This window comes from Procambarus clarkii, chromosome 80, assembly GCF_040958095.1.
Source record: "Procambarus clarkii isolate CNS0578487 chromosome 80, FALCON_Pclarkii_2.0, whole genome shotgun sequence".
Lineage (NCBI taxonomy): Eukaryota > Metazoa > Arthropoda > Malacostraca > Decapoda > Cambaridae > Procambarus > Procambarus clarkii.
This window is the reverse complement of record NC_091229.1, coordinates 16,171,571-16,315,749: the sequence shown is the minus strand read 5'-3', so window position 1 is coordinate 16,315,749 and position 144,179 is coordinate 16,171,571. Positions and strand designations below refer to the sequence as shown.

The 144,179-nt window shown below is 43.3% G+C and overlaps 2 protein-coding genes across 3 annotated transcripts; one reads left to right on the top strand and one right to left on the bottom strand.

Annotated features, from left to right (window-relative positions):
* Positions 1-55,317: 55,317 nt before the first annotated feature.
* LOC123746402 (decapping and exoribonuclease protein) lies at positions 55,318-132,744 on the bottom strand. 2 transcript variants are annotated; one of them, XM_045727916.2, is made up of 9 exons: positions 132,586-132,744; positions 114,901-114,970; positions 109,544-109,725; positions 90,185-90,318; positions 84,378-84,473; positions 81,426-81,553; positions 72,695-72,902; positions 58,405-58,540; positions 55,318-55,873 (listed from the first exon to the last, which is right to left on the bottom strand). In XM_045727916.2, the coding sequence occupies exons 1-9, from the start codon at positions 132,631-132,633 to the stop codon at positions 55,640-55,642; spliced, it is 1,236 nt and encodes a 411-aa protein (XP_045583872.2). In that variant the 5' UTR covers positions 132,634-132,744; the 3' UTR covers positions 55,318-55,639. The 2 variants fall into 2 exon arrangements, with proteins under 2 accessions (XP_045583872.2, XP_069170914.1); XM_069314813.1 differs by lacking the exons at positions 109,544-109,725; positions 114,901-114,970; positions 132,586-132,744 and adding an exon at positions 99,928-101,969.
* On the top strand, positions 61,257-74,280 carry LOC138357767 (jerky protein homolog-like). The gene is made up of 2 exons (XM_069314814.1): positions 61,257-62,568; positions 74,134-74,280. Exon 1 carries the CDS (start codon positions 61,286-61,288, stop codon positions 62,507-62,509), a length of 1,224 nt encoding a protein of 407 aa, XP_069170915.1. The 5' UTR covers positions 61,257-61,285; the 3' UTR covers positions 62,510-62,568; positions 74,134-74,280.
* Positions 132,745-144,179: the final 11,435 nt, after the last annotated feature.

Sequence of the window (144,179 nt, the reverse complement as noted above, 5' to 3'; positions counted from 1 at the left end):
CATGACCAAAAAAATAATGGGGAAATCACATCATTTCCCTCCAGCTCCCCCCCCCCCCCCCACACACACACACACAGACCCGGGAGGCAAGACCTGCTAACATCTCCCCCAGAGTTGTGAGAAGAACGAGGTGGGACCCGTGTACTAGTCCCAGAGTCAACAGTCATCACGACGCCTCAACCAAAACCGCCACAAGAAACGCTGCGAAAAGCGAGTGTAAAGCAAGAGAACAAATCCACAAGGACCGTGACGAGGGTTCGAACCTACGTCCGAGAGGTTCCCAGACGCTGCCTTAATCGACTAAGCTACGACATGGTAAACTACTACTAAAGCAAGACTTAAGTAGTAGTAGTAGAAGGCATTATCAGGCTAAGGAGACTTATTTTGTTGCGCTCTGGTTGTCTAAGTGGAACTGCAGATATTGAAGGGTCACTTGGTCTGTGGGTTGAGAGGGGGGGGGGGGGGGGGAGACGGGATACCCACGAGAGCACAAGTGGAAATTTGAGGAACTAGAAGATCTAAATACAAATGGATGCACCACAGGCGCCATCACCGACAGTCTGGCAGCAGATTGGGAGGGGGAAGAGACAAGCGGTCCTGGTAATTTACAGCGTCCTAGTCCAACCACTTGGGCTGGACGGTAGAGCGACGGTCTTGCTTCATGCAGGTCGGCGTTCAACACCCCGACCGTCCAAGTGGTTGGGCATCATTCCTTCCCACTGTCTCATTCAAAATCTTTATCCTGACCCCTTAAAAGTGCTTTATAGTCGTAATGGCTTGGCGCTTTCCCTTGAAAAATCCCTTCCCGTACAGCGTCCTAGCAAACAGAAGGCGCAGACAGGAATGTGATGACTAAAGAATTTACATTGATGAACTACTGAGCAGCACCCGTGGTGAACAGAATGAGAGCTTAACTACTAGTCATGGAAGCCCTTAATCGTGTAGAGAACTATTGGGAATCTAGAAATTACCATTGGGGCAAAAAATGTGGAGAGCAAAATCAGTGGAAAGAACTATACAAAGAAACTATTTAACGCGTAACATGGGTAAGGAGAGGATACACCAAACCTACTGAACATGAGCTTCACTCAGAATGGAGGAAAACCATGAGGAACAAGGAACATTAAATACCACTAGGAGCCAGTATTCAACCGTGTCCTGGTCTTTGATATCGTCTAAATTAAAAACAATGACTAAGACAAGGGGTCACGGCTGAAAAGTGTATGGAGAGAATCAGGAAATGTGCAATATATTATATATATATATTATATATATATATATTATATATATATATTATATATATATTATATATATATATATATATATATAAAGAGAGAGAGAGAGAGAGAGAGAGAGAGAGAGAGAGAGAGAGAGAGAGAGAGAGAGAGAGACATAGATTAAAGACACTTCAGGAAATTATGTATCGAGTCAAACCGAGATGCAAAGAGGTGGGAGAGTGTCCCACCAACACGGGTCAGAAGTAGGACAACATAACCCAGGGGGCCAATAGTCAATGACAGAAACCTAAAACGAAAAGCCTGAGTGGGGGAAGTACTGGGGGTCAAAGGACACAAACTATATGACCAGGGGGGCGGTAGCTTTAACTACCCACGAGGCAGAAACAAATGGGCAAAGTTTCTTTCACCCTGAATGCCCCTGTTACCTAGCAGTAAATAGGTACCTGGGAGTTAGTCAGCTGTCACGGGCTGCTTCCTGGGGGTGGAGGCCTGGTCGAAAACCGGGCCGCGGGGACACTAAAGCCCCGAAATCATCTCAAGATAACCCAAGAATGTCCGGCCACGACTGTTACAGGGACAAGTGCCATCTAGGCCTAAGGTGGCTGTTTTAGAGGCCTTGGGGTCAACTATTCAAAACTGTTCCTGCCAAGGTTAAATGCTTGGCTCACATTGGTCTATACACATCAGCGCCTGCTAACAGGGAAACGCTAAACTCCATTGTTTGGTGTAGTCTAGTGAGGGCGAGGCGAGGCAGCCAGTGCCGTGCCCTCTACGGCTCGTGTGCTTGAGAGTAATCACAGTGGCATGATATATCAATGGGAAAATTGGTCTGAGCAATGCGGGGATTTGAACCAGCGTCCTAGTGACTCCCAGGCTCGTGTCACGAGTCCCAGTTAAGTAATTACCAAAAGGCACCAAAGGTACTGATGTAGTATTCTCTATCTTGGTTTGGTTTCCCATATTGGAGAGAGGTAGCCTTTCAGCCTTATCGAGGTCCCCACTACACTAATGACTGACCTCACCCAGGCTGCACTGCAACCTGCAACAGTTAACCAACTCCAAAGTACTCATATACTGCTAGGTGAACAGATGCATGAAGTGAAAGGAAACGTGCCTGAGCGTCTCCGTCCTGCACCGCGAGTCGAACCTGGGACCATGTCTTGAGCCCACTGTGCAGGTCACCTTGTTACATGACCCTCAGCACTTTACCTCATGGCAGGACATTTTTCTTAATCTAACTTTGTTTTTTATCATTATTTTCTACCACAGACGTGGCCAGACATTTACAATGCTAGCCAGCATATATACATTTTCTTCTGTCTTCCATGGACAGGGTTAGAGATGAATTAAATATATAGTTCAGTGATTTATTGAACAATCAACCACAGACAGGACATCGCTACAAGTGATTGTAATGTTTTTATAAGGCTAATCTAATACACACACACGTATACATAAACACACGTATACATAAACACACGTATACATAAACACACGTATACATAAACACACGTATACATAAACACACGTATACATAAACACACGTATACATAAACACACGTATACATAAACACAGATTTATGTCTGCCCTACATGAATCTAACTAAAAGGAAGACGGCTATACAAGGATGACTCGCATCATGTCACTGGCCCTATTGGAGAGGCAGAGTGACCTCAGCATTACCAACAATTTGCAGGAGCTACATCTGTTATGAGGGTAGTGTGACGGTACTGAGAGGGCCAATATTAAAATCCAAAGGAGTTCCTAAAATAGTGGCAATAGGGAGGCCCTGGCCCCCAGGGAAAGAATATTCCCAGAAAATAAACAATTGCTTGGCTAGAAAAACTGTCGTCTAAGGTGATCCCCTATTCCACTCTCAACAGGAAGAAGAGATACTTTCTTAGTGCTTATTTATTAAACCCTCTAATAACCCCCATATACATTACTACAATAATATACTTTACTATAATTTACTTTACACCTTACATTAAATACCGTGGTCCACTTAGACAGGATGCAAGGTTTACAGTTACAAAGCTAGGGTATAGTCTACTTAGAGAACAGCTACTTTGAATGTACTCGAACATAGATGGGATCACAAGCAAGGAAAGTGAATTAAGGGAACGAGTACAAGAAGTGAACCCAGATGTAATCGGACTCGCTGAAACAAAACTCTCAGGAATCATAACGAATGCCGTGTTTCCCCAGGAGTACACAGTAATAAGGAAAGAGAAGGAAGGTAGGGGAGGAGGCGGAGTGGCCCTACTAATGAGAAAGGAATGGAGTTTCAAGGAGATGGCTATCCCGTAAGGCTTGAAGCAGCCTGGGTAGCCATGACCCATGTGGTACCCTAGTCACAATGGAGTACACTTAGTGATGCCAAAACACTGGCTTAAAATACCTCTAAGCAAAACACACCTAGCTAGTAGCACGGTAAATACACAGACGGTTACTTATCTTATAAAGTACACCCAGAATAAGGTAAGGGAAGAGAGGAGGAGAAGAAACAGAACACCCAAGTCTGGGTACAAGTGACAGGATGAACAACCCAGCGGGTTTTCTTCCTATTGGGGAGTGTTGTACATTCTGCTATGGCGGTATGTTCACTCACAAGATGAGTGGCGCTGCCCAATAAACTCGCCCCTCGGGGCAAAATTAAAAAATTAATGTTGACACCAGCACAGCAGTGTAGAGAAGAGCGGGAGAGCCCAGTGACCGAACTCTCTCAAGCTGCTGCCAGGAAGATACCTAGCTGATCATACAGCCATAAACATTACAAGTCTTCACCGACATTCAATACTGGTTACTTTTACAGTTCTAAAAATAGTCGATAAGTAGTTCAATATTCCATTTAATAACCAACAAGCTCAGAGTCTGAATAATCTGTGAGTAACAAGGTTCATCTTATGTCTGGCAAGGAAGACGGTATCAAGGAATGAAAAGCCCCGAGTATAAACATTAACTAAATATCCTTCTTACCTAACTATTTAGATTCCATTTTGACCTCTTGTTTCCAATATGAACCCAGGGTCGTAACAACACTATCTCTTGAGAGAATCGGCGTGTACGAGACGACCCAGCCTCTAATTATGTAAAAATCTTACCACTTATTTAATGACAGTTTGATAATTACGAAATGTTAAGAACACTGAAGAATACATTTTTGTTCTCCACGTGAATAAAAAATATTTAGCTTTCAGGGACTGGTATAACCTATCAATTGTTGTATGATCCTGGACTAGCTTGAGCACGTTTTACGAGCATCGGGGAGGGGGAAGGGCAAACAGGGAGGGGGGAATAGACAGGGAGGGGGAGTAGACAGGGAGGGGGGGGGGGGGGGGAAGCATGCTGTCAGTGGTAATCACCTGTCATTGCCAGAGAAAGAGCTGGCGAACCATTGCCAAGAAAACGCTACCATGGTAGACATGACGCTCTGTCCTTCGTCAGAAGCAGAATGGGATTGGGCTTGTCTGTGGGGAAAGGGGCAGGGATGGTTGTTAAAACACAGCTTACGAGCAGCCATCACCACAAGTGGCATTACGAGGCAATCTTGTCCCAGTGACCAAATGGTCTGGAATTACCTTTTGGCCAACAAAAAACTTGCACTTCTAATTAAGAGAGAAAACGCCGCGGACTCTGTACTGGCGAACCAAACCACTTGAGGTGGACGGTAGAGCGATGGTCTCGCTTCATGTAGGTCGGCGTTCAATCCCCCGACCGTCCAAATGGTTGGGCACCATTTCACCCCCCCCCCCACCGTCCCATCCCAAATCCTTATCCTCACCCCTTCCCAGTGCTGTATAGTCCTAATGGCTTGGGAGGAGGGGGTAGGGATTTGATATCAACGTATTATTGAGTTTCACAATGTCATCGTTGTTATATCCACATTAAATGCATCTGTATTCACCTGCTGGCCTGTAGATTGCAGATACTGCAACACTGCAGGTGTGGACGAGCAGGGCGGCACCAGTATAGCAACACTGCAGGTGTGGACGAGCAGGGCTGCACCAGTATTGCAACACTGCAGGTGTGGACGAGCAGGACGGCACCAGTATAGCAACACTGCACGTGTGGACGAGCAGGGTGGCACCACTACAGCAACACTGCAGGTGTGGACGAGCAGGGCGGCACCAGTATAGCAACACTGCACGTGTGGACGAGCAGGGCGGCACCACTACAGCAACACTGCAGGTGTGGACGAGCAGGGCGGCGCCACTACAGCAACACTGCAGGTGTGGACGAGCAGGGTAGTACCACTACAGCAACTCTGCAGGTGTGGACGAGCAGGGCTGCACCAGTATAGCAACACTGCAGGTGTGGACGAGCAGGGTGGCACCACTACAGCAACTCTGCAGGTGTGGACGAGCAGGGCTGCATCAGTATTGCAACACTGCAGGTGTGGACGAGCAGGACGGCACCAGTATAGCAACACTGCAGGTGTGGACGAGCAGGGTGGCACCACTACAGCAACACTGCAGGTGTGGACGAGCAGGGTGGCACCACTACAGCAACACTGCATGTGTGGACGAGCAGGGCGGCGCCAGTACTACAACACTGCAGGTGTGGACGAGCAAAGACGATACACATCCACCCGTCTATGACGAGTGAAAATCGCAGCTATCAAACAATAGTCTGTTAACACTTGCTTTTACAACTCTTTAAAAAACAAAATAAAAGCAACAAAGCGTACTGTGGGTTAACTGGTGAACTAAAACAACTTTCAGAAATTATTAAAAAAGGCGCGCGCACATTTATTTATTTAATTTACTTATTTATATACAGGAAGGTACATTGGAGTTAACATCATAGAAATTAAGTTTAATTTACATTCATGTAAAGCCACTAGCACGCATAGCGTTTCGGACAAGTCCTTAAACTAACCGTTAATTTTAAGATAATTCAACAGTAAAATTAACAAAAAATGTTTACAGGTACATTGCAAGAAATTGACAAAAGCAGATTAGAATAATACACAAGGACCTACGGCACCTGAAATGGAAGCACCTGGCTAATACAGTAATATCAGAAAGAATACCAGGAAGTAGCCTAAATGAGCAGGCACATGCAAATGACCTGCTACGGATGTGCGATAGGTTTGCCTTAAACCAGCAAATAGTAGAACCAACTAGGAAGGAGAACACGCTGGACCTCATTTTCACTAATAATGATGAGTTGATCGGGAACATAATGATTACAAATACCTGTTACTCAGATCACAACTTAATTGAAGTTCTGACAACCATGGGAAATGGACCTTCAAAACCAGTCCAGATTCCCGGTGGAGGAGATTTCAGCAAATTCAACTTCAATAATAAACGGATAAACTGGGAGCAAATAAACCAGGACTTCACAGAAATAGACTGGGAAGAACAGCTAGGAAATGCAAACCTGAACCAGTGCCTGGAAAAAATAAGCTCAGTAGCACTAGAAATATGTTCAAACCGCATATCCCTAAGAAAAAAGAGAAAGAGATGCAGATTGGAACGGGAACGTCGTTCCCTATATAGGCGAAGAAAACGAATCGCGGAACAACTTGAGAGTCGCACCCTATCTCAAGAACGGCGAAGAAGGTTAGGTAGAGAAATAGAAACAATTGAACTCAAGCTACAAGAATCATACAAAACCCAGGAGAGGCAAAGAGAGCAAAAGGCCATCAGTGAAATAGAGAGAAATCCGAAATATTTTTTCTCCTATGCAAAATCAAGATCAAAAACCACATCTAGTATCGGGCCCCTGCGAAAGGGAGATGGAACTTTCACAGATGACAACAAAGAAATGAGCGAGTTACTGAGGAAGCAGTACGACTCTGTTTTCAGAGAGCCATTAAACGCACTAAAGATTGATAACCCAAATGAATTTTTCATGGATATGATACCAACATCAAATCACATATCAGACGTCGCCCTATCCCCACTAGATTTTGAAGAAGCCATAAACAGTATGCCTATGCACTCTGCACCAGGCCCGGATTCTTGGAACTCCATATTCATCAAGAACTGTAAAAAACCACTATCGCAGGCCTTTCACATTCTGTGGAGACAAAGCCTAGATACTGGCGCTATCCCTGACATACTAAAAACAGCAGAGATAGCACCACTCCATAAAGGAGGAAATAAGGCAGAGGCAAAAAATTACAGACCGATAGCACTAACATCGCACATCATAAAAAATTTTGAGAGAGTGCTAAGAAGTAAGATCACAAAATACATGGAATCACAGCATCTCCATAACCCCGGACAACATGGTTTCAGAACAGGGCGCTCTTGCCTGTCGCAGTTGCTGGACCACTATGATATGGCATTAGATGCTATGGAAGACAAACAAAACGCTGATGTAATTTACACAGATTTCGCAAAAGCTTTTGATAAATGTGACCATGGTGTTATTGCACATAAAATGCGTTCAAAAGGAATTACCGGGAAAATAGGCAGATGGATCTACAATTTCCTGACTGACAGAACCCAATGTGTAATAGTCAACAAAATAAAATCCAGCCCATCAACCGTGAAGAGCTCAGTCCCCCAGGGTACTGTGCTTGCTCCAGTACTTTTTCTCATCCTCATATCGGACATAGACCAGAACACAACCTATAGCACTGTATCATCCTTTGCAGATGACACTAGGATTTTCATGAGAGTTGGCAACATAGAGGACACGGCAAACCTCCAATCAGATGTAGATCAGGTCTTTCTATGGGCTACAGAAAATAATATGGTATTCAACGAGGATAAGTTTCAGCTCATGCGCTACGGAAACATTGAAAATATAAAAACAGAAACCACGTACAAAACGCAGGCAAATCATAACATAGAACGAAAAGGCAATGTAAAGGACCTGGGTGTACTCATGTCGGAAGACCTTACCTTTAAAGAACACAATAAAGTAGCCGTCGCAACTGCAAGAAAAATGACAGGTTGGATAACAAGAACTTTTCACACTAGAGATGCTATACCGATGATGATACTTTTCAAAACGCTTGTGCTCTCTAGAGTGGAGTACTGCTGCACAATGACAGCCCCTTTCAAAGCTGGAGAAATTGCTGACCTAGAGAGCGTGCAGAGATCCTTTACTGCTAGAATCCACTCAGTAAAACATCTAAATTACTGGGACCGACTAAAGAGCCTAAATCTGTACTCCCTTGAGCGCAGGCGGGAGAGATACATAATAATTTACACGTGGAAAACAATTGAGGGGCTGGTCCCAAACCTGCACACAGAAATAACATTACATGAGACCAGAAGACATGGCAGGATGTGCAGAATACCCCCGTTGAAAAGCAGAGGTGCAACAGGTACTCTGAGAGAGAACTCTATCAACATCAGAGGCCCGAGACTGTTCAACACGCTTCCACTACACATAAGGGACATAACTGGCCGACCCCTCACAGTGTTCAAGAGAGAACTGGATAAGCACCTCCAAAGGATACCTGATCAACCAGGCTGTGACTCATACGTCAGGCTGCGAGCAGCCGCGTCTAACAGCCTGGTTGATCAGTCCAGCAACCAGGAGGCCTGGTCGACGACCGGGCCGCGGGGACACTAAGCCCCGGAAGCACCTCAAGGTAGCCTCAAGGTAAGGATTGCTAGAATGTGCACTCAATACAATAACCGGATGATATCAGATGATATCTAAGACTACAATGGGTAAAGTAATATGGCTTAGGTACACACATTGGGGGATTGGGTAGCACTAGATACAGTGCGAAGACGAAGCATTGGGGTTGAAAACTATGAAAATGGAATTAGGTACTTTTTGGTTTTATTTTTGAATACGGCAAAATAAAGCAAAATAGAGCGGGTGTGGGGATCAGATGTTATGTGGTGGATGAGGCTGTGGGGATCAGGTGTTATGTGGTGGATGAGGCTGTGGGGATCAGGTGTTATGTGGTGGATGAGGCTGTGGGGATCAGGTATTGTGTGGTGGATGAGGCTGTGGGGATCAGGTGTTATGTGGTGGATGAGGCTGTGGGGATCAGGTGTTATGTGGTGGATGAGGCTGTGGGGATCAGGTGTTATGTGGTGGATGAGGCTGTGGGGATCAGGTATTGTGTGGTGGATGAGGCTGTGGGGATCAGGTGTTATGTGGTGGATGAGGCTGTGGGGATCAGGTATTGTGTGGTGGATGAGGCTGTGGGGATCAGGTATTGTGTGGTGGATGAGGCTGTGGGGATCAGGTGTTATGTGGTGGATGAGGCTGTGGGGATCAGGTGTTATGTGGTGGATGAGGCTGTGGGGATCAGGTGTTATGTGGTGGATGAGGCTGTGGGGATCAGGTGTTATGTGGTGGATGAGGCTGTGGGGATCAGGTATTGTGTGGTGGATGAGGCTGTGGGGATCAGGTGTTATGTGGTGGATGAGGCTGTGGGGATCAGGTGTTATGTGGTGGATGAGGCTGTGGGGATCAGGTATTGTGTGGTGGATGAGGCTGTGGGGATCAGGTATTGTGTGGTGGATGAGGCTGTGGGGATCAGGTGTTATGTGGTGGATGAGGCTGTGGGGATCAGGTATTGTGTGGTGGATGAGGCTGTGGGGATCAGGTATTGTGTGGTGGATGAGGCTGTGGGGATCAGGTATTGTGTGGTGGATGAGGCTGTGGGGATCAGGTATTGTGTGGTGGATGAGGCTGTGGGGATCAGGTATTGTGTGGTGGATGAGGCTGTGGGGATCAGGTATTGTGTGGTGGATGAGACTGTGGGGATCAGGTATTGTGTGGTGGATGAGGCTGTGGGGATCAGGTATTATGTGGTGGATGAGACTGTGGGGATCAGGTGTTATGTGGTGGATGAGGCTGTGGGGATCAGGTATTGTGTGGTGGATGAGGCTGTGGGGGGAGGGATCGGGTATTATATGGTGGATGAGGCTTTGGGAATCAGGTATTGTGGTTCTGTTGTGGATGAGGCTGTGGGGATCAGGTATTGTGTGGTGGATGAGGCTGTGGGGATCAGGTATTGTGTGGTGGATGAGGCTGTGGGGATCAGGTATTGTGTGGTGGATGAGGCTGTGGGGATCAGGTGTTATGTGGTGGATGAGACTGTGGAGATCAGGTATTGTGTGGTGGATGAGACTGTGGAGATCAGGTATTGTGTGGTGGATGAGACTGTGGGGATCAGGTATTATGTGGTGGATGAGACTGTGGGGATCAGGTGTTATGTGGTGGATGAGGCTGTGGGGATCAGGTGTTATGTGGTGGATGAGACTGTGGGGATCAGGTGTTATGTGGTGGATGAGACTGTGGGGATCAGGTGTTATGTGGTGGATGAGACTGTGGGGATCAGGTGTTATGTGGTGGATGAGACTGTGGGGATCAGGTGTTATGTGGTGGATGAGACTGTGGGGATCAGGTGTTATGTGGTGGATGAGACTGTGGGGATCAGGTGTTATGTGGTGGATGAGACTGTGGAGATCAGGTATTATGTGGTGGATGAGGCTGTGGGGATCAGGTATTGTGTGGTGGATGAGACTGTGGGGATCAGGTATTGTGTGGTGGATGAGGCTGTGGGGGATCAGGTATTATGTGGTGGATGGGGCTGTGGGGGATCAGGTATTATGTGGTGGATGAGGCTGTGGGGGATCAGGTATTATGTGGTGGATGAGGCTGTGGGGGATCAGGTATTATGTGGTGGATGAGGCTGTGGGGGATCAGGTATTATGTGGTGGATGAGGCTGTGGGGGGAGGGATCAGGTATTATGTGGTGGATGAGGCTTTGGGAATCAGGTATTGTGGTTCTGTTGTGGATGAGGCTGTGAGAATCAGATTTTACGTGGGTCTATGGTGGGTGAGGCTGTGGATGTCATTTTGTGGTTCTGTGATGGGTGAGAGCGAGGCTGTGTGGAGGATAAGAGTTCCTCTCCCAAAGTAATGGAAAACTGTAAGACACGAAAGTTTGAACCTTCAACGATTTAAATGTTCAGCAATTTGTGAGCCAAAGCTGGTCAATCTTTCCATCTTATTGTTTTTGCAGAGATCTGGGTCAGGATTCACCAAGCATTTACGCAACACCTTACGAAGCCCCTACATCTTTCATCGATCAAGGCGGCTTTGTTTACATTTAGTAAACAGTTTACGAGCTTGGAAACTTCAGAACCCAAGATTATTATTGGTTTAAACAACTTTGTAGCGCTTCGATGCTCAAAATTTAAGTAAATGTATACAAAGCCATCATTGAGGAAAGATCTACAGGTTTCGTAAATGCTCGATTTTGGGGGGGGGGGCGACGAGATACCCACAATAATAAAAAAATATTGACAATCTCGTACGAGAACCTTGATATGCGATCATCAGTAACAGTAAAACTTTACATATAAACATATGACAATGTCAGACCACGGAGGAAAATGAAACGGGAATTTCCTTAAGTACTTTCGTATATTAAATACATCTTCAGAAGGAATTCCTTCTGAAGATGTATTTAATATACGAAAGTACTTAAGGAAATTCCTGTTTCATTTTCCTCCGTGGTCTGACATTGTCACATTCTTAATCACGTGTTTATTTTCGTGATATACACACATATAAACATATGCTCCTATGCCACAAAGATATACCCAAGACTACGGCTCTCAAATATTCGCATTTTCTATGCATCGGACTCTAGAAGGTTAGGAAGGGTGCTTGAATTCATATGTTACTGGTTAGACTAAACAAAATTGGATTTATTCACGTTGCCGCGAGTCAAGAGAACGGGGTTCCACCACCACCGCCCACGAGATGATAATGGAGGTGCATAATAAATAAATTGAATTGGGATGTGATATAACCAAGTTTCCTGGAGCGAATTAACTCCCACCGCCTGTGTCACGGTGTCAATTGACACAGAGGATATACCGCCAGGTGGCAGGACGTGCACGCACCATCTGCCACCAGCCAGCCGGCAGGGCGGTGGTGGTGTGGGCGCTCAAGGGTGTCGATCCCTAAGACAGACACACACTCACGTGTTCGTCCCACGAGTCACTACTAACCAGGGTATAGACATAGCGTCGCCCACTATAACATTAAGTTACCTCTGTCCATGTCTAAGCTTGTGACACCATTTAGGAAATAACCTAAATGTTAGAAAATGTGTACAGGATAGCATGATCCTCCCTTGCGCTAGTGAGTCATATGGCGCTGTGATTCCATTGTGTAACTTAACAAATGTCCCTTATAACTTTTCAGATCTTGTGTATGTATGCATATTACGGCCCATATTTGTTTACAAACACCTGATAGGGAATTTGAAAACATCTGACAGCTGGTCAGGTGTTTGCATGCATCCCCCCCTCCCCTCATCTCTCAGGGGGAGGAGGCCCCTCCCTCACCGGGGACCAATGTATATTTTATCTTTCTGGCAACTGGTGCGTCTCCTGCCATGTTGGTGGATGGGGGGGGGGGGTTGTGGTGGATGGGGGCTGGTGGTGGTGGATGATGGGGTGGTGGTGGATGATGGGGGGCTGGTGGTGGTGGATGATGGGGGGTTGGTGGTGGATGATGGGGGGGGGGCTGGTGGTGGTGGATGATGGGGGGTTGGTGGTGGTGGATGATGGGGAGTTGGTGGTGGTGGATGATGGGGAGTTGGTGGTGGTGGATGATGGGGAGTTGGTGGTGGTGGATGATGGGGGGTTGGTGGTGGTGGATGATGGGGGGTTGGTGGTGGTGGATGATGGGGGGCTGGTGGTGGTGGATGATGGGGGGCTGGTGGTGGTGGATGATGGGGGGCTGGTGGTGGTGGATGATGGGGGGCTGGTGGTGGTGGATGATGGGGGGCTGGTGGTGGTGGATGGGGGGGGCTGGTGGTGGTGGATGGGGGGGGCTGGTGGTGGTGGATGGGGGGGGGGGGCTGGTGGTGGTGGATGGGGGGGGGGCTGGTGGTGGTGGATGGGGGGGGCTGGTGGTGGTGGATGGGGGGGCTGGTGGTGGTGGATGGAGGTTGGTGGTGGTGGATGATGGGGGGCTGGTGGTGGTGGATGGGGGCTGGTGGTGGTGGATGGGGGCTGGTGGTGGTGGATGGGGGGCTGGTGGTGGTGGATGGGGGGCTGGTGGATGGGGGGGCTGGTGGTGGTGGATGGGGGCTGGTGGTGGTGGATGGGGGGCTGGTGGTGGTGGATGGGGGGCTGGTGGTGGTGGATGGGGGGGGCCTGGTGGTGGTGGATGGGGGGGCTGGTGGTGGTGGATGGAGGTTGGTGGTGTTGCATGCACATGACTGTAAAGCTGCCGCCCAGTTGGGTGGGTGTGGAGCAAGACAAGTAACTGTGTGACTCACCATAGATGTAAAGTGCCTTGTATAGTGACTGTTGTGAGCCTCTTGTTGATCACTTGTGACAAAAGATTATTGATGTGTGTATTTGTGTGGGTGATTAAATATGTTTATGTATATATGTATACGTATATGTACATGTATGTATGAGTGTGTGTACATGATTATAACATTAATAATTTTGTAGAGTCGAAAGATTGTTATTTGCTTAGCTAAACGAACTAGAGGGTTTAGTTCCTGAACCGATTATGTGCCTCTGTAATCCTTTACACCACCGCCCACGGGATGGGTATAGGGTGCATAATAAAAAAAATTGAATTGAATTGTACCACGATATCTGGAACTCGTGTTGTCCAGCTGCTGAGGGCGTTATACACAGCAGTCCTGGCAATGTAGCCTAATATATATAAACTGCCGACAGAAGAACGTTGATTACGATAACGTTAAAAAGGCGCCCTTTTACTTGACGGGACGGGTTGGAACGGTGCCATACCAGCCCAGCGTCACCGCAGCCCCCAGCGTCGTCACAGCCGACGACCACAGCCCCCAGCGTCACCACAGCCGACAATCACAGCCCCCAGCGTCACCACAGCCGACAACCACAGCCCCCAGCGTCACCACAGCCGACAACCACAGCCCCCAGCGTCACCACAGCCGACAACCACAGATCCCAGCGTCACCACAGCCGACAACCACAGCCGACGACCACAGCCCCCAGCGTCACCACAGCTCCCAGCGTCACCACAGCCGACAACCACAGCCCCCAGCGTCACCACAGCCGACAACCACAGCCCCCAGCCGACAACCACAGCCCCCAGCGTCACCACAGCCGACAACCACAGCGTAAGTCACACACAGCGTCAACCAGATCATCCTGCTTGATACCTGGTTGATGGGGTTCTAGGAGTTCTACTCCCCAAGCCCGGCCTGAGGCCAGGCTCGACTTGTGAGTTTGGTCCACCAGGCTGTTGCTGGGAGCAGCCCGCAGGCCAACATACCCACCACAGCCCGGCTGGTCCGGAACTTCTCTTAGAAAACAGTCTAGTTTTCTCTTGAAGATGTCCACGGTTGTTCCGGCAATATTTCTTATGCTCGCTGGGAGGACGTTGAACAACCGCGGACCTCTGATGTTTATACAGTGTTCTCTGATTGTGCCTATGGCACCTTTGCTCTTCACTGGTTCAATCTTGCATTTTCTTCCATATCGTTCACTCCAGTATGTTGTTATTTTACTGTGTAGATTTGGGACCTGACCCTCCAGTATTTTCCATGTGTATATTATTTGGTATCTCTCTTGTCTCCTTTCTAGAGAGTACATTTGGAGAGCTTTGAGACGATCCCAATAATTTAGGAGTTTTATCTCGTCTATGCGTGCCGTATATGTTCTCTGTATTCCCTCTATTTCAGCAATCTTTCCTTCTCTGAAGGGGGAAGCGAGTACTGAGCAGTACTCGAGACGGGACAACACCAGTGACTAAGAGTACAACCATTGTGATGGGATCCCTGGATTTGAAAGTTCTCGTAATCCATCCTATCATTTTTCTGGCTGACGCAATATTTGCTTGGTTATGCTCCCTAAACGTTAGGTCGTCGGACATCATTATTCCCAAATCCTTGACATGCTGTTTTTCTTCTATGGGAAGATTTGGTTGTGTTTTGTACCCTGTATTATGTTTCAGATCCTCATTTTTGCCGTACCTGAGTACCTGAAATTTATCACTGTTAAACATGTTATTTTCTGCTGCCCAATCGAAAACTTTGTTGACATCTGCTTGTAATTTTTCAATGTCTTTAGCAGCGGTAATTTTCATGCTGATTTTTGTGTCATCTGCGAAGGATGACACGAAGCTGTGACTTGTATTTGTGTCTATATCTGATATGAGAGTAAGGAAAAGCAGTGGTGCAAGGACTGTACCCTGAGGTACAGAGCTTTTAACTGCGCTTGGACTATTTTATTTGATTGACTGTTACTCTGTGTTCTGTTCGACAGGAAATTGAGTATCCAGCGTCCTACTTTTCCAGCTATTCCCATTGACCTCATTTTGTGTGCTATCACTCCATGATCACATTTGTTGAACGCCTTTGCAAAATCTGTGTATACAACATCTGCATTTTGCCTTTCTTCTAGAGCTTCTGTGATTTTGTCATTGTCACAGTTACTCAACCACTGACAGGATCTTCCCGCTCTAAATCCATGTTGTCCCGAGTTGTGCAACTCGTTATTTACCATAAAACTAGAAATTTGATTCCTAATCACTCTTTCAAACACTTGTGTGATGTTAGTGCAACTGGCCTATAATTTTTTGCCAAGGCTTTACTCCCCTTCCCCCCCCCCCCCCCCCACCCTTGTGTAACGGAGCTATATCTGCAGATGTAAGTACTGTTGGTCCTCTGAAAATCCTCCCTGTTTAGGTAACACTTATAGTAACTATGAGCACCATCGTACATATATTGACGTAATAGGGGTAATTATAAAAGTAGAAATCGGTACTATTGAATTTGGACAAACCGGGAAAAGTTTGTGTACGGATGTTGCAAAGAAAATTTAACCTAATCAAACGATCCTAAGCCTAACACGCGCTATCCGAGGTCAAATATAGTACATTTATGTACTATACTAGGCCTAGGAATATTTAAGTTTGATTTTAAGCTGTATTTTTGGGGACTAAAGTGAATAGTACCAAATTCTACTATCTAATTGTCCAGTACGTCTATGTATGTACGATGGTTATCTTGAGATGATTTCGGGGTTTTTAGTGTCCCCGCGGCCCGGTCCTCCACCAGGCCTCCAACCCCAGGAAGCAGCCCGTGACAGCTGACTAACTCCCAGGTACCTATTTTACTGCTAGGTAACAGGGGCATAGGGTGAAAGAAACTCTGCCCATTGTTTCTCGCCGGCGCCTGGGATCGTACCCAGGACCACAAGTCCAGCGTGCTGTCCGCTCGACCGACCGGCTCCCATCGACGATGCTCACAGTTACAAAACGTACTATCTAAACAGGATGATGGGTGGCTTCAACTAGAGTTATGATTGAGCCCAGTGGGCTCAGGAACCTGCAAAGCCAGGGGCGAGATTCACGAAGCAGTTACGCAAGCACTTACGAACGTGTACATCTTTCTTCACTCTTTGACGGCTTTGGTTACATTTATTAAACAGTTTACAAGCATGAAAACTTGCCAATCAACTTATTGTTATAAACAGCCTCCTGGTGCTTCGGAGCTCATTAACTGTTTAATAATTGTAAACAAAGCTGCCAAAGATTAAGAAAAGATAGACAGGTTCGTAAGTGCTTGCGTAACTGCTTCGTGAATCTGGCCCCAGTGTATTAAGGATTGCGAGGCGGGATCAACTAGCAGAAATTCAACCCCTCCAGCATAATTAGGCACGTTCACCTTTGTGATAGTGTTGAATACTTCACTAGCACCTTTATAGGTCATCCAGCAGCTCACGCCGCCGCCACCACCAGCAGGCGGACCAGCCCAAGCACCACACTGTAATTAGGAATAATGTCTCAGAACGGAAGTGGGAAAAAACGCATGAATTGAGAACTGTTTCTTCAACGCAAGCAAAGCTGGTTGGTTGATTGTAAGCTAACTGCCATTTTGACCAGACCACACACTAGAAGTTGAAGGGACGACGACGTTTCGGTCCGTCCTGGACCATTCTCAAGTCAATTGTGATGAGGTAGATGCAGGCAATAAATAGGCTAGAGACTCACAGAGCGAAGTGTAGTAGAGGAGATAGTAGTAGGAACTGCAGAGGGCCTATTGGCCCATACGAGGCAGCTTCTATTAGGAAAGCCTTAGGAAAAGCAGCCTTAGGAAAAATAGGCAGAAAACCAATATATAGTCGCTAACATGAAGATCTGTGAGAGCACTAACCAATCAGGGAAGAGTAGTCAAGTTTGTGTGGACATGAAGGAGCAGATGTGGTGGCTGTTGAGGGCGCTGACCGACACATTCTTCGTACTCGAAACCCGTTTACAAGAGGCATCATCAGGCAACGGCGCCAGGACACGGTAATTGAGGAAAGGCGAATATAACAAAAAAATTGGAACAACTCGTCCTAATATAAAGTCGCATTTTGTTGTACTCTACCCAAGGCCAAACATCGTCGTACTAGGCTTTACAAAAATCGTACAAAGTTTTCGTCGTACGTCGAAAACGGGACATAGTCCCGTTTCCTGTTTTTGGTCTTTCGGTAATTTATGATAAGGACACTTACCATAAATTAAGTACCAAGTACGACAAGTACTAAGTAGAAAAGACTTTGGTAAATACTGGTTCGGTAACAGGGTTGTTGATTTGTGGAATCAATTACCGCGTAACGTGGTGGAGGTGGGGTCCCTCGATTGTTTCAAGCGTGGGTTGTACATGTATATGAATGAAGTGTTTGCCAGGGTGCTTAAAGAATGCAAAGAGGCGCTTTGCGACCCACTGTCTACCATATTTAATAAATCTAATATTGTCAGGCAGAGTGCCAGAGTTATGGAAAGTTGCTAATGCGATACCAGTGTTTAAGAAAGATAGATCACTTGTGTCAAACTATCGGCCAATTAACCTAACGTCTATTGTGTGAAAGTTACTCGAATCGATAATTGCAAATAAAATTCGTCTTCGTCTTGAAAAACTTAAATTAATAATCGAGTCGCTACAAGGTTTTATAAATGGCCGTTCATGTTTAACAAATTTGTTATCTTTTTATTCTAGCATTGTTGAGGCAGTTGATAGTGGTAAGGATTGTGATGTGTACCTTGACTTTAGCAAAGCTTTTGATACAGTGCCACATGAAAGACTGATTAAAAAGATAGAGGCTCATGGTATTGGGGTGCTATATTAAGCTGGATTAGGGCATGGCTATACCAAAGGAAACAGAGTTAGTATAAATGGAGTCAAGTCAGAGTGGGAAAATGTACGAGGCACTCCACTTACATTTTCCCACTCATATATATGTATATTTCCACTACATATATATGTATGTATGTATGTTAGCGTTAGAATTAGTAAAACTCTTAAGTGTTTTCAGGTTGTGTGTGAGCGTAAACTAAAGTCTTTGAAAATGTAATAAGTTATTACGAAACGCGTTCAAGCGTCGCGTCAGACTAGAAGTAAAAATAAATTTTGGAGAATTGATTTTTCAATTACCATCGACAGTAAAAAGAAACATAAGAGAAAATTCGTGTTAGAATTATTAATCTTACTTTCTCGGTCATATTTAACAACATATGTTTACAAGAAAGACTGCTACCAAAATATACTAGTATGTATGTATGTATGTATGTATGTATGTATGTATGTATGTATGAGAATGTGTACATGTATATATAACATTAATATTTTTGTTATTAGCGTCAAAAGATTGTTATGAGCTTAGCTATACGAACTAAAGAGGTTCAGTTCCTGAACCGATTATGTGCCTCTGCAATCCCGCCCACGAGATAAGAATAGGGTGCATAATAAAGAAACAAATTGAAGAAATTGAATTGGGATTAACTTTGTCATCCTACGCTGGACACGTTCTAGTGAATTTATATCCATTCTATAGTACGGCGACCAAAACTGAACTGCATAATCTAAATGGGGCCTAACCAGAGCAAGATATAGCTGAAGAACAACACCAGGTGTCTTGTTACTAACGCTTCGAATCCTTTAAATCCCAGTGTCCCGAATCCTTTAAATCCCAGTGTCCCGAATCCTTTAAATCCCGGTGTCCCGAATCCTTTAAATCCCAGTGTCCCGAATCCTTTAAATCCCAGTGTCCTATTTGTCTTATTACGAAGCGGGGTTTCTTATTGGGGAGTGTTGTACATGCTATTTTGGCTGTGTCCACTCACAGGACGAGTGGCGCTGCCCAATAAACTCTCCCCCCTCGTGGCAAAATTTAAAAACTATAAAACCCCTCCCGCCATTCCTGGACGGTACCAATACCGTATGACTTGGTCCCTCACAGCCACGAGACACGTATCCTATGCCCATCACTAAAACCCAATTTTATTGTTATTTTATTCACTAATTTGCCATACTAATAAATTGCAATATGCCCGACAGCCCAAAGATATTTGCCGGACGGCTATATATTGCCATTGCAAGTAAACCACCCGTTACAAAAGGTATCTAAATAAACTGTGCCTCGTTATTGGTCCCTGCCTAAAGCCACGCTGTCTGCTCAACCTGGATTTAGGCAGGGAGCTACATACTTGGTTCACATCACATTTATGGATGTAGTGCTTGCATGAATATGATTCCCAGATGAGGACGACAGTTAATACTCTTAGTCGTATGTGAACACTTCTCCCATGTATTAAATTAATATTACCACTAAATTCTATGTACATGGTTGGCGTCTCATTTTACTTTGAGGAACTTCATAGTTCTCTGTATAATCATCTCTGCCCGAAACGCTTTGCGTAATGGTGGCTTTAGGCATTGTATGTACTAGCTCTATCTATAAATCCATCACTTTTTGTAAAACCTCTTGTATGTACTTTACCTGAATAAACATTTATTTTATTATCTATACATAAAACTAATCCGTTACATGTAACTGTCCCACTGATACTGTGCCCTCTCGAGGTGCACCCTGTCTTCACACTGGTGTACACGACTGCTTCACCATACGGCTCCCAACACTCACAATTACAAAAAGGGCCACAAAGTTACACCCCCGCTCCTGTGCCAGGTAAGTTCACTCCGGGCTCACCATAGCCTGTGCTACCTACAACTGTGTGTGTGTCCCGAGTAGCTGAATCTAAAACATACAAAAAGGTTTTTCAAGAGTTCAATGTGGATACACTAGGATGAGGTAGCATGCACAGCCATTATAATCTACCCGTGATATAACTACACCTGTCGTGTAATTCTCACCAAAATCCACTATACTCTGCGGAACTGAGAATCTTCACTTAGTGCTGAATACAGCAAGAACGATTGAACAAATCCACAAGGGCCGTGACGAGGATTCGAACCTGCGTCCGAGAGCATCCCAGACGCTGCCTTAATCAGCAAGTACGAGTTTGGAATATCCAGTCTCCCAATCCACCACCACCTGGCCAGGTGCTTGCCGGCAAAGCAAACCGAGCAAGCAAACCGAGCAAGCAAACTGAGGCAAAGCAAGCAACGCAAACTATACCTCACGTGCAAGCCACAGCCAGAATGTTTTTACAAAATCAATGTTACATCATTTACTCCCAACACACGACTCCTCGTTCCCACTTATCCTGGCCGTGACCTCTGGCGGCTGACTACTGCAGTATTGGTGTGGGGGTCTCGCGTGACCCAGGGGTCTTCTCGCGTGACCCGGGGGTCGTCTCCCACAGACAGGACGACGTTAATGGCCAGGATAACTGCCAGGTAGTTACCGTGGTCTTCCAGGAACAGGTTGTAGGTGACGGCGCATATAATGGAGGTCACCTGTAGTCCCCTAGTTGTGCTTACAAGGGTTGAGCTTTGCTCTTTCGGCCCGCCTCTCAACTGTCAATCAACTGTTTACTATTTTTTTCCCCACACCACACACACACACACCAGGAAGCAGCCCGTGACAGCTGACTAACTCCCAGGTACCTATTTACTGCTAGGTAACAGGGGCATTCAGGGTGAAAGACACTTTGCCCATTTGTTTCTGCCTCGTGCGGGAATCGAACCCGCGCCACTGAATTACGAGTCCTGCGCGCTATCCACCAGGCTACCAGGCCCCCATAGCACTAAGTACAATGACCACTGCCATCCACGCAATTGTTCTTGCTAACGTCCTCATCTTATTGTTAATCCAACAACGATTCTGAGCTCGTTGTGATAACAGTAGTGATAATTTGACCAGCATTACTATATGCAATCTTGCAAGACCATATTGCACTGTCTTGGCCGGGGGGGGGGGGAAGAAGCAAAGAATCCCCCCCCCTCCCCCCCCCTCCCCGAAAGTCAGGGGGGCAGATTCACAATGAAGTTACGCAAGCACTTACGAACCTGTACATCTTTTCTCAATCTTTGGCGGCTTTGTTTACAATTATTAAACAGTTAATGAGCTCCGAAGCACCAGGAGGCTGTTTATAACAATAACAACAGTTGATTGGGAAGTTTTCATGCTTGTAAACTGTTTAATAAATGTAACCAAACCCGTCAAACAGTTTAAAAGCGTGAAAACTTGCCAATCAACTGTTGTTATTGTTATAAACAGCCTCCTGGTGCTTCGGAGCTCATTAACTGTTTAATAATTGTAAACAAAGCCGCCAAAGATTGAGAAAAGATGTACAGGTTCGTAAGTGCTTGCGTAACCGCTTCGTGAATCTGGCGCATTGCTTGCCAGCCTCAACGAACCTTAAAGTTAATATACTAGAGTACCATCTTCACTCGCCTTAACTTGTTCCATCCCAGAGGTCACGTGACATCACGGGGGGGGGGGGGGGGGTTGAGCTGACCCGGGATAGCAGCCAAGTACTGATACTGAAGTCAGGACCAGACTTGCTCCTCTTTCACCTGACCAGTCCCACACCCTCCAGATGGCGGCATCACACCAGTGCTATGTACAGCCTCAATAAGGTTTCCTCGTCTTACGGGCTCACCATAGCCCGTGCTCCATGGACGCTTCGTTCCGAGTAGCTAAATCTAAAAAAAAAAAAAAAAACAACGTTTCCTCGTCCTCTTAACATAAGCCAATATCGTATGCTGGCTATCTATAGACTTCAAGTGAGATAGCAAGCAAGAGAGTTCTTCAGAAATAGCAAAGTTTATGGGAGTCCAACCTAAATTAATGCCAATTAATTTAGGTAATAAGGTAGAGTGGTAGACGGCACATTATTGGCCGTCTACCACTCCATTGGTAGAGTGGCACATTACCTAAATTAATGCCAATTAATTTAGGTAATATGCATTTACCTAAAATGTGCATTTTGTGCATTTTACCTCTGTGCATATAATTGCAAGATCACCTTGCATTCTGGGAGTGCACATTAGCCGAGAAATATTCCCATTCCCACAAACATTCTATTTTACAGATACATGTTATGCAAATTATATCATAACGCCCCCCCCCCCCTCCTTGTAAGGGTGGGGGGGGCGAACAAGTTCTCAACCCTCATGCAGAATTATTTTTATTTGGTTCAGATTTGGTCTCCAAGACGCCCTCCTGTGAGATTACCGCTCCACCTCCCCCCCCCCCACCTTCTCGTATTTCTTAAGTGTTAAATGATCAATAAAATCAATGCACGGAGACAAGTCACAATAACGTTTGTGGGAATAAATAACCCAACACGCAGGGGCAAGTGACATGCACTTTGGTCCATCCTAATCCCTTATCAAGTCCCAACCGTGACACACGGAACGAAGGCATTACATCAGTTCCCACCTGCACCCAGAATACTCCATTGTATTACACTTCAAATATACTTCATATAAATCAAAACTGTTAAAGAAATTATTAAATATAATATAGCGACCCACCACCACCACCACCATTGCTGCTGCGGCTGCCAGAGGAAAGAAACGCTTGACGGTATTAAACACTGAGACAGTTTTATATCCCTATACACAGACACCATAACTATAAATCAAGTACATAATCAATACTACAAGCGAACGTGTCTATCTGGGTCTGCTGCCCCCCCCCCCCCCCACAAAAAAAAAGTTATAGGCCACATGGTTTGGGGTTGGCCTCACCTTAATTGGCAGAGAGAAGGAAGGAACTATCAGGGGGAAAGCGTCAAGCCATTACGACTATATAGCACTTGGGAAGGGATCAGGATAAGGATTTAGGATGGGACGGAAGGAAAGAAATAGTGCCCAACTACTTGGACGGTCGGGGATTGACCGCCGACCTGCATGAAGCCAGACCGTCGCTCTACCGTCCAGCCCAAGTGGTTGGACAATTTGGCAGAGGGAATGGTCTGAGCACACACAGATCACACTAACGTGATGCATCAAATTAACAAATCCACAAGGGCCGTGACGAGGATTCGAACCTGCGTCCGGGAGGTACGGCATGAACACAGGCTAGTCAGAGTCGCCATAATTCAAACGAGAACAACGTGGCAGGGGTCACAATTCAGACCCCCACGACGACGATTTCCACCACTGCCCGCTCTTACACAGCCAAATACTTTCAAAACAAACTTGCGAAACAAAATTCTTACAGTAACATGCACCATTATTCACCGATCTTGGGGGGAAAATGTCAAGACTTCGTTATCTTGAGGTTATCTTGAGATGATTTCGGGGCTTTAGTGTCCCCGCGGCCCGGTCCTCGACCAGGCCTCCACCCCCAGGAAGCAGCCCGTGACAGCTGACTAACACCCAGGTACCTATTTACTGCTAGGTAACAGGGGCATAGGGTGAAAGAAACTTTGCCCATTGTTTCTCGCCGGCGCCTAGGATCGAACCCAGGACCACAGGATCACAAGTCCAGTGTGCTGTCCGCTCGGCCGACCGGCTCCCTACTCGTTGTCGAGTTTCCAGCGAACTTTGTCCGTACTCGTGTAAATCAAATTATATTCTTCTGTAGCGTCAAAGGCTTCACGCCTTGCGGCTCTAGCAGAGTAAGCGGTGTGTAACTTACTCTTTCCTTAGTACTGTACACACCAGTGAACGCCTCTTACTGGCCGCCGTCCATGCGTCAGGCAATTATGTTGTCAGAGCGCATAGACACGGATGGATCGATAGATGGATAGACATGAGTAGATGGACAGACGAAGATGGATAAACAATTGGATGGATAGAAAGCTAAAATGGATGGATAGGTGGATGCACAGATGGTATAAACGGATAAATGGGTTGATGGGAGGGATAAACGGATGGGAGGATAAACTAATAGAGGGACATATGGATGGATAGACGAGGCTATCCCTCCTAGTATATAGATACACGAGCATCAATCACTCTCCAACACTAACACCAGGCACGACACCCGAGAACAAGAACACTACACACATATGGAGGTCTGGTAGCTGAGTAGACAGCACGCAGGACTTAATCCTGTGGCCCGGGTTCGATTCCCGGACCAGGCAGAAACAAACAAATTGGCAGAGTTTCTTTCATCCTGATGCCCCTATTACCTAGCAGTAAATAGGTACCTGGGAGTTAGTTTTTTTTATCAGGGATATTCCTGCGCGGGCCCTAAGCCTCTGGCTGGCCCACTAAGTGTTGCTTGTTTCTGTTTTACTTGGGAGGAGTATGAGTATTTATGACTCGTATGGTCGCTTCAGTAAGATTTTGCCATATGTGTTTAACAACTTCTTCTGCTCTGTTGAATCTAAATTGAAATCTTAATTGGTTTGTAACTGTGCACTGTGTTAGATAATGTTCCAGTGGTCTGTCGGGCATTTCTCCAGTGTTGACATTTCCTCATCTTCCGGAACCTTTAGATAGCTGATACGGAGCTGCTTCCTGGGGACGTGTGTGTGTGTGTGTGTGTGTGTGTGTGTGTGTGTGTGTGTGTGTGTGTGGTGTATTTTAGCGAGGAAAACAAAATTAGTGACAGTTGAGAGGCAGGCCAAAGAGAAAAGTTCAACCCCCGCAAGCACAAATAGGTGAATACACACACACACACACAGCAGAAACAAACAGTAAACACACACACACACACAGCAGAAACAAACAGTAAACACACACACACACAGCAGAAACAAACAGTAAACACACACACACACAGCAGAAACAAACAGTAAACACACACACACATACTGCAGAAACAAACAGTAAACACACACACACACTGCAGAAACAAACAGTAAACACACACACACACACACACACACACACAGCAGAAACAAACAGTAAACACACACACACACACTGCAGAAACAAACAGTAAACACACACACACACAGCAGAAATAAACAATAAACACACACACACACTTCAGAAACAAACAGTAAACACACACACACACACAGCAGAAACAAACAGTAAACACACACACACACTGCAGAAACAAACAGTAAACACACACACACACACACACACACACACAGCAGAAACAAACAGTAAACACACACACACTGCAGAAACAAACAGTAAACACACACACACACACACTGCAGAAACAGTAAACACACACACACACACACACACACTTCAGGTAAGGTATGCTTCTGACGTCATGTCTCTCCCCGCCACTTCTCAGACAGTATGACTATATTTCCTAATTTAATTCGCGTCAGCGGAGACAGGAAGCCTGCGCTTGGAAATTCTCCAGGTCCCACTAAGCCTTAATACCGTCTTTCCCCCAGGATTACACCTACGACCATCACCTAACTCCAGGGTACCTAAAAAGTTGACATAAATGAATAGAAACCATCAGGTGAAAGGGAGGGGGGGGGAGGTAGAAATAGCCTAAGCTACTCTATCCCTTTGAGATGTATTTCTTTCTTGTCTCAATAAACATACTTGATCAGGTGAAAGGAAATGTTTCTGTCCTGTCCAGTTCTGTCCTGTCCAGTTCTGTCCTGTCCTGTCCAATTTCTTCCTTTATTATGCACCCCATACCCATCCCATCCACTGCGCCATAGGCCTCGTCACGGCGGCGCCTCTCCCACCAATATTTTGTAACCTGTGCCTATTGCCACCACTCATTTTAAACAGTTTATTCCATGACCAAATTCTGTATGACTGAAGGGGGGGGGTGTAAGTTGGCTCCCCTCTTCACCCCCCCCCCCCTTTCCCCCTTCCTATGGTTCTGCATCAAGTTTAGAATGTAAACAATGGTCTTGTTACGTGTAATTGTCCAGACAACTACTGGAAGTTGACTCGTGTTTACTCTTCCGTATACTTGTTAAAAGGTATTCAGTATTCCCCCCTACCCCCCTACGGTATACCAGGGGGGGGGTATACCGTATAACATGCCTTTGGGGGTATTAATACATTATTTCCAAATAAATATGAGCTAACGGGGACCAGGAACACGGACATCACGGAACAACGACCACAACGGAACAACGACCACCAGCATTGTTTACCAACATGGAACCTGTCTTACAGCATTTTAAGAGCCGTGTTCCAGGCTCGGGGAGGTGGAGAAGATGATGCATACTCTTGGCGTACATATTAAGGCCTCAGACCCACTAAGACAGACACGGGAGACATCTCCCGTCACGCAGGGTGCAGTCGCACCTCCACAGATCTCCAGTATCATCTATTAATACTGGAAATGGCTCAAAAGGGCCACCACTTACGGGCTATTCATGCCCAAGCCACCTTTTGGGTGGCTTAATCTCTCTCTCTCTCTCTCTCTCTCTCTCTCTCTCTCTCTCTCTCTCTCTCTCTCTCTCTCTCTCTCTCTCTCTCTCTCTCTCTCTCTCTCTCTCTCTCTCTCTCTCTCTCTCTCTCTCTCACACTAAGACAGACGCAGAGTGAGCTTACGGGCTATTCATGCCCGTGCCACCGCTTGGGTAGCGTAATCTTCATCAGCATGGTGAGGGATGAATCAGAATGAGCAAGTACAGAAGGTACCTCAAGGGTTGGACCTATTAATCATCGTCTGATAAATGCAAATGACCTAACAGAAGGTATAAATTCCTTCTGTGTTAGTATTTCGAATAATTTAAACCGGTAGCCGGCTGCAGAAATATTTGTACATAGTGTACGAACGGTCCAGGAAATGCCAGCTAGAGCTTAACCGCAGCAAATGCAACATTAGGAAGAAAGGGTGGAAAGAAGGCTAGAGAATGTCACCATGCAGTTAACTTACCTTGCTGTTACCTGAAGATGATTTCGGGGCTTAGCGTCCCCGCGGCCCGGTCCTCGACCAAGCCTCCTCGTTACAGGGAAGCAACAGCAGATGTCTAATAGAGAGACCACGCCTACCTACCCCCAGCAGAGCACAGATATTGGAACACTGGCTGAGCAGACAAGTTTTGCAAATATAAAGATTTAAGAACTATAAGGAGCTACTCAAGACAACTCCACAAACTTAAGCCCAACACCTAATATACCGCACCAACATGAATGCGCCTTCCACTCAAATACACTAAAAAGCCCAGTACATTTTTTTTATTAACACATTTAGGTACATCTACATTTGTGTAGCTGCCCTAGACTATATAAAGAGGAGAACAGTGTGTCAAAAAACTAGCTACGTGATGCTAAAAATCCCCATCACACAGGATGATTAATCATACAGAGGCATGTGATCAGTAGTCTGCACTGACAGACTCCGGATGCATTACGAAGATATTATCATGAACACAGGAGTGAAAAAGCCCAGAGATTTGTCACCAGATTAATTCTGTAGCTACGAGACATTTGTCTTGCCACGTAATAAGAACATAAGAACTTGAAAAACATAAATTAATAATCGAGTCGCAACATGGTTTTATAAATGGCCGTTCATGTTTAACAAATTTGTTATCTTTTTATTCTAGCATTGTTGAGGCAGTTGATAGTGGTAAGGATTGCGATGTTGTATACCTTGACTTTAGCAAAGCTTTTGATACAGTGCCACATGAAAGACTGATTAAAAAGATAGAGTCTCATGGTATTGGGGGTGCTATATTAAGCTGGATTAGGGCATGGCTATACCAAAGGAAACAGAGAGTTAGTATAAATGGAATCAAGTCAGAGTGGGAAAATGTTGTAAGTGGAGTGCCTCAAGGCTCTGTCCTGGGACCTCTGTTGTTTATAATATATATAAATGATTTAGATTCAGGTTTGAATAGCAACATTTGCAAATTTGCCGATGATACGAAAATCGGTAGGGAAATTAATTCCGAGGAGGACTCACTATCACTTCAAGTTGATCTAGATAGGGTTTTGAAATGGTCAAAGGATTGGCAAATGCAGTTTAATGCTGATAAATGTAAAGTTCTGAGGTTAGGTAATGATGATAGAGTTACAAGATACGAGCTAGATGGTGTTGTGATTGCGAAGTCGGATTGCGAAAGGGATCTGGGAGTTATGATTAGTAAGAATTTAAAACAAAAGGATCAATGCATAAATGTTCGTAATAAGGCAAATCGGACACTTGGATTTATTAATCGAAGCGTTAGTAACAAGACACCTGGTGTGGTTCTTCAGCTATATCTTGCTCTGGTTAGGCCCCATTTAGATTATGCAGTTCAGTTTTGGTCGCCGTATTATAGAATGGATATAAATTCACTTGAACGTGTCCAACGTAGAATGACTAAGTTAATTCCCCAAATTAGAAATCTTTCATATGAAGAAAGATTAACAAAGCTTAAGTTGCATTCACTGGAAAGGCGAAGAGTTAGGGGTGACATGATAGAGGCTTACAAGTGGATGAATGGACATAACAGGGGGGATATTAATAGGGTATTAAAAATATCAACACAAGACAGAACACGAAACAATGGGAATAAATTGGATAAGTTTAGATTTAGGAAAGACTTGGGTAAATACTGGTTCAGTAACAGGGTTGTTGATTTGTGGAACCAATTGCCGCGTAACGTGGTGGAGGTGGTGTCCCTCGATTGTTTCAAGCGCAGGTTGGACAAGTATGAGTGGGATTGGGTGGTTATAAATAGGAGCTGCCTCGTATGGGCCAATAGGCCTTCTGCAGTTGCCTTTAAGAACATAAGAACAAAGGTAACTGCAGAAGGCCTATTGGCCCATACGAGGCAGCTCCTATTCTATAACCACCCAATCCCACTCATATACTTGTCCAGCCCGCGCTTGAAACAATCGAGGGACACCACCTCCACCACGTTACGCGGCAATTGGTTCCACAAATCTACAACCCTGTTACTGAACCAGTATTTACCCAAGTCTTTCCTAAATCTAAACTTATCCAATTTATACCCATTGTTTCGTGTTCTGTCCTGTGTTGATACTTTTAATACCCTATTAATATCCCCCCTGTTATGTCCATTCACCCACTTGTAAACCTCTATCATGTCGCCCCTAACTCTTCGCCTTTCCAGTGAATGCAACTTAAGCTTTGTTAATCTTTCTTCATATGAAAGATTTCTAATTTGGGGAATTAACTTAGTCATTCTACGTTGGACACGTTCAAGTGAATTTATATCCATTCTATAATACGGCGACCAAAACTGAACTGCATAATCTAAATGGGGCCTAACCAGAGCAAGATATAGCTGAAGAACCACACCAGGTGTCTTGTTACTAACGCCCTCGATTAATAAATCCCAGTGTCCTATTGGCCTTATTACGAACATTCATGCATTGATCTTTTTGTTTTAAATTCTTACTAATCATAACTCCCAGAGATGAGCGTGGAATAAAAAAGCAAAGCCATACATGACAACAAAACTAGGAACTAAAAGTCCATGCCGTCGCCTGAAGATTAAGGAAAGAACTCTGGAGTAAGAACTCAGTCTTAACAACAATGACCACCATCTGGTATCCACTTATTTATTAGTAGTTGAAGTGCTGGTGGTGGTGGGCGTCTAGTGATGATGGTGGGCGTCTGGTGGTGGTGGGCGTCTAGTGGTGGTGGTGGTGTTTGGGTAAATTTAAATCAGTCGGTCAGGTGAAGTCACAGTGAGAGGTTGTGTTAACCGGAGCTCCTGAGTGTTGTTATATTATCATAGCAATATGGAAGTTGTAGTGAAGGACCTGGTGACTCTAGTGGGAGCCCTGAGGACAGAGTTGGACTCTCTGCGGGAGGAGGTGCGTCAGCTTAAAAAACAACGAGAAGTAACGAAGGAGGAGACCAGCAGTAAAGGGACCTCGTCTTGGAGAGTTGCTAAAGACAGGGGCCTTAAGAAGACTTTGATAAAGCCGCCTTCAAACGCCATAGCAACTTCAAATTCATTTGACGTTTTGGAGGACGAGTGCTGTGGAGAGACTGTGGATCGCGCAAAAGGGAAAGCAACGAAGAGAAAGGAAGCGCAGGCCCCTCAGAAAGTAAAGGAAGTACCTAAGCAAACATTAGTTGTGGGAGATTCCCAGATAAGGTATTTGGATAGAACGTTTTGTGCTAGAGATAGGGGGAACAGGTTAAGGGTTTGCTATCCCGGAGCTGGCATTGGTGATATTATAAACAACATGAATGATATTATGGCTGGTAATGGGAACAATCCCATTATTTGCATTAGCGTGGGAGGAAATGATGTTGGTCGAGTCAGGAGTGAGGAACTGATTCAGAGGTATAAAACAGCCATAGAGTTAGTTAGGAGCAAGGGAGGAATCCCGATCATATGTGGCATTCTTCCAAGAAAGGGAGTGGGAAATGAATGGATATCGAGGGCACTTGGTGTCAATTGCCGGCTGGAAAGATATTGCAAATCAAATGCAATATCTTTCATAGACAACTGGGAACACTTCTATGGAAGAAATGAAATGTATGCTCGTGATGGGGTGCATCTATCGAGAGCTGGGGTTGTTGCTGTTGCGAACTCGCTAGAAGAAGTGGTTAGAGGTGTTTGTTTGGGTTTAAACTGTTAGTAGATAGAGGTATGGGAATTGATTTGGAGGAAGGAGGTAATAAAAGTATGTGTTTGTGGGAGAAAGGAATTGGCAAAACGATCAGGGAAAGAGAAGGTCCGCAAAATAACAATTCACTTAGGGTATATTACACTAACAGTAGAAGTCTAAGAAATAAAATTAACGAATTAAATGCTCTTGTCTGCACAGAAAAAATAGATATTATTGCACTTACCGAAACGTGGATGAATGTAGAAAATAGAGAACTATTAGCTGAATATCAAATATATGGATTTAAACTATTTCACACAGATAGATATATTAGACGAGGAGGTGGAGTAGCCATATATGTTAGGGACAATTTGAAATGTAGTCTCAAAGAGGGAATCAAAACAGAGCCACACACAGAAACTATTTGGATTGAATTAAACGAAAAAGCTAATAATATTATAATAGGAGTAATATATAGGCCACCAAATTTAGACAGAATGGAAGCAAAGCATCTATGGGATGAAATATCTAGAGCATCTAGATCTAACAGTATTTATGTCATGGGTGACTTTAATTTTAGCGGAATAAACTGGTTGAACAAAACAGGGAATAGTGAAGCAGAAGATTTTCTAGAATTAATTGACGATTGCTTTCTTACGCAACACATTAAGGAACCAACACGGGAAAATAATATTTTAGATTTAGTGTTAACTAACAGGGAAACGCAAATTAATGACATCGAAATAGGGAGTGAGCTAGGGAGCAGTGATCACAAAGAAATCAGATTTAGCATAGAATGGAATAGACCAGTAGGAGAAAATTCTGTTAAAGTGCCAGATTTTCGAAAAGCTGATTTTAATAGCCTAAGAAATTTTTTGGGTCAAATTGATTGGAAAGGCTTGGGTATGGGGTGTGGGCCGGTCTTGGAGCGAGACATGAACCCAGCGATAGGTGACTTAAATGGGGATTTCGATGTGGATTCAATATATAACTTATTTAAGAATATTCTAAACAAAGCACAGGAACGTAGTATACCATACAAATTGAATAGATCGTATACTAATGACCCAAAGTGGATAACAAAGAATTTGAAGAACCTTATAGGTAAAAAGAGAGCTTGGTACAAAAGGATTAAAAATGGGGAGGTCACTTTAGAACAGGAATTCGTACAACTGGTTAGAAATGTTAAAAAAGAGATAAGGAAAGCAAAAAGAAACTATGAAGTTCGCATAGCAGGGCAAGCAAAGACAAATCCTAAAGGTTTTTTTCAGTTATATCGTACTAAGACTAGGGAAAGGATAGGTCCATTAAAAACTGAGACAGGTCAAATAACAGATAGTGATGAAGAGATGAGTAGTATTTTTAATAAATATTTTGTATCTGTATTTACTAAAGAGGAACTTAACAATATGCCTTCAGCCGAACAAGTCTATGTGGGTGGGGACGAGGACAGGTTGACGAGTTTAGCAGTTACCAGGGAGGATGTTCTTAAATAGTAAAACTCAAACCAAACAAATCCCCAGGGCCGGATGAAGTGTTTGCTAGGGTGCTTAAAGAATGCAAAGAGGAGCTTTGTGACCCACTGTCAACCATATTTAATAAATCAATAGAGTCAGGCAGAGTGCCAGAGTTTTGGAAAGTTGCTAATGTGATACCAGTTTTTAAGAAAGGAGATAGATCACTTGCGTCTAACTATCGACCAATTAGCCTAACGTCTATTGTGGGAAAGTTACTCGAATCTATAATAGCAAATAAAATTCGTCTTCATCTTGAAAAACATAAATTAATAATTGAGTCGCAACATGGTTTTATAAATGGCCGTTCATGTTTAACAAATTTGTTATCTTTTTATTCTAGCATTGTTGAGGCAGTTGATAGTGGTAAGGATTGCGATGTTGTATACCTTGACTTTAGCAAAGCTTTTGATACAGTGCCACATGAAAGACTGATTAAAAAAATAGAGTCTCGGTATTGGGGGTGCTATATTAAGCTGGATTAGGGCATGGCTATACCAAAGGAAACAGAGAGTTAGTATAAATGGAATCAAGTCAGAGTGGGAAAATGTTGTAAGTGGAGTGCCTCAAGGCTCTGTCCTGGGACCTCTGTTGTTTATAATATATATAAATGATTTAGATTCAGGTTTGAGTAGGAACATTTGCAAATTTGCCGATGATACGAAAATCGGTAGGGAAATTAATTCGGAGGAGGACTCACTATCACTTCAAGTTGATCTAGATAGGGTTTTGAAATGGTCAAAGGATTGGCAGATGCAGTTTAATGCTGATAAATGTAAAGTTCTGAGGTTAGGTAATGATGATAGAGTTACAAGATACGAGCTAGATGGTGTTGTGATTGCGAAGTCGGATTGCGAAAGGGATCTGGGAGTTATGATTAGTAAGAATTTAAAACAAAAGGATCAATGCATAAATGTTCGTAATAAGGCAAATCGGACACTTGGATTTATTAATCGCAGCGTTAGTAACAAGACACCTGGTGTGGTTCTCAAGCTATATCTTGCTCTAGTTAGGCCCCATTTAGATTATGCAGTTCAGTTTTGGTCGCCATATTATAGAATGGATATAAATTCACTTGAACGTGTCCAGCGTAGGATGACTAAGTTAATTCCCCAAATTAGAAATCTTTCATATGAAGAAAGATTAACAAAGCTTAAGTTGCATTCACTGGAAAGGCGAAGAGTTAGGGGTGACATGATAGAGGTTTACAAGTGGATGAATGGACATAACCGGGGGGATATTAATAGGGTATTAAAAGTATCAACACAGGACAGAACACGAAACAATGGATATAAATTGGATAAGTTTAGATTTAGGAAAGACTTGGGTAAATACTGGTTCAGTAACAGGGTTGTTGATTTGTGGAACCAATTGCCGCGTAACATTGTGGAGGTGGGGTCCCTCGATTGTTTCAAGCACGGGTTGGACAAGTATATGAGTGGGATTGGGTGGTTATAGAATAGGAGCTGCCTCGTATGGGCCAATAGGCCTTCTGCAGTTACCTTTGTTCTTATGTTCTTAAATACTGGTTCAGTAACAGGGTTGCTGATTTGTGGAACCAATTACCGCGTAACGTGCTGGAAGTGGGGTCCCTCGATTGTTTCAAGCTCGGGTTGGACAAGTATATGAGTGGGATTGGGTGGTTATAAATAGGAGCTGCCTCGTATGGGCCAATAGGCCTTCTGCAGTTGCCTTTGTTCTTATGTTCTTATGTTTACTAGTTGTGTTTTTACGGGGGTTGAGCTTTGCTCTTTCGGCCCGCCTCTCAACTGTCAATCAACTGTTTACTAACTACTTTTTTTTTTTTCACACCACACACACACACACACACCCCAGGAAGCAGCCCGTGACAGCTGACTAACTCCCAGGTACCTATTTACTGCTAGGTAACAGGGGCATTCAGGGTGAAAGAAACTTTGCCCATTTGTTTCTGCCTCGTGCGGGAATCGAACCCGCGCCACAGAATTACGAATCCTGCGCGCTATCCACCAGGCTACGAGGCCCCCTAGTGGGCGTCTAGTGGTGGTGGTGGTGGTGGTGGTGGTGGGCGTCTCACGCCCACTTGGTGGCGTGAGATGGAGTCAATCCATAGGAACTGCACCATCTCTCCTACCAACTTTACTCAACACCCATCCTCCTCCATTCCCCTTCTCCCTCCCCCTAATGTTATAAATTCAGCTACTCTGAACAAGTTCCAAGTAGCACGGGCTATGGTGAGCCCGTAGTGGACTTGCCTGGCACAGGAGCCGTGCTGTGTGTCGTCCCTCCCCCTAAGCACTGACCAGAACTCCTCACCTGTCAACCACTGCCCCTGGAGGCCCGCCACACTAGTCACCCACTACACAACAGCACCCGCCACACTAACCTAACTCACCACCAGCCTCCCAACTCCTCCACACATCAACTGTACGGTGGGAGCTGGCAACCACGGAGGAGAGATCAACTATTACACACGCGTAACTCACATTACGCCACGAGCAATGTGTACGGATGAAGAATAGGTAACGAGGAGGGGGGGATGCGGGAGGAACAAGACGATGGGGAATGGAGAGGAGGACGAGAGGGTGCGGCAAGAGAATTTGCCTCGGATTTAATATTTTAATTAGATTTTGAATTTGAAGGTAGAGGGAGGATGCGGTAGGAAGAGGATGTGAGGGTGGGTGCAGGAGGAAGAGAAGGGGAGGGGGGTTGCGGCAGGAAGAGTAAGGGGGGTGTGGGAGGATGCGGCAGTAAGTGGAGGAGGGGGGTGAGGGGGGATAGATGTGGGAGGAAGAAGAGAGGTGCAGTAAAAGTCGACCTTGGACCTCTGCCATATAGTGTCAGTTACATACTAACATCCCCCGCCCCCCCCCCCCCCCCCTCAACTCCATATATATATACTCTTAGACCAGTTCCAGTGTATATAATTATTATCCAAGAGTCTGTACACTTCAGTAGACGTCTAAGGTTAACATCTGGCATGCGCCTACGGACTCTTATAGATGGACACTTTTTATACAAGCCTCATATTTGTCCTCGCCGTATTTACTTTAAAAACTATGAGGCTAGAAGCTTCAGCCCCTTTTAAATTATTTCACGTATCAACCCGTTCTCGGACCAAGTCCATGCCATCCAGCAACCCGTCCTCGACTCAAGTCCATTACATCTAGCGGTCGCCCCCAAAGACGCATTCATAAATTTTAACATGATGTTCATATGCTCATTCAAAATAGTAATTTTTTCAAATATAAACTATTTTATATTACCATATTGTACATATTTATGCACTTGTTAGCTTATGTTTTTAGATTCTTTTGGCTGTTATTTGTAGTACGTGGGTGAAGCATTTACAGCGTTGTTGTTCGAACAAAATTCGTCAGTGAAGCACCTGTTCCGGAAGTGTTCGAATATCAGTTGCGAGTCGTGTGTAAACCATTTCAGCCCGTCCTCCAAACAAAGATCCAAAAGTGATTCCATGCACCCGCCAAACCCCCTGTTTATGAATGAAAAGCGGTTTACACACGACTCACAACTGCTGACGTTCGAACATATCCGGAACAAGTGCTTCACTGGCGAATTTTGTTCGAATCACAACGCTATAAATGCTTCACCCACGTACTACAAATACAAATAATCGCCAACAGAACCTAAACACCTAACCTAACCTATGCCTATATATGCACAATATGCTAATATAGTATAATATTAATTTATACTTTAGAAAATTCCCGTTTTGAATGAACAGCATATTAAAATTTATGAATGCGTCTGTGGGGTCGACCGCTGGATGTAATGGACTCGAGTCTAGGACGGGTTGACCATTTTTCATTCATAAACAGGGGGTTTGGCGGGTGGATGGAATGTACTTTTGGTCTTTGTTGGAGGTCGGACTGCATGTATATTACTTGCATCTCTGTCGCTGAAGAAATCAAGATATTCTTTATAGTTTCCATACATTACCGATCGTTCAACGGCAGCCCATCATCCAAAAATACAATACCTGTATCATTTGTCAATCAAGTGTACAACATACGGACTTTTTGCACTTAAAACAAGTCCACGTTTTGCACAATATATTTTTGGAGCTCGAGAAAGGCAACAACAAAGCCTACCGTTTCCTAGGTCTAGCACAGTATAACTTCTGTATATTAGATCCTAAATTATTATTAGGAAGAAGACATATTTCAATAGTCATGGTTAGGTTATAGTTTTCGTCTTGCCTCTTGGTATACCGGGTTCGATCCCCGAACGGGACAAATGGTTTCGCACTTATTCGACTAACAGTAAATAGGTAGCCCGGATTTTGGCAACTATTGGGGAGGATCGGTAGTAGGGGATCGTGGGAACTCACAATCGACTTGAGAATGGTCCAGGACGGACCGAAACGTCGTCGTCCCTTCACTTTCCAGTGTGTGGTCTGGTCAACTCAACACAAGCCTGAAGTATACACACTTGCTGCCAATCCACGACAAAACTATTATACTGTGCACATTCAACCGTAGTCGCTACAGGTACTATCTTCTTTGGATGCCAGACTGTCTTTTAGACACTTTGGTACTAAACGTCATGCAGAGGGTCCAACCACATAGGGTTGCAGACGTATAATTACGTCAAAACCATTAGTAACGAGCTCCGTTGGTTCTAGTGCTGAAAATAACAGATGCTGTAGAGAATTTGATCATTGCCGAGATGTGACAAGTTAGTTTCCTGCTGAAGCTGCAAACAATGTTGTTTACCAACAACTAAGATGTGTTCGCCTAACGTGAGGCGATATCTTATCACCGTTTACCCACAACCAAAGTAATTATCAAAAGGCGCCGTCAGGCCGGGGAACGTCAGGGACCGCCTGATGCTGTACTCACCTAGTTGTGCTTGTGGGAAGGGGGGGGGGTAGAGCTTTGGCTCTTTGGTCCCGCCTCTCAACCGCCAATCAACTGATGTACAAATTCCCGAGCCTACTGGGCTCTCTCAAATCTACATTTGAAACTGTATGGAGTCAGCCTCCTCCACATCACTGCATAATGCATTCCAAATGTTAACTACTCTGACACTGAAAAAATTCTTTCTAATGTCTATTAATGTATTTGTTAAAAATGTGTATTTCTTATTTAATTCGTGGCGATTTTAGACTGGCAAACAATAGGAAAGTAGCAACTATAAACAGCGGCAATTTTTACATGCTATTTTTGTCATCTGGCAACTAAAACTGACATAGTAGTATATTTAAGAAATTACATAAATCCTTGACTTTGTAAACGGGTTTAGAAATAAGCTAAATTAATTCATCTACCTTCATAATAAAAATCTTATTAAAATGTACTACGAGTATTATTATCATCATTATACAGGTAAATTAAGACGCCTAAGTCTCACCAGACGTGACAAGATATCGTAGCCTATCTACAACGCCAAAGGAAAAAAAAATCCTAATATCAGAAAATTCCCTACTAATCAGACTGCAAAACTAACATTTACGAAGCAGCTATACTACTCTTCGTATTGAAATACATTCTGGACATGTCTCAAATATAAATTATCTATTACTATGGTCACTTGGCAGTAAATAGTTACCAGGGGGGGAAGGTTGTCAAGTGTTTTGGGGTCACGTCGCATTGATGGCCGACCACAGGCTATGGGGACCCATTATGCAGGCAATGAGTCACAATAACGTGGCTGAAGTATGTTGACCAAGCCACACACTAGAAAATGAAGGGACGACGACGTTTCGGTCCATCCTTGACCATTCTCAAGTCGATTGTGACTTGAGAATGGTCAAGGACGGACCGAAACGTCGTAGTCCCTTTATTTTCTAGCGTGTGGCTTGGAACCCATTATATTAACAGGCTAACTGCCTGCCACAACAAAATTACAATTCATTCGTGTGACAAGGAGACATTAGGACAAACACAGTGCAGCGACCCGCAGTAATACCGTCATCAACACACAAGTGAGGCCATATGTCAACTCCCCCTAATTTAACTACATGAAACGACAAAATGATTTACGCGTGTCCCCTCCTACCTGTACGAACTGGTACACAGAAAAGTAATCATATTAAAACTTCTTGTTTTTGTAGTCTATGTAGAGTAGAACCTGACGGTCCTGACCCCCCCCCCCCCTCCCCTTTACCACCTGCCAGCAGATACTCATTACTAATGTAGGCCTAAGCCGTTTTTTTTTATTATTATTTTCTACCACAGACGTGGCCACACATTTACAATGCTAAGCAGCATATATACATTTTCTTCTGTCCTCCATGGACAGGGTTAGATATGTGTTAAACATATAGTTCAAGGGTTTATTGAATACTCAACACAGAAGGCGATTCGGTGCTTATAAAATGCTAAGCTAACCTACATACGTAAATACATAGATACACAGATTTACGTATGCCCTACATAAAGTGTTCGATGTGTCTTTCCTATAGTTTATCTGAAGTATGATATGGTTCCCAAACATTTGGGCTGGACGGTAGAGCGATGGTCTCCCTTCATGCAGGTCGGTGTTCAATCCCCGACCGTCCAAGTGGTTGGGCTCTATTCTCCCCCCCCCCACCCTATACCATCCCTAATCCTGATCCATTCCAAGTGCTTACACAGTCCAATGGCTTGGACGCTGTCCCCAGGACGGGAGACATCTCCCGTCACGCAGGGTGCAGTCGCACCTCCACAGATCTCCAGTATCAGCTCTTGATACTGGTGATGGCTCAAAAAGGCCACCACTTACGGGCTATTCATGCCCGTGCCACCTTTTGGGTGGCTTAATCTTCATCAATCGCTGTTTCCTGATAGTTTCAACCCTCAAGATACGACCCACAACAGTTGTCAAACTCTCCTCATTTACTACTAGGTGAACAGAGGCATCAGGCGTTATGAAAAAAAAGCGTCCAAACGCCTCTCCTTATTTGGGAGTCGAACCCCGATTAACTCATGTGAGCCGACGGAATTGTAATTCAAGTATTAATGAACCCAAGTAATACAAAAGATATGAATATTAGATTGTAATGTCGCTACTGACCTCATGTGTCACCCATGCCTGCTGGAACAGACTGCTATGTATACAGGAACAATGTATATGTATCCAGAGCAATATTTTTCCTCCCCGCCCCGAGGAGCACGCACGGCCACAACCAGGCGCCACGACACCAGCCAGCACACTGCCCTCCTCCCTCCCCGTACAGGCACTGCAGTCCTCGCCAACTACCAGGAAAAGCAACGCCTCATACAACACGTTGGGCTCGACCTCCCTTCATCACACCGCTGCCAGACGCACTGTAATATATTATATAGTATAATTTATTTATTTATTTATATACAAGAAGGTACACTGGGTTTGTGATAGAATATAATATTGCTGTTCTTACATTCCCAGTTATTTCTATATCACCTCAGTTACCTAATTTCAAGCTCAATTTACTCACGCTCAACAAGCCGCAATGTAGGACTGAAAACAGTTTAGTTAGTTTAGTTCATTTATTATGCACCTCATACCCATCTTGTGGGCGGTAGTGGAAAGTTACAGAGGCACATAATGGGCTCAGGGACTGAACCCCACAATTCATTAAGCTAAACCAAGTTACAATCTTGATGAACTATTTATAAAATTCAATACACATCGTCACATCAACAATGGGGCCCGAAACTGACCACAAGTACAGTTTCTAATTTAAACAACTGACATATGTAGAGAGCTAGTGTCACAATTGATATGTTTATCTGAGAACAGGATATGCCTTTTTTCTGTAACTGCCTACCCGCCGAAGCCGTAAATGGTAAGACTGTTTTGCAACCCGTCCTCAGAGCAAGTCCATTCAACCCGTCCTCGACTCAAGTCCATTACATCCAGCGGTCGACCCCACAGACGCATTCATAAATTTTAACATGCTGTTCATTCAAAACGGGAATTTTCTCAAGTATAAATTAATATTATAATATATTAGCATATTGTGCATATATAGGCATAGGTTAGGTGTTTAGGTTCTGTTGGCGATTATTTGTATTTGTAGTACGTGGGTGAAGCATTTACAGCGTTGTGATTCGAACAAAATTCGTCAGTGAAGCACTTGTTCCGGATATGTTCGAACTTCAGCAGTTGTGAGTCGTGTGTAAACCGTTTTTCATTCATAAACAGGGGGTTTGGCGGGTGCATGGAATCACTTTTGGATCTTTGTTTGGAGGACGGGCTGGTCCATTCCATCCAGCGTCGACCCCCACAGACACATTCATCAATGTTAACATGCTGTTCATTCAAAATAGGAATTTTCTCAAATATAAATTAATATTATTATATATTAAAATTTTGTGCATATTTAGGCATTGGTTAGGTTAAGTTAGGTATTTAGGTTCTGTTGGCAAATATTTATATTTGTCGGCCCGTCCTCCAAACAAAGACCCAAAAATGATTCTATGCACCCGCCAAACCCCCAGCTGTTTATGAATGAAAAACGGTTTACACACGACTCACAACTGCTGACGTTCGAACACTTCCGGAACAAGTGCTTCACTGACGACTTTTGTTCGAACCACAACGCTGTAAATGCTTCACCCACGTACTACAAATGCAAATAATCGCCAACCGAATCTAAACACCTAACCTAACCTAACCTATGCTAATATATTATAATATTAATTTATATTTGAAAAAATTCCTGTTTTGAATGAACAGCATGTTCATAAAAGAATGTAAAATCAACTTCATTTCTATGTTCTCTTTTAACCCCCAATGTACCTTGTTGTATATAAATAAATAAATAAAGTGTTATATGACAAAGAGTACTGGGAAGACGGGACACTACGAGTTTAGCTGTCCTCCCGTAACTACACTGAAGTAATTACACGCACACGCATGCGTGGCCCCAACATGATGAAGTGATTTCATGAAATATCTGTGCCCAAAAAGGTCACCGAGAACTGTTGGGAAGTGGGTTAATGGTCAGACAACTTCCAACTGTTTTGAGGAGTGTAGCCTAGTGGTAAAAGTACTGGACACGCCAAGGTGCAAGGAAGGGCTCCTTGCACCCCTTGGCGTGTCCAGTACTTTTACCACTAGGCTACAATTGGCTGTCTGGGTCTGAATCCTTCAGGGGTGAGGTGTTTTTTGTTAAATATATATTGTTACATGGTGGTCTGAGCTAGGGTAATATTCAAGATTAGGAGTACCACCTAATGGAGATAAGATAGGTCCAGCCCCCAGAGAAACGCTTCCCAACAAAATAATGATACAAGTATGGTCTGTAGTCTTTAGCAGATCACCTAACTCTAAGCAAGAGGGTGATGGAAACTCCAGCTGAAGTTTTACCTTAATATAATTTATTATGCAGTACCTTAATATAAACCCTAAAGCCCCACAAGTACAACAGAAATATTTTACCACCCTTGATCTTACATTACCTCTCTGACTCCACATAGGCACGACACGCGATTTACATATAACAAACTTGTGGTAAAGTCTACATTTCCTTTTTACTTTGCTACCTAAATTAGTATAATTTTATCAGACACCTGTCCAATGATCAGAATCTAGATCAAATTACATAGAACTCAGTGCTTGACCAGGGAACACAGCCAAAATTACACTTGGAACCTATATAGTGGCATGGGTACATGGTACTGTACTTAACTCTACAATAGTAAGGGTAAGTAGGGTAAGGTAAGCTTAGGGTAAGTAGAGTAGGAGGAACTGAGGGAGGGACGCCCACGGCTGACCAAGCCCAAGGTTGCTGTAGAAGAGAGCTCTTTAATCTCTATGTGGCTTGTTGCCTGCTTGATCAGCTGATCATACAGTAACCATTTACTTATCCTCTAATACAATATTAAATTGCCACCATACAGTTCTAAGTATAAATATAACATCCTAGCTTTACAATACAATTAACAAATTATTATCACAGTGTAACTACAAAACTAGTTGCATCAAAATGTTCTTACATCTGTGAAGAACACAATGCCCGCCATTTGCAAATTGGAGGAAACCAGCCTGTATATAAACTATCAGACAATGACCCTCTTTCTTTAACCAAACCTAACTGACTAGCTCTATCATATAATAATATATTTATTAAAACCTTTACACAAAATAATCACCCCACATTCAGGACCTATCACACTAAAATACTTACATGAGTGAAGTGTGCATAAGTGTTTACATATGCCCGAAACGCTATGGGTATTAGTGGCTTTAGGTATTATATGTACTAGCTCTATCTATAAATCCAACATTATGTTTGTAACTCTGCATCTACGTATGTACTTTTCCTGAATTAAATATTATTATTATTATATCACTAAACTAACTACACCACACTCTAAGAGCCTTAAAAGAGGTGGAAATTCTGGGGTATTTAACCCCCCCCCCCCAGATACTTCTAGTGTTCAGACGTAAGTGTGGTGTAGTTGGTTTAGTGCGTACCTGCTCTGCCAGTGCTGTGAAGCATCTGTGCTGGCGAGGGTGCAAGTCCCCTGGTGTGTGTGTGTGTGTGTCTAAAGTTATTAACTTAAACTTGTGGTTTAGGCAAGTTAATGCATATATATATATATATATATATATATATATATATATATATATATATATATATATATATATATATATATATATATATATATATATATATATATACACACACACAGTGGTACCTCGCATAACGATTGCCCCAAAAGACGAATATTTTGGGTAACGAACGGCCCGATCGGCGTCAAATCGTCCCTTATGACGAACGCTGGTTTGAGTCAACACCACATGGTGGGGTCGCGCTGCTTCTTGCACATTCTTAGACGCCTCCGACGATGCACATAAATTATGTTGTTCTTGTTTAAAGATGCTAATGATGCTGGGATATAAAAGGGTGACTACTGAGATGTTGCAAAGCATTGACGTTTTTGTAGGAAAAAAGAAATGAAATGTCTGATATACACCAAATGTCAAAAAGGTTCGTTCGGTGTTCGGCAGGTAGGCTGCTCCATTATAACAATCTTTCAAATGTGTTCCATTTGTTTTTTATTTGTCATTTGCGTCTCAATAATGGAGAAGCCTACCTTACATACACTGAATAAACCATTATGACATTTTCCTTTCTTCAAATGTGTTCAATATTTATTTTTCATTTGCCTTATAGCAAAAGGTTCGTTCGGTGGTCGGCAGGTAGGCTGCTCCATGTTTCTTACATACAAAAAACGTAAATAATAAAAAAAATGAAGAATTTTGAAAACCAGTACAAATGTCAAAAAGGTTCGTTCGGTGGTCTACAGGTCGGCTGCTCCATGTTTCTTAAAAAAAAAAAAAAAACGAAAAATAAAAGAACTGTTGAAACAATTTGAAAAATGGACAAATGTCATAAAGGTTCGTTCAGTGTTTGTCGGGTAGGCTGCTCCATTATTGAGACGTAAGTGACAAATACAAAACAAATGGAACACATTTGAAACAAAGAAAGATTGTCATAATGGAGCAGCCTACCCAACAAAAACTGAACGAACCTTTTGCCATAACGAATATGAAAGACAAGGGCTGCTGGCTGGGTTAGTACTGCGTGAGCAACCATTTGTGGCACACGTGCCTCTGGCTCTCAAACACCTGTCCCACACGGTGTTGAAAGACTGTGCTCAGTCGGTGCAATTCAGACCCTTTTGTTTGAAGAACATAAGGGTCATAACATTGGTGAAGCTAGGCGCAATAAGGGCTTAACACAACGGTCGGATGCCAGTGATACAGCACCAATGAGGATGATACAGCAAGCGTATCCAGATGTAGCTCTGAGCCCCACCCTTGCCATCTCTAATGTATATAGATGATACATAGATGAATCGTTTTCTGCGTTCAGTGATGATGCATCTGATACAAGTAGCATAGATTAACAGTGTTAGCGGCTTCCATGGTGGTGGTGTTCATTGATATTTTCAAGAATACCTGAATCTTTTCCTGACTGATGGACACTCTTTGAGGCTAGCTGAATCTCTTCCTGACTGATGGACACTCTTTGAGGCTAGCTGAATCTCTTCCTGTGTGGGACCTTACAAAGCGATCTTTTCAAGACTACCTTACAAATTGAGCTTTTCCTATAATCGTTTCAATACTACTTTATGCTTTACAAGCTTGGCTACATACCACCTACAAGTACTAAAGCCAAGGGTGCACGCAAGTGCGTTATTTGCAAGCACACATAACGATGAAACAGGAAGCAAAAATCTATCTGTAGCTGGTGCAAGGAGAGCAAAGTCGCGCTGTGTACCATGGACTACTTCGTTGACTATTATGCACCTCCAAAGTACTGAGTGTGTAATACAGTGTGTTACTGTGTAAATAGTATGTGAAACTGTACATATTGTAATATTAGTGAATTTTTACCACGTAATATTGTGACAATAAACATTTATTGTGGACACATTACTGACACATGTATCACAGTTTCATGGAAAATTATGAACATTCTACTGTATACATATTGTAAAGGTCACAAATATGCATCATATACGATAAATGAAACAAATAAAACCGCATTGGAAATGCATAGAAAAAATATTTGAAAATATATTTGTGGCAACACGCGGTGCTTGAATGGCCTGCGCGACCGTGTCTGGGAGCTTCACACACGGGCGACCAGGCCCTGATGACGTCACAGCGCACCTTGTCCACGCCCTCACAGCCAAAGTAAGTGGAATTTGGTAATTATTTTTACATAGACATGTTCAGGGACGGTAATTTATCATTTTACAAAGAAAAATTTTATTTTGGGGAACATTTGATGTCATGCACTCTGGGGAAATTTCACAATAAACACAGTGCATCACACTGGTTACATGGGGGGACACTCGTTTTGTATGACGTCCGTTTCACATGACGAACATGGAACGGATTAAATTCGTTATGCGAGGTACCACTGTATATATCTATATCTATATATATATATATATATATATATATATATATAACTGAAAACTCACACCCCAGAAGTGACTCGAACCCATACTCCCAGAAGCAACGCATCTGGTATGTACAAGACGCCTTAATCCACTTGACCATCACGACCGGACATAATGAGGTGATAGCCGAGGCTATTTGAACCACCCCACCGCCGGCACTCGGATAGTTATCTTGGGCATAGCATTTTACCAAATCACCTCATTCTTTGGGGCAACACGTGAGGAACACAAATGCGAACAAGCCTGAATGGTCCCCAGGACATATGCAACTGAAAACTCACACCCCAGAAGTGACTCGAACCCATACTCCCAGAAGCAACGCATCTGGTATGTACAAGACGCCTTAATCCACTTGACCATCACGACCGGACATAATGAGGTGATAGCCGAGGCTATTTGAACCACCCCACCGCCGGCACTCGGATAGTTATCTTGGGCATAGCATTTTACCAAATCACCTCATTCTTTGGGGCAACACGTGAGGAACACAAATGCGAACAAGCCTGAATGGTCCCCAGGACATATGCAACTGAAAACTCACACCCCAGAAGTGACTCGAACCCATACTCCCAGAAGCAACGCATCTGGTATGTACAAGACGCCTTAATCCACTTGACCATCACGACCGGACATAATGAGGTGATAGCCGAGGCTATTTGAACCACCCCACCGCCGGCACTCGGATAGTTATCTTGGGCATAGCATTTTACCAAATCACCTCATTCTTTGGGGCAACACGTGAGGAACACAAATGCGAACAAGCCTGAATGGTCCCCAGGACATATGCAACTGAAAACTCACACCCCAGAAGTGACTCGAACCCATACTCCCAGAAGCAACGCATCTGGTATGTACAAGACGCCTTAATCCACTTGACCATCACGACCGGACATAATGAGGTGATAGCCGAGGCTATTTGAACCACCCCACCGCCGGCACTCGGATAGTTATCTTGGGCATAGCATTTTACCAAATCACCTCATTCTTTGGGGCAACACGTGAGGAACACAAATGCGAACAAGCCTGAATGGTCCCCAGGACATATGCAACTGAAAACTCACACCCCAGAAGTGACTCGAACCCATACTCCCAGAAGCAACGCATCTGGTATGTACAAGACGCCTTAATCCACTTGACCATCACGACCGGACATAATGAGGTGATAGCCGAGGCTATTTGAACCACCCCACCGCCGGCACTCGGATAGTTATCTTGGGCATAGCATTTTACCAAATCACCTCATTCTTTGGGGCAACACGTGAGGAACACAAATGCGAACAAGCCTGAATGGTCCCCAGGACATATGCAACTGAAAACTCACACCCCAGAAGTGACTCGAACCCATACTCCCAGAAGCAACGCATCTGGTATGTACAAGACGCCTTAATCCACTTGACCATCACGACCGGACATAATGAGGTGATAGCCGAGGCTATTTGAACCACCCCACCGCCGGCACTCGGATAGTTATCTTGGGCATAGCATTTTACCAAATCACCTCATTCTTTGGGGCAACACGTGAGGAACACAAATGCGAACAAGCCTGAATGGTCCCCAGGACATATGCAACTGAAAACTCACACCCCAGAAGTGACTCGAACCCATACTCCCAGAAGCAACGCATCTGGTATGTACAAGACGCCTTAATCCACTTGACCATCACGACCGGACATAATGAGGTGATAGCCGAGGCTATTTGAACCACCCCACCGCCGGCACTCGGATAGTTATCTTGGGCATAGCATTTTACCAAATCACCTCATTCTTTGGGGCAACACGTGAGGAACACAAATGCGAACAAGCCTGAATGGTCCCCAGGACATATGCAACTGAAAACTCACACCCCAGAAGTGACTCGAACCCATACTCCCAGAAGCAACGCATCTGGTATGTACAAGACGCCTTAATCCACTTGACCATCACGACCGGACATAATGAGGTGATAGCCGAGGCTATTTGAACCACCCCACCGCCGGCACTCGGATAGTTATCTTGGGCATAGCATTTTACCAAATCACCTCATTCTTTGGGGCAACACGTGAGGAACACAAATGCGAACAAGCCTGAATGGTCCCCAGGACATATGCAACTGAAAACTCACACCCCAGAAGTGACTCGAACCCATACTCCCAGAAGCAACGCATCTGGTATGTACAAGACGCCTTAATCCACTTGACCATCACGACCGGACATAATGAGGTGATAGCCGAGGCTATTTGAACCACCCCACCGCCGGCACTCGGATAGTTATCTTGGGCATAGCATTTTACCAAATCACCTCATTCTTTGGGGCAACACGTGAGGAACACAAATGCGAACAAGCCTGAATGGTCCCCAGGACATATGCAACTGAAAACTCACACCCCAGAAGTGACTCGAACCCATACTCCCAGAAGCAACGCATCTGGTATGTACAAGACGCCTTAATCCACTTGACCATCACGACCGGACATAATGAGGTGATAGCCGAGGCTATTTGAACCACCCCACCGCCGGCACTCGGATAGTTATCTTGGGCATAGCATTTTACCAAATCACCTCATTCTTTGGGGCAACACGTGAGGAACACAAATGCGAACAAGCCTGAATGGTCCCCAGGACATATGCAACTGAAAACTCACACCCCAGAAGTGACTCGAACCCATACTCCCAGAGGTGATTTGGTAAAATGCTATGCCCAAGATAACTATCCGAGTGCCGGCGGTGGGGTGGTTCAAATAGCCTCGGCTATCACCTCATTATGTCCGGTCGTGATGGTCAAGTGGATTAAGGCGTCTTGTACATACCAGATGCGTTGCTTCTGGGAGTATGGGTTCGAGTCACTTCTGGGGTGTGAGTTTTCAGTTGCATATGTCCTGGGGACCATTCAGGCTTGTTCGCATTTGTGTTCCTCACGTGTTGCCCCAAAGAATGAGGTGATTTGGTAAAATGCTATGCCCAAGATAACTATCCGAGTGCCGGCGGTGGGGTGGTTCAAATAGCCTCGGCTATCACCTCATTATGTCCGGTCGTGATGGTCAAGTGGATTAAGGCGTCTTGTACATACCAGATGCGTTGCTTCTGGGAGTATGGGTTCGAGTCACTTCTGGGGTGTGAGTTTTCAGTTGCATATGTCCTGGGGACCATTCAGGCTTGTTCGCATTTGTGTTCCTCACGTGTTGCCCCAAAGAATGAGGTGATTTGGTAAAATGCTATGCCCAAGATAACTATCCGAGTGCCGGCGGTGGGGTGGTTCAAATAGCCTCGGCTATCACCTCATTATGTCCGGTCGTGATGGTCAAGTGGATTAAGGCGTCTTGTACATACCAGATGCGTTGCTTCTGGGAGTATGGGTTCGAGTCACTTCTGGGGTGTGAGTTTTCAGTTGCATATGTCCTGGGGACCATTCAGGCTTGTTCGCATTTGTGTTCCTCACGTGTTGCCCCAAAGAATGAGGTGATTTGGTAAAATGCTATGCCCAAGATAACTATCCGAGTGCCGGCGGTGGGGTGGTTCAAATAGCCTCGGCTATCACCTCATTATGTCCGGTCGTGATGGTCAAGTGGATTAAGGCGTCTTGTACATACCAGATGCGTTGCTTCTGGGAGTATGGGTTCGAGTCACTTCTGGGGTGTGAGTTTTCAGTTGCATATGTCCTGGGGACCATTCAGGCTTGTTCGCATTTGTGTTCCTCACGTGTTGCCCCAAAGAATGAGGTGATTTGGTAAAATGCTATGCCCAAGATAACTATCCGAGTGCCGGCGGTGGGGTGGTTCAAATAGCCTCGGCTATCACCTCATTATGTCCGGTCGTGATGGTCAAGTGGATTAAGGCGTCTTGTACATACCAGATGCGTTGCTTCTGGGAGTATGGGTTCGAGTCACTTCTGGGGTGTGAGTTTTCAGTTGCATATGTCCTGGGGACCATTCAGGCTTGTTCGCATTTGTGTTCCTCACGTGTTGCCCCAAAGAATGAGGTGATTTGGTAAAATGCTATGCCCAAGATAACTATCCGAGTGCCGGCGGTGGGGTGGTTCAAATAGCCTCGGCTATCACCTCATTATGTCCGGTCGTGATGGTCAAGTGGATTAAGGCGTCTTGTACATACCAGATGCGTTGCTTCTGGGAGTATGGGTTCGAGTCACTTCTGGGGTGTGAGTTTTCAGTTGCATATGTCCTGGGGACCATTCAGGCTTGTTCGCATATATATATATATATATATATATATATATATATATATATATATATATATATATATCTATATCTATATCTATATATATATATATATATATATATATATATATATATATATATGATATAGATATAGATATATATATATATATATATATATATATATATAAATATATATATATATATATATATATATATATATATATATATATATATATATATATATATATATATACTGAAAACTCCACACCCCAGAAGTGGCTCGAACCCAGAGAGCCAGGAGCACTATACAACACAAATGCGATTTTTCACTTGTGCAACACATTTATATATTCAGTATATTTAAAAAGCAGTACTAGATACTAGATGAACCTTGGCACCAGAGTTGAATGGCTGGATACAAATAGCAAAAAAAAAAATATTTATATATATATTTTAACAAATTTTGCATAGGTTGTGTATATCTTTACACACATCGTGTAACATGCTGCTCATTCTTCAAACACAAGGCATGTAAAGAGTAGTTAACTTATACTTAAAATTTTCATTATAAGCAAAACAGTAATATTTGTTCTGTGTACAAGAGCACAATTACCTTACAAAAATGATTATAAGTACATAAAAGCAATAATTTTTGTTATATTACATATTTATTTGCATGGGCCAAACAGACTGGGTTCAGCACAAACTGTTTAATGGATTAAACAATTGTTAATTTTTCTAAAGATTGTTTACCTAAGCAGCTGCTGAATGAGCCCCTCAAGACATGGTCATGCTAGCAACAAACTACTATACATTGCATGACATCTTTTAAATTAACCAAAAAGTTTTAATTATTAATCCCTATAATGATAAAATATGTTACCTTGAACAAAATGTTATTAATTTCACATAAAAAACTCAAAACTTAAAACAAAAGGAAAAGAAGGTAGTTATCCAAATATGGAATACTATATCCTGGTATGGAGACCTCATGTTCAGATGGACATAGCTGCTTTGGAGGAAGTTCAACATTAGGTGATAACAATCATCCTAGAATTAAGTCAACTCGATACAATGAATGGTTGAGGGCCACAGGACTAATGACACTGCAAACTAGACATGACGGGGCTGTTCTCATTGAAGCACTATAGAACACATTCGCAATATACTCGCTGAAAACAGCATAGCACAGACCATATACACTGACGGATCACTCAATACAGCTACAGGGAGGGCAGGAAGTGCTGTTATTGCTCATCAGCCCGATGGCAGCACAATTCAAAGGAATGTAGGAATTAGTAACTTGGCATCCACAATGCAAACTGAGTTGGTAGCAATACTGGTAGCACTCGATATTATTGACAACACTGAAGTAGACAGCTTAATTATTTCCGACTCCCTTTCCTCACTACGAGCATTAAACAGTTTGCAGTCAAGTAATAATGCGCTTGTCTTGGAAGCTAGACGTAGATATATAAGCACACTTAGCAACAGGGTAAATATAAAAATGCTGTGGATTCCTTCTCACATTGGCCTGCAGGAACATGACAAAGTTGACGCCCTTGCTAAGGCTGCAGTAAATAAAGACAGTATTGAACGGAATCTTGAGTTATCAAATAAGTCCCTTAAAAGTGTCATTAGACGAGAACTCCTGGATGAATTTGAAGAAAGTAGAACAATGCAAACTGGAACTAGCAGGTCCATTGCTCATCACAATGAACGGTGTGAAGTAAAACATGTGTATGGGGCAAGTAACAAAGTCAGTAGACTAACAGATGTTGTCACAGCTCGTATAAGACTTGACTACAAGTATCTCTGTCAGTTCGGCTTGTATAGGTATCTAGATGAAGTAAAGTGTGTGGACAAAGAAAGACACACACTCGAACACTATATCTTGGATTGTAGTAAAATTGAGCCATTTAGAGATAAATCTAAGCTCACTCTGTATGATATGGCAACCTATCTTATTACCATGGATAAATTACCTGAAATCCTTGCACTGTATCCATATTTCGCTTCCAGTAGATAAACGACATACGAGATTAAGAAACAAGTAGTGTATTGTAAAGACTAATAATAAACAGCAGCTCCCCTATGACTCTGTAATATCTCCATTGGTCAAACTATTATGTATTAGCGATAAGACCTACCATTAATGTATAATGGCTTACTGTAAATATGTAGCTCTTGAAATGGCACTTTCTCTGTAACTAGCTGACATTGTAACTATAAGGTGTGAATGATAGATGAAATTGTTTATGTAATAATCTAAGATGAGGTCTGATAAAGACCTTTTGTGCCCTCTGTAATGCTTTTTGCGCTACCGCTCACAGGATGAGTATGGGGTGCACAATAAACTAGCCCCCTCCGGCGGCAACAATCAAAACAAAATCATTGAACTTTTAAAACAATGAATAATTTGGATGACATTGATTCAGATTACTTTTTCAAAACATCAAATGTAACATATAAGAAGTAGAGTTTCGAGATCAAAAAGCCACAGTATATGACAAAACAGGAGATGATTTTTTTTACTCATAGGATTATAAACCTTGGTTTATTATAATAATTATGGATGTATATATCTGTGAAATATATTGTATATATATATTGTTATAGCATGAATATAGTTATGTTACTAAACAAGAGTCTCGTCTCTTTAGCCTCTCATGTATTATAATGCCCGCCAAAGCCGTAAATGCCAAAACATTAATATAGTTAAAAATCCAGCTGGATTAAGTCATTAGGAAAAATGGGTGGAACATTTGACAAGCTGCCAGCTTCCTGCCCTCATCAAGGTGACCAGAGATAAAGTGGCCCTCAAGTCAAGAACTACAAGAACAAATGTGGAAATGTACACAAACCACAGCTGTTCTACATTTTAGAACACAAATGTTGCCTTGCTTAAAATGTTATTGTTAAACATTGCAATATCTGGACTGTATTTGCCTTCCTAATTAACAAGATACTTTGCAGCAGGCAATCAGCAGGTACTACTGCAAAGTACCTTATTACTGAAGGTAATAAGAAATATATGTGCAGCAAATTGACATACAGGAATATGAGTACTGTATAAGCCAAGACTCGATTAAGACATAAACTGTACAAACTACAGTTTCAATCTGAAATTATATTCTCAAAATCCCAAATTGATTTTCATTTATTAGTTTTATTAAAATTTATACTTAAGTAATGATTTAACCTAATTAACAACAATTAACATCAATAAATTAAACTTGTTCTCTATTAACAATTACTAAATAGGCCTTTATAGTGGCTCATAGCTTCAGGTCTCACCATGTCTAAATCTGGCTCTTATGTAAGCCTAACCACCTCTGCCTGCAGACTGGCTGAGGCAGGTTACAAGTCTTCTCCCACCGCGGCTTGCTGAGAAAAAATGCTTTATAATTATTTTACATTTTTTTAGCCAAATAATTTTGTTGGTAAGTTATTAGCCAGTGATCAAATTATCACACGAGTCTAAATGAAGAATGTGCAGTAAAAACAATTTTTTTTTATTACATATATTGAAACTATGCTACAGGGTATATAGTTTTTACACCAAATTGTTTGCCAATTCAATAATTACTGTATTGTATTTGACAGGTATAATGAATATTGCATTAAAAAATAAAAAACAAATTTAACATTTAGAGGAAAGTGGACTGTGATGAATTTGTACTAAATTGATGTACTTAATGGTTATTATAAAGATAATTCACATTACTACTTTCCCAGCAAGGAAAGTAATAAACCTGTATTTGCATAACAGTGGTTGAAAACCCTTCTTGAACAGTAAAAAGAAAATTAAATTATTACCCCCTGGAAGGTTGCCAAGGTTGCAGGGGACGAGTCACATTAACGTGGCTGAAGATACGATGAAACTACATATCAGAAAATGAAGAAGGGTTCAGACAGATCCAACAAATTCCCCTATACAATAAATCTGCTTTGACCCAATATAGTTTGAATAAGTTCATACTAGTGTGTGTGTGTGTGTGTGTGTGTGTGTGTAATTACCTAAGTGTAATTACCTAAGTGTAGTTACAGGATGAGAGCTACGCTTGTGGTGTCCCGTCTTCCCAACACTCTTTGTCATATAACGCTTTGAAACTACTGACGGTCTATGCCTCCACCACCTTCTCACCTAACTTGTTCCAACCATCTACCACTCTGTTTGCGAAAGTGAATTTTCTTATATTTCTTCGGCATCTGTGTTTAGCTAGTTTAAATCTATGACCTCTTGTTCTTAAAGTTCCAGGTCTCAGGAAATCTTCCCTATCGACTTTATCAATTCCTGTTACTATTTTGTATGTAGTGATCATATCACCTCTTTTTCTTCTGTCTTCTAGTTTTGGCATATTTAATGCCTCTAACCTCTCCTCATAGCTCTTCCCCTAGGCAGGGTGAGACAGTGTGTATGTGTGTATGTGTGTATGTGTGTGTGTGTGTGTGTGTGTGTGTGTGTGTGTGTGTGTGTGTGTGTGTGTGTGTGTGTGTGTGTGTGTGTGTGTAATTACCTAAGTGTAATTACCTAAGTGTAGTTACAGGATGAGAGCTACGCTCGTGGTGTCCCGTCTTCCCAGCACTCTTTGTCATATAACGCTTTGAAACTACTGACGGTCTTGGCCTCCACCACCTTCTCACTTAACTTGTTCCAACCGTCTACCACTCTATTTGCGAAGGTGAATTTTCTTATATTTCTTCGGCATCTGTGTTTAGCTAGTTTAAATCTATGGCCTCTTGTTCTTGAAGTTCCAGGTCTCAGGAAGTCTTCCCTGTCGATTTTATCAATTCCTGTTACTATTTTGTACGTAGTGATCATATCACCTCTCTTTCTTCTGTCTTCTAGTTTTGGCATATTTAATGCTTCTAACCTCTCCTCGTAGCTCTTGCCCTTCAGTTCTGGGAGCCACTTAGTAGCATGTCTTTGCACCTTTTCCAGTTTGTTGATGTGCTTCTTAAGATATGGGCACCACACAACAGCTGCATATTCTAGCTTTGGCCTAACAAAAGTCATGAACAATTTCTTTAGTATATCGCCATCCATGTATTTAAATGCAATTCTGAAGTTAGAAAGCATTGCATAGGCTCCTTGCACAATATTCTTAATGTGGTCCTCAGGTGATAGTTTTCTATCTAGAACCACTCCTAGATCTCTTTCTTTATCAGAATTCTTTAAAGATTTCTCACATAATATATAGGTTGTGTGGGGTCTATGTTCTCCTATTCCACATTCCATAACATGACATTTATTAACATTAAATTCCATTTGCCAAGTGGTGCTCCATATACTTATTTTGTCCAGGTCTTCTTGAAGGGCATGACAATCAACTAAATTTCTTATCCTTCCTATTATCTTAGCATCATCAGCAAACATGTTCATATAATTCTGTATACCAACTGGTAGATCATTTATGTACACAATAAACATCACTGGTGCAAGAACTGAACCCTGTGGTACTCCACTTGTGACATTTCTCCATTCCGATACATTGCCTCTGATTACTGCCCTCATTTTTCTATCAGTCAGAACATTTTTCATCCATGATAGAAGCTTACCTGTCACCCCTCCAATATTTTCCAGTTTCCAGAACAACCTCTTATGTGGAACTCTGTCGAAAGCCTTTTTTAGGTCCAGATAGATGCAGTCAACCCAGCCATCTCTTTCCTGTAATATCTCTGTGGCCCGATCATAGAAACTGAGTAAATTCGATACACAGGATCTTCCTGATCGAAAACCATACTGTCTGTCTGATATTATATCATTTCTCTCCAGGTGTTCTACCCATTTAGTTTTGATTAGCTTTTCCAATACTTTCACTATTACACTTGTCAATGATACAGGTCTATAATTGAGGGGGTCTTCCCTGCTGCCACTTTTGTAGATTGGAACTATGTTAGCCTGTTTCCACACGTCTGCTACGATTCCTGTACACAGGGATGCCTGAAGGATCAGGTGAAGTGGAATATGTATGTATGTGTGTGTGTGTGTGTGTGTGTGTGTGTGTGTGTGTGTGTGTGTGTGTGTGTGTGTGTGTGTGTGTGTGTGTGTGTGTGTGTGTGTGTGTGTGTACATACATACATACATACACATCACATGGCTTAACTGAAAACATTTAATGATAAATACACAAGACATTTTGTTTAAACTTAAGTGCGACCATTTAATTTTAGAAAACAGTAATTGTTATTTAATAAATTACTGCTTGGTTATTTGATTCTTTGGGTATTAAACGGGTATCAACAGCAGCATCACAAATAAGGAAACATAATATTTGCAGACTTTCATTACTATTCTGTTTCACTATCATTGTCACTGTCATTGTCTTTGGAGAATATTTCCTCAGTGTACCAACTTGGTAGGATGCGGACCATTGAAGAATCTTTCAGCTTTGTGCAATAGATGTTGCCTTTTTCTTCACGTTCAAATTTGTACATAGCTTGCGGTTCCTCTGCCACCTTGCTTTTAACAAAAGCCAAAAACTTGACTAAGAAGTTGACACACACATCAGGCTCCCATTCACCCTGCAAAGATAAAAACAAACCATCCAGCTTCTGGCAGACTTGTAAACCTGCAAAGATAATTTTCTTGCAAATTATTGGTTTATTCCCCCCCCCCACACGTCAATCCACTAAATATATACAAAATGCAACACAAAAATTATTGAAAACCCACATTATGGATTAGTAACAACACCAGTAAAGTGGTTTACATTATTGGATAGGTAACTATTGGATAAACACGATTGGAGACTAATACATGACTTAATTAACTTACTAGATATGTATTGATAGTAACTGATCAAAGAGATATATATACCAAGCCCCATGATATAGACACAAAAACCTAATTAAAGAATTGATTGCCATTAACCTACACTGACCAATAATGGAAGGAACAATAGATTTATGATCATACTTAGGTGATATCCATTTTAAGTCAATATGATTAGAGTTTCTAAAGATAACCCACAGATTTCTCACAGATTAAAATTTCTCACAGAAAAATAAAGCCAATATATAAAATTACAGGTAAATCTGTGAAACAGAATCATAACAAGATTGAGAAAATCCCTAAGGACGAACTTATTAAAATAAATAAAAAAGAAGAAACATGGAGATGCCAAATTAAAAACATATATTTACAGTAATTAAAAACTTACTGAACCTGTAACGTTGAGGTAATGCAAATGATGATCCCGAGATGAATACAACTTTAATATATTCTTTAGATTTATATTATTATTATTGCTCTACCTGCCCTAACCGACTCGGCCACCATGGTGTCTGGGACTCACCAGAACGCAGGTTCAAGTCACTAGTATCTCAAAATAATTTTCATTGATATATCACGCCATTGTGATTTCTTTACAATGATGTTTATAATTATAGCAATAATTTACACAGTACTGTATAGACAAAAGCACATACTGTACCATACATATAAACATTAGATAAAAGAATAGAGGAGGATTCCTACATAAGACAAGTAGAATGCTTAAAGCCACTAATACACAAGAGCGTTTCAGGCATAATATGGAAAAAAGTGAACAATATACAAGCTTAACCACTGGACTGCGCTGGGCGAGAAAACTTGGCCTGTTGGAAACTGCTCGAACTGAGAAACTTTTTAAATTTTTCATACTAATTCAAAACGTGCACACGGTTGGTTGGGTACGAAATGGACTCTTGGGACCTCCAGTGAGAGGCAGCCATCCTGGAAAAAAATTCCCAGAATGCCCTATGGCTGCTGGCTGGCTAAGTTCAGAGTGAGCAGCCTTGGGTGGCACACGCGCCTTTGACCCCCAAACACCTATTTGACGTGGTGTTGAAAGATTGCCCTCTGTCTCTGTTGATGAAATTCAGACCTTTTTGTTTCAAGAACATAAGGGTCAAAATATTGACGAAGCTAGGCACAATAAGGACCTAACACAAGGGACAGATGCAAGTGAATCAGCTAAGATGAGGACGATACAGTGAGAGTATCCAGTAGTAGCTGAGCACAACCCATGATCACCCGTGTTATCTCCAATTCTTACGGATGATACATATGATACATAGATGAATCATTTTCTGCGTTCAGTGATGATGCACCTGATACAAGTACCATAGACGAACAGTGTTAGCGGCTTCCATGGTGGTGTTTTCCATAGATCTTTTCAAGAATAGTTGAATCTCTTCCATAATAGCTGAATCTCTTCCAGAATACCTGATTCTCTTCCAGAATACCTGAATCTCTTCCAGAATACCTTACAAAGCCATCTTTTGAAGACTACCCTACAAATTTATCTTTTCCTATAATCTTTTCAAGACTACCTTACACTTCACAAGCTTGGCACATATCACCTACAGGTACAAAACCAAGGGTGTACATAAGTGCATTATTTGCAAGCACACAAAACAAAGAAACAGGAAGTGAAAATATGTTTGTACCTGGTGTATCAAGAGCTAAGTCGCACTGTGTGACATGGACGCCTTCATTGATTACCACTCACTTCCGAAATACTGAGTGTATAATACAGTGTGAAACTGTACATATTCAATTTGAGTGAATTTTGAACAAGTAATATTGTAATAATAAACATTTATTGTGGACACATTACTGACACATGTATCACAATGAACGTTCTACTGTACACATATTGTAAAGGACACAAATTTGCATCATATACAATAAACAAAATTAATTATAAAGCATTGAAAATACATAGAAAAATAATTGTAAATATATTGGTGGCAACTCGCGAGGCTTGAATGGTCTGCGCGATCATATCTAGGCGCTTCATACACGGGCAACCAGCCCGTGATGAAGCGGGCACCCACCACTTTCTTCATGTCCCCACAGCCAAATTATGTGGAATTTGATTTTTTTTTTTTAACATGTACTGTACATGTTCAGGGAGGAAAATTTATCATTTTACAAAGAAAAAAATTGGGAACACTTGATTTTCGGCACACAGGGAGACTTTCACAATAAATGCAGCGCATCACAGCTGTTAAAGGGATAACTCTTAAGACTAACTGAGATCAGTAACATTTATCTTAAGTGAGCATACTTCACTAATCTCTGGGAGATCATCAGTCTTCAAATGCTGTAATGTGTGCACAACACCATCGTCATTTCTGTAGCCGACAACAATCCGAGGGATGCCAGACAACTTGTTTTCTATCCACCACTGAAGTAGTTTGAACCTGTAGAATATGAACAAGAGGAATTAATTCCATATCTGGAGAAGTAAAAGTGAATAGTAAACTATATACAGTATGTGGTTTACTGTTATGAGGGCAATTGAAAAAGGTATCCCTGATCATAGGTGAGAGCATATTGCACATTACAAACTAGAGGTGTACCATTATGATACTGACTTTATTATTTTTCAAAATCTATACCAAAACTGATTATTTCCTTTTAAATACATAAGAGTACAGAGCACCACTTGGTTTCCGAACTTTAGTTATCCGAAACTTCCAGTTTCCCGATTGGGGTTGGGGAGTCATGCTACCCGAACAAAGTTCGGGTAGGAAGGGGTCCGCCAAGCGTCACGCCGGCTTGTGGTGGTGGGTGGGAGATGGTCCAGGGTGCCCACTGTGACTTCACAGATTCACGGCCTATTATTCCTATTACAGTATTTTGAATTGCCATAAGGCTGGAATGTTCATTCTGTGCTTTTGTTTTACATATCTGCACAATCAAGAAACATCTGTGCACCATGTTGGCTCCAAATGGACACATTGCGTCAGTGATGGCTGACTGGTGGGTGGATGGAGCTTAGGTGGGAGGCAGTATGAGAGGGGGGGGGAGAATCAGTGAGAGAGGGGGATAATTAGTCAGAAAGGGAGGGAGAGAGAGATGCTAGGATGGAGGGGGAGGTAGGGAGAGATGTTAGGAGGTAGGGAGAGATGCTAAGAGGGAGGGGGAGGTAGGGAGAGATGTTAGGAGGTAGGGAGAGATGCTAAGAGGGAGGGGGAGGTAGGGAGAGATGCTAAGAGGGAGGGGGAGGTAGGGAGAGATGTTAGGAGGTAGGGAGAGATGCTAAGAGGGAGGGGGAGGTAGGGAGAGATGTTAGGAGGTAGGGAGAGATGCTAAGAGGGAGGGGGAGGTAGGGAGAGATGCTAAGAGGGAGGGGGAGGTAGGGAGAGATGTTAGGAGGTAGGGAGAGATGCTAAGAGGGAGGGGGAGGTAGGGAGAGATGTTAGGAGGTAGGGAGAGATGCTAGGATGGAGGGGGAGGTAGGGAGAGATGCTAAGAGGGAGGGGGAGGTAGGGAGAGATGCTAAGAGGGAGGGGGAGGTAGGGAGAGATGCTAAGAGGGAGGGGGAGGTAGGGAGAGATGCTAAGAGGGAGGGGGAGGTAGGGAGAGATGTTAGGAGGTAGGGAGAGATGTTAGGAGGTAGGGAGAGATGCTAAGAGGGAGGGGGAGGTAGGGAGAGATGTTAGGAGGTAGGGAGAGATGCTAAGAGGGAGGGGGAGGTAGGGAGAGATGTGAGGAGGTAGGGAGAGATGCTAAGAGGGAGGGGGAGGTAGGGAGAGATGTTAGGAGGTAGGGAGAGATGCTAGGATGGAGGGGGAGGTAGGGAGAGATGCTAAGAGGGAGGGGGAGGTAGGGAGAGATGCTAAGAGGGAGGGGGAGGTAGGGAGAGATGCTAAGAGGGAGGGGGAGGTAGGGAGAGATGCTAAGAGGGAGGGGGAGGTAGGGAGAGATGTTAGGAGGTAGGGAGAGATGTTAGGAGGTAGGGAGAGATGCTAAGAGGGAGGGGGAGGTAGGGAGAGATGTTAGGAGGTAGGGAGAGATGCTAAGAGGGAGGGGGAGGTAGGGAGAGATGTTAGGAGGTAGGGAGAGATGCTAAGAGGGAGGGGGAGGTAGGGAGAGATGTTAGGAGGTAGGGAGAGATGCTAAGAGGGAGGGGGAGGTAGGGAGAGATGCTAGGAGGTAGGCAGGAAGGGACGGAAGTAGTGAGAATTAGGGAGGGAAAGGCAAGCTGGCAGGCACAGGCTGGCAGGCACAGGCTGGCAGGCACAGGCAGACAGGCACAGGCAGACAGGCAGGCAGGCAGGCTGGGAAGGAGGCAGGCAGGCAGGCTGGGAAGGAGGCAGGCAGGCAGGCTCGGGTAAGGAAGCGGTCAGCCAAGCGTCGTGCCGGCCCGTGGTGGGTGGGTGGGGGGGGTGGGTGATGGTTTAGTTTGCTCACTGACCGTGTCGGGCGCCGCCGCCTACCCTGTGACGTCACAGACTCACGGCCTATTGTTCCCATTGTTTGAATTTGTCACGAGACTGGAGTGTTCATTCCGTGACTTTGTTTTACATATCAGCACAATCAAGGAACATCCGTGCACCATGTCGGCTCCAAATGCACGCATTGTGTCAGTGAAAGCATCTACAAGCGGGTTACGTAAAAGAAAGAGGTCAGTGATGACATTTGAAAAGAAAGTTGAAATAATTAAGAAGGTGGAAAGCGGTGTCCCGAGAAGTGTCGTGTGCGCTGAGTATGGCATTAGTAAAAGTACTGTTTTTGATCTTCTTAAGGCTAAACCTATCATTTTTGACTATTTCTCTAGAAGTGAAAGTGATAAAGCAATACGAAATAGAAAGGTAGTAAGTAAAGCAAAAGTGGAGAGTGTTGATAACGCAGTGTGGGAGTGGTACAGACAGAGACGTGAGGTGACGAAGAAGCCAGTGGCAGGCTGGCTCCTCGTGGAAAAGGCGCGTGAATTTCACCAAGCAATGAAAATTACTCAAAAGTGTGTATACAGTGATGGTTGGCTCAGAAGTTTTAAAACCCGTCATGGCATTAGGTTTATTAAAGTGCATGGTGAAAGACAATCTGCTGATATTGTTGGTGCTGATGAGTATGTGAGTAAATTTGCGGAGATGGTACAGGAACAAAATTTATCTCCAGAGCAAATTTATAATGCTGATGAGACAGGTTTGTACTGGCGTATGCTTCCCACAGAAACGATGGCTCATAGTGGTGAGGACGATCCTTCAGGTGGTTATAAACAGAACAAACAGAGAATTTCTTTGTTGTGCTGTGCAAATGCAGCTGGCACGCACAAATTAAAGTTACTTGTGATTGGAATTAGTAAAAACCCCAGGGCTTTAAAGTCAGCCAGGTGCCTCCCTGTGATTTATAAGGACCAGCCAAGTGCGTGGATGTCTCGAGTAATATTTGTCGAGTGGTTTAATAAGAACTTTGTACCCGAGGTGAAGGAGCACCTGAAAAGTGTTGGTCTCCCGCAAAACAGCAAAGTTGTGCTGCTGCTAGATAACAGTTCAACGCATCCACGAGGTGATGAGCTTATAAATGGCAATATTATTGGAACGTTCTTGCCACCCAATACAACCTCAGTGATCCAACCCATGGATCAAGGAATAATTAAGAACCTTAAACACCACTACAAGAGGATGTTTGCCAGACGTCTTAACAATCAGCTTGGAACACTTAAGGACTTTTATAAAGTCTTCACAATAAAGTCAGCTATCTGGACTATTGCTAGTGCGTGGGATGAGGTAAAGCAGACAACACTAAGAAATGGTTGGAAAAAACTTTGGCCCGCGTCAAGTCTGTTTCCTGAGGAAGATGACGAGGCAGATTTTGAAGGATTTGCGGTGAAGAAAGTTAGCGAGAAGAAAAAATTAAGAGAGGAACTCCTAGCCTATGTCAAGGGGATTAAGTCCCCTGAGATTAGAGCAGAACTGGTGACTGAAACAATCGAAGATGACATAGATAGATGGATAGATTTTGATGAAGCAGCCCCAAACAATCGAAACATGACTAATGATGAAATTATAGAATTAGTATGTACAGCAAAAAAGCCAGACGAGTGCAGTGAAGAAGATGGAGAGGAAGAGGAAGAGGAAGAGGATGAAGAAACGTTAAAGGAAAAATTTGATATGGAAAAAGTTCAGCAAAATTTTGAATACATTCTGGGATTTATGGACACGAGTTACAGCGAGTTTGAAACTAAGGACATGATGAGTCTGTACAATATGTATATGAAGTTTTTAAAAACAAGAGCCAAGGGAATGAAACAAATGTCAATTACAGAGTCTTTTGCAATGGCTTCCAAGAAAGCTCGCATTGCATCACCTGCACCTGACTCATCGCATGTTGACCCAGTCAATCCAACACCATCAACATCCACCACCACCTCTTCCATGTAAATAACTATGCTTCATCAACATCGATCATCAACATAAGAGGATCAGGACTTCAATTATTGGTGAGTACAAACAAAATACGGTCACGCATTTACGCTATGAACCTGTCGATTTTTTCCCTTAGATTTTTTTCACATTATTTTTTTTATTTTTTCCTCCATTTCTCGTATACGAACTTACATGTTAACCGACGGGTCTCGTCCCCAAGGGGTTCGGAAACCAAGTGGTGCTCTGTATTAGAAAATATTACAACATATAATTTTCATTATCTCAGGGTTAGTAAATACCCGATGATGAATGATGACACAGTAAATTAGTATTTGTTGTTTCAGATTCAGCTACTTGGAACAAAAAGTTCCAAGTAGCGTATGCTATGGTGAGCCCATAGTGGACTTATTTTAAATTAGTAACATTGAATAATTAAATTTTGTTAATTTATTTTTATTTATTTATATATACAAGAGTTCTTAAATTCTTGTACAGCCACTAGCACACATAGCATTTCGGGCAAGTCCCTAACCCTTGGGCCGCTAAGGGTCACAATGGCTTCAACACCCACAGGCACAACAAAAAAAAAAAATACAAAATTTTTTTTGTCTTATAAGTGTTCATTTGTGTTCCCAGATCACGCGAAAAAAAAAAATTCGTAGGTGACATATTTTGGGTGCAATAGGGCGGGGAAGTTTGGCATAAAACCAGCGTTGAATGTAATGAAACGCCATTTTCTGGGTGAGTCCCGGAGGCTCCCTGGAGCTATCCAGGTTGAATGGATATGAATAATTTACTAATAAGTGCCAGTATTCTGGCACTTTGATGCCAGAATACTGGCATCAAAGTGCTTGGAGTTCTTGCCTACCGGGGACCATGAGCCAGAACCTGGCCCCCTCAGAGAGGCACGGATAGCAATGGCCTATAGAAAACCCACTGTGGTTGGGACCATTCTATGTCTGCCATTGACCGGGACATGCACCCAGAAAGATAGGCACCCCAAACCAAACCCCTATTCTGGTGAAAATATTGCTACCGAAAGCCGAACGAGTGGACAGAACTCCCCAAACAAAATTATGACTAAACTAGCATGACGTCATCACGTCGCTGAGCCACCGTCTGCACAACCCCCCCCCCTCCCTGGGAGGGAAAGGAGAAGCCCCAGACCATCTGCGCTGGCGATCCAACCGGCAGTTCTTAGGCTGGATGTCAAAATACGCAAAAACAATGCCGACTGAAGGGAGGGAGGGATGCCGGGGAGCCTCCGGGACTTACCCAGAAAATGGAGTTTCATTACATTCAACGCTGGTTTTCTGAGGGGAGCCCCGTCGACTCCCTGGAGCTACCTCACCACAGGTAAGTAAAAGAAGGAAGTATTCAGGAGGCGGATGCCACGCTCCCTAACCTAAAAACAAGACCACAGACGAAACAAAAAGACCCTGCAGACAACCCGGGAGACCCCAACCCCATAACAGGAATGAGGGAAGGAAGGGAACCATGATCCTAGAGGCCAAGATGTGCTGAGAACAGTGAAAAGCCGCAACCGAACAACAAGGAAGCATCCCCAGCCTGACCAACCAAGCAGCAATCCAAGGACCAAACCGAGGAGAAAAAAATAGATCACCCGGGCCAATGACCAGGACGGCACCAGAACGCAAGCGCAGGCCGGAGGTGAAACAACGCCCAAGAACGCAAGTGGAACAGAACAGAAGGAACAGCAACACTGAACGTAAGCTGGAGCAGCTCTGCCAGCACCACCCAAGACGAGGCGACAGTACACGGTACCAGAAGACGGTCCTGGAACAACCCCGAAGGGAAAGACAAGACAATCCTATCAGAGACCGAAGGACCCTCTGCAGTGATAGGAAAACCAGATGGGAGACTAACAATGAAGCTACCAGTGCCCATACAAGCGACGAGAAACAAGAGATAAAAACCCGAGATGCAAGGAACTGAGGGGAGGAATGAACCAGCCCTGTACAGGACGGGACTGACCCACAAAGAGAGGTGGAGCCGTGGGAAGACCCACAGGATCGAAACCAAAGAAAGCAGCAGGGTCCGCAAAGGAAGGCAAAAACCAGAAGGAATGGCCATCAGGGAACCAGGAACCCAACCCCAGCGAGCCGAAAGGAACTAACCCGAGTGAGCAGAAATGCCCCGTCCGGGAGGAACCCCCCTTTCAGGACCCCTGAAGGATCAACAAGGCCAAACACCGAAGAGCCAGGGACCAGGCAGAGGCCAGCGAGGAAAGCAGGCACCACGAAGGAAAGTGCGAGACGCGAAGCGAAAAACAGCGACCCCGCAACCCAAAGGAGCAGCACAACGAGCTCCAACAGGAAAGAACGATGCACGCATCTCCAAGGGATACCTGAGGAGAACTACACAGGACATGAACCACAGGAAAACAAAAACGTACGGTCCAGAAAAGGAGCAAGGAAAAGCTGGAGCCAGGCCTGGAATCCCAGCTACCCGTCCCAAAAAGGGAACCAATGGGCAGGCGCAGTGGACCGGAAGTCCACAACCCCCCCCCCCCCCACAGACAGTGCAACACAGAAGCCTGCAGTGAGGCACAAAGAAAATGTGAAGGAATTCAGTACCCAAACTAAACACCGGGGCAGTCCAAAAGCAGGGAACTGAACATGGACAGAGGCCCACCTCAGCACCCAAAAACAGTATAGCCAATAAGCACCAACCCAGAAGCACAGCCATGTGTAGCTTAGGAGGAGGAAAACGGAAACAAGCAAGGAAAAACCCTGAATACGAACCAAGTAGCAGCCGGGAACGCAGTGTACACAACCAACCACAAAGTTTGTAGTGGGAAGTCGCACATACACAGAGGGACACCATGGATATCAGGGTGCAACTAGGCACCGAAGATAGGCAAGAAAGGAGTGTCCAGAGAAGAGACCAAGCAAGGAAGGAGGACACAGAAGCACGGACTGAGGGAACGAAGTTGTGTCCAAATATAGGGAAAAGACCCAGGTGCCAAAAACTAACCAACAAAAAGCACAAAAATGCAGGGCAGCACCCTACAGGACAAAGAAGAACAAGATACACGGACAAAGAAAGCCACACGCAAGGCATCCAAGTAAAACACACAACACCAAACAACCCTGACAGGAGCCAGCGACGCAACCCCGTCAAGCGGGGAAGTGACAAGAGTAAGCAAGGATGGAGTACTGAACATGGGGGGGTACATGCACAAGGGGACACAGGAGGAAGCAGAGAACCCCAATGAGCTACAGAGACATTAAAAAGAACTGGAGCAATGTCAGAGGAGGTAGGAAATGAAATGCACGTTGAAGGGATGTGGTGGAGGCAGACTCCATACACAATTGCAAAATAGATAAGAAAGAGCCCAGGAGGCTCAGGAATCTGCACACTCGTCGACCTACAGTCGAGAGGCAGAACCAAGAGCCAGAGCTTAATCCCCGCTAGCACAACTAGGCAAGTACCCCACCAAAGGTCGAGAACCAGCACCTGGCTGACAGTCGCCAGACAGTACAACCTCACCTGCAGAGTGGAGACACAACTGTGCCACAACACAATCGAGCAGAGTAACATACCAGGAGCATCACCAGTGGTATGCCCGAAACAGTATGCGCACAAGAGGCAGTAGGTAATGTATGTACTGGTACCCGAATAAAAATGTGAATTTGAAGTTGAAAGACGTCCAGAGGTCTTTCACCCCGGCCCCAGTGTGCGAGGTAAGAACCGCACCTACAGAGCTACAAGGAGAGGTTAGAGGCATTAAATATGCCAAAACTAGAAGACAGAAGAAAAAGAGGTGATATGATCACTACATACAAAATAGTAACAGGAATTGATAAAATCGATAGGGAAGATTTCCTGAGACCTGGAACTTTAAGAACAAGAAGTCATAGATTTAAACTAGCTAAACACAGATGCCGAAGAAATATAAGAAAATTCACTTTCACAGAGTGGTAGACGGTTGGAACAAGTTTGGTGAGAAGGTGGTGGAGGCCAAGACCGTCAGTAGTTTCAAAGTGTTATATGACAAAGAGTGCTGGGAAGATGGGACACCAAGAGCGTAGCTCTCATCCTGTAACTACACTTAGGTAATTACACTAGGTAAATTACCACCCATCCACCGGGTGGCTCGGCTCGTACACCAGTCGGACATACAGGTATCGTATATACACATATCGTACGTACACATACCATACATACACCAGCAAGGTGCACGTAACGAATTGTATGTACTAGCCCTATCTATAAATCCATCACTCGTTGTAAAATCTCTTGTATGTATGTACCTTACCTAAATAAACATTTGATTTGATTTGATTTTTGAATAGGAGGAACGTCGAAACAGGAAGGAGAGAGACAATGAGAAAACAAAAGAAGGCGAAACAGAAGTGAAAGAAGACAAGGAGGACAGAAGGGGATCAACGAGTCCGAAAAAGGACCAGAGGGAAACCCCACCAGAAGATAACAGACGTTCCAAAAATATTGGAAGGTATGAAGAGGTTCGGGAACCAACGAGAACCATGACAAGCAGGCACAAATGCAAAGAGGCACATACGGATAAAACAGATACTCCCTGATCAAGGTACATGCACAGACCTCGATACAAAGGGAACAGTAATGCGACGAAAGCGCGAAAAGGATGAGGAAAAGGAGGTGCAACACCCCCAGGAATGATGGGACCGACGGACTCTAAGGAACACGGAACTGAACCCAGGGAGCGGGAGACCCGAAACCAACAGTAAAGCAGAGGGGGAAGGAAACTCCCCACCCCGAGGAACTGCAAGCCCCGCACCAAGGGTACAAAGACCCAAGCGGGGCAAAACGGGGCCAAGGCCCCCCCCCCCAAGCAACCCCGGGAACCTTGACGGCAGGACCCGGGGTCGAGCCATACCCCCCAAAGCCCCAGCCTCATAAGGGTAAAGGCGGGGCAGCCATGCAAAACACTACGGAAGGAAGCCCACTGGTCAGACCCATACAGCATGGCTGGAGGAACAGGCTCGAATGCCTCCGCCGCCACCCCAGAAGAGGAAAGAACCTCCGAGACCGCCCGAGTCTCAACCCAACCAGACCCTGTTCCAACCCCGAAACCCGCCTACGGTCTGGAGCCAGAAGCAAGGGAAGGAAGTACAATATGCACAACAGAAGGGGAAGGACTACCTTACCTTGAAGTGCTTCCAGGGTTTAGCGTCCCCTTAGCGCATTTTATGTGCAATAACACCATGGTCACACTTGTCGAAGACTCTTGCAAAATCTGTGTAAATTACATCAGCGTTTTGTTTGTCTTCCAAGGCATCTAATGCCATGTCATAGTGGTCCAGCAACTGAGACAGGCAAGAGCGTCCTGTTCTGAAACCATGTTGTCCTGGGTTATGGAGATGCTGTGATTCCATGTATTTTGCGATCTTACTTCTTAGCACTCAAAAATTTTTATGATGTGAGATGTTAGTGCTATCCGTCTTGTAATTTTTTGCCTCTGCCTTATTTCCTCCTTTATGGAGTGGTGCTATCTCTGCATGCCACCAGTATCTAGGCTGTCTCCAAAGAATGTGAAGGGCCTGCAATAACAGTTTTTTACAGTTCTTGATGCATATGGAGTTCCAAGAATCAGGGCCTGGTTCAGAGTGCATAGGCATACTGTTTATGGCTTCTTCAAAATCCAGTGGGGATAGGGTGACATCTGATATATGATTTGATGTTGGTATCATATCCACGAAATGGATAATGGAATAGGAGGAGCGGAAGGAATCAGAGCCGAAGCGATCCCCACTCCCAAGTCCGAACCCCTACTACCAAAACGGGGCAGTCACGGGGCATCCGGGGCCAACCAAGAGCGTTGCAGCAACCTAAACCTAGCATGCAACGCTGCAGCCGCCTGCACCCACTTAACATGACCAGTGGCCTGGGTGAGCGAGAGCACGTACAGACGACACCCGTCCTACGACTTTGGGTCAAAAGAACCACCGACCCAACAGGCAGCAAGGCGGAGGGAAAACAGGCGAATGTCACCCTGAGACAAAGGGACAGAGCAACCTGCAAACTCGCAAAACACGAGGGGGACCACAGGGGTCACATCCATTGAACCACTGAGCCCCCGTGGGGTTTCCCACGGTCCTTAGCCTTGGTTACAAGCTAAGGGAAGCCCAGGCAGAGTACTGCGAACTGGCGCCCAAGTCTACCAAACAAACTTCTAAAAAGCTGAACCCCCTGGGACGTGTCCACTCACGGGGGCTAAGCGGGGAGAACCACCAAATAGAAAAAGATATATAAAAACCCCGAGAACAGCAAAGGGGGACCAGAAAGGCAGATCCCCCACCAGGCAAAAAACAAAAACAAAAGAAAAACCTCGCAAGAGGACAACCTACCCCGGCGGAACAGAGCCGGCTGCTGTTATAGGTGAAAACTAGCTGTGCAGTACCCCGCGCCCCAACCAGTGACAAAAACTACCCCTACCCAGAGACAAACAAGGGCAACAAAACCCCAGCCAACTCCAAGGGCATCCCAGTACCGAGCAGTAAAGGACACAGCGGAGGTAGAACCCAAGGTGACTTGTGGAAGGTGGCCTCATGGGCAGTACTTACAGGGCACCTAGCGAAAAGAGACCTAGGCGCATGCAGCCTGAGTACCGTGGAATCTCACTCCTGGCTCACACCCCACCGGGAGAGACAGCCAACACCACAAGGCATAGAACTGAAACAAAACTGGAGCCAGAGGCACTCGACCGACCAGTAATCACATCAGCCAAGAACTGATGGTTGGATCGCCAGTGCGGATGGTCTGGGGCTCTTCTTCCTCCCTCCTGGGGAGGGGGGGGGGGTGTTGCACAGACGGCGGCACGGTGACAAGATGCTAGTTTGCTAGTTTGATAATTTTGTTTGGAGAGTTCCTGGTGGCACGGGCCGACCTGCCTTAGTTTACCAGAGCCGCCCACTTAGTGACGATCACGCTTGTAAGAAATTCCATTATTTTGGTGATTTTTTTGTTTTTGAACATAAAAGTAATTATTATATATCACACCATGGGTCCCAAGAAAGTCAGTGGTAAGGTTCAACATATGAAAATACATGTGAGGATGACCATAGAGACAGTAAAGCATGCCCCTTCCTCAAAAATTAAGAAAATGTATGCAGCATGGGAAGAGCTGCAAACTTTGCTGAAGCGACTCACTCAAATCAAGCTGCAGTAGGCCGTTGCCTTAACCTTTTCAATGACTCTGTGATGCATTACTACAGACAACTGTTAAGACAAAGGGAAAACAAATCTCTATGGACATATTTATAGTGAGACAAACAAGCAATGAACCACAACCAGGTCCTAGTGGTATGCAGGCAAAACATAGGAGAGAGTGAACCCCAGAGAATTCATTACTGCCTGATGTTATAATGGAAGGGGACTCCCGTTCCAAACAGTAACACTTCTCCTTCTCCCCTCCTAACCGTCTTCCATATGCCAAGAATAGTCCTCAATAAAGGCGGCAAGATAAACATACTGTATTGTTGCTAGACAAAAGTTGTATTCGAAATAAAAAAAAATTTAACACTTTCACACTTTCGTGGCACCCCTGGCATCCCCAATTTTTCTCTCATGTCCTAGCCCGTGACGCTAGTGGCATCCTACTTTTAAAATATTTATTAAAAATTTAAATTTTATCCGATCAATCTGGGAGTGGTTTTAAAATGTGCGCCTCTAGATCGCAAACAATGTGATACCAAAATAAAAGATGTAACACAAAAATTGATGTCAGAACACTGGAAAGATATAAATAATTTTGTGATGATGTGTGTCCAAAATGAAAATATTTGTTAAAAATTCCAGTTATTGCTCTATTATTATGGGACTAGTTTTAAAATGCTCACCTTTATATTGCGCACAATTTGATACCAAAACAAGTGACATAGCATGAAAATTGATGTTATCAAACTGAACGAGTATACACATTAGGTTGAAGGTGTGATAATTGGTGCTCGTTCGCGGGTAACTTAGGTTTTGCTAAGGGGAGTCACGCCGGGTTTTAGGACAATATATGTATATACACCTGCAGGGAATTTAATTGCGAACACAATGATACCAGAACGAACGACGTAGCACAAGAATTAAGGGGAGAAAACTGAAACAAGTACAGTATACACATTTTAATGATTTTATATGCTCACGGGTAACTTTTGCTGACTTTAGGCTTTGCTGTGGGGGAGTCATGCCGGGCCTTTGGACATTATACGCATATACACCTGTAGGGAATTCTACTATTGCGAACACAACAATATCAAAACGAATGACGTAGAACGAGAATTAAGGTGAGAAAACTGAAACAAGTATGCACATTTTGGTGTCGTCGCATGCTCGCCCACGCGCTCGAGCCCACCGCCAGGAACAGTTCGTGCATACAAATGGAACACACGCCGGGGGCGCAAAAGTGTTAAGTTAATATTTTTTTGGGGTGTGGAAATGATTAATTTAATTCCTATTATTTCTTATGGGATAATTCATTTCGACATACGATATTTCAACTTACAATCTGTCTCTGGGAACGGATTAAAATCGTAAGTCAAGGCCCCACTGTATAATAAAATATGTGAACCATTGCTGTACTCAAAATTATTGTATTCATATTAGTGATTTAATTACTGAATTATGTTCATAAAACAATAAACAAATAGTTTTGCTGTTATTACACTATATACACAGGTTATATATATATGTATCTGCATGTTTTGTTCACCATAACGAACCACTAAGTTGGTATTGTGAGTCAAAAAACAATGAAGAGTGGCCTTCACTAACCAGCCAGTCAGCCACTCGCCACCACTCCCTCACTCACCTCCTCACTCGCCAACATACTCCTCCAACCATACTGTTTTTGCTTTTATTCACTATATACAGGCATTAAATATAAGTATCTACATGTTTTGTTCACCATAAATGTACATCTAAGCTTGTACAGTGAGTTCAAGCAATAAGAGATGTAGCCACACACCTAGTCAGCTGGTGGCTGCTGCCCTCACGGCTTCAAGGCCAGATGCACTAATGTTTCTCCTCTAACAATACTGTTTGTGGTGTTATTACACTATATACACACACATTATATATAAGTATACATATGTTTTATTCACCATACCTGTACAAATAAGCTGGTATGATGCCCAAAGACCATAGTGGCCAGCAGTAAACAATGCTGTGAGCTTATGCTGCATGCATCAGCCTTGATGGCTCCCTCAATACTGAGGCTCTCACACTCAGGAATGTTGGCCAGGATATTTTTCTAGGTGGCGTCTGCTAACTATCGGTCGTGGCTGCACTATAGCTGCCGCTATCCCATGCGGGACATTTAAATGAAAGCGCAGACACTAAAACAGCTATTAATGTATTACACGGTATCGGTAATGTTACTCAAATCATCTATATATGTATTGCACACTCTAAGGGTTAATCCTATGTTCCCCAGAATACAACCTAGCCAAATCGTTTAACAACCAGGTATCTATTTTACTGCTGGGTAAACAGAGGCCAAAGTTAAGGATTGATGCCAAGTAAATCCTCCCCAGTCAGGATACGAACCCAGAACAAAGTGATTGCGAAATGCCAGGTGAGTGTCTTGCCACTACACCATGGGGGGACTGCATTGATCCGCATGGGGATACAATTAATCAAAACACAATTATTCCTGTGGAATCAACTAAATAAAACTGTAGTAAACAGACACCCCAGGGAAGATTATTGATTAGAAACACAAAAAAAACACAGCTATTATGCATTCTACTTAGTTTTGAAATAGTTCGGAGCAAGATGCTTTGCATTTCCATCATGTTGAATTTGAAATTGAAACGTAGAATAGAGCTATGCAGTGACAAAATATTTTAAAACACATTTAAGAAATCCTACCTAAAACTTAGGTTTAGGAGTGAGATTACAGAGTCAAGTTCAACCCTCGCAAACACAATTATGAGAGTGTCGAGCAGGAAGCAGATAGGGAAGGAGTCATGGGGTGAGTGCAAGGGTATATGTGAAATTCGAAAGTGTGGCTGGGAAAGGGAATTAGCAGGTACACAGGGAAGAGTAGGGGTGGGGCAGGAATAGGTGGGCACAGGGGAGGATTGGGTGAAGAGTAAGAATTATTATGGTAGCAAAATTGGGGTTTGTAAAGAAATATTTTTCAATATTGAAAATGCAAGAACTTACACTACCCCTCATGACTGATGTGCAATTACATCATACCTTTTATGATTTTTAAGTTTGTGAGGTTCCTTTAGTTCTCTGCAACACTTCACTAACACAAAACTACTTAGGTCTTTGAAATCTTCTTCATATAGATATGGGTCTGCACAGTCAACTTCTGGAGCAAAGAGCAGCGAAGTCTGGTCCACCATGAGCTTCATCGCAACCCGATATTCTTCATTAGCTTGTACCCCATCATCTGGATCTCCTATTAGATATAAGAACAATAAAAAACTATGAATAAATCTTACACTCTTCACAAAACCCCTATAATTTGCTGGTTTTAATTAAGACGAACATCAATAGATAATTTTTTTCAGATTTGTCAACATAAGAGAGAAATGTACAGTTTCAAGCAGAGATCATTATATATGGACAAATTTCTCTTTGGAGTGGACAGTAGTACCTCTGGGAGTGGTCAGCCAAGCTTGGAATGAGTATTCAATGACTGAAAATCCAGCCAGACCAAGATTGCAAAACAATGACATAGGATCCCTTGCCCCAAAAACTAATTAATGCCTGAAATACCACATCCCATGAACAGCCTGCGGAGTAAAGAAAACCTAACAACCACACAAGTCGAAGGCCAGGGATGATAATAGACCTTACAGGAAGATTGGTAAACACAAAGGATGAACAATGGCATAAAACAGAACCAAATAGCATCTAGAAAACCTGGAAACTGTGGGAGCAGGCTCAGAGAGAAGGTCCAGGATAACCCACACCACATAAGATCTCCAGGGATTTTCAGCCTTGGCAAGAAAATTTCCTGCCTGGACACCAGGCGCAGGACTCGCTGAACAAGCTCATAACCCTGACTTCAGAAAATGCAGACATGGAAGACATTGGCAGCATACAGTTGATGGTTGACTTACAACCCAAACTGCACACCTCAAAATAAAATTCCAGCTTATCCCAACGACTGAGCCTCGAAGTAGAGTACAACCAAAACAGTGTTTGGGGTAAGATTCAATGACAGCAACCCGAACCTCATAGGAAGAAAACCCTGACCGAGCAGGGCAATGCCAGTGATGACCAGAGAAGGCACTCCAGTCACAAGTTGCTCAGGCAAAGAAACTGCCTGAACCTCACAAAATGTGAGGCTAGAAAATAAAATGCTCATGAAGTGGCACAAAAACACAGCATTTAATGTAATATAATGCCAATTTCTGGGTGAGCGACAGTGGCTTCCTGAAACTGTACTCCGAGATGGTTACCCCACCTACCAGGTTGCATCAGCTGAGTTCTTAGAATAGTCTCTTTCATCAATAATAAAAACTTGTTTACATCTTTTTTGACAGGACCATTTTCCTACTGTAATATGCTCCTGCACATATGCAGAAGAGCTGCTGAACTGGCAGAAGTTTTTAAAAGTGGCTTTTCTACTACCAAACATTATTTCATATACAGTATTTCCAACAAAGGTCTCTACCTTGCAGGGCCAGGTGCTGGTGCTGGTCCCCAGTAGGATTAGAAGCGCTCCATGGCTGATGTGACCTGGTAGATGGCAACCATCTCTATGTATAGCTTCAGGGATCCATAAAGAGTTCCCCTCCCCCAAGAAAAGCAGACTTTCTATACTCACTGTGGCTAAAAGAGATGGCAGATATCAGGTAAATAATTAAAAATTCTTTATTATTGCTTTATCGACACATCTTTATACCATAAACTGCACTGAGCTATTTGGCCTTCAACACCCACAGGCACAAGAAATAAAAAACCAGCGTTGAATGTAATGAAACGCCATTTTCTGGGTGAAACCCAGAAGCTCCCCGGAGCTATACCAGGCTAATGTGTATATACTAGACCATGGCAACAGTAAATCAAAGGAGTTCTAAGCCTACTGGAGATCAGACAAAGTTGCAAACGAAGAAAAGACCACCAGGACCGAAAGAGCAGAAACCCCTGTGCCGGAGAGCATAAAACTCTCCGACCCGACCCCCAGAGGCCAATGCCAACAAGAAAAGAGCCATAGAAGAACAATCCTGAACTGAGGGGGGCCACCCCAAACTGAGCACCCGGTGAAATGACCAGGATGGCTCAGGCGGTACATGAGTAGGCCAGAGGTGAACACAACACCTGAGAAGCTTGCGGAACGGAGCAGAAGTGACATCCACCCCAAATGCAAGCTGCAGCGGCTCCGCAAGCACCACCCGAAACGAGGCGACAGTATCTGGCATAAGATGATGGTCCTGAAACAACCAAGAGAGAAAGGATAAAACAATCCAACCAGAAATCAAAGACAGCCTACGAAGAGACAAAGTGCCGAAATGACCGCCAGGAAATCTCATACTTTCGAGATGAAACTTGAAGGAGGGACAACAACTAAGCCACCTGATCACCATACAAGTGGTGATAAACCCACGTCAAAAAGACCCGACGCGAAAAGCAGAGAAGATCAAACCAGCCATGTACCGGAATGGACCGATCTGCTGAAAGAGGTGGAGCTACGGGAAGACCTTTGAGTTCAGATATCGAGCAAGAAGCGCCTGAAACCAGAGCTGGGCCAGCCACCAAAGAGCCAACAGGACTACTCGTCCCTGGTAAGTCTCTCTAAGTTACCCAGGACACAGAGCAACAACCGACCCGGTGGGAAGAGGTACAGGTAACCCCAACTCGACCAATCTAGCCAAAAGGCATCGACCTCGACGTCCTCACAGTTGGGGAAGGGCGCCACGTAAACCGGAAGACACCTCGACCACACCGACGTGAAGAGGTCCACCTCCGGGCGCCCGAACGTCCAGCAGAGCCAACTGAAGGAGTTGGCATCAACCGTCCATTCCGTGGACAGGGGAACGAACCTGGACAGGCCATCCGCCAGGACGTTGGACACCCCCCAGACGTGAACCGCCAGGAGAGCCAAACCCCGAGAACTCAGCAGACGAGTCACCCGAAGCGACCAACCCCAAAGAGCCAAGGACCGCATCGAACCCCTTCGGTTCAGACAATGAACCACCGAGGAGCAGTCCGAATGGAGCTGAATCGTCGATCCGCAGGCGACTCGAACCCTCTGAAGCGCAAACCACACCACTGCGAACTCCCGCACAGTGCTGAGGAGCCGACGGAAGGACGGAACCCACCGCTCCTGGCTGGCCTGGTGAGCACTGGTCACAAAACCCCAGCCTAGAGACGACGCGTCCATGAACACATCGAGCGAGGGCTCGGGCAGGCGCCAAGCACTGAACCCCGAAAAACCCGAAGAGGAAGCCGGTGACGCAGCAGCTGACACAAAGCCCCCGGGGGTCAAACCCAGCGATCGCAAGAGAGGCGGAAGGGACATCCCTGAAGGAACCAGAACAGCCGACAAAGCCAAACCCGATCCGGTGGGTAGACCAACATTGCTAAGTTCAGGCTCTTGCACAAACCCTCGAGAAACCACCGGGTGACCCGGGAGCCCCCAGAAACAGACACAGGTGAAACCGCAGCCGAAGGAGAGACCCCGGAGTTAGAGACAAGGAAGCGGTCCGAGAGTCCCACACAAGACCCAGCCAGGACCAAACCTGGGAGGGCACCAGATGGGACTTCCGCCAGTTCACCAGAAACCTGAACCCGGCAAGCTGGAAAAGCACCAAATCCCTGGCGGCCAGACACGTGGACCGATTGGAAGCCCAAATCAGCCAGTCGACAAGGTAAGCCAACACTCGAACACCTAACAGACGCAGATGGGCCACCACAACCCAGGTAAGGCATGTGAATACGCGAGGTGCCAGGTTCAACCCGAAGGGGAGACAACGAAAGGGGTAACACTGACGCCCCACAACAAAACCAAGCCAGTCACGGAACCCCACATGAATAGGGACGTGCCAATATGTGTCCTTGATGTCCAGGGACACTATCCAAGTGCCCGGCTCCAACAGAAGCCGGACCTGGGACAGAGTGGTCATCCGAAACGAGGGGCAAGAAACCCAAGGGTTCAGACGGGACAAGTCCAGAATGAACCGCAGGTCCGCACAGTCCCGTTTCGGAACTGGAAACAGGCGGGAAACCCACCTGAGGGACGTAGCCTTTTCTAACACGCCCAAGTGTACCCACTCCAAGATGACCCGACGGAGCGCAGCATAGGAAGCCTGCCCCGTCAGCCCCGAACCCCCCATAGGAGGAGGAGCCACCCAACACCACCACAGGCCGCGAGAAATGACCCAAAAAGCCCACAAATCGTGAAATCAGGCGTGAGCAAGCAGAGACAGCCTCTCCCCCATTGCCCCGTCAATGGGGTGAACCGCAAAAGGGCTGCTGCCCCTTACGAGAACCCAACCTGCACGCAGAGCGAACACCGCGCTGACCAAGCACAGGTGGGACCACAGGTTGCACCGGCACCGAACCCAACACCTGTGGCCCACCCCCAATGAATGGAACCGCGAGCCCTGGTACGACCCCGCCGGGAAGGAACCCCCGGTTTCCCCAGAGTACCAACAACTCAGACATAGGGCGGCAAGAGGAAGAAGCCGCCTGAATATAACGCTCAACCGCAGAAGCCTCAAAAAGCAGAGGACAAAAGGGAGAAGACAACCTAAGAACCAGAGCCCAAGCGGATTCTAAAGAGGAAGCAAGGACTGCCTGACGACATGCAAACCGCGCCACGAAAAACCGCAGCAACGCCTCCTGCAGGATCGGCACAAAAAGCTTCAACATGGCAGACGACGCCCGAGCAGCTGAGACCAAGGCGTCAGACCCAGGAACGACCCCAAGCGCCTCAACATCCTCCGCAAGCCAATCCGAAGACAACTACAGGAGGGAAAAGAAATGCAGGACTGAAGCCAAAAAGCCATGAGCGCGAAAATCCTCCGCCACAAGAGCAGCCGACAGGGAAGGAACCTGCACATGGAGCTGCACCGCACCAACATCCCGCAGAAGGGCAGGAGCAAAAAGACACTCATTAAGGTGCTCAAAAACACCCCCCAGGTAAACCTGGACCACCGTCAACGCCTCACACCACTCAAACGCGCGGGTTCAACAGAACGAGTCCCAAGCATCGAGCGAAAACAAGGGGCAGTCTGCAAGCCAGGACGACCCCGGAACCTCATAACGCACCCAGTATGGACACGACGATCCAAACCTGAAAGAAGAAGGATCCATTATAGAGGCGTACTCTGGGTCACGCAGGAGGTAAGTCGCAAAGGCCGACCGCACCTCAGGCAGAGAGATGCGGGTAGCCGAAAACCTCCGGAAAGACCTCCGGAACCAAAGAATCCACAGGGACACGGAACCGAACCCAGGGAGGAGCAGAACCCCAGTCCAAATCGTACGCAGAGGGGGGAACGGAAAACCCCACTCCTTGCAACAGTAAGCCCTGCTCAGAAGGACGGAAAATCCAGGCGGGGTCCAATGGAGCCCAAGGCCCCCAAGTCAGCTCCTCCCCAACCCCAGGAGCCTCTACACCAGGCCCCGGGGCCGAGCTGTCCTCCAAAGCCCCGGCCTCACAAGAAAAAGCCAGGGGCAGCTGAAAGAGCCGGAAGAGAAGGGGCCCACTGGTCAGACCCTGGCGCATCGGCCAGAGGAACAGACTTGAATGCCTCCGTAGCCACCCCAAACGGGGCAACCCCTGAAACTGCCCGAGTCTCAGAAACCTCTAAAACCCCCCTCCCCTGACCCTGAAGCCCTCAGACGCTTAGGGGCGGGAAGCAGGGGAGGGGCAGAATGAACCACCGAAGGGGAAGAACAAGGGGACGCAGACGGAACCAAGGCCGAAGTGACCAACACCCCCAAGTCCGGGTCCCTATACACAAAGCGGGGAAGCCTCGGGGCGTTCGGGGAAGCGACAACCCGAGCCCGTTGCAATAACCAAAGCCTACCTTGCAACGCACGAGCTGCCTGCACCCGAAGTAAATCATCAGCAGACTGGGTGAATTGAGTCACGAACAAGCAACACAGTTTGCAGGACTCAGGGTTGAATGTGTCACCGACCCAACAGGCAGCATGACGGAAGCAAAAACAATGAGAATCACCCTGAGACAAGGGGACAGAGCAACCCTCAAACTCGCACACAGCAAGAGAGGACGCAAGGGTCTCCGCGGGGTTTCCCAGGGCCCCTAGACTGGGTCTGCTAGGGGTTATCCCAGGCAGGGCACTGCTAACCGGTGTCCCAAACTACCAAGCAATCTGCTAAAAGCTGAGCCCATGGGACGGGTCCACTCGCGAAGGCGAAGCAGGGGGTGCCACCACACAACGACCCTAATATAAGGGGAAGGGAAAAAACACAAAGCAGACCCCCACCAGGCAAAATGAAAAAGAAAAGAAAAACCACACAAGTGGACAACGTACCCAGTGGGAACAGAGCCGGCCACTGTTATAGGTGAAAACTAGCTACACAGTACCCTGTGCCCCACCAGTGCTATAACTACCATTTACCCCAAGGTAAACAAGGGAGGAAAACCCCCAAACACTCGGGGCGGCCAAACACCAAGCGGCGAAAAGCCAACAGAGGCAGACTCAAGGTGACTTGTGGAAGGCAACCCCAAGCCCCAAGGGCGGTACTTACAGGGTACTCAGGGAAGGTGACCCTAAGCACATGCAGCCCGAGTACCTGAGAATACTACTCCCAGCTCACACAACCACCGTAAGAGCAGCACTGAAAACAAGTCACAGCACTGAGACAAGACTGGAGCTGGAGCCACACGACCATGCACTATCCCATCAGCCGAGGAACTGGGGCGGGGATCGCCGGCTCGGGGGTCTGGGGCTTCCCCTTTCCCCTCCTGGGGAGGGGGGAGCTGCACAGACATGCGGCGCGGCTCGTGTGACGTCATGCTTGTTAGTTCGTTTTTCTTTTGGAGAGTTCTGTCTACTCGTTTGTCAATTTTCGTTGTTAACCAGAATAGGGGTTTGTTTTGTGGTGCTTACCTTTCTGGGTGCCTGTCCCGGTCGATGGCAGATATAGAATGCTCCAAATTCCATGTGCAATTCTGTGGGCCATTGCTCCCCGTGCCTCTGTGAGGGGGCTAGGTTCTGGCTCGTGGTCCCCGGTAGGCTAGAACTCCACCCACATCGACTGATGCAAAATAGTTAGGATATCCATATCAGCCATGGATAGCTCCGGGAAACCATAGGCGCTCCCCCCAGAAAAAATAATCCTTTTGTTAATATCGTTTAGATGTGGCTGGGAAGGTACAGCTAAAGGAAGGGGTCCAATGTGGGGGATGGAGGTAGCAATGAGGGTCCGGTGGCAGGATAGCGAGGAGGGTCCAATGTGTGGGGATAGAGGTAGCAGGGAGGGTCTGATGTGGGGGATGAAGGCAGCAGGGAGGGTCTGGTGTGGGGGATGAAGGCAGCAGGGAGGGTCTGGTGTGGGGGATGAAGGCAGCAGGGAGGGTCTGGTGTGGGGGATGAAGGCAGCAGGGAGGGTCTGGTGTGGGGGATGAAGGCAGCAGGGAGGGTCTGGTGTGGGGGATGAAGGCAGCAGGGAGGGTCTGGTGTGGGAGATGAAGGCAGCAGGGAGGGTCTGGTGTGGGGGATGAAGGCAGCAGGGAGGGTCTGGTGTGGGGGATGAAGGCAGCAGGGAGAGTCCAATGGCGGGATGGGGGTAGCACGGAGGGTGCAGTGTGGGGGGGATGAAGGGTCACCCCCACCATCCATTCAGTCCCCCTCCACCATCCATCTATCCACCCCCAATCCATCCATCCATTTCCTCCACCATCATCCCTCTAGTCCCCCCCCCCCTTCCCCCCACCATATCTTGAGGTTATCTTGAGATGATTTCGGGGCTTTAGTGTCCCCGCGGCCCGGTCCTCGACCAGGCCTCCACCCCCAGGAAGCAGCCCGTGACAGCTGACTAACACCCAGGTACCTATTTTACTGCTAGGTAACAGGGGCATAGGGTGAAAGAAACTCTGCCCATTGTTTCTCGCCGGGACCACAGGATCACAAGTCCAGCATGTTGTCCACTCGGCCGACCATCCCTCCAGTTCCCCCACCATCCATCCAGTCCCCTCACTATCCATCCATCCATTCCCTTCACCATCCATTCATCTAGTCCCCTCACCATCCATCTGGTCCCCCCACCATCCATCCATCCAGTCCCCCTTACCATACATCCATCCAGTCCCCTCACCATCCATCTAGTCCATCCATCCATCTGAAATTCCCAAGAAGAGAGAGCCCACCTGACTCAGAGGGAGATTCTTCTTCCACACCGTAACCCCTCTCCTCCTCCCCACTTTACCATCGTCTCCTTCAAGCCAGCAATGACTCTTCATAAGTTAAAGTACAATTGAAAACAGTAAAACAAAACATTTATAATAATTACATGTATTATAATTACATTGTAAAACTTCATATTGATGTTTTTAAGGGGTGGAACGGATTAATTGTATTTCCATTATTTTAAATGGGGAAATTTGTTTCGGAAGATGAGCGTTTCACATGATGAGCTCGGTGCTGGTACAGATTAAATTCGTTTACCGAGGTTCCTCTGTATAATTTATAATAATTTGAGAGGCCCATCTCAAATTATTCATTTATCAGTTACCTAAATGTTTATACATATGAAATAATTATAGTGCAATATATGTTTTTCACTGTTAAGTGCAGGCTTCCTGAGCGTAACAGTGGTCTAACTCCTGAATACTTTGCCAGTTTTCTGCTAGATCAGCTAAGGCATCAGGTAAAAGCAAACATGCCCAAATGTCTCTGTCCTGCTGTGGGAATCGAAACCAGAACCATTTGATTGTGAATCATTTGCAATACAGAACACCTGAATAGTGAGTGGTATACAATACATACTAAATAAACATACCTCCTGACATGTACTGCTCAAACTTGTGTCCCCAAACTTGAAAATTTTCCAATAAGCCTCCTTTTGGTTGTGCAAAAGAGTCAGCTTCGAGCTTCTGCTGCCTCATCATGTACACCGTCCCATTAAATCTGGTCATATAAAATTGCTGAGAACTATTTTAAGGACAAATACAATAATAGATAAATACAGTAGATCCTCACACTAACGAATTCCTGAATGGTTTGAACAGATTTTGTTTGGAGCAAATTGTTCAGTGGAACATACAAATGTTTGATTAAGTGAAGATTGTACATCCAAGCCATCACCATGACTCACCTAATCCAATTGTAAACTGCAGTATTGTGCAATGCTGAAAATCTTTTCGAACAAACTTAAATACAGCATAATATTTTACTAATATAAAATGCCAATATTTAAATAAACATACACAGAACAGCAAAAGTGATATATCCTGAATTTACTTGAATTTACCTGAGGGCCACTAACAACACTAGTGGTCTTGAGGACAGGATGCCAGAAGCTTGTGTAAGTTACCCATTTGTTCTGATGGATTTTTTCACCTGAATTTTTAAAGTTCAACAGAGTTTTGGCACTTACAATGTTGGCGAGTATGAGGTTCTATGGGTTTATAATTATAACCCTGTGGGTGAAAAAGCATTTCCTCTTTTCAGTCTTACATTATGGCAGGCTGAATTTGAAACTGTTCAAATTGTACAAATTTGTACACCAGTACAAGGCAGCGTTACAGTACAAGGTACAGTACAAGGTACAAGACATCTGCCGATTAAGGCAGCGTCTGGGATGCTCTCAGGCACAGGTTTGAATCCTCGTTACTGCCCTTGTGGATTTGTTCTGTTGCACCCTGTTTGTGTTTGTTTGAATAGCTGGTTACCATTCCAAAACTGTGAGCAGGGTTGTAAAGCAGGATATGTTTTTAACAAACCCATATTTTGTTGATTTTACAAGATTATTCACTGTGAGATAGTGAATGATTCCCTCCCTTAGGATTCTCTCCATGATCTTGCAGATTTGTGATGCAAAGCTGATCAGACGGTAGTTTTCTGCTGAGCTCTTTCTGCCTTTTTTTGAAAATAAGGCTGACAATTATATATTTCCTATCTAGGGAGAACTATCCCTTGGTACAGAGATTTTCTGAAAAGGAGTTTCAGTGGCAGGCATAGTACATCTGCCAGTTACTTTACAACTTTGAATTGAATTTCACACAAACCTGGGGCTTTTAGAGTCTTTTAATATGTCAAGGCTCTTCCTAATTATGTTACACATTATGGGTAATGTGCAACATTACCATGTTTCCATTACCAATTACCATTTTAAACATTACCACATTATAGGTAATTACACTTAGGTATTACACCTAAGAGGTGTAATTACCTGTGTAGTTACAGGATGAGCTACGCTCGTGGTGTCCCGTCTTCCCAGCACTCTTTGTCATTTAACGCTTTAAACTATTGACGATTTTGGCCTCCACCACCACCTCGCTTAACTTGTTCCAACCATCTAGTTTGCAAAAGTGAATTTTCTTACATTTCTTTGGCAGCTTTGTTTAGTTAATTTAAATTTATGACCTCTTGTTCTTTAAGTTCCAGGTCTCAGGAATTCTTCCTTATTAATTTTGTCGATTCCATTTATTATTTTGTACGTATTGATCATATATCATCTGTTTTTCTTCTATCATCCAGTTTTGGCATATTTAATACCACTAACCTCTCCTCATAGTTCTTGTCTTTCAGTTCCAGGAGCCATTTAGTTGTATGACTTCGCACCTTTTCCAGTTTAGTGATGTGCTTCTTAAGATATGGGCCCCATACAACCACTGCATATTCCAGCTTTGGTTTAAAAAAGTCATGAACAATTTCTTTAGTATTTCATCAACTATGTATTTAAAAGCAATTCTGAAATTGGAGAGCTTAGCATAAGCTATGTCTAATGATGATGTCCAGTGATGATACTCTTCAAGACTGTAGGGATCTCTAGAGTGGAATACTGTTGCACAATGACAGCCCCTTTCAAAGCTGGAGAAATTGCTGACCTGGAGAGCATGCAGCGATTCTTTACTGCTAGAATCCACTCAGTAAAACGTCTAAACTATTGGGGACCAACTAAAATGCCTAAGTCTACATGGAAATAACACCACATGAGACCAGAAGACATGGCAGGATGACAGAATACTTCCGTTGAAAAGCAGAGGTGCAATAGGTACTCTGAAAGAGAACTCTATCAACATCAGAGACCCAAACTTATTCAACATGCTTCCATAGCACATAAGGGGTATAACTGGTCAACCCCCCCATGCAGTGTTCAAGAGAGAACACAATAAACACCTCCAAAGGATACCTGATCAATCAGGCTGTGATTTATACATCAGGCTGCAAGCAGCCGTGTCCAACAGCCTGGTTGACCCGTCCAGCAACAACGAGACCTGGGCAATGACAGGACCGCAGGGATGTTAAGCCCCGAAGCCATCACAAGGTAACCACAAAGTATCCGCCTCACACGATGTTTTTTATGTGGTCCTAAGGTGATAGTTTTCTATCTAGAAGCACCCCCTAGATCTCTTTCTTTATCAGAATTGTTTAAAGCATTTTCACATAATTTGTAGTTTATGTGTGGTCTATGTTCTTCTATTCTACATTCCATAAGAGCTATAGATGGTTGGAACATGTAAAGTGAGGTGGTGGTGGAAGCCAAAACAGTCAGTACTTTCAAAGCATTATAGGATAAAGAGTGCTGGGAAGACGGGACACCACGAGTGTAGCTCTCATCCTGTAACTACACTTCGGTAATTACAATGTATTACCAAAACAAACAATATCAGTTAATATTTTAGAAGAGTTTATTTAATCCTGGAGGGTTTCTAACCAATATTATGAAACATGAAAGCCCAGACATATAATGATATCAGCATCAAGTTTTAAACTATCAAATACTTACTCTGTAGCATATAAAGTCCAAGCTTCTTTATAGTTGTATGGGGTTTTCATAATGATTGATAAGTTGTTCCTTACACCAATAAAATCAACATCCAATCTGAAAAAGAAATGATAAATTCTTTACATGTGCTTGTTACAAAAATAATAAGACAATTTGTAATGTTAAGAACCTGTAGTCTTTTAAACAGCATGATAAAATTTTACATATTGGCTTCACTAAACTGTGACATAGTTAATACACTTATTTTCACCGTTAAAGTGTAGCCATTAATATAAAGTACAGTACATCAATGTCTGCCTCTACACAAATAAATACAAAAATTAAAAAAAAATATTAATGTGAGGGAGCCCATTCAGCTCCCCTGGAGCTATCAGACTGATATATGCTATATTAGTCTGGGGCATCAGTCAATTGGAGTCTGCCTACCAGGGACCATGAGCCAGAACCTTGCCCCCTCAGAGAGGCACAGGGAGCAATGCCCTATGGAAACCCCCATGTGTTTGGGAGCATTCCATGTCTGCCATCGACTGGGGTTAGGCACCCAGAAAAGTAGGCATAACAAAACAAACCCAACCTTGAAAGAAATTGCAACCTAAGACCAAACAGAGAGAGAGAACTCCCCAAAAAATCAGCACTGAATGTAATGAAACGCCATTTTCTGGGCGAGCCCCGAAGGCTCCCTGGAGCTTATCGGGATAATGTATGTTATATTAGACCGGGACATTAGCTATGGAGTTCAGACCTACAGGGACCAGCACCAGAACCTGGCCCCTTCGGAGAGGTTTCAGGGATGCAATGGCCCTGGAAAACCCCCTTGTGGTTTGGGGATTTTCCTTATCTGCCATCGACTGGGGTTAGGCACCCAGAGAGGTAGGCATAACAAAACAAACTTCACATGGTAAAAACTAAAACAAAAAACCGAACAGAGAGGTAGAAACTCCCTATAATCCCAAGGAAACAAGCAAACAAGCTAACCACACTTTACTGCCGCGCCGCTCGTCCGCACAGCCCTCCCTTCCCCCAAGAGGGGGAGGGGGGGCCTGGACCTCACCGCGCCGGCTGCCTAGCACCAGTTTATAAGCTAATGTCAACCGGGACAGACGCTTCTCTGGCCTCAGTTTCCTAGGTGGTGTTTGTCTTCGTGGCACTCACTGCTGTGTTTTTGTGTTGTGCAGTGGCCAGGTGTTCCTCATCAGTACCAGGGCTGCATGCGCTTAGGGGTTCCTTCCCTAAGCGCCCTGTGAGTACTGCCCCTACGTGACAGGGTTATTTTCCCCTGGGGTGTTCAGGAACCATTCCCATAGGGGTTCTTGCTGCTCGGCATTTGCCTCGTCCTTGGGGCCAGCTGGGGCCCTTTGAAGCCCCAGCTGGCTCCCGGCTCCCAAATGTCTAAGGGTTTCAAGTCGGGTCGGGGTTTAGTTGGTGTTGAGGCCCGGGTGGCTTCAGGGGCTGCTACATTCGAGTCGGAGACAGAGGCATTCGAACCCGCTATTCCTGCCAAAGCTTCTGGGTCCTACCAGCAGACCCTGGTAGGACTTTGCTTCTTTGCTGCCTCTCCCCTGGACTCTGCATTTTCTTCAAGGGTAGTGGGTGTGCAGAATGGCTCTGCCTCCGGGACCTGGTTTGGAGGCTTCTGGGGCTGAGGAGTTGACCTGGGGGGGCTTGGGCTCCATTTGATCCTGCTTGGGTTTTGGTGCCCTCTCTGCAGGGTTGTTGTTGCAGGGGGAGGGGTTTTCTTACCCACCTTCTGTGTATGAGTATGATTTGAGGGTCAGCTTCTCCCCAGGTTCGGTTCTGGGTTCCCTTGGGTTCATTCTGTCTGGAGGTTTTCTGCCTCTTGAATCCCACCTAAAGATGTTCGGGAGGCTTTTGTAGCTTACCACCTGTGTAACCCGGATTTTGCCTCTGTGATGGATCCGTCTGGTTTTTCTATCCCATATTGGGTGTGTTATGAGGTTCTGGAGTATCCTGGCTTGCAGACTGCCCTTCCTTTTCGCAGGGAGCGTGGCATTGGGTTGTCGGACCAACATGCTCGAATGGCAGGAGGCTGCTACCGTTCTGCAGGTTTACCTGTGGGGCGTATTTGAGCACCATAATGTGTGTTTGTTCACCCCTGTGCTTCCTCTGAATGTTGGCCTTGTACAGCTGCACGTGCAGATTCCCACCCTTTTAGCGTCCTTGGCAGCTGAGGACTTGCGCGCTCGTGGGCATTTGGCCTGGATCTTGTACTTCTTTTCCCTTTTTAAGTTGTCCTCTGACTGGCTTTGGGAGGATGTAGAGGCATTGTGGGTCTCGGGCCGTCGTCTGGGGTGTTGGCCTCCGCTGCTAGGGTGTCGGCCGCGCTGTTGAAGCTGTTTGCACCGATTGTCAGGAAGGCAATGTCTCTGTCCTTTGTCTCTCGTCTCTTGTGTCGCCAGGCCATGCTTGCTCTCTCCTTGGAATCCGCTTGGGCCCTGGCTCTTAGGTTTTCATCCCTTTTTTGTCCATTGCTGTTTGTGGACACTGCTGTCACTCAGTTTCTGCAGGCAGCCTCGTCTAGTTGTCGTCCTGTCGGATTTGCTGCTTCTCCGGGGTGGCCATTCTCGGGCATCTCAGCATGGTCATGCCAGGTCTCGGGGTTCTTCCGGTCGGGGTTGGACTTTGGTGCCAGTTTCTGATCCAGCATCGACTGGTCGGCGCAATGCTCAATCTGCTCGTTGGCCAGCTTCACCGCAGCGAGAGCCACACCGCCCCAAACTCCCGCTCCTTGCTGTGAGCCCGACAGAAGGACAGAACCCAACACCCTGACCAGCCTGGTGAGCACTGGTCACAAAACCCCAGCCGAGTGATAAGGAGTCCGTGAACACAGAGCAAGGAAACAGGGTTGAACCCCAAAAAACCCGAAGAGGAAACCGGAGACGCATTAACTGATACAAGGCCCCCAGGGAACGAACCCAGCGATCACGAGAATGGCGGAAGGGACTAGTCCGAAGGAACCAAAACAGCCTCCAAAACCAAAACTGACCCAGCAGGAAAACCAGCAAAGCAAAGTTCAGACCACTGCAGAGCTGCTCGACCCGCCAACAAGTGACCAGGAAAGCCCCCAAGAACAGCTGCAGGCAGGGCTGCAGCTGGAGCAACACCGCAGGAGGGAGGGACACGGACGCCGTTCGACTCCGAAACCCTTAGGCATTTGGCAGCAGGGAACAGGGAGGAAGGAGCAGGGCAAACCACGTCCATCAGGAAAGGAATCAAGAGAGCATGCAAAACCATGGTCGAAGCGACCAACACCCAGTATTTAGGGATCCTAAAACCAAAACGGGGGCAGCTCCAAATTGAATTAACAAATAGGCCATTATGTTACAAGATTTCACACCTTCCTTCATTACTATTTACTTGCAAGTACAGTGGTGCCTCGGATTACAAGTGCCCCTGGTTACAAGTTTTTCAGGTTACAAGCAGGATTTGCTCGGAAAATTTGTATCGGGTTACGAGGGTTGCCTCAGGATATGAGTTTGTTGATACACGTACGGGCCGACCTAGTGCGTGGTGGCATGGCGATCGCCGCTCAGTTTGCCAGTGCCTTGCACCCAGTGACTATCCCGCCTGAATGCTTCACAAAGATTTACCGTTTATTTTCAGAGTTTTTGCTATTTGAGCATAAAATTTGTTATAATATACATCACATTGGGTCCCAAGAAAGTCAGTGGTAAGGTTCAAGGCAAGAAATTGCATGTGAGGATGATAATAGAGGAAAAGCAAGAGATCATTCGGAAGCATGAAAATGGTGCACGTGCTGTTGAACTTTGTAGGCAGTACAACAAATCCACGTCAACGATATGCACTATACTTGCCAAGAAAAAGGACATTATGAGTGCCAAAGTGGCAAAAGGAGTATCAACAATCATGAAACAAAGACCAAAAATACTTGAGGAAGTGGAAAAGTTGTTATTAATTTGGATACACAACAAGGAGTTAGTGGGTGATAGTGTTTCCGAGGCCATCATTTGTGAGAAAGCCAGGGTATTGCACGAAGACCTTGTGAAGAAAACCCCTGTAACGAGTGCAGAGAAAGACTTGAAGGCAAGAAGGGGATGGTTTGAGAAATTCAGAAAAAGAAGTGGTATTCATAGTGTTGTGAGGCATGGGGAGGCAGCCAGCTCAGACAAACCAGCTGCTGAGAAATTTATTGAAAAATTTAAAGAGTTTGCAGAGGCTGAGGGATACCTACCACAACAGGTGTTTAATTGTGATGAAACAGGACTGTTCTGGAAAAGAATGCCTAAGAGGACATACATTACCAAGGAGGAAAAAGCATTGCCCGGACACAAGCCTATGAAAGATAGATTTACGCTTGTGCTGTGTTCAAATGTGAGTGGCGATTTGAAAATTAAACCCTTGCTAGTGTATCATTCTGAAAATCCAAGGGTTTTCAAACATTATAAAGTGCAGAAAAATCATATGTGTGTGATGTGGAGAGCTAATAATTAGGCATGGGTGACTAGGATTTTTTTTTTGGAGTGGGTGAATGAAGTGGTGTGCCCTGCCATAAAAAAATATCTGCAGGAGAAACATTTGCCACTCAAGGCCCTGCTTCTCGACAATGTTCCTGCTCTTCCTCCATGCTTGGAAGATGAATTGTTGCACAGATACAATAAATTTCTCACAGTAAAGTTCCTTCCTCCTAACACCACTCTTCTAATTCAGCCTATGGACCAGAAAATCGTAGCGAATTTTAAGAAACTTTAGGAAAGGGCACTTTTCCGGAAATGTTTTGAAGTAACTGAAGCCACAAACCTCACCCTCAAAGAGTTCTGGAAACACCATTTTAATATTTGTAGTTCTTTAAAACTCGTTGACAAAGCCTGGCAAGAAGTGACTCAAAGAACCCTGATCTCTGGCTGGAGAAAATTGTGGCCTGTGTGACAGAACTAGACTTTGAGGGGTTTGAGCCTGTAAATGATGTGCCTATTGTTGAGGAAATTGTTACTCTGGGCCGGCAAATGGGTTTGGAATTGGATGGTGATGATGTGGAGGAGTTGGTGGAAGAAAACAACGAAGAACTGACCACCGAAGAACTCCAAGCCCTTCCAAAGGAAAAGCAAGAAGATCCAGCTGAGGATGTTTCTCCAGTGGAGGAGGATGAGGCAGTAGCGAATGTCCCTTCTGCAGACATTAAGAAGTGGTGTCAGATGTGGGAAGAAATGCAAACTTTTATTGAAAAGAGTCACCCAGAGAAAGCTGTAGTAAGCCATTGCATTAATCTTTTCAATGACAATGTGATGCCTCACTACAGAGACATCTTGCACAGAATGGAAAAACAAGCTTCCATGGACATATGTTGTGAGAACATCAAGCAGTGAACCACAACCAGGACCTAGTGGTATGCAGGCAAAACGTGCCAGAGAATGCACCCCTGACAGGTCCTCACTGCCTGATGTTATAATGGAAGGGGACTCCCCCTTCCAAACAGTAACTCCTCTCCTCCTACCCCCTCCTCACCATCTTCCATATGCCTACAGCATTCATCAGCAATGGTAAGTAATAACCCTGAACATAGTTTTGTAGTGTAGATATAGTTGAATTAGGTAGAAAATTTAGTTTGAAGTGAGGTTTTTGGGTAGTCTGGAACAGATTAATTCATTTCCCACTATTTCTTATGGGGAAATTAGCTTTGGGTTACGAGCTGTCTCCAGGAACGGATTAAACTCTTTAACCGAGGTACCCCTGTATAGTAATTAAAATATTACTGATAAAACATGCTGGCATCAGCCACTTGTTTCCCCTTGGATCAGAAGTGCTCTAAATAACCATATTGTTTAGCTTACCTTGGAGTGTTAGGATCAGGCATCAATAGTTTCTTGTTATTGAGTATCCACTGCAGAAAGTTATGGAAATTCTGTTCGCTGCTACCACTATAAAGACAAGCTTTTTCAGCAGCACGGTTAAGATCCATGTTCACCTGTTGAAATATGATGCATTCTTCATTTGTAAATATATATACTTATTTATTTATTTATTTATATACAAGAAGGTACATTGGGTTTCTGAGGATACATAGCATGGTATATTCTAAGATCAGATATTATGTACCACGCCCTGCCCTGGTGACTCTCTATCACTCCCTTATCTATCCATATCTCAACTATGGTATTTGTGCTTGGGGCTCTACTACCCAAAATCACTTACGTCCTCTAATTACTCAACACAAAGCTGCTATTAGGACAATATCCAATTCTGGCCCCAGACATCACTCGGTACCCCTACTCAAATCTCTGAATATGTTAGACATTAAGTCACTGCACATTCTCTTATGTGTATTATACATATATAAAACGCTAAACTATAATGCCAATCCTGATCTCAAAAGCTTCATAGAAGGTTGTAACAGAACCCATGAGCACCACACCAGAAATAAATACAGTTTTGATATTCCTAGAGTATGACTTAATCAAACTAGAAATGCTCTACAAATCAAGGGGCCCAGAATGTGGAATGACCTTCCCAACCATGTTAAAGACTGTACCTCTCTCAACCAGTTTAAGTTAAAAGCGAAGCTATACCTAATAAATTCCCTGTAACCTACCTTACCCTTCTATTGTCAACCAATGTCTGTGTTTTCTTTAAAGAGCGCTGTTTGTCGACATAATTGTATTTGTGCTGCTTTTTCATCTATGTTTTCATTTCTTGTTTTCATTCTACTCATTATGCTCAATTAGTATTAAGCTTGTCATTTAAGTTTATCATGCCCGAAACGCTTTGCGTAATAGTGGCTTTAGGCATTGTATGTACTAGCTCTACCTATAAGTCAACCAATCCTTGTAAAAAAAATTTTTATGTATGTACCTTACCTAAATTGTATTGTATTGTATTGTATTGTATTGTTGTATATACAATCTTGTAAAGCCACTAGTACGCGGAGCGTTCCAGCCAGGTACTTAATCTAACAGATAATTTCAAGTGGGTAAATTTGAGCAGAATTAATAAAATGATAACAGATACATTGCAAGGAAAAAAAATTAGATGAGAGAGATTAGTAGGTATATTAAAGCACATTTGTAGCTCTGATTGATTGCACTGACAGCTTGATTGGTAATTTAAACAAAGATTAATAGGTACCATACAGCAAATTGATAGCACATATAAGAAGACAGCAATGATCACAATGGTAAAGTTGTTTGGATTAGGTACATAAAGATTGGGAGATTGGGTAGCACTAGATACAGTGCAATTTTAAAGCAACAAGGTAGAAAACTATGAAGATGAAATTAGGTACTTTTCAGTTTTGTTTTTGAATGACACAAAAGTTGGACAGCTTTTCAATTCATTAAGGAATGAGTTCCATAGACTAGGTCCCTTTAACACAGATTAAGTTTGACTGGGGATATCAAAGAGATATTTATTTCTGGTGTGGTGATAATGGGTCTTATTACATCTGTACAGGGAGAGTTTCAGAGCATGGTTTGCATTTAAGAACAGGTTTTTGTAAATGTAGTTGACACAAGAGAATGTGTGGAGTGAGCTTATGTTTAGCATGTTTAGGGATTTAAACAAGGGGGGGGGGAAGCTGAGTGTTGTGTGAAAGCAGAATTTGTTATTATTCTGATAGCAGATTTTTGCTGGGTGATGATGGACTTGAGGTGGTTTGCAGTGGTTGAACCTCATACACAGATACCATAATTAAAATAGGGATAGATTAGTGCATAATAGTGTGAGATGACAGCAGAGTTCAAATCAAATCAAATCAAATGTTTATTCAGGTAAAAGTACATGCATATAAGATTAGTTACAAACATAATGTTGGATTTATAGATAGAGCTAGTACATACAATACCTAAAGCCACTAGTAAGCATAGCGTTTCGGGAAAGGTGAGGTGGGGAAAAAACACTTAGACTAAAACTTAATAGTAATTGAGCCTAAAGTATAAATTGCATTGAAAGAAAAAAAATAAAAGGTAAAAAAGGGGGAACTTGGTAAAAAATAGCCAATATACAAGTTAGTCAACAAACAGCATTGTTTAAAAATAGAAAGCCATGGGTTGACATTTAGGGGTAAGGTAGGTTACATGGAGTTAATTAGGTAGTGCTTAGTTTTCATCTTAAACTGATTGAGAGAGGTACAGCCTTTGACATGACTGGGAAGGTCATTCCACATTCTGGGTCCCTTGATTTGTAGAGCATTTCTAGTTTGGTTAAGTCGTACTCTTGGAATATCAAATAGGTATTTGTTTCTGGTGTGGTGCTCATGGGTTCTGTTACAACCTTCTAAGAAGCTTTTAAGGTCAGGATTGACATTACAATTCAGAGTTTTAAATATACTGTACTCACCTAATCGTGCTTGCGGGGGTTGAGCTTTGGCTCTTTGGTCTGTGTACTCTGTATAGAGTACACATGAGAGGATGTGCAGTGACTTTATATCTAACATATTCAGAGATTTGAGTAAGGGTAACGAGTGCTGTCTGGGGCCAGAGATAGATATTGTTCTAATAGAAGCTTTGTGTTGGGTAATTAGAGGACATAAATGATCTTGGGTAGTAGAACCCCAAACACAAATACCAGAGTTGAGATAAGGATAGATGAGAGAATAATAGAGCGTCACCAGGGCAGGGCGAAGAACATAATATCTGATCTTAGAAAGAATGCCAACAGTTTTAGAAACTTTTTTTTGCAATATTTAGAATGTGTCCCTGGAAATTCAGCTTGTTATAGATGAGGACACCAAGGAATTTACCATCAATCAACTTTACTACTGATTTGTGTATTGTTTATTCTTAGATTAATCTCATTTGAGGATTTATTAAAATATAGAAAGTTTTATCAATGTTGAGGGTGAGTTTGTTAGAAGTTAGCCAAATATGGACTTTATTTAGTTCAGTATTCACAGTGACATTTAGAGCAAGAGGGTCAGGACTGGAGAAAATGAAAGTTGTGTCATCAGGAAATAGAATTGGTTTGAGGTGTTGAGATGCATTTGGAAGTAAGTAATTATCAAAAAGAAGGCACCAAACTGGGAAAGCTATGTAGCACCATCAAATTTGCGGGATAATCAGACGGCGCTAAATATCACCAAGAATGCCAATACGAGAACAGAAACGCATAAGGCGAACGATATCAAAAGTATCCGAGTTACCAAGAATACTATCGAGAGACAAGCGACCGCGGGGGACGGTCAGAAAACAAGACACATGCTCATCCCGGAAGTCAGGACATTCAACAAGGATATGCATGACTGTAAGAGGGACAATGCAATTAGGACAATAAGGAGCAGAGCGGCGCTCCATCAAGTGACCATGAGTTAAGCAAGTATGGCCAATACGCAACCTCGCCAGAGCCGTTTCCCATCGCTGGTTACGGTGGTAGGAGGACGGCCACGAGGACACCCAACTTTTAAGAGAACGTAGTTTGTTACCAGTAACAGACGACCAACAAGCCTACCAACGGGTAAGGATGGAGGAATGGATAACCGGGTAAAAGTCGGAATAAGAAATACGTTTACGAGAGATGGGACAAGAGTGGACAGCCTCTCTGGCGGCAGCATCCGCACGCTCATTTAACCCTTCAATTGCGCATCGCATCATATGATGCTTTGACCGACTTGCAGTAAATTGCGCATCGCATCATATGATGCTTTGGAGTACTACGCAAGATTTAAACGGCCCGCGGATACACGGGGTTCACTACACCTTCATCAGGGCTCTTGTAAACAGACGCCATTTTTAAAAAAAATCGTGGGCCAAACTCCAGGATGTTAGGGGGCCTCAGTATTGAGTGAGCTACCAAGCCTGACGCACGCAGCATGAGCTCACAGCACTGCTGTTCAGCTTGTGACCACAGCATCGCCTAAAAATGCCAAAATATACTTGTTCATGTTATTATGTAGCAATGATATTATTACAGAAGACCCCTGACTGTGATAAAACTGACCAGGGTTCTGATAATAGCAGGATTGTGGGGATATTTGGCGCTGTGCGCCATGTAGGGAGGAGTAATGCTCTGGGAGGGAGGATGGTGGCGTTGTCTTTTGAGTGTGTGTGGCCACCTTTTATTGACTGCACTCACCATACCAGCTTAGTGGTTCGCTATGGTGAACACAAATGTAGATACTTATATATAACGTGTGTATAGTGTCAGATAACAGCGAGATTAGGAGGTTGGGAGCCGCCATTTTGGTGAGGGAGGAGCGTCGTCTGCAGGACTTATCATGTTATGTTGTTTACTGATGACCACGATGGTCTTTGGGCACCATACCAGTTTACTTGTACAAGTATGGTGAATAAAACAGGTAGATATTTATATATAATGTGTGTATATAGCGTAATAACACCACAAACAGTATTGTTGTAGGAGAAATATTAGTGCGTCTGGCCTTGAGGGCGGCCGCCACCAGCTGACTGTGTGAGTAGCTACGTCTCTCTGCCTTTACTCACCATACAAGCTTAGATGTACAGTTATGGTGAACAAAACATGTAAATACTTATATATAACGTCTGTATATAAAAGCAAAAACAGTATGGTGGGTGGAGAATGGTGGCAAGGCAGGTGAGGTGAGGTGAGGTGAGGGAGGGAGTGGCAGCCAGTGGCAGCCAGTCACTGCCTGCCACTGCCACTGCCACTCAGCATACCAACTTAGTGGTTTGTCATGGTGACCAAAACATGCAGATACTTATATTAACCTGTGTATATAGTGTAATAACCGACAAAGTATTTGTTCACTGTTTGATGAACATAATTGAATCAACAATACGCACACCATATTTTTGAGTACAGCGATGATTCACTCATTTTATTATATAAATATATCACACTACACACTATTGAATAATATTACAGCAAAAAAACTACGAAAAATCAATCAGAGACATTGAAATAATTAGGTAATTATCTCTTTGTGGAAACTCTGGCCTGACAGCTGGCGATCAACAGACCGCCTGGGATGCACGCTCAGTCAGCGCCTGATTTTTGTCACACTTCCCCGCCCTATAGTGGGCAATATATGCCACTTACGATTTTTTTATTATTTTTCCCGTGATCAGAGAACACAAATTAACAGGTTAGGAAGAAAAAATAATTTTTTTTTTTTTTTTTTTGGTATGCGCCTGTGGGTGTCAAATGGTATATAGCTATGCGCCATTTAAGGGTTAAAGAGACAACAATATGGCTGGGAACCCAACAAAACTCAATTGACTTAAATTTACTGTGAACAAGAAACAGACAATGCTGGATCTCGACAACCACTGGATGAACCGGATTAAAGGACCTGAGAGCCATGAAGACACTACGAGAGTCAACAACAACTACAAAGGAAGATTGACAACGAGAGAGCAGGAGACAAAGAGCATAGAGAATAGTATAAAGCTCCGCTGTGAAGATGCTAGTCTCCGGAGGTAAGCGACACATATAAGTGTGATCAGGTAAAACAACAGAGTAGCCAACACCGCCCACAGACTTAGACCCATCAGTGAAGATGGAAACGAAGCAGGAGTGAAAAGAAAAGTGCTCAAGGAAAAGGCATTTTAGAACCATAGAAGGAGTAAAAGCTTTAGCGATACGGGTCAAGGATGTACAAAACTGCAGAAGGGGGACTCTCCACGGGGGCAAAGAAGGAACTACACGAGGAGAAATATTAGATACACGAATGGAAAGAGAATCCTGTAAGCGAGATAACCGGACAGAAACAGGGAGGCGGTGAAGAAGAAGAACAGGAACTGCAGGAGGGGTAAAAGTTAAAGCACAGCAGAGGCAAAAGGAAGGATGTTGCAAGGACCGCGCTAGATAGCGAAGACAGTAGCAATCACGGTGGTCCTGGAGAGATAGGAAGCCAGTGTCAACATACAAGCTGAGGATGGGAGTCGAACGAAAGACACCAGAACTGAGGCACAACCCAGTTTGGTTCAAAGCATCAAGAGGGCGAAGAGTGGAAGGAGAAGCAGACGAGTAAGCAGGGCAACCATAATCGAGCTTAGACAGGACGAGAGAGGAATGTAACGCAAGGAGAGTGCGCCTATCCGCTCCCCAAGAAGTATGGGACAATACCTGAAGGAGGGTAAGGGCGTTAGAGCACTCAACACGGAGGTAAAGAGATATGGGGCGACCAAGACAAACGAGTGTCAAAGAATAACCCCAAAAGCTTCGCGGAATCTTTGTGCTCAAGGGGATGACCATAAAGTGACAAAGAAGGACGGAGAACGACCCGTTTCAGAGTAAAAGTCATAGCACAAGTCTTAGTAGTAGAGAACTTGAAGCCATGATCGGTGGCCCAAGACGACACGGCATCAATCGCAAGTTGAAGCCGGCGTTGAAGGAGAGATGAATCATCACCCTGACAGCAAAGGGTAAGATCATCGACATAAAGAGCGGAGAAGACGCCTGAAGGAAGAGAGGAAAGAAGACCATTGAAGGCAACCAGAAAAAGAGCAGTGCTCAGAACACTACCCTGGGACACACCTTCGTATTGCTGAAAAGAGGCAGAGAGAGCGGTACCAAGCCACACCCGAAAGGAACGACGAGAGAGGAAGCTGCGGAGAAAGAGAGGGAGATGACCACGAAGGCCAAAAGAATGAAGCTGGGATAGAATATGATATCGCCAAGTGGTGTCGTAAGCCTTTTCCAGGTCAAAAAAGACGGCAACAACGGAGGTCTTCGCAGCAAAAGCCGTACGAATATAGACCTCCAAGTTCACCAGGACATCTGTCGTGCTGCGGCACTTGCGGAAACCAAATTGAGAAGGGAAGAGGAGGTGATGGTGTTCCAGGAACCTTATCAGACGAACATTAACCATACGTTCAAAAAGTTTGCAGACACAACTTGTGAGGGCAATAGGGCAAAAGTCCTTAGGGGATGTTCCCAGAGACCCTGGTTTGCGAACAGGGAGGACAACAGCATCGAGCCCATCCTCAGGGAGATTGATGACAACTCCCAGATCCGATTATACAGACTCAGTAAATACTGAGACGTGCACGGAGGGAGATAGTGAAGCATCTCATAATGAATACCATCGGAGCCCGCCATCATAGAACCGCAGAGAGCCAGGGCAGAACGAAGTTCAGAGAGAGAGAAGGGATCATTATAGGGAAGTCAAAGACAAGTGCAGAAATCTAAAGGACGAGACTCAAGGACAGGTTTACGAAAAAGGAAAGATTGGGGAAGATGAAGACCAGAGCTAACAGAAGAAAAGTGGGAATCCAGTTCGATAGCGACCTGCAACGGGTCCGCCACAAGAGTACAGTGGTACCTCGGAATGCGAGTTTTTCGGAATACGAGCAGGATTTCCTCGAAAAATATGTCTCGGAACGCGAGGGTTACCTCGGGACACGAGTTTGTTGATACCGTACAGGCCGACCTAGCGCGTGGTGGTTCGGCGATCGTCGCCCCTCAGTTTACCATTGTCTCGCGCCCAGTGACTACCCCACATCAATTCTTCTCGCGGATTTTCAGTGTTTTGTTGGATTTTTGGTGATTTGACTATACAATTTGTTATTATATATCTCACCATGGGTCCCAAGAAAGCCAGTGGTAAGGATAAAGGCCAGAAAGCCCATGTGAGGATGACAATAAAGGAGAAATAAGAGATCATTCGGAAGCCTGAGAACGGTACACGTGTTGTTGAACTTTGTAGGCAGTACAACAAAGCCACATCAACAATATGCACTATACTTAAGAAGAAAAATGAGATTATGAGTGCTAAAGTGGCAAAAGGAGTCAGAACAATAACGAAACAAAGACCACAAATACTTGAAGAAGTGGAAAAGTTGTTATTAATTGGATACACGACAAGGAGTTAAGGGGTGACAGTGTTTCGGAGGCCATTATTTGTGAGAAAGCCAGGGTTTGGACAGATTTGTGGTGAGGAAATCGAGCAGTGAGCCTCAACTAGGACCTAGTGGCACTCAGATAAAACGTCCCAGGGAGAGCACACCAGAAAGGTCTTCACTGCCTGATGTGATAATGGAAGGGGACTCCCCTTCCAAACAGTAACTCCTCTCCTCTTCCCCCCTCCTCACCATTTTCCATACGCCTACAGCATTCAACAGCAAGGTAAGTAATAACTTGAACATAGTTTTGTAGGTTTATTTAGATGAATTAGGTATAAAAATTTAGTTTGATGTAGGGTTTTTCGGGTAGTCAGGAACGGATTAATTCATTTCCCTTTATTTCTTATGGGGAAATTAGCTTCGGAATACGAGTTTTCGGAATACGAGGCGTCTCCAGGAACCAATTAAACTCTTAAACTGAGGTATGCCTGTACCACGGAGGTCAAGGATCGGTGAAACATAGGGAACGAACTTACCCGCTATCTTGCGGATACTCTTCCAGATCTGTGGCAGAGGAGTTTCGGACATAGTGGTGGAGACATAAGATGCCCAACATTCATGTTTAGCCATACAGATGGCCCTACGGGCCACCGCACTCGCCTTCCGAAAAAAAAGAATTGGCCGTCTGCCAATAGTGGTGTCTATTCCAGGCTGCACCCTTACAGCGGACAACCCGAGCACAGTCTGCATTCCACCAGAGACCGCACTTCTGTGGACCCCGAGAGAAAGAGCGAGGAATAGAACGGAGGGCAGTGTCGAAGACAGTGTCATGAAAAAGGAGGAGAGAGCGAGGGAGAGGTCAGAGAGAGCAGCACTGAGGGTAAATAGGTCCGCTTTAGCAAACTGCCACCTAGGGAAGGAGAGGGGAGGGCGAAAAGAGAAAAAGTAACAAGGATGGGGAAATGATCACTTCCATGGAGGTCATCAAGAACCTGCCACGTGAAATCTAAGTAAATAGAAGACGAGCAAAGAGAAAGATCAAGACAGGAAAGGGTGCGAGTCCGAGAGTCCAAATGCGTGGGCTTACCAGAATTCAGAAGAGACAGGGAAGAAGAGAGGATAAACGGCTCAAGAAGGTGACCCCGGGTGTTTGTCAGAACATCACCGCAAAGGGAATGACGACAATTGAAATCACCCAGCAGGAGCACAGGCTCTGGCAAGGAGTCCAGTAGGTGTTTCAGATCAGGAAGAGAAAGCAGGACACTCAGGGGGAGATAAATGGAACAAACAGTGTACCATTTCCCCACAAAGATACGAGCAGCAGAACAATGGAGAGGCGAAGGAAAAAGTAAGGGGACGTAGGGAACATCAGAGCGAATCAAGAAAGCAGAGAGTTAGGAGCCCCAGCAACAGCTGGGGGGGGTGGGGGGAGAGAAAGGAATAGCAATGAAAGCGACCAGGACGAGCACCAAGCATCGGCACCTGGAGACAGACACAAAGGGGCGAAAATTGCGAAATCAGAAGTTGGAGTTCAAGGAAATTGGCGTAATAACCCCGAACGTTCCACTGAAGAATAGACATCGATGAGAAGAGAATGGACAACAGAGAACAAGGAAGAAACAAAGGCAAAAGAGCAACATAGCACGTTAAAGAAGATCAGGGTCGGGATTTGGGTCAGCAAAGTCAGGGTTAGGGGGCATAGGTAAACTGAGCAAAGACGGAGGGAAGGAAGCAGGAGAACAGACCAGAGGTGGACAGGCAGGGTCCGGAGGAGGAGGAGGAAGAGGAGGAGGCAACCGAGAGGAGTACCTGGTTGATACCTGGTTGATGGGGGTTCTGTGAGTTCTTCTACTCCCCAAGCCCAGCCCGAGGCCAGACTTGACTTGTGAGAGTTTGGTCCACCAGGCTGTTGCTCGGAGCGGCCCGCAGACCCACATACCCACCACAGCCCGGTTGGTCCAGCACTCCTTGAAGGAAACAATCTAGTTTCCTCTTGAAGATGTCCACGGTTGTTCCTGCAATATTTCTGATGCTCGCTGGTAGGATGTTGAACAACCGTGGACCACTGATGTTCATACAGTGTTCTCTAATTGTGCCCATGGCACCTTTGCTCTTCACTGGTTCTATTCTGCATCTTCTTACATGTCGTTCACTCCAGTACGTTGTTATTTTACTGTGCAGATTTGGGACCTGTCCCTCCAGTATTTTCCATGTGTATATTATTTGGTATCTCTCGCTTCTCCTTTCTAGTGAGTACATTTGGAGAGCTTTGAGATGATCCCAATAATTTAGGTGCTTTATCTCGTCTATACGTGCCGTATATGTTCTTTGTATTCCCTTAATTTCAGCAATCTCTCCTGCTCTGAAGGGGGAAGTGAGTACTGAGCAGTACTCAAGGCGGGACAACACAAGTGATTTGAAGAGTACAACCATTGTGATGGGATCTCTGGACTTGAAGGTTCTCATAATCCATCCTATCATTTTTTTGGCTGACACAATACTTGCTTGGTTATGCTCCCTAAACGTTAGCTCATCGGACATCATTATTCCCAAATCCTTGACATGCTGTTTTCCTACTATGGGCAGATTCGATTGTGTTTTGTACCCTGTATTACGTTTAAAGATCCTCATTTTTGCCTTTATCTGAGTACCTGGAATTTATCACCGTTAAACATCATGTTATTTTCTGCTGCCCAATCGAAAACTTTGTTAATATCTGTTTGTAGTTTATCAATGTCTTCAGCAGAGGTAATTTTCATGTTGATTTTTGTATCATCTGCAAACGATGACACGAAGCTGTGACTTGTGTTTTTGTCTATATCTGATATGAGCATAAGGAACAGCAGTGGTGCAAGGTCTGTACCTTGAGGTACAGAGCTTTTAACTGCGCTCGGACTCGATTTTACTTGATTGACTGTTACTCTTTGTGTTCTGTTCGACAGGAAATTGAGTATCCAGCGTCCTACATTACCAGTTATACCTATTGACCTCATTTTGTGTGCAATCACTCCATGGTCACATTTGTCGAATGCCTTTGCAAAATCTGTGTATACGACATCTGCATTATGTTTTTCCTCTAATGCCTCTCATTTTGTCATAGTGGTCAAGTAGCTGTGAGAGGCATGATCTTCCTGCTCTAAATCCATGTTGGCCTGGATTGTGGAGGTCACTGGTTTCCATGAATCTAGTAACCTGACTCCTGATCACTCTCTCAAATATTTTTATTATGTGGGACATTAGTGCAACTGGTCTATAATTCTTTGCCAATGCTTTGCTACCACCCTTGTGTAGAGGGGCAACATCTGCTGCTTGTAGCGCATCTGGTATCACCCCCGTGTCCAAGCTCTTCCTCCACACTATACTGAGTGCCTGTGCTACTGGCACTTTGCTTTTCTTTATAAATATTGAATTCCATGAGTCTGGACCCGGGGCTGAGTGCATGGGCATATTGTCAATTTCTCTTTCAAAATCTGCCACGTTTGTGTTGATATCAGTTATATTTACAGGTGTTTGAGTATCATTCATAAAGAAATTGTCCGAATCTTCCACTTTCATGCTGAGTATCGGAGTGCTAAACATGTCCTCATACTGCTTTTTTAGGATTTCACTAATTTCTTTGTCATCCTCAGTGTATGAACCTTCACTAATACGAATAGGTCCAATACTGGCAGTGGTTTTCGCTTTTGATTTAGCATATGTGAAGAAGTATTTTGGGTTTTTCTTTATTTCTTGAATTGCTTTCTGTTCTAGTTGCCTTTCTTCAGTCTGATAGGAATGCTTCAGTCTCTGTTCGATTTCTTCAATCTCCCTGTTTAAATTATTTCTTCTTTGTATGGAGAGTCGTGTCTGCTTAAGTATTTCCGTTAATTTCTTCCTCCTTTTGTAATGTCGTCTGCGTTCTCTTTCTACATAATAAATAAATAAATAAATAAATAAAATTTTTATTCAGGTAAGGTACATACATACAAGGTAAGATACAAAGTTGATGGATTTATAGATAGAGCTGGTACATACAATGCCTAAAGCCACTATTACGCAAAGCGTTTCGGGCAGGAAAAACATTAGACTAAAACTTAATACTAATTGAGTTTAAAGTATAAAATGTGTTGAGAACAAATAAAAATAAAAATAAGAAAGGGGGGAACATGGCTGAAAAAGCAGCACAAATACAATTAGGTCGACAAACAGCATTGTTTAACCCTCAAACCGCGCATATCATATATAAATGATATCAGTGACAAAACCGAAACCGCGCACATCATTTATATATGATTTCGTGTCTAGCGCTATAATTGAAACGCCCCGCCTGGGATAGGGGCAGCTATAGTACAGCCACGACCAATAGTTGCCAGATGCCACCTAGAAAAAAAATCCAGGCCAACATTCTTGGGTGTTACAGCGTCAGTATTGAGCAAGCCACCAAGGCTGGCGCACGTAGCACGAGCTCACAGCACTGCTGTTCAGCTTGTGACCACAGCATCGCCTACAAATACCATAATATAAATGATACTGCTATTATTTAGCAGTGATAGTATTACTGAAGCCCCCTGACTGTGATAAAACTGACCAGGATTCTGATAATAGCAGGATTGTGGTGATATTTAGCGCTGTGCTCCAGGGAGGGAGGAGTAATGCTGTGGGAGGGAGGGTTGTGGCGTCGTGTTCTGACTGTGTGTGGTCACCATTTATTGACTGCACTCACCATACCAGCTTATTGGTTCGCCATGGTGAACACAAATGTAGATACTTATATATAACGTGTGTATAGTGTGAGATAACAGCGAGAGGAGTAGGTTGGGAGCCGCAATTTTGGTGAGGGAGGAGCGTCGTCTGCACGACTTGGCATGTTGTTTATTGATGGCCACTATGGTCTTTGGGCACCATTCCAGCTTATTTGTTCAGGTATGGTGAATAAAACAGGTAGATACTTATATATAATGTGTGTATATAGCGTAATAACACCACAAACAATATTGTTGAAGGACAAATAGTAGTGCGTCTGGCCTTGAGGGCGGCCGCCGATCAGCTGACTGTGTGAGTAGCTACGTCTTATGGCCTTTACTCACCATACAAGCTTAGATGTACAGTTATGGTGAACAAAACATGTAAATACGTATATATAACGTCTGTGTATAGTGAATAAATACAGAAGGAGTATTGTGGGAGGTGAATGAGGGTGAGTGAGGTGGTGTTGTGGGAGGGAGTGGCAGCGAGTGGCTCGCTGGTGTTTGGCAGTCACTCCTCGTTGCTTTTTGACTCACAAGACCAACTTAGTAGTTCGTTATGGTGTACAAAACATGCAGATACTTATATATAACCTGTGTATATAGTGTAACAACAGCAAAACTATTTCTTTTATGAACATAATAATTGAATCACTAATATGCACACCATAATTTTGAGTACAGCGATGGTTCACACATTTTATAATATAAATATACCACAATTTACTGTATGGAATAATATTACTGCAAAAAAACTAAGAAAAAATCACTCAGAGACATTGAAATAATTAGGTAATAATATATTTGTGGCAACTGCCGTCTGACAGCTCGGGCGGAGTAGACCTCGTCTGGCGAAGGCTCTGCCAACGCCCCTTTTTTGCCACACTTCCCTACCCTATTGCGGCTAAAATAGGCCACCTACTATTTTTTTGTTATTCTTTCCGTGATCAGGGAACAAAAATGAACACTTCTATAAGACTAAAGAATTTTTTGGATTTTTTTTTTTTGTTGCGCCTGTGGGTGTGAATTCCATTTGGGCCCCTAGCGGTTTGAGGGTTAAAAAAACAGACATGGGTTGACAATAAGAGGGATAAGGTAGGTTACAGGGAATTTATTAGGTAGTGCTTTGTTTTTATCTTAAACGGGTTGAGAGAGGTACAGTCTTTAACATGGTTGGGAAGGTCATTCCACAATCTGGGTCCCTTGATTTGTAGAGCATTTCTAGTTTGATTAAGTCGTACTCTCGGAATATCAAAACTGTATTTATTTCTGGTGTGGTGCTCATGGGTCCTGTTACAACCTTCTATGAAGCTTTTGAGGTCAGGATTGGCATTACAGTTTAGCATTTTATATATGTATAAATCACATGAGAGAATGTGCAGTGACTTAATGTCTATCATATTCAGAGATTTGAGTAGGGGTACCGAGTGATGTCTGGGGCCAGAGTTGGATATTGTCCTAATAGCAGCTTTGTGTTGAGTAATTAGAGGACGTTAATGATTTTGGGTAGTAGAACCCCAAGCACAAATACCATAGTTGAGCAAATACCAACACTGGACCTCTTTCTGGCTTTCCTCAAAGGAACATGTTTCAGACAGACTTCATATGCTTCAGAAGTCAGTTTTTCCATTCCTTGTGTAGGATTTTTATTTCTTAGAACATTTTCCCATTGAATGTTTGTAAGTTCCCTGTTTATTTTCTCCCAGTCTATCCTCTTATTATTAAAATTGAATTTATTGAATAACCCTTCTCGCTTGTTGTTTTTCTTGGGCCTACTACCGTTATTAATGTTAGTTTGCACTTCAATGAGCTTGTGGTCCGAGTATGTAGTGTCTGAGACAGTAATGTCTCTGATTAGCTCCTCATTGTTCGTGAATATCAGGTCCAGCGTGGTTTCGTTCCTAGTTGGTTCTGTAATCTGCTGACTGAGCGAGAATTTGTCACAGAATCTCAGTAGTTCTCTGACCTGTGGTTGGTTATTTCTAGGTTGACTTCCTTCTATAATGTTATTGTTTACTATTCTCCATTTTAAACTGGGTAGATTGAAGTCTCCAAGGCAGATGATATTTGGTACTGGGTTTGCTAGGTTATCAAGGATATTCTCTATTTTGTGGATCTGTTCGGCGAATTCCTCAACTGTTGCATCTGGCGGTTTGTATTTTCTACCTTGATTCCAAGTACCTCTACCACCTCATTGGACGAGTTCAGGAGCTCTCTGCATGCCAGCTCCTCTTTAATATATAGACCTACTCCTCCACTTGACCTAATTACTCTGTCACATCTATATAGATTATAATTTGGAATCCAGATTTTACTATCCATGTGGTCTTTTGTGTGGGTTTTTGTAAATGCACCAAATATTGAGTTCGATTCTATTAGGAGGCCTTTTATGAACTTAACTTTATTTCTCGATTTTGGTTTCAAGCCTTGTATGTTTGCAAATATGAATGATTTCCCACATGGCGTGTCATTTTTGGTGGGCTTTGGTAGTTCTCCCCCCACTCTACCCAGGTCCTGGGTGTGTTGTTTTGAAGTGATTCGTCCAGTTTTGGTAGTAGGACAGGTGTTGTGTAGTGTAGTACCTGTGTGCTTGTTGATAATTTGTATTTCAGTCTTGTGGGTATCTCCCTTCCCCTCTGTAATCCTGTAGTGGTTCCATCTGAATGTTCCTCTCTCTTATATTTTCTACTCTGTTTCTGCCTTCCTCTAAAAAATTTCCAGTAGTGTCATATATATAAAATGCAGGGCATTTTAGCAAATCACCTCAATCTTTGGGGCACACGTGAGGAACACAAATGCGAACAAGCCTGAATGGTCCCCAGGACTATATGCAACTGATAAGAAACATAAGAAGTATTGAGAAAATTCGTGTTAGAATTATTAATCTTACTTTTTCGGTCATATTTAATAATATATATATATATATATATATATATATATATATATATATATATATATATATATATATATATATATATATATATATATATATATATATATATATATATATATATATATATATATATGTGTGTATATCACGAAAATAAACACGTGATTAAGAATGTGACAATGTCAGACCACGGAGGAAAAATGAAACAGGAAATTTCCTTAAGTACTTTCGTATATTAAATACATCTTCAGAAGGTCCATACATCTTCAGAAGGACCTTCTGAAGATGTATTTAACACTTTCGCGCTATCTGGACGCGCCGGCGCGTCCGGTTTCGTCTAACGTAAACGCATAGTGGACATAAAGTTATGTCTTCTTTTAAAATATTTGTATAAAATTCAATTTTAATCCGATTTCATTGGGGTTTGTTTCAAACGACGCGCCATGAAGTTCTCTTTCTCACCACTAGGCCGCCTGGCGCGTCGGCCTACCCGGTCACGTGACGGGCCCATTGTTTTCGTGTCACGTGTCGTGAGTCGATCACGCTCCCCTCGCGCGCCAAACTCGAGCATTTTTACCCGTTTCCGTGTGGATTATACCCAATTACTTCATCAAAAATGGATCAAGGTCAAGGCCCAAGCACTTCTACGCCCAAGGAAGCCTCCAGGTCATCGAGAGTGGACAAAATAACCCAAATTTTTAAGAAGTGGAGTGGAGTGAAGCTCACACCAACAAAAATTCCAGGCCTTGTGGAGGATTTATCAGAAGCTGATGGTGATGTAGAGGTATTGGAGGAAGATTTTGGAACCCACAACGATTATAGTGTACCTAGAGCTAGAGGGAATGATACGGCAACGAGTGATGAGGAGACTGAGGCTCTCACCGAGGAAGAGGAGGCACCGCGACCCCCTCCTCCTCCTCCATCTCGGCGCACACGTGGTGCATCTAGGCTACCTAGAAAAGTAGCGACCAGACATGTTACTCGTCGTAGGAACACACGACAAATTGCGCCAAGTGATTCTGAAAGTATAAGTGATGAGGAAAGTGATGAGGATTCATTCGAGCCTGCTGAAAGGCGTACACATACAGAACGTACTCGGCAGGCTGGGGCTGGTAAGGGCTGGAGTCGTAGCAATACTTTTCCAGTTGTTGATGATTTTACTGGAAATCCTGGACTGAAAATTCCCAAGCCTACTAGTGCACTGGCTTATATTCAATTGTTCATCACGCGTGCCCTCCTTGAGTTCTTTACCGTTGAAACAAATTTGTACGCCTCGCAGTTATTCCGGATGGCCAATGAAAATGTATCAGATATTTGGACCCCAGTGAAGGTGAGTGAAATGGCGCGATTCCTAGGACTGTTCATATTGATGGGCATAATTAGGCTCCCAACTATGAGGATGTATTGGCAAACAGCAAAGCCATGGCATGCTCGTTTCTTCAGCTTGTTCATGCCGTCCAGACGATTCCAGCATATAAACCAGTTTTTCCACACATTCAATACCAATGCAGTGCCCGTGAACAATCGTGATAAGTTGATAAAAGTGAGACCAGTGATGGATTACTTGAAAGAGAGGTTTGCTCAAGTTTACATCCCCAAGAAAGAGTTGTGTTTGGATGAGGGTACAATGGCATGGCGAGGCCGACTATCCTTCAAAGTGTACAATCCAAACAAACCAGACAAGTATGGTGTGAAACTTTATATGCTTGCTGAATCTGTCTCTGGGTACATATATGACTTTGACGTATACTCAGGTATTGGTAAGACGATAGTGGATACAGTAACGGGGTTGATGCAGCCTTTAGTGAACCAGGGTTACCATTTGTACATGGATAATTACTACAACTCGGTTACCCTGACAGAAACATTGAGAGAACTTGGGGTGTACACATGTGGCACAATTAGAATGCTACGTGGTGCCCCAAAGGTATTGCAAGCTCTAGCCAAGGGTAAACTTCCACTGGATACCACAGTATACCGCCGCAAAGATAATACCTTCATTCTCCTGTGGAAAGACAAGCGAGTGGTTTCAATCATTACCAACATCCACAATGCAGGCACTCAGCGAGTTCAGCGAAGGAAGCGAATTCGCAACCGAGACGGAACAAGTGGAATACAACAGGTAACAGTGAACAAACCAACTGCAATTTGCGAGTACAATAAGTTCATGAAAGGTGTGGACCATTTCGATCAAATGGTTAAATATTACCATTTTACCAGGAAAACTCACAAGTGGACCAAAAAGATTACCTTTTATTTCCTGCAAATGGCATTGCATAATGCCTATGTTTTGTACATATACAACACAACTGATCAAAAAAAGCTAACATTGCTACAGTTCCACGAAGTGGCAATCTGGGCCCTATTGCACTGGGACACAGAGGAGTGGCCTAAAACAACATCATCATCTCAACACTTGCGGCACGCCCCAGACATAAATGATGACACAGCTATTGCCAATGCTGACGCCATGCCAACTCCCGGACCATCTGGTGTGAGGCGGCCTTTGTTCACTACACCACCTCAAGATGAAGCAGACAACGAATCTGAACCCGACATGTCTGCCACACTGCCAGTTGACGAAACTGTTTTGTCAGATGAATCTGACTCTCCTGCAACTCCTGTTACACCTCCAGCGAGAGGACCTGGCCGCCCTATTGTTGATTCAGAAAATCGCATGAACTACAAACTGAAACATGAAATTTACAGACTGCCTAAACGTCTCAAGTGTCATGCATGCGCACGGTCTGGTAAAAGGAAGGACACGAACTATGGATGCAAGACCTGTGGTGTTGCACTCTGTGTTGTTCCCTGCTACACCAATTACCACCGGAAACAGGTGTATTGGGTGGTGAAGAAGTAACCACCCACAACAGCTTCACTCCACCTACAAACCATCTGTTGAGCAACTTCAGGAATGAAGAACCTGAAGAAGGTGGAGTGAAGAACAAATGCTCAACTTACTGTTCCACAACCAGCCTTCCCTTGGTAAGTACACATATTTGGTTCAAGTTTGTGTAGTATAATTTAGCTCATAGAACATTCTATTGCGAAAACATTGCCACAAAAATGAATGACATACATACAATAATAATATCAGAACAGTGAAATAAGTATAAACTTTCAAAGCAACGTTTCGCGCGTGTGTCGTCCGGTCACCGTTACCGGGTAACAGTGCACCCACTTCCCACACTCTTGCGGGTGGGCCGGGACCATTATTCTACGATTATATTCATATCACCGTGTTGGGAATTTTATTGGGAGTCCATTGATACCAAAATTAAGGCTGTAGGACAATTGTAGAGGTGATAATAATCCCAAGAGTAAAAACATTTTGTTGCTGTTGAGCGCTCACGGCGACTCATCTTCGTAGTTATTTATTTCATGCTGGTATCTCTATAGCTTTCGTGACTTTTTTTACTGATGTTCTTCTAGAGAATTTTATTGCGAACACGTTGGTACCAAAATGAAATACGTAGCATGAAAACTAAGGTCAGAAAAGTAAAAAGAGTATACACATTTTTGTTTTTACGCTTAAGCGATAAAAACGCCGCGCGCACATACGGTTGGCTGAGTGACCTTCGCCGAGAGCGCGAAAGTGTTAATATACGAAAGTACTTAAGGAAATTTCCTGTTTCATTTTTCCTCCGTGGTCTGACATTGTCATATATATATATATATATATATATATATATATATATATATATATATATATATATATATATATATATATATATATATATATATATATTATATATATACACTGTATACTATATATAGTGAACTATAAATGTATAGTTCACTCAAATTTATTTAGCTCACCTTCATATCCTCTCCATCTTCTGGTAAGTACTTTCTGTCAAGAAACTTTAGCATTGTGCGATCATGGCCAAAATTCCTGTCTTCATCCACAGAATATCCACCCAATATCTGTCCCTGTCCCACCAGAGGGGCTGCCCCTCGGTAAATCTGAGGTCGATGGACTTTAAATCTGTTATCAGAATCTGAAAAAAATAAGAAATTGGCCACAATAAAAAAAAGCGTTGAATGTAATGAAATGCCATTTTCTAGGCGAGACCTGGAGGCTTTCCGGAGCTATTCCGGGCTGATGTGCATATATATTACACCATGGCAACAGTCAATCAATGGAGTTCTTAGCCTACCAGGGACCACGAGCCAGAACCTGGTTCCCTCAGAGAGGCAGGAGGAGCAATGACCTATAGACACCCCCATGTAGTTAGAAGCAGTCTATGTCTGCCATGTACCAGGTCAGGCACCCAGAAAGGTAGGAATCCCAAAACAAACAGCTGGTTCAAAATTGCAAGCCAAAAGACAAACAAGCAGGCAAAACTCCCCAATCAGAAAACAAGCAAATAAGCAAGACATCACAACAGCCACTGCGGCCCTATCTGCGCAGTTTTCCCCCTTCCTGGAAGGGGGAAGGGGAAGCCCCAGACCTCCCGCACAGGCTACCTAACCCGAGTTCAGAGACCGAGAAAAAAAAACTGAAGGGAGGGAGGGAGTGATGCCGACACCCAGAGGCCAATGCCAACAAGAAAAGAAGCCTTAGAATAACAGTCCTGAACCAAAGGGCTACCACAAACCGAGAAGAGAGAAAAGATAGCACCCAGTCCAACGACCAGGACGGTTTAGGTGTCACATGAGCAGGCTAGAGGTGAAACAATGCCCGAGAAAGCTTGCAGAACGGAGCAGAAGTGACACCCACTCCGAACGCAAGCTGAAGCGGCTCCGCCAGCTCTACGCGATACGAGGCGGCAGTATTTAATATAAGATGACGTTCCTGAAACAGCCAAGAAAGAAAGGACAAAACAACCCTAATCAAAAATCGATGACAGCCTATAACAATTCGATTGTCTTCGAATCAGAAATCAAAGACAACCTAGAAGTGCTGAACAGAGGTTCAGCACTTCTTGAACCTACAGTCAAGAAGTGCTGAATGGACCACCAAGAAACTTCATACTGCCGCCGAGACGAAACTCGCAGGTTGGACATCATCAATGAAGCAACCTGATCACAATACAAGTGGTGATAAACCAGCATCAAAAAGACAAGACGCAAAGATCAGAGGAGAAGATTGAACCAGCCACATACCGGACTGGACCGATCTGCTGAAAGAGGCGGAGCTGCGGGTAGACCCTCGGGTTCGGACACCGAGCAAGCAGTGCCCAAAACCAAGGCAGGGCCAGCCACCAAGAGGCCAATAGAACTACTCTCCCCTGGTAAGTCTACAAGCAAACCAGGACCTGGAGCAACAACCGAACCAGGGGGGAAGAGGTACAGGTAACCCCACCTTAACCAGTCCAGTCGAAAGGCGTCGACCCTGACAACCTCGCAGTTGAGGAAGGGTGCCACATTTACCAGAAGACATCTAGACCAAGCTGACACAAAGAGGTCCACCTCCAGGCGCCCAAACGTTTGGCAGAGCCAACAAAACAAGTCGGCATCGACCGTCCATTTCATGGACGGGAATGAACTGGGACAGGCTGTCTGCCAGGACATTGGACACCCTCTGGATATGAACCGCCAGGAGAGCCAAACCCTGAGAACTCAGCAGACGAGTCACTCGAAGCGACCAGTCCCGAAGAGCCAAGGACCACATCAAATCTCCTCGATTCAGGCAATGAACCACCAGGGAGCAATCCAAATAGAGCCGAATCGTCGCTCTGCGAAAGACATGAACCCCCCCCAAAGCGAAAATCACACCTCTGCAAACTCGCGCACTGTACTGTGAGCCCGACGGACCCAACCGCCCCTGGCTGGACTGGTGAGCACTGGTCACAAAACCCCAGCCGAGAGATGAAGTGTCTGTGAACACATCGAGCGAGGGCTCGAGTAGGCACTGAACCCCGAAGAGGAAGCCGGCGATGCAGCAGCCGATGCAAGGCCAAAGGAGTCTGAACCCAGTGATCGCAAGAGCGGCAGAAGGGATGTCCCTGAAGGAACCAGAACAACAGCTGAAGCCAGATCAGACCCAACGGGTAGACCAACACGGCGATCCGACCCAACGGGTAGACCAACACGGCGATCCAACCCAACGGGTAGACCAACACGGCGATCCGACCCAACGGGTAGAACAACACGGCGATCCGACCCAACGGGTAGACCAACACGGCGATCCGACCCAATGGATAGACCAACACAGCGATCCGACCCAACAGGTAGACCAACACGGCGATCCGACCCAACAGGTAGACCAACACGGCGATCCGACCCAACGGGTAGACAAACACGGCGAAGTTCAGACTCCTGCACACTGCTCGAACAACCAACAAGTGACCTGGGTGCCTCCAAAAGGCAGCCGAAGGCGAGACTTCAGCCGCAGTAACGCTGCTGGAGGGAGAGACAAGGAAGCGGTCTGAGAGTCCCACACAAAACCCAGTTAAGTCCAAACCTGAGATGGAACCAAATGGGACTTCCTCCAGTTCATCAAGAACTCGAACCTGGCGAGCTGGGAAAGAACAAAATCCCTGGCGAGCAGACATGCAGACTGCCTGGAAACCCAGACCACCCAGTCGTCGAGGTAAGCCAGAATCCGAACCCCTAACAGATGCAAATGGGTCACCACGACAAGGGTAAGGTGTGTAAAAACACGAGGCGCCAGATTCAACCTGAATGGAAGGCAATGAGAGCGGTAAGCGTGCCACCCCACGACTAAACCAAGCCAGCCCCTGAACCCCAGATGAATCGGGAAGTACCAATACGTGTCCCACAGAGGTCCAGGAACACCATCTAAGCACCAGGCTCCAAAAGCAGCCGGACCTGGGACAAAGTTGTCTTTTGAAAAGAGGGGCAAAAGACCCAGGAGTTCAGATGGAACAAGTCCAGAATGAACCAGATCTGCACAGTCCCGTTTCGGAACTGGAAACAAGCGGGGAACCCACCCGAGGGACACCGTCGTTTTGACCATGCCCAAGCATACCAACTCCAGGAAAACCTGACGGAGTGCAGGGAAAGAGGCCTGCCCAGCTAGTCCTGAACTCCCTGAAGGAAGAGGAGCCACCCAACTCAACCGCAGGGCCGACGACCCTTACAATTTTTAACCAGCTGTAGTTTGTTTTGGGATTCCTACCTTTCTGGGTGCCTGACCTGCTAGATGGCATACATAGTGCTTCCAACTACAGTGCATCCTCACTCTATCACTCAATCCTCGATCTATCGAATTCCCGGATGATCCAAACAAATTGAATTCGGTACTAAATGTTCAGTGGAACATACAGATGTTCGATTAAGTGAGGATTGTTTGTTCAAGCGGTTTTTTGAGACCGAGCATCAGACGTGGCTGTCATCAATTATGATTCACCAAAGTGTAAACAGTTATACAATGTTTTATTTTGCTTACACATTGTTTTCAGTGAGAAATGGTTGAAGGATGATAAAATGGTGTCAGGGGAGGCAGGAGGTGTCCCTGATGAGGCTTAGTGTCAGGGGGCAAGTGGTGTTAGTAGTTGGGGTTTAGTGTCAGGAGCCAGGTGATGGAAGTTATTCTCATTGGAGGCAGATGGAGTTAGTGTTGTCAGAAAAGACTGTTAGTGTCAGTGGTGGAAGCTGTTGTCAGGGAAGGCAAGTGGTGTCAGTGGTGGAAGATGTTGTCAGGGGAGGCAAGTAGTGGAAGTTGTTGTCATGGGGAGGCAAGTGGTGTCAGTAGTGGAAGATGTTGTCAGGGGAGGCAAGTAGTGGAAGTTGTTGTCATGGGGAGGCAAGTGGTGTCAGTAGTGGAAGATGTTGTCAGGGGAGGCAAGTAGTGGAAGTTGTTGTCAGGGGAAGGCAAGTGGTGTCAGTAGTGGAAGATGTTGTCAGGGGAGGCAAGTAGTGGAAGTTGTTGTCATGGGGAGGCAAGTGGTGTCAGTAGTGGAAGTTGTTGTCAGGGGAGGCAAGTAGTGGAAGTTGTTGTCATGGGGAGGCAAGTGGTGTCAGTAGTGGAAGTTGTTGTCAGCGGAGGCAAGTGGTGTCAGTGGTGGAAGTTGTTGTCAGCGGAGGCAAGTGGTGTCAGTGGTGGAAGCTGTTGTCAAGGGAGGCAGGTGTCGGTGGGTGTGAGCTCTCGGCTACAGTGATTGGCAACATATGGCTGGCGCCACCTCAATGTTTCACTCACTGTCTGCTTTTTTAATAAATTAGCTGAGAAAATGTTATCATTTCAGTTGTTTGTAACATGCTCTATCATATTCCATAGTCAAAATGAAGAATTCATAATAAATGGGGGTGTCAATGGTGATGGGGATGTATTAGAAGGGTTAGGAAGACAGCTAGCCTCTAAGGGAGTGTCGGGCAGGCATGGTGAGTGAGACGCCTCCAAGTCTGGCCTGAGTGACCAGCTGACTGCTGCCCCCATGTGGCTCCCCGCTGCTGCCTCAATACAGCTCGAACTAAACTCGAGAACATTTTAACATTTCAGTTGCTTGTAGCACATCACTTGATTATATTCCGTAGTCAAAATGAAGAATTCATAATAAATGGTGGTGTCTGTGGTGAGGGAGTAGTGTCTTTTGTAGTGGGGGGGGGGTTGTCAGTGGTGGGGAATAGTATCAGAGAAGTCTAGTGGTGGGGGATGGTGTCAGTGGTGAGGAATGATGTCAGAGAAGTCTGGTGGATGCTTAATAAGGATATGAGGGACTAGTAGAACGCTACAAAACTTTAAGAAATATTCTTTAGGAATCTTTTAAGAATTTTTTTTTTTTTTAAGAGGGTTGTTTGGGCCGGAAGGATGGAACGAATTCTGCACTCGAACGAATCGACTTTGCCCCATATAATTCGTTCAAGTGAGGATACATTGGTTGTCAATAGGCCATTGCTCCTCATGCCTCTCCGAGGGGGCCAGATTCTGGCTCGTGGTCCCTGGTAGGCTAGAACTCCATCGCATTGACTGATGCCATGGTCTAATACATACATATCAACCAGGTAAGCTCCAGGAAGCCGAAGGGGCTCTCCACAAAAAAGGTTGATTAAAGATTTAAGTAAAGAAAACATTACAAAAATTTTATTTTTTATTAGTATTTACAGAAGTTCTAACACCTGGATAATACCAACTTTGTGAATATGAAACTGTGTATATTTTGATGTTTGAGATGAAACAGCCAACCATGAAAGCTTGGTAAAATGATACTATAAGTACAGTATCTTGGATATACAGTACAGTACACTGATTCAAAACTTTCACTTACCTATGTTATCAGATGAGCTTGAGAAGTATCCATTTGACTGTCCTCCTCTGCCGCGGCCACGCATTCCACCCTGTAAGTTACATTATACACATGAGATATACAATGGCCACCTTATGAGTCTTATCAAGTACATTTTAAACATTTAACACTGGTCTTGATAATTAAGCTTTTGCTATGAAGTTCAAACATACAGGCATACCTCAGTTTAAGAGTTTAATTGGTTCCTGGAGACGCCTCGTATTCCGAAAACTCGCATTCCGAAGCTAATTTCCCCATAAGAAATAAAGGGAAATGAATTAATCCGTTCCTGACTACCCCAAAAACCCCACATCAAACTAAATTTTTATACCTAATTCATCTAAATAAACCTACAAAACTATGTTCAAGTTATTACTTACCTTGCTGTTGAATGCTGTAGGCGTATGGTAGATGGTGAGGAGGTGGGAGGAAGAGAGGAGTTACTGTTTGGAAGGGAAGTCCCCTTCCATTATCACATCAGGCAGTGAGGACTTCACTGGTATGCACACTCTGGCACATTTTGCCTGCATACCACTAGGACTTGCTTGTTTTACTAAGAATTTGTCTAATGACACTTGTTTTTCCCTACATTTTAACACATGTCTGTAGTAAGACATCACATTATCATTTAAAAGGTCAATGCAACGGCCTGCTACAGCTTTATCTGGGTGAGTTTTTTCAACAAAACTTTGCAAGTTCTTCCCATACTTCACACATTTTCTTAATCAAGAAGGGACATCCTCTACTGCCTCTACTCACAGCTATTTTCTTAGGTTGAACCTTGCCAATGGCTTTCTTGAGACCCATGGCAAGATATATAATGACAACTTTTATGCTGAAATGGCAAAAAAAAACGATAAAAAACTGTAAATCCTTGTGAAGAATTCAGGTGGGATAGTCACTGGACACGAGACACTGGTAAACTGAGGCGCGATCGCCATGCCACCACGCGCCAGTCAGCCTGTACACGTATCAACAAACTCGCGTTCCGAGGTAACCCTCGCCTTCCGAGACATATTTTCCGAGGAAATCCTGCTCGTCTTCCGAAAAACTCGCATACAGGGACACTCGCATTCCGAGGTACCACTGTATCCTCCAGATTCATATCAATTCGTTTTCTATTTTGATGCATCAAGTTTTTACAGTTCTGATACATTGAGTTATGTCCCCTAGTAAGTTTAAGCTGTGAGTCTAGCTGGCTGTGGATTGCCAATGACTGCATGGGTGGGGGGCACTTTTGTAATGTTAACAAAATTTGGTTTTAGTATAATTTTTATTGATGACAAATAACTAAATTTTAAGTATCTCTTTGTGTGTGGGCCTCTACCCTTCAGACCGAACAATTTGCCTTGGTTCTTGCATTGAAATGTGTACAAGTCTCCAAACTTGATACATTAATTGTAAGTGACTCTTTATCATCCTTAAATGCTCTAAACTCTTTAAGATATAATATAACATACTTGTGTCTGAGACTAAGACACAAATACAACAACATTATTAATGATGGAAACAGAGTCCATTTCAGGTGGACTCCATCTCATGTTGGCCTCTGAATGCATGATGAAGCCAAAGAATCTGTCCTTAAAGGAGAAATTGAGTATAACCTTGGATTGTCAATAACCAGTCTGAGAGCAATAGTACACCAAGAACCTCAACATAACCTCGTAGCTCTGAGGCAAAGTGAAATCAACACCAGTAATTCCATCATCATCATACTTTCATGCAGAGGAGCCACACATCTATGGATCATTCAATAAAATCAGCAGACTTCTAGATGTTATTACTGCTTGGCTTAGACTCAGTTACAAGTATCTCTGGAAATTCTCACTGATGTCGACCTGACCAAATGTAAACTGTGTCAACAAAATTATTCGCATACCCATACATAAAAAGATACGTGAATTCAGAGACAATTCTATAACAAAGGTTCCAAAGATGTGTAAATATTTCATTCAAAATGATCTGCTATCAAAAATCTTGACCAAATATCCCCAGTTTGCTCACTGTAGGTAGTAACTAAGTGATTGTAACCTATCCACCACTGCCTCCTGGATGGAGGACAGTGTGCAGGACAAACATATCAAATGTGACACTAGCTCTCTTCATATGTCAGTTGCTTAATTTAGAAACTATTTGTGGTCAATCTCAAACCCATTAATGATGTAACGATGTGTATTTATTTATTTATATTTATATACATACAAGAAGGCACATGGGGATTGTGAGGATACATAGCATAGTAATTACATTCTTGTAAAGCCATTAGTATGAGCAGCTTTTCGGGCAGGAATTGAATTTGGAATTCAGGCAGGAATTTGTATTGAATTTTGAAACCAGCTCGTCACGATTGTATCTGGCTTAGCTAAATGAATTGTGGGGTTCAGTCCCTGAACCCATTATGTGCCTCTGTAAACCTTTCCACTACCACCCACAAGATGGGTATAGGATGCATAATAAACGAAATAAACTAAAAACTCTTTTGTAACCCATCCCTAAAATAAAGAGGCTGAATCAACTAAATGTAATTCCCGATATTTATGAATTAAATCTATTTTACACATGACTAGCAACTTTTCTTGCAATTGTATGTCATTTGCAACATTTTTTGAACAATTTATGTTAGTTTACTAATGGTTTAATATTGTCTACTTCATCTAACCTTTAAACATAATTCAATTATTTTAAGTTATGCTCAAAATCCTTTGCATATTACTGGCCTTATTAAATAAATATACATAATCTCTAACAATTATTAAACCACTATCACTCTTATGTAAAAAAAACAAATAATCAAAATTACTAGTACTGTATTATTAATATAATGTACAATACCTGTATTATGACAATCAAACTACAGTATTCCTTACTTCCAGTATTTAAAATGCAAATCTTAAAATTATTCACTTTTTGAAACCTAATTATGCAATGAAAGGTTTAAACTCATTACTGAACTGAAACATTATTTTATATTATAATTGTAACATTACTAATTGATGATGTGTCTGTCAAAAAAAATTCTATCTATTGAATCCCAAAAACTAAGAATAAAATACAGTAGCAAAAATATTTTGTTTGTTACAATTATGATCTAGTTTTTGTTATAATTACAGTACAAATAGGGTAGGGGAGAATTGGGATAATTTGGGTGAAGGGTTCAGACATGTTCCTCATGAGAAAATTATGGGTCCTGTAGCCTTCAGATCAGGTCTCAAGAAGGTCTGTTGTGATTATTATGTACTTCAGCATTTGTTTGGGGTCTTAGCTTGCACTGTTTTTACTGACGATTTGATTTTTTTTCCTTTTCCTTGTAAATTTTGGGCATTATCTAAGAAAGAGATAGACCCGGAACTTAACCCCATATCCACTATCTATGACAATCATCACTTTAATTATCAAAATTGCAGATATTTTACAACACATGATGTAAACAATGTATTAACACATAATCACAATATCTTTGTAATTAACTTGAATGTAAGATCTCTAAGCAAACACTTCAATGATGTTAGTGCCTTAATTGAAACTGTTGACAACAAACTCTCTTTTATTATACTTACTGAAACGTGGTTAATAGAGGATACTACTCAACTCTTTAACATGTCAAACTACTCAGCAATTCACAACTGTCGACCAATTCAGAGAGGTGGTGGTATAGTACTGCTCTTTACTACCACCAAGAACTGACATGCTTTAAAGTAATTAGAACTAGAGACTACTGTGGGGAGTATATCTTCGCCAGTTTCAGAGTCAAGGGTGCTGAGTCTGTCCTGACTGTGGAAGCAGTCTATAGAATTCCTAAAACTGATGTGTCCGAATTCAACTCTAACCTTAGAAATCTAATACTAGATAACAGACTGAACAAAAACCATCTAATTATCGCAGGGGACTTTAATATTGGCCTCTGTGAGCCTGAGGACCCTACTGATGCTAGCTTCCTCAACTGTATGAATTCCTGCTTCCTCATATCCTTAATCACTAGACCTACTAGAATCACTGATAGTACTGCCACGGCTCTTGATCACATTTGGACCAACATAACCTCTCCACTTACTTCAGAGATAATCATCGATAGCACTACATACCATTACCCCACATTTCTCCTAACATTAACAAACCACCACTAGAGACAAGGGAGATAAGCCTTAGGCTGCACAATGAAACTGCTATAGGCAATTTTATAACTGCTGCTGCTAATGTCAACTGGAAGTCTGAATTAGGTAACATAGGGGACATCAACCAAGCAGTGAAATCTTTTCTTCAAAAAACTCTCAGCCTTTATAACACCCACTGTCCTATGCTAACGAAACAAGTCACAACAATAAGGCTAAACAATCCTTGGCTTACAAAGGGAATACTTAAATCCATTATTAAAAAACATGACCTTGAGAAGAAGTATAGATTAGGAATCGTCTCCAAAGAATTTTTCAAGAATTACTCATCATTGCTATCTAAAATAATTAGAAGAGCCAAAATTAAATACTATGAAGATAAATTTACCCAAACAAAGGGCAACATTAAGAAAACATGGAGCACAATTTCACAAATATTGGGATCAAAGAAGATTTTAAATAACAAACCAATACTCCTGTCCAACAACGAAGGTCAGCTTACAGCCTCTGAAACTGCTATTGAGTTCAATAGGTTCTTCTCTTCCACTGGGTCATCCCTTGCAAATGATATTCCATCTTTCAGTACTGATGTTCAGGACTATCTTACAGGTAACTATCCAGTCTCTGTACCTAATGCCTGCAAATTCCACTGATGTTCATGAGATAATCCTTTCCCTTGAAACCAAGTCTAGTGAGCTTGAGGAGATACCAACTTCAATTTACAAAAAAGCCTAAAGATCTTTAGCTCCTGCTATTGCATTGCTCTTCAACAAGTCACTTGAACTCCAAACCTTTCCAGATATTCTAAAAAAAAGTGAGAGTAACCCCCTGTCCACAAATGTGGTGATCTCACTGATGTTAACAACTAGACCTATATCAATCCTGCCAAACTTGTCAAAAATATTTGAAAAACTAATCTACAAGCAGCTTTACTCTTATCTAGTCATACACAATATTCTTAGCTCTTGTCAATATGGCTTCAGACCCAAAAAAAGTAATAACGATGCACTTATTAGTATGATTAACTTGATACATGCAGCTCTTGATAAAAATGAGTTCCCTGTTGGGTTATTTGTGGACCTGCATAAGGCTTTTGACACTGTCAACCACCAAAACCTTCTTCTTACATCATTATGGAGTCAGAGGACACTCCCTACAATACCTCAAATCCTACCTTACTGACAGGCTCCAATATGTTTCTGTGAATAATACAATTTCTTCCACCCTACCCATCAACATTGGTGTTCCCCAGGGCAGCATACTTGGCCCTCTCCTCTTTCTCATCTACATTAATGACCTTCCAAATGCCTCCCAACACCTCAAACCAATTCTATTTGCTGACGACACAACCTTCATTTACTCCAGTCCTGATCCCCTTGCTCTAAATGCCACAGTAAATACTGAGCTAAATAAAGTCCATCTGTGGCTAACTGCCAACAAACTCACCCTTAACATTGACAAAACCTTTTATATTCTGTTTGGCAATAAATCCTCTAATCAAATAAATCTCAAAATAAACAATACCCAAATTTGTAACAAATTAGATGGCAAATTCCTTGGCATTCTCATTGACCACAAGCTTAATTTCCAGGGACACATTCTAAACATATCAAAAAAAGTTTCAAAAACTGTGGGCATTCTTTCTAAGATCAGATATTATGTACCACGCCCTGCCTGGTGACTCTCTATTACTCCCTTATCTATCCATATCTCAACTATGGTATTTGTGCTTGGGGCTCTACTACCCAAAATCACTTGCGTCCTCTAATTACTCAACACAAAGCTGCTATTAGGACAATATCCAATTCTGGCCCCAGACATCACTCGGTACCCCTACTGAAATCTCTGAATATGTTAGACATTAAGTCACTGCACATTCTCTCATGTGTATTATACATATATAAAACGCTAAACTATAATGCCAATCCTGATCTCAAAAGCTTCATAGAAGGTTGTATCAGAACCCATGAGCATCACACCAGAAATAAATACAGTTTTGATATTCCTAGAGTACGACTTAATCAAACTAGAAATGCTCTACAAATCAAGGGGCCCAGAATGTGGAATGACCTTCCCAACCATGTTAAAGACTGTACCTCTCTCAACCAGTTTAAGTTAAAAGCGAAGCTATACCTAATAAATTCCCTGTAACCTACCTTACCCTTCTATTGTCAACCAATGTCTGTTTTTTTCTTTAAAGAGCGCTGTTTGTCGACATAATTGTATTTGTGCTGCTTTTTCATCTATGTTTTCATTTCTTGTTTTCATTCTACTCATTATGCTCAATTAGTATTAAGCTTGTCATTTAAGTTTATCATGCCCGAAACGCTTTGCGTAATAGTGGCTTTAGGCATTGTATGTACTAGCTCTACCTATAATTCAAACAATCCTTGTAAATATTTATTGTATGTATGTACCTTACCTAAATAAAATTGTATTGTATTGTATTGTATTGTCTTAAATTACATCATTATGGAGTCATAGGTCACTCCCTGCAATACCTTAAATCTTACCTTACTGACAGGCTCCAGTATGTTTCTGTGAATAATTCAATTTCTCCCACCCTACCCATCAACATTGGTGTTCCTCAGGGCAGCATACTTGGCCCTCTCCTCTTTCTCATGTACATTAATGACCTTCCAAATGCCTCCCAACACCTCAAATCAATTCTATTTGCTGATGACACAATCTTCATTTACTCCAGTCCTGACCCCCTTGCTCTAAATGTCACAGTGAATACTGAGCAAAATAAAGTCCATCTTTGGCTAACTGCCAACAAACTCACCCTCAACATTGACAAAACTTTCTATATTTTTTACCAGTCCCTGTGGTGCAGTGGTAAAACACTCGCCTGGCGTTCCACGAGCACTTTGTCATGGGTTCGTATCCTGGCCGGGGTGGATTTACTGGGCGCAAATCCTGTAGCTTCTATTTAACTCAACAGTAAAATGAGTACTTGGTTGTAAAAACGATTCTTCGCGGCGGGAATCGTATTCCAGGGACCTGCCCGAAACGCTACGCATACTAGTGGCTGCACAAGAATGTAACAACTCTTGTATGAATATGTTAGACATTAAGTCACTGCACATTCTCTCATGTGTATTATACATATATAAAACGCTAAACTATAATGCCTATCCTGATCTCAAAAGCTTCATAGAAGGTTGTATCAGAACCCATGAGCATCACACCAGAAATAAATACAGTTTTGATATTCCTAGAGTACGACTTAATCAAACTAGAAATGCTCTACAAATCAAGGGGCCCAGAATGTGGAATGACCTTCCCAACCATGTTAAAGACTGTACCTCTCTCAACCAGTTTAAGTTAAAAGCGAAGCTATACCTAATAAATTCCCTGTAACCTACCTTACCCTTCTATTGTCAACCAATGTCTGTTTTTTTCTTTAAAGAGCGCTGTTTGTCGACATAATTGTATTTGTGCTGCTTTTTCATCTATGTTTTCATTTCTTGTTTTCATTCTACTCATTATGCTCAATTAGTATTAAGCTTGTCATTTAAGTTTATCATGCCCGAAACGCTTTGCGTAATAGTGGCTTTAGGCATTGTATGTACTAGCTCTACCTATAAGTCAAACAATCCTTGTAAAAATTTATTGTATGTATGTACCTTACCTAAATAAAATTGTATTGTATTGTATTGTATTGTATATATCTCAAAAAAAAAAAAAAATAAAATAAAATATTTTGTTTGGCAATAAATCCTCAAATCAAATAAATCTCAGGATAAACAATACCCAAATTTGTAACAAAGTAGATGGCAAATTCCTTGGCGTTCTCATTGACCAGAAGTTGAATTTCCAGGGACACATTCTAAATATATCAAAAAAATTTCAAAAAACTGTTGGCATTCTTTCTAAGATCAGATATTATGTACCTCGCCCTGCCCTGGTGACGCTCTATTACTCCCTCATCTATCCTTATCTCAACTATGGTATTTGTGCTTGGGATTCTACTACCCAAAATCATTTACGTCCTCTAATTACTCAACACAAAGCTGCTATTAGGACAATATCCAACTCTAGCCCCAGACATCACTCGGTACCCCTATTCAAATCTCTGAATATGTTAGATATTAAGTCTCTGCACATCCTCTCATGTGTATTATATATATAAAACACTGAACTGTAATGTCAATCCTGACCTTAAAAGCTTCATTGAAGGTTGTAACAGAACCTATGAGCACCACACCAGAAACAAATACCTTCCCAATCATGTTAAAGACTGTACCTCTCCCAACCAGTTTAAGTCAAAAACTAAGCACTACCTAATTAACTTCCTGTAACCTACCTTACCCCTAGATTGTCAACCCATGTCTGCTATTTTTAAACAATGTTATTTGTCGACCAAATTGTATTTTTACTATTTTTCTGCCATGTTCCCCCTTTTTTATTTTTATATGTTCTGAACACAAATTATACTTTAATCTCAATTAGTATTAAGTTTTAGTCTTTAGTGTTTTTCCTGCCCGAAAAGCTTTGCGTCATAGTGGCTTTAGGCATTGTATGTACTAGCTCAATCTATAAGTCTATCAATGCTTGTTTCACACCTTGTATGTATGTACTTTACCTGAATAAACATTTGAATTTGAATTTGAATTTTTTAATTTGAAAGCCTTAGCATTATGGTTATGCAGACATTTCTCCTACTGATACCTAAATAAAATTTATGAATATTTCACATGGTTAACATTTAGTATGATTGAAAAGCAAAATGTGTGTATGCATTAAAAGATTTAGATAACTCGATTTAGATAGGTTTCCAATCAATACAATTTTTTTAATAATTAAGCAGTATTGTATGTTGTGAACCCCATATAGCCTCTGACTCAGGCTCTGCCCCAGCATTAGGGTTATTCCTCACTCAGTCCTACAGAGGATCCAGATAAATGTTTTAGTATAGTTTTCAGAGTAAAAACCACCATTGGATATTACAGAAGAGGCATTAAACCAGTACTAAACAACTTTATAGGATCATAAGTTCCGTGATATATTGTTACATCAACAGAGGGTTACTTAAACAATGAGAGTGACTCCAAATATAGTCTCTAAATTAAGAATCTTACATATGTGAAGAGATAGTGGTTACCTAGGTGTAGTTACAGGATAAGAGCAAAGCTCATGGTGTCCCGTCTTCCCTCTCTCTGTCATATACTGTAACACTTTGGAACTACTGACGATTTTGGCCTCCACCACCTTCTCACTTAACTTATTCCAACCGTCTACCATTCTGTTTGCAAAAGATAACTTTCTAATATTTTTCCGATACCTTTGTTTCCTTAGCTTGAATCTGCATCCTCCTGTTCATGAAGATGCTGGTTTCAAGAATTCCTTTTTGTCAATTTGGTCGATTCCTGTTACTATTTTGTAAGTAAAGATCATATCACCTCTTTTTATTCTATCTTCTAGTTTTGGCATATTTAACACCTCTAGCCTTTCCTCGTAACTCCAGTTTTTCAGTTTCGGAAGCTATTTTGTAGCACATCTTTGCACCTTTTCCAGTTTATTTATTTATTTATTTATTTATTTATATACAAGAAGGTACATTGGGGGTTAACAGAGAACATAGTAATTAAGTTGATTTTAGATTCTTGTAAAGCCACTAGCTCACATAGCGCTTCGGGCAAGTCCTTAAACTCACAGATAATTATCAGATAATTATTATTATAATTATGGTATCTGTGCATGGGGTTCAACCACTGCAAACCACCTCAAGTCCATCATCACCCAGCAAAAATCTGCTATCAGAATAATAACAAATTCTACTTTCAGACAACACTCAGCCCCCTTGTTTAACTCCCTAAACATGCTAAACATAATCTCACTCCACAAATTCTCTTGTGTCAACTACATTTACAAAACACTGTTCTTAAATGCAAATCCTGCTCTGAAACTCTCCCTGGACAGATGTAATAGGACCCATTATCACCACACCAGAAACAAATATCTCTCTGATATCCCCAGAGTCAAACTTAATCTGTGTAAACACTCTATGCAAATAAAGGGACCCAGTCTATGGAACTCACTCTCTATTGAATTGAAAAGCTGTCCAACTTTCGCGTCATTCAAAAACAATACTAAAAAGTACCTAATTTCATCTTCATAGTTTTTTACCTTTTGCTTTAAAATTGCACTGTATCTATTGCTACCCAATCTCCTAATCTTTATGTACCCAATCTGAACATCTTTATCATTGTGATCATTGCTGTCTTCTTATATGTGATGTCAATCTGCTGTATGGTGCCTATTAATCTTGTTTAAATTACCAATTAAGCTGTCAATGTAATCAATCAGAGCTTTAATATACCAATGTGCTTTAATATACTTACTAAGCTCTCTCATCTCATTTTTTTTCTTGCAATGTATTTGTTATCATTTATTAATTCTGATAGAAATTACCTCTTTAAAATTATCTGTTAGATTAAGGACCTGCCCAAAACGCTGCGCGTACTAGTGGCTTTACAAGTTTGTAAAAACTGTACTATTCAATGTATTCTCACAAACCCAATGTACCTTCTTGTATATAAATAAATAAATAAATAAATAAATAAATAAATAAATAAATAAATAAATAAATAAATAAATAAATAAATAAATATAGATAATTCACAGTTAAATTGAAAAAAAAATGCTTACAGGTGCTTTACAGCTTTACTTTACAGATACAGATAATTTTAAGTAGAATAATTACAATAAAATTGACAAAGTAAAATTACAGGTACATTGCAAGAAATTTGACACAAAAGCAGATTAGAATAATACACAATAATAAACAAGGATTACTAGGTACCTTAGGATAACATTTCAAGAAATAATGCAGTAGAATTATACTCAATACAACAACCATGATATCAGGTGATATCTAAGATTACAATAGTAAAGTAATTTGGCTTAGGTACAAATATTGGGGATTGAGTGGCACTAGATACAGTGCAAGATAAAGCACTAGGTACACAACTATGAAGATGAAATTAGGTACTTTTTGGTTTTATTTTTGAATATGGCAAAAGTTGAACAACTTTTCAATTCATTACGGAGTGAGTTCCATAGACTATGTATGTGATCAAATCAAATCAAATCAAATGTTTATTTAGGTAAGGTACATACATACAAGAGATTTTACAAAGAGTGATGGATTTATAGATAGGGCTAGTACATACAATGCCTAAAGCCACTACTACGCAAAGCGTTTCGGGCATGAAAAACTTAAATGACTAAAGCTTAATACTAATTGAGCATAAAGAGTAAAATGAAAACATGGAATGAAAACATAGCTGAAAAAGCAGCACAAATACAATTCTGTCGACAAACAGCGCTCTTTAAAAAAAACAGACATTGGTTGACAATAGAGGGGTAAGGTAGGTTACAGGGAATTTATTAGGTATAGCTTCGTTTTTATCTTAAACTGGTTGAGAGAGGTACAGTCTTTAACGTGGTTAGGAAGGTCACTCCACATTCTGGGTCCCTTGATTTGAAGAGCATTTCTAGTTTGATTAAGTCGTACTCTTGGAATATCAAAACTGTATTTATTTCTGGTGTGGTGCTCATGGGTTCTGTTACAACCTTCTATGAAGCTTTTGAGGTCAGGATTGGCATTACAGTTCAGTGTTTTATATATGTATAATACACATGAGAGAATGTGCAGTGACTTAATATCTAACATATTCAGAGATTTGAGTAGGGGTACCGAGTGATGTCTGGGGCCAGAGTTGGAGATTGTCCTAATAGCAGCTTTGTGTTGAGTAATTAGAGGACGTAAATGATTTTGGGTATTAGAGCCCCAAGCACAAATACCATAGTTGAGATATGGATAGATGAGGGAGTAATAGAGTGTCACCAGGGCAGGGCGGAGTACATAATATCTGATCTTAGAAAGAATGCCAACAGTTTTTGAAACTTTTTTTGATATATTTAGAATTTGTCCCTGGAAATTCAGCTTGTGGTCAATGAGAATGCCAAGGAATTTGCCATCTAATTTGTTACAAACTTGGGTATTGTTTATTTTGAGATTTATTTGATTAGAGGATTTATTGCCAAACAGAATATAGAAAGTTTTGTCAATGTTAAGGGCGAGTTTGTTGGCAGTTAGCCAAAGATGGACTTTATTTAGCTCAGTATTTACTGTGGCATTTAGAGCAAGGGGGTCAGGACTGGAGTAAATGAAGGTTGTGTCGTCAGCAAATAGAATTGGATTGAGGTGTTGGGAGGCATTTGGAAGGTCATTAATGTAGATGAGAAAGAGGAGAGGACCAAGTATGCTGCCCTGAGGAACACCAATGTTGATGGGTAGGGTGGGAGAAATTGAATTATTCATAGAAACATACTGGAGCCTGTCAGTAAGGTAGGATTTGAGGTATTGCAGGGAGTGTCCTCTGACTCCATAATGATGTAATTTAAGAAGGTTTTGGTGGTTGACAGTGTCAAAAGCCTTATGCAGGTCCACAAATAACCCAACAAAGGGAATACTTAAATCTATTAATAAAAAACATGACCTTGAGAAGAAGTATAGGTTAGGAATTGTCTCCAAAGAATTCTCAAAGAATTACTCATTATTGCTATCTAAGATAATTAGACGAGCCAAAACTAAATACTACGAAGATAAATTTACCCAAATAAAGAGCAACATTAAACAAACTTGGAGAACAATTTCACAAATATTGGGATCAAAGAAGTCTATAATTAACAAACCAACACTCCTGTCTAATAACGATGGTCAGCTTTCAGCCTCGGATTCTGCTATTGAGTTCAATAGGTTCTTCTCTTCCATTGGTTCATCCCCTGCTAATGATATTCCATCTTCCAGTACTGACATTAAGGACTATCTTACAGGTAACTATCCACAGTCTCTGTACCTAAAGCCTATTAATTCCACTGACGTCAATGAGATAATCCTTTCCCTTAAAACCAAGTCTGGTGCCCTTGAGGAGATATCAACTTTAATCTACAAAAAAGCCTCCAGATCTTTAGCCCCTGCTATTGCTTTGCTCTTCAACAAGTCACTTGAACTCCAAACCTTTCCAGATATTCTAAAAAAAGCGAGAGTAACGCCTGTCCACAAATGTGGTGATCTCACAGATGTTAACAACTACAGACCTATATCAATCCTGCCAAACTTGTCAAAAATTTTTGAAAAACTAATCTATAAGCAGCTTTACTCATATCTAGCCAAACTCAATATACTTAGCCCTTGCCAATATGGCTTCAGGCCCAAAAAAAGCACTAACGATGCACTTATTAGTATGCTTAACTCGATTCATACAGCTCTTGATCAAAATGAGTTCCCTGTTGGGTTATTTGTGGACCTGCGTAAAGCTTTCGATACTGTCAACCACCAAAACCTTCTTAAATTACATCATTATGGTGTCAGAGGACACTCCCTACAATACCTCAAATCCTACCTTACTGACAGGCTCCAATGTGTTTCTGTGAATAATACAATTTCTCCCACACTACCCATCAACATTGGTGTTCCCCAGGGCAGCATACTTGGCCCTCTCCTCTTTCTCATCTACATTAATGACCTTCCAAATGCCTCCCAACACCTCAAACCAATTCTATTTGCTGATGACACAACCTTCATTTACTCCAGTCCTGATCCCCTTGCTCTAAATGCCACAGTAAATACTGAGCTTAATAAAGTCCATCTGTGGCTAACTGCCAACAAACTCACCCTTAACATTGACAAAACTTTCTATATTCTGTTTGGCAATAAATCCTCTAATCAAATAAATCTCAAAATAAACAATACCCAAATTTGTAACAAATTAGATGGCAAATTCCTTGGCATTCTCATTGACCACACGCTGAATTTCCAGGGACACATTCTAAACATATCAAAAAAAGTTTCAAAAACTGTGGGCATTCTTTCTAAGGTCAGATATTATGTACCACGCCCTGCCCTGGTGACTCTCTATTACTCCCTTATCTATCCATATCTCAACTATGGTATTTGTGCTTGGGGCTCTACTACCCAAAATCACTTACGTCCTCTAATTACTCAACACAAAGCTGCTATTAGGACAATATCCAATTCTGGCCCCAGACATCACTCGGTACCCCTACTCAAATCTCTGAATATGTTAGACATTAAGTCACTGCACATTCTCTCATGTGTATTATACATATATAAAACGCTAAACTATAATGCCAATCCTGATCTCAAAAGCTTCATAGAAGGTTGTAACAGAACCCATGAGCACCACACCAGAAATAAATACAGTTTTGATATTCCTAGAGTACGACTAAATCAAACCAGAAATGCTCTACAAATCAAGGGGCCCAGAATGTGGAATGACCTTCCCAACCATGTTAAAGACTGTACCTCTCTCAACCAGTTTAAGTTAAAAACGAAGCTATACCTAATAAATTCCATGTAACCCACCTTACCCCCCTGTTGTCAACCCATGTATATTTTTTGTTTTTTTGTTTATCAAATCAACGCTGTTTGAATGTAATTTTCTGTAATAATTTGTAATTGTATTTGTGCTGCTTTTTCAACAATGTTCCCCCCTCTTTTACCTCTATTTTTTATATGTACTCATCACATCTTTTCTTTTTACCCATTAGTTTTAAGCTGTAGTCATTAATGTTTTTCCTGCCCGAAACGCTTTGCGTAATAGTGGCTTTAGGCATTGTATGTACTAGCTCTATCTATAAAGCCAACAAACTTTGTAAATCTCTTTATGTATGTACCTTACCTAAATAAAAAATTATTATTATTATTATTATAACAGGGAACTCATTTTTATCAAGAGCTACATGAATCAAGTTAATCATACTAATAAGTGCATCGTTAGTGCTTTTTTTGGGTCTGAAGCCATATTGGCAAGAGCTTGGTATATTGTGTTTGGCTAGATAAGAGTAAAGCTGCTTGTAGATTATATTATTGTAAATATGCATTCTTGTTAATATCAATAATTCATTTTGTGACAATTTGAGCAGAGAAGTGCGACGTGTGTACAGGAGGGTCATATGCCAGCAAACACTCTCCAGGCGACAATGTGTCTTGGATAAGTCGCTCCACAACATTGTTCCTTTTTTTTTTTTGAGATATATACAAGATATATACAAGAGTTGTTACATTCTTGTACAGCCACTAGTACACGTAGCGGGCAGGTCCCTGGAATACGATATCCCCGCCGCGAAGAATCATTTTTACAACCAAGTACACATTTTACTGTTGAGTTAAACAGAGGCTACAGTTAAGGATTTGCGCCCAGTAAATCCTCCCCGGCCAGCATACGAACCCATGACAAAGCGCTCACGGAACGCCAGGCGAGTGTCTTACCACTACACCACGGAGACTGCTTGTTTTCTTTGGCATCACCAGATTCCTATTTTCATCTAATTTTGTTATAAATGATACTTTTTCATTTTAAAAATACGTTTTTTTCATGTTCTACATTCAGCACCAACATTATAGTGAGTAAATATATCACATTTATTTATTTACATTACACTTGGAAGGTTTTTGTAGCTTTGAGTAGATTTTAGTAGCTTTGGGCAATTAAGACGAACCGATCTGGAATATTAATTGGAGTGGAATGCTCATCTCAGTTCACCAGTTGGTCACCATTTGGTCCGGGAGACATCTCCCGTCACTCAGGGTGCAGTTGCGCCTCCACAGATCTCCAGTATCATCTCTTGATACTGAAAATGGCTTAAAAGGGTCACCACTTACGGGCTATTCATGCCCGTGCCACCTCTTGGGTTGCTTTCTTTTTCGTCTTCTTTATCAATCATCTCAGTTGCAAATTCTCACAGCACCCAAAGTGAAACTACAACTGGTCCAACTGCTTTATTTCTTCCTAGTCTCTGGTGTAATTTTTCCCCTTTCGTCTTGAGATACCTCTATATGTATGTTGTTGATGAGGGGAAGAATCGGAACCTCCCCCTCTCACCCCGATGTGGCGAGACAACTGCACTATTACTGGTGTTAACCGGACTAGCCTGATTATTCATGATAGGTGGGGTACCTTTCTTATTCGCGGACATCAATATACTCTAACTTTTCTGCTGTCTAACACCCAGATACATATTTACTTCTAGATGAACAGACGCATTAGGTTAAAGAAACCTTGCCTATTTATTTTTGCCTCCACCGAAAAAATGGGGGGAGGGAGGATATTGTAGGGGGAGGAGGATTGGGGGAAAGGGAATTTGGGGAGGAGAGTTGAGGGGGGAAGGGGAGTTAAGGAGGGTTACAGGAGAGGGGAGCGGAAAGGGGGTAATGGGAAGGGGAGGGGGGAATGGGGCGAGATTAGGAGGAGGAGGAGATGGAGGTTACAGGAGGGGGGGGGGGGGGAAGCCCTGAGGTAAACGTGTGTATAGACATGAAGCCGCGTCAGTATCCTGAAGTGGACCTGTCTACACCGCCGCTCCTCCAGCCACCCAACCTGTCTATCACAGGTTGGTGAACCTGTCTATCACATGTTGGTGAACCTGTCTATCGCAGGTTGGTGAATCTGTCTATCGCAGGTTGGTGAACCTGTCTATCGCAGGTTGGTGAACCTGTCTATCGCAGGTTGGTGAACCTGTCTATCGCAGGTTGGTGAACCTGTCTATCGCAGGTTGGCGAACCTGTCTATCGCAGGTTGGTGAACCTGTCTATCACAGGTTGGTGAACCTGTCTATCACAGGTTGGTGAACCTGTCTATCGCAGGTTGGTGAACCTGTCTATCACAGGTTGGTGTGCACATTATCCGAAAAAATATATTTGGCCATTTAAAATATTCTATATTGGGCTAATTACATTACATTGTACTGTGACATAGCACTGTGACAATCTAATGAATTACTGCGGGGGATAAAATATGTGAACAGTATATAATCCCACGAGTGGCTATAAAACTTAACGATAATCGCTCAATAATATAATTATCGAACTATACATGGAAATTATGGAAACTTATGGAAATTAGTTAATACATGTGATATTGTAATTAATCTACAGTATAATTAATTGTAGTTAATTACTATAAATATATATAATATATATATATATATATATATATATATATATATATATATATATATATATATATATATATATATATATATATATATATATATATATATATATATATATTTTCCTTCTGAAGATGTATTTAATATACGAAAGTACTTAAGGAAATTTCCTGTTTCATTTTTCCTCCGTGGTCTGACATTGTCACATTCTTAATCACGTGTTTATTTTCGTGATATACACACATATATATATATATAAATATATATATAAATATATATAAATATATATATAAATATATATATAAATATATATATATATATATATTATATATATATATATATATATATATATATATATATATATATATATATATATATATATATATATATATATATAGTAATTTACTACAATTAATTATACTGTAGATTAATTACAATATCACATGTATTAACTAATAACTAATTTCCAGAGCGATAACATAACAAAATACTGGTAATGGAAGATCAAAGATAACTTTGTAATTTCTCCATGAATGTACATGAATTGCAAAAACAAAATAATGCAGTGACTTACCCTATTAGACCGGACGGCAAAGCGCCCGCCCCTGTGGTAGTATGCCATAATCTCAGTAGCAAATGTTCACCTAGATTATCACCAAGTAAAAAAGAGGAGCTGTAACACCAGAGAACCTTCTCCCACAGATTGCTGCTTGGTGACTGAGTCGCGTTTGGCATCTTCCCGGAGTGGAGCCAGGCACCTCCCTGGCCCGCAGTGTTGCCATAGTTTCCTCTCATCATATTTTCTTCTTCACAGGTGCAGAGTTTATTTACGCGGTTTATTTTCTAGTTATTAACGTCTAATATTCATGTTTGTGTATTGGAATTTGTCTTTGGTTCCTGGAGAGAATTTATTTAATATTATTGCGTTAAACTTGTGATTATCGTACACGTGACGAATCATATACGTATTGGACAGAACGTAAGATATCGCCTGCAATATTTGACAATTTTAGGTAAGGTTATTATAGTATAATAATATACTATATAATCCTCTATCATTTGCTAAATATTAGTTGTCTTTACTGCAAAATATAACAAAATACCTGAAAATGCCATATAAAGGCGGTATCATGAACGGCGTTCACATCCGCCTCGCCCACCACCGAGGCTTGTACGTCGCAACCACTAACCTGTTCAATACGCGATAGGTCTACGAGTCACCTTCATGTTAGCTGAATCCTGTCTATAAATACAGCTAAGTATTTCTGAGGTCGCGCTAAACACATTGTGGAAATGTTTTATGAAACTAATAAAACAATATAAAATAGTAAGTATATTGATAACATTAAGATAACAGAGTTCACATAAGTACTCATCTAATTGTGCTTCGGCTCTTTGGTCGCGCCTTTCATGCGGTATACAGATTACTGGGCCTATTGGGCTGTAAATTACATTTGAAACATTTTAAAGAGTCTGCCTCCACCACATCTCTACCAGTGCTTTCTATTTGTTCTTTCTAATGTCTGTATGGCTCATCTGGGTACTTGGTTTCCACCTGCGTTCATCTATATAAGTGGGCACAGTACAGAGGTTCTGTGTGTAAGTGATTGTGTATATTATATAGACTCATTATATACTCATTATAGTGATTGTGTATATTATATAAACTCGATCATTAACTAACCTCTTTCTCTCCAAAACTCTAAGCCTTTACAACACTCACTGTCCTCTCCTTACCAAACAAGTAACTGACAAAAGAATAAACAACCCGTGGCTCACAAGTGGCATATTCAAATCAATCAACAAAAAACATGAATATGAAAAGAAATTTAGGATTGGCCTAATTACAAAGGAAGTAGTTAAAAGGTACTCATCAGTGCTTACCAGTATCATAAGAAAAGCTAAACTTTCATATTATGAGACTAGATTCAAAGAAGCAAAAGGCAACATGAAAAGCACATGGTAAACCATCTCTAATATCCTAGGAACTAAACAACACTCCCACAACCAGATAACACTCTCTAAGGATGGCTTTACACCGTCAACTGATTTAGAAATGGCAAATGAATTCTTTTCTTCTTCTTCAGCTTCTTTTTCATCGGTTGGTGCTAACCTTGCCAGTAAAATCCCACAGACTCAGACACATATCAACACATATCTCTCAGGCAGCTATCCAAACTCTCTTCTCCTTTCACCAGTCAGCCCGACAGATGCCTCCCATGCCCTTGCGCCACCTATAGCTCTGCTGTTCAACAAATCCCTAGAGTATCATACCTTCCCTGATATCCTTAAAAAAAAAACAAGAGTAACGCCAGTTCATCAAGGAGGCAATCCGGCAGATATAAACAATTATAGACCAATACCAAACCTACCCATACTATCAAAAATATTTGAAAAAATTATCTACAAACAGCTCTACTCCTACCTTGTAAAATTCGATATACACAGCCCCTGTCAGTTTGGCTTCCGCTCCCAAAAGAGTACCAACGATGCAATTATTAGTCTCCTTGATATAATTTACTCAGCCCTTGACAAAAATGAGTTTCCGATTGGACTCTTCATAGACCTGAGAAAGGCCTTTGATACTGTTAATCACAACTACCTCTTACGTAAACTCCATCATTATGGAATCCGAGGCCATGCCCTGGACTATATCCAATCCTATCTTAGTGATAGACTCCAATGTGTAGCCATCAATGATATAACCTCTTCAACACCTGACAGCAGTCAGGTGCTGTCACAGTGAGAGGTTGTGTTAGCTGGAGCTCTGGAGTAACATTATTATTGCAATAATGGAAGGATTAGTTAATGATTTGGTGAGTTTGGTTGGAGCTCTGAGAGCAGAGATGGATTCCCTGCGGGAGGAGGTACGACGGCTGAGACTTCGAGAGGAAACGAAGAAGGAGACCAGAGTTGACGAGACCTCATCGTGGAGAGTAGTGAAAGACGGGTCTTAAGAAGACCTTGACAAGGCCGCCTACAGACGCCCTAAGGACGGCAAATTCATTTGCCGTGTTGGAGGACGAGTGCTGTAGTGCGCCTCCAGCGAGGAACGGCGGAGCGCAGGCCCCTCAGGCTGCTCAGAAAGTTAGGGCGGTACCGAAGCGAATTTTGGTTGTGGGAGATTCCCAGGTGAGGTATTTAGACAGAATGTTTTGTGCCAGAGATAGGGAGAACAGATTAAGGGTTTGCTATCCAGGAGCTGGAATTGGTGATATTGTTGAAAACATGAATGATATTATGACGGGAAATGGGAACAAACCCATTATTTGTATTGGTGCAGGGGGTAATGATGTTGGGCGAGTTAGGAGTGAGGAACTAATACAGAGATTTAGGACAGCCATTGAATTAGTTAGGAGCAAGGGAGGAATCCCGATCATATGTGGCATTCTTCCAAGAAAGGGAGTGGGAAATGAATGGATGTCGAGGGCACTTGGTGTCAATTGCCGGCTGGAAAGATATTGCAAATCAAATGCAATATCTTTCATAGACAACTGGGAACGCTTCTATGGAAGAAATGAAATGTATGCTCGTGATGGGGTGCATCTATCGAGAGCTGGGGTTGTTGCTGTTGCGAACTCGTTGGAAGAAGTGGTTAGAGGTGTTTGTTTGGGTTTAAACTGTTAGTAGATAGTGGTATGGGAATTGATTTGGAGGAAGGAGGTAATAAAAGTATGTGTTCGTGGGAGAAAAGAATTGGCAAAATGATCAGGGAAAGAAAAGGGCCTCAAAATAACAATTCACTTAGGATATATTACACTAACAGTAGACGTCTAAGAAATAAAATTAATGAATTAAATGCTCTTGTCTGCACAGAAAAAATAGATATTATTGCACTTACCGAAACGTGGATGAACGTAGAAAATAGAGAAATATTAGCTGAATATCAGATAAATGGATTTAAACTATTTCACACAGATATATTAGACGAGGAGGGGGAGTAGACATATATGTTAGGGAAAATTTGAAATGTAGTCTCAAAGAAGGAATCAAAACTGAGCCACACACACAAACTTTTTGGATAGAATTAAACGAAAAAGCAAATAATATTATAATAGGAGTTATATATAGGCCACCAAATTTAGACAGAATGGAAGCAAAGCATCTATGGAATGAAATATCTAGAGCATCTAGATTAACAGTATTTATGTCATGGGTGACTTTAATTTTAGTGGAATAAACTGGGTGAACAAAACAGGGAATAGTGAAGCAGAAGATTTTCTAGAATTAATTGACGATTGCTTTCTTACGCAACACATTAAGGAACCAACGCGGGAAAATAATATTTTAGATTTAGTGTTAACTAACAGGGAAACACAAATTAATGACATCGAAATAGGGAGTGAGCTAGGGAACAGTGATCACAAAGTAATCAGATTTAGCATAAAATGGAATAGACCTGTTGGAGAAAATTCTGTTCCAGTGCCTGATTTTCGAAAAGCTGATTTCAATAGTGTAAGAATTTTTTTGGGTCAAATAGATTGGAAAGTCTTGGGTATGGGGTGTGGACCGGTCTTGGAGCTAGACGTGAACCCAGCGACAGGTGACGTAAAAGGGGTTTTCGATGTGGATTCAAAATATAACCTATTTAAAAATATTCTAAGCAAAGCCCAGGAATGTAGTATACCATACAAATTGAATAGATCGAATACTAATGATCCAAAGTGGATAACGAAGGATCTGAAGAACCTTATAGGTAAAAAGAGAGCGTGGTACAAAAGGATTAAGAATAGGGAAGTCAGTTTAGAACAGGAATTCGTACAACTGGTTAGTGTTAAAAAAAAAGAGATAAGGAAAGGAAAAAGAAACTATGAAGTTCGCATAGCAGAGCAAGCGAAGACAAATCCTAAAGGGTTTTTCCAGTTATACCGGACAAAGATTAGGGAAAGGATAGGTCCATTAAAAACTGAGACAGGTCAAATAACAGATAGTGATGAAGAGATGAGTTGTATTTTTAATAAATAATTTAAATCTGTATTTACTAAAGAGGAACTTAACAATATGCCTTCAGCCGAACAAGTCTATGTAGGTGGGGACGAGGACAGGTTGACTAGTTTAGCAGTTACCAGGGAGGATGTAATTAAACAAATAAGAACATAAGAACTTAAGTGCCCAGTTTATCTGTTTTTTATTGAAGTTGAATTTGCTGAAATCTCCTCCACCAGGAATCTGGACTGGTTTTGAAGGTCCATTCCCCATGGTTGTCAGAACTTCAATTAAGTTGTGATCTGAGTAACAGGTATTTGTAATCATTATGTTCCCGATCAACTCATCATTATTAGTGAAAATGAGGTCCAGCGTGTTCTCCTTCCTAGTTGGTTCTATTTGCTGGTTTAAGGCAAACCTATCGCACATCCGTAGCAGGTCATTTGCATGTGCCTGTTCATTTAGGCTACTTCCTGGTATTCTTTCTGATATTACTGTATTAGCCAGGTGCTTCCATTTCAGGTGCCGTAGGTTGAAGTCCCCAAGCAGGATGATGTTCGGAGATGGATTTGTGAGGTTTTCCAAGCAGTGTTCTATTGTCATTAGTTGGTCTTTAAACTGCTGAGGGTTTGCCTCCGGTGACTTATATACAAGGACAACAACTACATTTAGGATCTCTATTTTGTAAGTAAGGCGAATACGCATAAGAATTTTGTAAGTAAGGCGAATACGAGTAAGGCGAATACGCAACCTAACCAGAGCCGTTTCCCATCACCGGTTACGGTGGTAGGAGGACAGCCATGAGGACACACTTTGGATCCTAGTAAAGGAAGACTTAAGAGCACGCAGTTTGTTACCAGTAAGAGAAGACCAACAGTCCTGCCAACGGGTAAGGATAGAGGAATAAATAACTAGGTTTAAGTCTGAATAAGGAATACCTTCACTAGAGATGGGACAAGAGCGGTCAGCTTCCCTAGTGGCAGCATCCACACGCTCATTTAAAGAGACACCAATATGGCTGGGAACCCAGCAAAACTCAACTGACTTAAATTTATTGGAAATAAGAAATAGCCAATGCTGAATCTCGACAACCAATGAATGGACCGGATTAAAGGACCCGAGAGCCATGAGGACACTACGAGTCAACGGCAACTACAAAGGAAGACTGACAACGAGAAAGCAGTTGAAGAGCATAGAGAATAGCATAAAGTTCCACAGTGAAGATGCTAGTCTCCGGAGGTAGGCGACACATATAAGTGCTGTCAGGAAAAACAACAGTAGCTACACCGTCCGCAGACTTGAGACCCATCGGTGAAGATGGAAACGGAGCGGGAGTGCGCAGAAACGCGCTCAAGGAAAAGGCGTCTCAGAACCGTAGGAGTGATAAAAGCTTTAGTGATGCGGGTTAAGGATGTACAAAACTGCGGAAGGGGAGGGGGACTCCACGGGGGGCAAGGAAGGAACAACACGAGGAGAAATATTAGAAATACGAACTGAAAGAGAATCCTGTAAGCGAGATAACCGGATAGAAAGAGGGAGATGGTGAAGAGGAACAGGAACCACAGGAGGACCACAGGAGGGGTAAAAGTTAAAGCACAACAGAGGCAAGAGGAATGATGTTGCAAGGACCGCGCAAGATAGCGAAGACAGTAGCGATCACGGCGGTCCTCTACATTTGTGTGAATACAGAATTCCAAGAGTTGGGACCTCGAGAGTGTGTGAGAGAGAGAGAGAGAGAGAGAGAGAGAGAGAGAGAGAGAGAGAGAGAGAGAGAGAGAGAGAGAGAGAGAGAGAGAGAGAGAGAGAGAGAGAGTGTGAGAGTGTGAGAGTGAGAGAGAGTGTGTGTGAGAGAGAGAGAGTGTGTGAGTGAGAGTGTGTGAGAGAGTGAGAGTGTGAGAGAGTGAGAGTGTGAGAGAGTGAGAGTGTGAGAGAGTGAGAGTGTGAGAGAGTGAGTGTGAGAGAGAGAGTGAGAGTGTGAGAGAGTGAGAGTGTGAGAGAGTGAGAGTGTGAGAGAGTGTGAGAGTGTGAGTGTGTGAGAGTGAGAGTGTGAGAGAGTGAGTGTGAGAGAGAGAGTGAGTGTGAGAGTGTGAGAGTGTGAGTGTGAGAGTGAGTGTGAGAGAGTGTGAGAGAGTGTGAGTGTGAGAGAGAGTGAGAGTGAGAGTGTGAGAGAGAGTGTGAGTGTGAGAGAGAGTGTGTGTGAGAGTGTGAGAGTGTGAGTGTGAGAGTGTGTATGTGTGTATGTATGTGTGTATATGTGTGTGTGTATATATGTGTGTGTGTATATATGTGTGTGTATATATGTGTGTGTATATATGTGTGTGTATATATGTGTGTGTGTGTATATGTGTGTGTGTGTGTATATGTGTGTGTATATATGTGTGTGTGTGTGTGTGTGTGTATATGTGGGTGTGTGTGTATATATGTGTGTGTGTGTATATATGTATGTGTGTATATATGTATGTGTGTATATATGTATGTGTGTATATATGTATGTGTATGTATATATGTATGTATGTGTGTATATATGTGTGTGTGTGTGTGTGTGTATATATGTGTGTGTGTATATATGTGTGTGTATATATGTGTGTGTGTATGTGTGTGTACTCACCTATATGTGCTTGCAGGATCGAGCATTGACTCTTGGATCCCGCCTTTCTAGCTATCGGTTGTTTACAGCAATGACTCCTGTCCCATTTCCCTGTGTGTATTCCCTGAGTGAGTGAGTATATATGTGTGTGTATATATGTATGTGTGTGTATATATGTATGTGTGTGTATATATGTATGTGTATGTATATATGTATGTATGTGTGTATATATGTGTGTGTGTGTGTGTGTGTATATATATGTGTGTGTATATATATGTGTGTGTGTATATATGTGTGTGTGTATGTGTGTGTACTCACCTATATGTGCTTGCAGGATTGAGCATTGACTCTTGGATCCCGCCTTTCTAGCTATCGGTTGTTTACAGCAATGACTCCTGTCCCATTTCCCTGTGTGTATTCCCTGAGTGAGTGAGTGAGTGAGTGAGTGTGTACTCACCTAGTTGTGTTTGCGGGGGTTGAGCTCTGGCTCTTTGGTCCCGCCTCTCAACCGTCAATCAACAGGTGTACAGATTCATGAGCCTATCGGGCTCTGTCATATCTACACTTGAAACTGTGTATGGAGTCAGCCTCCACCACATCACTTCCTAATGCATTCCATTTGTCAACCACTCTGACACTAAAAAAGTTCTTTCTAATATCTCTGTGGCTCATTTGGGCACTCAGTTTCCACCTGTGTCCCCTTGTGCGTGTTCCCCTTGTGTTAAATAGACTGTCTTTATCTACCCTATCAATCCCCTTCAGAATCTTGAATGTGGTGATCATGTCCCCCCTAACTCTTCTGTCTTCCAGCGAAGTGAGGTTTAATTCCCGTAGTCTCTCCTCGTAGCTCATACCTCTCAGCTCGGGTACTAGTCTGGTGGCAAACCTTTGAACCTTTTCCAGTTTAGTCTTATCCTTGACTAGATATGGACTCCATGCTGGGGCTGCATACTCCAGGATTGGCCTGACATATGTGGCATACAAAGTTCTGAATGATTCTTTACACAAGTTTCTGAATGCCGTTCGTATGTTGGCCAGCCTGGCATATGCCGCTGATGTTATCCGCTTGATATGTGCTGCAGGAGACAGGTCTGGCGTGATATCAACCCCCAAGTCTTTTTCCTTCTCTGACTCCTGAAGAATTTCCTCTCCCAGATGATACCTTGTATCTGGCCTCCTGCTCCCTACACCTATCTTCATTACATTACATTTGGTTGGGTTAAACTCTAACAACCATTTGTTCGACCATTCCTTCAGCTTGTCTAGGTCTTCTTGAAGCCTCAAACAGTCCTCTTCTGTTTTAATCCTTCTCATAATTTTAGCATCGTCCGCAAACATTGAGAGAAATGAATCGATACCCTCCGGGAGATCATTTACATATATCAGAAACAAGATAGGACCGAGTACAGAGCCCTGTGGGACTCCACTAGTGACTTCACGCCAATCGGAGGTCTCACCCCTCACCGTAACTCTCTGCTTCCTATTGCTTAGATACTCCCTTATCCACTGGAGCACCTTACCAGCTACACCTGCCTGTCTCTCCAGCTTATGTACCAGCCTCTTATGCGGTACTGTGTCAAAGGCTTTCCGACAATCCAAGAAAATGCAGTCCGCCCAGCCCTCTCTCTCTTGCTTAATCTGTGTCACCTGATCGTAGAATTCTATCAAGCCTGTAAGGCAAGATTTACCCTCCCTGAATCCATGTTGGCGATTTGTCACGAAGTCCCTTCTCTCCAGATGTGTTACCAGGTTTTTTCTCACGATCTTCTCCATCACCTTGCATGGTATACAAGTCAAGGACACTGGCCTGTAGTTCAGTGCCTCTTGTCTGTCGCCCTTTTTGTATATTGGGACCACATTCGCCGTCTTCCATATTTCTGGTAAGTCTCCCGTCTCTAGTGACTTACTATACACTATGGAGAGTGGCAGGCAAAGTGCCTCTGCACACTCTTTCAGTACCCATGGTGAGATCCCATCTGGACCAACAGCCTTTCTAACATCCAGATCCAGCAGGTGTCTCTTGACCTCCTCTCTCGTAATTTTGAACTCCTCCAAGGCCGCCTGGTTTACCTCCCTTTCTCCTAGCACAGTGACCTCACCCTGTTCTATTGTGAAGACCTCCTGGAACCTCTTGTTGAGTTCCTCACACACCTCTCTGTCATTCTCTGTATACCTGTCCTCGCCTGTTCTAAGTTTCAATACCTGTTCTTTCACTGTTGTTTTCCTTCTGATGTGACTGTGGAGTAGCTTTGGTTCGGTCTTGGCTTTGTTTGCTATATCATTTTCAAAATTTTTCTCTGCTTCTCTTCTCACCCTGACGTACTCATTCCTGGTTCTCTGGTATCTCTCTCTGCTTTCTGGTGTTCTGTTATTCCGGAAGTTCCTCCACGCCTTTTTGTTCAGTTTCTTCGCTTCCATACATGCCCTATTATACCATGGATTCTTCTGTTGCTTCTCGGATTTTTCCCTTTGGGCCGGGATGAACCTGTTTACTGCCTCCTGACACTTTTGGGTAACATAGTCCATCATACCCTGTACAGACAGGGTATGATGGTGTGTGTGTGTGTGTGTGTGTGTGTGTGTGTGTGTGTGTGTGTGTGTGTGTGTGTGTGTGTGTGTGTGTGTGTGTGTGTGTGTGTGTGTGTGTGTGTGTGTGTGTGCGCGCGCGCGCGCCCGCGCTTTGTCGATTTCTCTCTTGGAGTCGGCTGAGCTAATGTTTATTATTGTCAGGCTTTTGGCTACTGTTCGTAGAGCAGCAGCTGTCAGAATCTTTAAATATTGTGTTTATTAGGGGGTGCTAAACAACCTCATACTGTTCTGTTAGGATTTCACTAATTGCTGTCATCTGAATGAGCCTTAATTTTTATGTATAGAGCCAATATGGCTGGAGGTTTTTGTTTTAAATTTGATGTAAAAAAAAAAATCCTATTTTTCTCTTATATCAGTCTTACAATTTAGTTTCTTCAGTCTGGTATAATCAACATTTTGGTAATTACAGCACACACACACACAAATAGTTACAGGAATTGATAAAATCGATAGGGAAGATTTCCCGAGACCTGGAACTTTAAGAACAAGAGGTCATAGATTTAAACTAGCTAAACACAGATGCCGAAGAAATAAGAAAATTCACTTTCGCAAACAGAGTGGTAGACGGTTGGAACAAGTTAGGTGAGAAGGTGGTGGAGGCCAAGACCGTCAGTAGTTTCAAAGTGTTATATGACAGTGCTGGGAAGACGGGACACCACGAGCGTAGCTCTCATCCTGTAACTACACTTAGGTAATTACACCACTAAACTTAACCAATTCAAAAGCCCAATACACGTACCACCGAATGGCTTCACACACACACACACAGGTCAAGCGGGATGGTAAGACAACAGAACAAAGCTGGAGGAGAGGGACTGGACGAGTCACATATGGAGATGATTGCTAAGGCATGGAAGGAAATCAGTGGGGAATTGAAGGACCTGAGGGAAACCTATATGTAAGCTGCAGATAGAACTAAGTGCAGCACAAGAAGAGATAAAAAGCCTAAAAACAGGCCCTCCTCAGACTCTTGCCCAGGCAACCAGCCCCCAGGTGCCAGGAGATGTAGCAATGGTAGGGACCCCTACAATTGGCCCAACCTTTGCTGAAATGCTGAAGAGCCCAGATGCTATGTGCACAGTCAAGGAAGTTGTAATGAAAGCAGTAACCTCACAGGAGGCAGCTAGATGCACAAGCCAGCTAATGGAAAGGAAAAGAGCTGTAGTAATGATAGGTGTGAAGGAACAAGAGGGTTCCACAAGGGAGGAATGGAGGACTGAAGACAAAGCTGCAGTGGCAGGGATATTAAAGGAGATAGGAATGGAAGGGGCTGAACGAGATAGAACCGTTTTTCCGGATTGGCCAGTACAACAGACAGATCAAGGTAGTATTCAAGAGCGAGGTAATCAAAGAGGACATCCTAGTAAAGAAGAGCAAACTGAGGTATACAAGGAACTACAAAGAGGTATATGTTTAGAGGGGGGACAACCAGAGACGAGATAGTAAGGGCAGCAAATGCAAGGAAAAGGCGCAAGGAGAGGGAAGGGAGCCAGGAACCTCAGCCTCCCACCCAGCAATTCCAGAGGGGAGTGGGGAACCCTAATCCAGCAACTCGGGAACCCCAGGGAGGAATGCAACACCCCAACCCACCCCCCTATCACCCAGCACAAACCCTTCCTTGCCCCTGCACAATGCCCCATCATAAAACCCAAATCCTCCCTCTCCCCTTAACCCAAGTATCCCCCTACTTTCCCAGCCCCTGGTCTTCTTCCTGCTCCAAGCAAGCCAGGCAAGACCTAAGTCCTCCATCCCCCACTCCACCTCCTCCTGAACCCCTGGCAACTACCTCACAGGAGGATGAGCCTACTCAAGTAGCAATGACTATGGAACAACTTCCTACACTTGTGGGGAGTGAGGGCGAATTTGGATATAAGAAAGTGAGCTTCAAGGTAATGTACTCAAACATTGATGGGATTACCAATAAAGCAAGTGAACTGGCAGAAAGGGTGCAAGAAGAAAACCCTGATGTAATAGGACTAACAGAAACAAAATTGTCAGGAGTCATAACTGATGCTGTTTCCAAAGGACTACTATATAGTAAGGAAAGAGAGGAAAGGGAGAGGAGG

Excerpts from the sequence above, each read along its gene's own strand:
- LOC123746402 (XM_045727916.2), bottom strand. The coding sequence starts at position 132,633 with ATGGCATACTACCACAGGGGCGGGCGCTTTGCCGTCCGGTCTAATAGG. Across the intron at positions 109,726-114,900 it reads AAGCTCATCTGATAACATAG|ATTCTGATAACAGATTTAAA; the intron begins GTAAGTGAAAGT and ends TATTTTTTTCAG. Across the intron at positions 55,874-58,404 it reads ATCTCCCAGAGATTAGTGAA|GGTGAATGGGAGCCTGATGT; the intron begins GTATGCTCACTT and ends TTATCTTTGCAG.
- LOC138357767 (XM_069314814.1), top strand. The coding sequence starts at position 61,286 with ATGCTTCCCACAGAAACGATGGCTCATAGTGGTGAGGACGATCCTTCA.